The sequence below is a fragment of the Anomaloglossus baeobatrachus genome, chromosome 1 (genome assembly GCF_048569485.1).
Source record: "Anomaloglossus baeobatrachus isolate aAnoBae1 chromosome 1, aAnoBae1.hap1, whole genome shotgun sequence".
Classification (NCBI taxonomy): domain Eukaryota; kingdom Metazoa; phylum Chordata; class Amphibia; order Anura; family Aromobatidae; genus Anomaloglossus; species Anomaloglossus baeobatrachus.
The window spans coordinates 971,968,538-972,112,716 of NC_134353.1; the positions used below are offsets into that span (position 1 = coordinate 971,968,538).

Consider the following 144,179-nt stretch of genomic DNA (forward strand, 5'->3'; position numbering starts at 1 on the left):
CATCCCCTGAGCTTATAAGGACATGTCCCCTGAGCTTATAAGGACACGTCCCCTGAGCTTATAAGGACACGCCCCCTAAGCTTATAAGGACACATCCCCTGAGCTTATAAGGACACGCCCCCTAAGCTTATAAGGACACGTCCCCTGAGCTTATAAGGACATGTCCCCTGAGCTTATAAGGACATGTCCACTGAGCTTATAAGGACACGTCCCCTGAGCTTATAAGGACACATACCCTGAGCTTATAAGGACACGTCCCCTGAGCTTATGAGGACACATCCCCTGAGCTTATAAGGACACATCCCCTGAGCTTATAAGGACACGTCCCCTGAGGTTATAAGGACACGTCCCCTGAGCTTATAAGGACACGTCCCCTGAGCTTATAAGGACACGCCCCCTAAGCTTATAAGGACACATCCCCTGAGCTTATAAGGGCACATCCCCTGAGCTTATAAGGGCACATCCCCTGAGCTTATAAGGACACGTCCCCTGAGCTTATAAGGACACGTCCCCTGAGCTTATAAGGACACGTCCCCTGAGCTTATAAGGACACGTCCCCTGAACTTATAAGGAAACGTCCCTGAGCTTATAACGACACGTCCCCTGAGCTTATAAGGACACGTCCCCTGAGCTTATAAGGACACATCCCTGAGCTTATAAGGACACGTCCCCTGAGCTTATAAGGACACGCCCCCTAAGCTTATAAGGACACATCCCCTGAGCTTATAAGGGCACATCCCCTGAGCTTATAAGGACATGTCCCCTGAGCTTATAAGGACACATCCCCTGAGCTTATAAGGACACGTCCCCTGAGCTTATAAGGACACGTCCCCTGAACTTATAAGGAAACGTCCCTGAGCTTATAACGACACGTCCCCTGAGCTTATAAGGACACGTCCCCTGAGCTTATAAGGACACATCCCTGAGCTTATAAGGACACGTCCCCTGAGCTTATAAGGACACGCCCCCTAAGCTTATAAGGACACATCCCTGAGCTTATAAGGACATGTCCCCTGAGCTTATAAGGACACGTCCCCTGAGCTTATAAGGGCATGTCCCCTGAGCTTATAAAGACACGTCCCCTGAGCTTATAAGGGCACGTCCCCTGAGCTTATAAGGACATGTCCCCTGAGCTTATAAGGACACGTCCCCTGAGCTTATAAGGACACATCCCCTGAGCTTATAAGGACATGTCCCCTGAGCTTATAAGGACATGTCCCCTGAGCTTATAAGGACACGTCCCCTGAGCTTATAAGGACACATCCCCTGAGCTTATAAGGACATGTCCCCTGAGCTTATAAGGGCACGTCCCCTGAGCTTATAAGGACACATCCCCTGAGCTTATAAGGACACGTCCCCTGAGCTTATAAGGACACGTCCCCTGAGCTTATAAGGACACGTCCTCTGAGCTTATAAGGACACGTCCCCTGAGCTTATAAGGACACGTCCCCTGAGCTTATAAGGACACGCCCCCTAAGCTTATAAGGACACATCCCCTGAGCTTATAAGGACATGTCCCCTGAGCTTATAAGGACATGTCCCCTGAGCTTATAAGGACACGTCCCCTGAGCTTATAAGGACACATACCCTGAGCTTATAAGGACACGTCCCCTGAGCTTATGAGGACACATCCCCTGAGCTTATAAGGACACATCCCCTGAGCTTATAAGGACACGTCCCCTGAGGTTATAAGGACACGTCCCCTGAGCTTATAAGGACACGTCCCCTGAGCTTATAAGGACACGCCCCCTAAGCTTATAAGGACACATCCCCTGAGCTTATAAGGACATGTCCCCTGAGCTTATAAGGACATGTCCCCTGAGCTTATAAGGACACGTCCCCTGAGCTTATAAGGACACATCCCCTGAGCTTATAAGGACACATCCCCTGAGCTTATAAGGACACGTCCCCTGAGCTTATAAGGACACATCCCCTGAGCTTATAAGGACACGTCCCCTGAGGTTATAAGGACATGTCCCCTGAGCTTATAAGGACACGTCCCCTGAGCATATGAGGACACATCCCCTGAACTTATAAGGGCACGTCCCCTGAACTTATAAGGACACATCCCCTGAGCTTATAAGGACACGTCCCCTGAGCTTATAAGGACACATCCCCTGAACTTATAAGGACACATCCCCTGAGCTTATAAGGACACTTCCCCTGAGCTTATAAGGGCACGTCCCCTGAACTTATAAGGACACATCCCCTGAGCTTATAAGGACACATCCCCTGAACTTATAAGGGCACGTCCCCTGAACTTATAAGGACACATCCCCTGAGCTTATAAGGACACGTCCCCTGAGCTTATAAGGACACATCCCCTGAGCTTATAAGGACACATCCCCTGAGCTTATAAGGACACTTCCCCTGAGCTTATAAGGGCACGTCCCCTGAACTTATAAGGACACATCCCCTGAGCTTATAAGGACACGTCCCCTGAGGTTATAAGGACATGTCCCCTGAGCTTATAAGGACACGTCCCCTGAGCTTATAAGGACACATCCCCTGAGCTTATAAGGACACGTCCCCTGAGGTTATAAGGACACGTCCCCTGAGCTTATAAGGACACGTCCCCTGAGCTTATGAGGACACGTCCCCTGAGGTTATAAGGACACGTCCCCTGAGCTTATAAGGACACGTCCCCTGAGCTTATAAGGACACGTCCCCTGAGCTTATAAGGACACGTCCCCTGAGGTTATAAGGAAACGTCCCCTGAGCTTATAAGGACACGTCCCTGAGCTTATAAGGGCACGTCTCCTGAGCTTATAAGGGCACATCCCCTGAGCTTATAAGGACACGTCTCCTGAGCTTATAAAGACACGTCCCCTGAGCTTATAAGGACACATCCCCTGAGCTTATAAGGACACATCCCCTGAGCTTATAAGGACACATCCCCTGAGCTTATAAGGACACGTCCCCTGAGCTTATAAGGACACGTCCCCTGAGCTTATAAGGACACGTCCCCTGAGCTTATAAGGACACATCCCCTGAGCTTATAAGGACACGTCCCCTGAGCTTATGAGGACACGTCCCCTGAGGTTATAAGGACACGTCCCCTGAGCTTATAAGGACACGTCCCCTGAGCTTATAAGGACACGTCCTTTGAGCTTATAAGGACACGTCCCCTGAGCTTATAAGGACACGTCCCCTGAGCTTATAAGGACATGTCCCCTGAGCTTATAAGGACACGTCCCCTGAGCTTATAAGGACACGTCCCCTGAGCTTATAAGGACACATCCCCTGAGCTTATAAGGACACATCCCCTGAGCTTATAAGGACACATCCCCTGAGCTTATAAGGACACGTCCCCTGAGCTTATAAGGACACGTCCCCTGAGCTTATAAGGACACGTCCCCTGAGCTTATAAGGACACGTCCCCTGAGCTTATAAGGACATGTCCCCTGAGCTTATAAGGACACATCCCCTGAGCTTATAAGGACACGTCCCCTGAGCTTATAAGGACATGTCCCCTGAGCTTATAAGGACACATCCCCTGAGCTTATAAGGACACGTCCCCTGAGCTTATAAGGACACGTCCCCTGAGCTTATAAGGACACGTTCCCTGAGCTTATAAGGACACGTCCCCTGAGCTTATAAGGACACGTCCCCTGAGCTTATAAGGACATGTCCCCTGAGCTTATGAGGACACGTCCCCTGAGGCTATAAGGACACGTCCCGTGAGCTTATAAGGACACGTCCTCTGAGCTTATAAGGACACGTCCCCTGAGCTTATAAGGACACGTCCCCTGAGCTTATAAGGACACGTCCCCTGAGCTTATAAGGACACGTCCCCTGAGCTTATAAGGACACGTCCCCTGAGCTTATAAGGACACGTCCTCTGAGCTTATAAGGACACGTCCCCTGAGCTTATAAGGACACGTCCCCTGAGCTTTTAAGGACACGTCCCCTGAGCTTATAAGGACACGTCCCCTGAGCTTATAAGGACACGTCTCCTGAGCTTATAAGGGCACATCCCCTGAGCTTATAAGGACATGTCCCTGAGCTTATAAGGACACGTCCCCTGAGCTTATAAGGACACGTCCCTGAGCTTATAAGGACACGTCCTCTGAGCTTATAAGGACACGTTCCCTGAGCTTATAAGGGCACGTCCCCATAGCTTATAAGGACACGTCCCCTGAGCTTATAAGGACACGTCCCCTGAGCTTATAAGGACACGTCCCCTGAGCTTATAAGGACACGTCCCCTGAGCTTATAAGGACACGTCCCCTGAGCTTATAAGGACACTTCCCCTGAGCTTATAAGGAAACGTCCCCTGAGATTATAAGGACACGTCCCCTGAGCTTATAAGGACACATCTCCTGAGCTTAAAAGAACACATCCCCTGAGGTTATAAGGACACATCCCCTGAGCTTATAATGACTCGTCCCCTGAGCTTATAAGGACACGTCCCCTGAGCTTATAAGGACACGTCCCCTGAGCTTATAAGGACACGTCCCCTGAGCTTATAAGGACACGTCCTCTGAGCTTATAAGGACACGTCCCCTGAGCTTATAAGGACACGTCCCCTGAGCTTATAAGGACACGTCCCCTGAGCTTATAAGGACACGTCCCCTGAGCTTATAAGGACACGTCTCCTGAGCTTATAAGGGCACATCCCCTGAGCTTATAAGGACATGTCCCTGAGCTTATAAGGACACGTCCCCTGAGCTTATAAGGACACGTCCTCTGAGCTTATAAGGACACGTTCCCTGAGCTTATAAGGGCACGTCCCCATAGCTTATAAGGACACGTCCCCTGAGCTTATAAGGACACGTCCCCTGAGCTTATAAGGACACGTCCCCTGAGCTTATAAGGACACGTCCCCTGAGCTTATAAGGACACGTCCCCTGAGCTTATAAGGACACGTCCCCTGAGCTTATAAGGACACATCTCCTGAGCTTAAAAGAACACGTCCCCTGAGGTTATAAGGACACATCCCCTGAGCTTATAATGACTCGTCCCCTGAGCTTATCAGGGCACGTCCCCTGAGTTTATAAGGGCACGTCCCCTGAGCTTATAAGGACACGTCCCCTGAGCTTATAAGGACACGTCCCCTGAGCTTGTAAGGACACGTCCTCTGAGCTTAAAAGAACACGTCCCCTGAGGTTATAAGGACACGTCTCCTGAGGTTATAAGGATACGTCCCCTGAGGATATAAAGACACGTCTCCTGAGGATATAGGGACACGTCCCCTGAGGATATAGGGACACGTCCCCTGAGGATATAGGGACACGTCCCCTGAGGTTATAAGGACACGTCCCCTGAGCTTATAAGGACACGTCCCCTGAGCTTATAAGGACACGTCCCCTGAGCTTATAAGGACACGTCCCCTGAGCTTATAAGGACACGTCCCCTGAGCTTATAAGGACACGTCCCCTGAGCTTATAAGGACACGTCCCCTGAGGTATAAGGAAACGTCCCCTGAGCTTATAAGGACACGTCCCTGAGCTTATAAGGGCACGTCTCCTGAGCTTATAAGGGCACATCCCCTGAGCTTATAAGGACACGTCCCTGAGCTTATAAGGACACGTCCCCTGAGCTTATGAGGACACATCCCCTGAGCTTATAAGGACACATCCCCTGAGCTTATAAGGACACGTCCCCTGAGGTTATAAGGACACGTCCCCTGAGCTTATAAGGACACGTCCCCTTAGCTTATAAGGACACGCCCCCTAAGCTTATAAGGACACATCCCCTGAGCTTATAAGGACATGTCCCCTGAGCTTATAAGGACATGTCCCCTGAGCTTATAAGGACACGTCCCCTGAGCTTATAAGGACACATCCCCTGAGCTTATAAGGACACATCCCCTGAGCTTATAAGGACACGTCCCCTGAGCTTATAAGGACACATCCCCTGAGCTTATAAGGACACGTCCCCTGAGGTTATAAGGACATGTCCCCTGAGCTTATAAGGACACGTCCCCTGAGCTTATAAGGACACATCCCCTGAGCTTATAAGGACACTTCCCCTGAGCTTATAAGGGCACGTCCCCTGAACTTATAAGGACACATCCCCTGAGCTTATAAGGACACATCCCCTGAACTTATAAGGGCACGTCCCCTGAACTTATAAGGACACATCCCCTGAGCTTATAAGGACACGTCCCCTGAGCTTATAAGGACACATCCCCTGAACTTATAAGGACACATCCCCTGAGCTTATAAGGACACTTCCCCTGAGCTTATAAGGGCACGTCCCCTGAACTTATAAGGACACATCCCCTGAGCTTATAAGGACACATCCCCTGAACTTATAAGGGCACGTCCCCTGAACTTATAAGGACACATCCCCTGAGCTTATAAGGACACGTCCCCTGAGCTTATAAGGACACATCCCCTGAGCTTATAAGGACACTTCCCCTGAGCTTATAAGGGCACGTCCCTTGAACTTATAAGGACACATCCCCTGAGCTTATAAGGACACGTCCCCTGAGGTTATAAGGACATGTCCCCTGAGCTTATAAGGACACGTCCCCTGAGCTTATAAGGACACATCCCCTGAGCTTATAAGGACACGTCCCCTGAGGTTATAAGGACACGTCCCCTGAGCTTATAAGGACACGTCCCCTGAGCTTATGAGGACACGTCCCCTGAGGTTATAAGGACACGTCCCCTGAGCTTATAAGGACACGTCCCCTGAGCTTATAAGGACACGTCCCCTGAGCTTATAAGGACACGTCCCCTGAGGTTATAAGGAAATGTCCCCTGAGCTTATAAGGACACGTCCCTGAGCTTATAAGGGCACGTCTCCTGAGCTTATAAGGGCACATCCCCTGAGCTTATAAGGACACGTCCCTGAGCTTATAAGGACACGTCCCCTGAGCTTATAAGGACACGTCCCTGAGCTTATAAGGACACGTCCCCTGAGCTTATAAGGACACGTTCCCTGAGCTTATAAGGACACATCCCTGAGCTTATAAGGACACGTCCCCTGAGCTTATAAGGACACGCCCCCTGAGTTTATAAGGACACGTCCTCTGAGCTTATAAGGGCACGTCCTCTGAGCTTATAAGGACACGTCCCCTCAGATTATCAGGACACGTCCCTTGAGCTTAAAAGGACACATCCCCTGAGGTTATAAGGGCACATCCCCTGAGCTTATAAGGACACATCCCCTGAGCTTATAAGGACACGTCTCCTGAGCTTATAAAGACACGTCCCCTGAGCTTATAAGGACACATCCCCTGAGCTTATAAGGACACATCCCCTGAGCTTACAAGGACACATCCCCTGAGCTTATAAGGACACGTCCCCTGAGCTTATAAGGACACGTCCCCTGAGCTTATAAGGACACGTCCCCTGAGCTTATAAGGACACATCCCCTGAGCTTATAAGGACACGTCCCCTGAGCTTATGAGGACACGTCCCCTGAGGTTATAAGGACACGTCCCCTGAGCTTATAAGGACACGTCCCCTGAGCTTATAAGGACACATCCCCTGAGCTTATAAGGACACATCCCCTGAGCTTATAAGGACACGTCCCCTGAGCTTATAAGGACACGTCCCCTGAGCTTATAAGGACACGTCCCCTGAGCTTATAAGGACACATCCCCTGAGCTTATAAGGACACGTCCCCTGAGCTTATGAGGACACGTCCCCTGAGGTTATAAGGACACGTCCCCTGAGCTTATAAGGACACGTCCCCTGAGCTTATAAGGACACGTCCTCTGAGCTTATAAGGACACGTCCCCTGAGCATATAAGGACACGTCCCCTGAGCTTATAAGGACACGTCCCCTGAGCTTATAAGGACACGTCCCCTGAGCTTATAAGGACACGTCCCCTGAGCTTATAAGGACACATCCCCTGAGCTTATAAGGACACATCCCCTGAGCTTATAAGGACACATCCCCTGAGCTTATAAGGACACGTCCCCTGAGCTTATAAGGACACGTCCCCTGAGCTTATAAGGACACGTCCCCTGAGCTTATAAGGACACGTCCCCTGAGCTTATAAGGACATGTCCCCTGAGCTTATAAGGACACATCCCCTGAGCTTATAAGGACACGTCCCCTGAGCTTATAAGGACATGTCCCCTGAGCTTATAAGGACACATCCCCTGAGCTTATAAGGACACGTCCCCTGAGCTTATAAGGACACGTCCCCTGAGCTTATAAGGACACGTTCCCTGAGCTTATAAGGACACGTCCCCTGAGCTTATAAGGACACGTCCCCTGAGCTTATAAGGACATGTCCCCTGAGCTTATGAGGACACGTCCCCTGAGGTTATAAGGACACGTCCCGTGAGCTTATAAGGACACGTCCTCTGAGCTTATAAGGACACGTCCCCTGAGCTTATAAGGACACGTCCCCTGAGCTTATAAGGACACGTCCCCTGAGCTTATAAGGACACGTCCCCTGAGCTTATAAGGACACGTCCCCTGAGCTTATAAGGACACGTCCTCTGAGCTTATAAGGACACGTCCCCTGAGCTTATAAGGACACGTCCCCTGAGCTTTTAAGGACACGTCCCCTGAGCTTATAAGGACACGTCCCCTGAGCTTATAAGGACACGTCTCCTGAGCTTATAAGGGCACATCTCCTGAGCTTATAAGGACATGTCCCTGAGCTTATAAGGACACGTCCCCTGAGCTTATAAGGACACGTCCCTGAGCTTATAAGGACACGTCCTCTGAGCTTATAAGGACACGTTCCCTGAGCTTATAAGGGCACGTCCCCATAGCTTATAAGGACACGTCCCCTGAGCTTATAAGGACACGTCCCCTGAGCTTATAAGGACACGTCCCCTGAGCTTATAAGGACACGTCCCCTGAGCTTATAAGGACACGTCCCCTGAGCTTATAAGGACACGTCCCCTGAGCTTATAAGGACACTTCCCCTGAGCTTATAAGGAAACGTCCCCTGAGATTATAAGGACACGTCCCCTGAGCTTATAAGGACACATCTCCTGAGCTTAAAAGAACACATCCCCTGAGGTTATAAGGACACATCCCCTGAGCTTATAATGACTCGTCCCCTGAGCTTATAAGGACACGTCCCCTGAGCTTATAAGGACACGTCCCCTGAGCTTATAAGGACACGTCCCCTGAGCTTATAAGGACACGTCCCCTGAGCTTATAAGGACACGTCCTCTGAGCTTATAAGGACACGTCCCCTGAGCTTATAAGGACACGTCCCCTGAGCTTATAAGGACACGTCCCCTGAGCTTATAAGGACACGTCCCCTGAGCTTATAAGGACACGTCTCCTGAGCTTATAAGGGCACATCCCCTGAGCTTATAAGGACATGTCCCTGAGCTTATAAGGACACGTCCCCTGAGCTTATAAGGACACGTCCTCTGAGCTTATAAGGACACGTTCCCTGAGCTTATAAGGGCACGTCCCCATAGCTTATAAGGACACGTCCCCTGAGCTTATAAGGACACGTCCCCTGAGCTTATAAGGACACGTCCCCTGAGCTTATAAGGACACGTCCCCTGAGCTTATAAGGACACGTCCCCTGAGCTTATAAGGACACGTCCTCTGAGCTTATAAGGACACATCTCCTGAGCTTAAAAGAACACGTCCCCTGAGGTTATAAGGACACATCCCCTGAGCTTATAATGACTCGTCCCCTGAGCTTATAAGGACACGTCCCCTGAGCTTGTAAGGACACGTCCTCTGAGCTTAAAAGAACACGTCCCCTGAGGTTATAAGGACACGTCCCCTGAGGTTATAAGGACATGTCCCCTGAGCTTATAAGGACACGTCCCCTGAGCTTATAAGGACACATCCCCTGAGCTTATAAGGACACGTCCCCTGAGGTTATAAGGACACGTCCCCTGAGCTTATAAGGACACGTCCCCTGAGCTTATGAGGACACGTCCCCTGAGGTTATAAGGACACGTCCCCTGAGCTTATAAGGACACGTCCCCTGAGCTTATAAGGACACGTCCCCTGAGCTTATAAGGACACGTCCCCTGAGGTTATAAGGAAACGTCCCCTGAGCTTATAAGGACACGTCCCTGAGCTTATAAGGGCACGTCTCCTGAGCTTATAAGGGCACATCCCCTGAGCTTATAAGGACACGTCCCTGAGCTTATAAGGACACGTCCCCTGAGCTTATAAGGACACGTCCCTGAGCTTATAAAGACACGTCCCCTGAGCTTATAAGGACACGTTCCCTGAGCTTATAAGGACACATCCCTGAGCTTATAAGGACACGTCCCCTGAGCTTATAAGGACACGCCCCCTGAGTTTATAAGGACACGTCCTCTGAGCTTATAAGGGCACGTCCTCTGAGCTTATAAGGACACGTCCCCTCAGATTATCAGGACACGTCCCTTGAGCTTAAAAGGACACATCCCCTGAGGTTATAAGGGCACATCCCCTGAGCTTATAAGGACACATCCCCTGAGCTTATAAGGACACGTCTCCTGAGCTTATAAAGACACGTCCCCTGAGCTTATAAGGACACATCCCCTGAGCTTATAAGGACACATCCCCTGAGCTTATAAGGACACATCCCCTGAGCTTATAAGGACACGTCCCCTGAGCTTATAAGGACACGTCCCCTGAGCTTATAAGGACACGTCCCCTGAGCTTATAAGGACACATCCCCTGAGCTTATAAGGACACGTCCCCTGAGCTTATGAGGACACGTCCCCTGAGGTTATAAGGACACGTCCCCTGAGCTTATAAGGACACGTCCCCTGAGCTTATAAGGACACATCCCCTGAGCTTATAAGGACACATCCCCTGAGCTTATAAGGACACGTCCCCTGAGCTTATAAGGACACGTCCCCTGAGCTTATAAGGACACGTCCCCTGAGCTTATAAGGACACATCCCCTGAGCTTATAAGGACACGTCCCCTGAGCTTATGAGGACACGTCCCCTGAGGTTATAAGGACACGTCCCCTGAGCTTATAAGGACACGTCCCCTGAGCTTATAAGGACACGTCCTCTGAGCTTATAAGGACACGTCCCCTGAGCATATAAGGACACGTCCCCTGAGCTTATAAGGACACGTCCCCTGAGCTTATAAGGACACGTCCCCTGAGCTTATAAGGACACGTCCCCTGAGCTTATAAGGACACATCCCCTGAGCTTATAAGGACACATCCCCTGAGCTTATAAGGACACATCCCCTGAGCTTATAAGGACACGTCCCCTGAGCTTATAAGGACACGTCCCCTGAGCTTATAAGGACACGTCCCCTGAGCTTATAAGGACACGTCCCCTGAGCTTATAAGGACATGTCCCCTGAGCTTATAAGGACACATCCCCTGAGCTTATAAGGACACGTCCCCTGAGCTTATAAGGACATGTCCCCTGAGCTTATAAGGACACATCCCCTGAGCTTATAAGGACACGTCCCCTGAGCTTATAAGGACACGTCCCCTGAGCTTATAAGGACATGTTCCCTGAGCTTATAAGGACACGTCCCCTGAGCTTATAAGGACACGTCCCCTGAGCTTATAAGGACATGTCCCCTGAGCTTATGAGGACACGTCCCCTGAGGTTATAAGGACACGTCCCGTGAGCTTATAAGGACACGTCCTCTGAGCTTATAAGGACACGTCCCCTGAGCTTATAAGGACACGTCCCCTGAGCTTATAAGGACACGTCCCCTGAGCTTATAAGGACACGTCCCCTGAGCTTATAAGGACACGTCCCCTGAGCTTATAAGGACACGTCCTCTGAGCTTATAAGGACACGTCCCCTGAGCTTATAAGGACACGTCCCCTGAGCTTTTAAGGACACGTCCCCTGAGCTTATAACTACACGTCCCCTGAGCTTATAAGGACACGTCTCCTGAGCTTATAAGGGCACATCTCCTGAGCTTATAAGGACATGTCCCTGAGCTTATAAGGACACGTCCCCTGAGCTTATAAGGACACGTCCCTGAGCTTATAAGGACACGTCCTCTGAGCTTATAAGGACACGTTCCCTGAGCTTATAAGGGCACGTCCCCATAGCTTATAAGGACACGTCCCCTGAGCTTATAAGGACACGTCCCCTGAGCTTATAAGGACACGTCCCCTGAGCTTATAAGGACACGTCCCCTGAGCTTATAAGGACACGTCCCCTGAGCTTATAAGGACACGTCCCCTGAGCTTATAAGGACACTTCCCCTGAGCTTATAAGGAAACGTCCCCTGAGATTATAAGGACACGTCCCCTGAGCTTATAAGGACACATCTCCTGAGCTTAAAAGAACACATCCCCTGAGGTTATAAGGACACATCCCCTGAGCTTATAATGACTCGTCCCCTGAGCTTATAAGGACACGTCCCCTGAGCTTATAAGGACACGTCCCCTGAGCTTATAAGGACACGTCCCCTGAGCTTATAAGGACACGTCCCCTGAGCTTATAAGGACACGTCCTCTGAGCTTATAAGGACACGTCCCCTGAGCTTATAAGGACACGTCCCCTGAGCTTATAAGGACACGTCCCCTGAGCTTATAAGGACACGTCCCCTGAGCTTATAAGGACACGTCTCCTGAGCTTATAAGGGCACATCCCCTGAGCTTATAAGGACATGTCCCTGAGCTTATAAGGACACGTCCCCTGAGCTTATAAGGACACGTCCTCTGAGCTTATAAGGACACGTTCCCTGAGCTTATAAGGGCACGTCCCCATAGCTTATAAGGACACGTCCCCTGAGCTTATAAGGACACGTCCCCTGAGCTTATAAGGACACGTCCCCTGAGCTTATAAGGACACGTCCCCTGAGCTTATAAGGACACGTCCCCTGAGCTTATAAGGACACGTCCTCTGAGCTTATAAGGACACATCTCCTGAGCTTAAAAGAACACGTCCCCTGAGGTTATAAGGACACATCCCCTGAGCTTATAATGACTCGTCCCCTGAGCTTATCAGGGCACGTCCCCTGAGTTTATAAGGGCACGTCCCCTGAGCTTATAAGGACACGTCCCCTGAGCTTATAAGGACACGTCCCCTGAGCTTGTAAGGACACGTCCTCTGAGCTTAAAAGAACACGTCCCCTGAGGTTATAAGGACACGTCTCCTGAGGTTATAAGGATACGTCCCCTGAGGATATAAAGACACGTCTCCTGAGGATATAGGGACACGTCCCCTGAGGATATAGGGACACTGTGAAGATGTAATTTACCCTCTCACTGTATATGCTGTACAGATTCCTATTTCAAGCTGGGTTCATTGTCTTATTTGAACTACTTCTGTGTACATTTCTATTGTTGTAGGTAATCACCCCCCTAAAATGCAAGGTTATATCCTCTTGAGGCACTTCCATCCCTGGGAGTAGGGGGAGGTGGGCCTAGAGTCAAACTAGTGTAAACTCTGCTTACCTGGGAGATTCAGGCAGAGTGAGCTGAAACTTGAAGGGAGCAGGAGCTCCAGCCTGTGTGGCTGTGGACACGGACGGAGCTAGGCCTGCGTGGCGGCCCGTGGGATTGTGTGGAACTCTTTGGACTACTGTAAGGACGATTGCTTTGTAATCCGGTCCGAGGATTGTCGGGAAGGGCCCCCGAATCTGTTTTACGTGGACTTATCGTGTGCTGTTCCAGTGTTCTTGTGAATAAACCTGTTGGATCGTTCCTCGGCCTGTTGTCTCTCCTTGCTCTGCTGTACACCCCGTCACAAACTGGTTGGCAGCGCTGGGATCAGAGCAGAAGGAATGGAGGACAATGGCTCAACATCAGGAACCAGCACTGCAGAGTACAAGACCTGGACTTTGGGGAGCCTGCAATCAAAGGCCCGTGAAGTAGGAGTTCGTTTCAAAGGACTCTCCAAGGAGCAGCTGATTGAGGCGCTAGAAGGAGTCTGCTCGCAAAATGACGTGGAGGAAGGATCCTCACAGCAAAGGGAGGAAAGACGGGAGCTGGAGGTAAATACCCAAAAAAGTCAATGGATTGTGTGGTATGAAGAAAAGATGGCACTGCTTGGAGATGAGGCCACCATAGAAGATAAGAGGGAGGCCATGCGTGGAGCTGAAGAGAAGGAGCGCAGGATGGAGGAGATGGCATTGCTGGATAAGCAGCTCGCTGTGGAAGCCGCGAGAGGTTCCAGACAGACTGTAACCCCAGCACCCATCATGAGGGAACTTCCCAGAGTGTCCCGCAAAGACTTCAAGCAGTTTAATGAGGCTGCTAGTGACATTGAGGGCTTCTTCCAGGACTTTGAGCATCAGTGTCGATTAATGGAAGTCCCAGAAAGGGAGCGCGTCCGGCATCTGGTTGGGCTCTTAGAGGGTGGAGCTGCTGCAGCCTATAGAGCTATGGACCATCGGTGGAACTGTGAGTATGCGGATATTAAACAGACTATTCTAGAACATTATGCTGTAACGCCAGACACTTACAGGACTCAGTTCCGTACTCTAGCATGTGATGAGGAAGTGTCCTTCAAGATGTATGCCCACAAACTCAAACATCTGTGGCATCGTTGGTTGGAGGCAGAGGAGGCCTTATCCTTGGAGACCGTCCTCCAGGTCCTCCTAAAAGAGCAGTTTTACTTCAAGTGCCCCGCTGTGATCCGGGAATGGGTGCGTGAGAGAAAACCAGCGACAGTGGAGGAAGCTGCTGCTCTAGCTGATGAGGTGCTCACCATCAAGCCTCAGTGGAGGGTTCTGTTGGAGGATGGAGAGACGCCTAACAGCTCCACAACACCGGATGCCCCCAGTTATTCTGTCCCCATTGTTCCCCGTTCCTCTAAGCCACCACATGTTGATACCCGTGTTAATGTGCCTCCAGTTGCTTCTACTGCACTTTCTGGAATACGCCGGGGAGAGGAAGTAACAGAGCGCAGGTGTTATGTTTGTAGGCATCCCGGGCATTTGCAGGCCTCATGCCCAGCCAGCCCATGGAGGAATCATCCTCAAACCCCTACAGCACCTTCAGGTGGGAGCCGGCCTCCAAGTTCCCCTACCCCTTACCCAAGAGGACGCCTTGGATGGAGGGAGACCCAGCTCAGATGCTATCAATGTGGACAGCCAGGGCATCGGCAAGTCTCCTGCCCAGCTGTTCAAATGAGGACTGATCCTGCGCCCAATCGGATTGTTAATTATTTACAGCCCAGCGCCATGGAGGAAGATGTGGCACCGCTATGTGAGGACTGGCCTAGTGACTCAGCCCATGTTGCACCACCAGGAGTTTACGGGGTGCGACCTGCAGTTATGACGACTTCTGCTCATCGAGGTAAGCACTTGCAGGAGGTTGTGCTGGATGGACAGAGACTTGTTGGATTTTGTGACTCGGGTGCTTTCCTCACACTGGCTGATCCCCGAGTGGTTCGGCCTGAGGCAATCCATAGAGGACCTGGGATTGTCATTGAACTGGCTGGTGGACAATGGAGGACTATTCCCACAGCCACTGTGGATCTGAGCTTTGGTTTTGGGGTCAGGCGATGTGTGGTTGGGGTGATGGGTGGTCTGCCTGCAGCTGTTCTCCTGGGCAATGATGTGGGAGAGCTACGATGCCAATTCGTGGCTGCATGAAGCCACATGTAAGTAACGCTCTGCCTGTGTGTACTTAACCAGTGACCTGTAGAGGTCCCTAGTACGTACACAAGTTGGGAGGGGGAGGGATTGTGAAGATGTAATTTACCCTCTCACTGTATATGCTGTACAGATTCCTATTTCAAGCTGGGTTCATTGTCTTATTTGAACTACTTCTGTGTACATTTCTATTGTTGTAGGTAATCACCCCCCTAAAATGCAAGGTTATATCCTCTTGAGGCACTTCCATCCCTGGGAGTAGGGGGAGGTGGGCCTAGAGTCCAACTAGTGTAAACTCTGCTTACCTGGGAGATTCAGGCAGAGTGAGCTGAAACTTGAAGGGAGCAGGAGCTCCAGCCTGTGTGGCTGTGGACACGGACGGAGCTAGGCCTGCGTGGCGGCCCGTGGGATTGTGTGGAACTCTTTGGACTACTGTAAGGACGATTGCTTTGTAATCCGGTCCGAGGATTGTCGGGAAGGGCCCCCGAATCTGTTTTACGTGGACTTATCGTGTGCTGTTCCAGTGTTCTTGTGAATAAACCTGTTGGATCGTTCCTCGGCCTGTTGTCTCTCCTTGCTCTGCTGTACACCCCGTCACAGACACGTCCCCTGAGGATATAGGGACACGTCCCCTGAGGTTATAAGGACACGTCCCCTGAGCTTATAAGGACACGTCCCCTGAGCTTATAAGGACACGTCCCCTGAGCTTATAAGGACACGTCCCCTGAGCTTATAAGGACACGTCCCCTGAGCTTATAAGGACACGTCCCCTGAGCTTATAAGGACACGTCCCCTGAGGTATAAGGAAACGTCCCCTGAGCTTATAAGGACACGTCCCTGAGCTTATAAGGGCACGTCTCCTGAGCTTATAAGGGCACATCCCCTGAGCTTATAAGGACACGTCCCTGAGCTTATAAGGACACGTCCCCTGAGCTTATAAGGACACGTCCCTGAGCTTATAAGGACACGTCCCCTGAGCTTATAAGGACACGTTCCCTGAGCTTATAAGGACACATCCCTGAGCTTATAAGGACACGTCCCCTGAGCTTATAAGGACACGCCCCCTGAGTTTATAAGGACACGTCCTCTGAGCTTATAAGGGCACGTCCTCTGAGCTTATAAGGACACGTCCCCTCAGATTATCAGGACACGTCCCTTGAGCTTAAAAGGACACATCCCCTGAGGTTATAAGGGCACATCCCCTGAGCTTATAAGGACACATCCCCTGAGCTTATAAGGACACGTCTCCTGAGCTTATAAAGACACGTCCCCTGAGCTTATAAGGACACATCCCCTGAGCTTATAAGGACACATCCCCTGAGCTTATAAGGACACATCCCCTGAGCTTATAAGGACACATCCCCTGAGCTTATAAGGACACGTCCCCTGAGCTTATAAGGACACGTCCCCTGAGCTTATAAGGACACGTCCCCTGAGCTTATAAGGACACATCCCCTGAGCTTATAAGGACACGTCCCCTGAGCTTATGAGGACACGTCCCCTGAGGTTATAAGGACACGTCCCCTGAGCTTATAAGGACACGTCCCCTGAGCTTATAAGGACACGTCCTCTGAGCTTATAAGGACACGTCCCCTGAGCTTATAAGGACACGTCCCCTGAGCTTATAAGGACACGTCCCCTGAGCTTATAAGGACACGTCCCCTGAGCTTATAAGGACACGTCCCCTGAGCTTATAAGGACACATCCCCTGAGCTTATAAGGACACATCCCCTGAGCTTATAAGGACACATCCCCTGAGCTTATAAGGACACGTCCCCTGAGCTTATAAGGACACGTCCCCTGAGCTTATAAGGACACGTCCCCTGAGCTTATAAGGACACGTCCCCTGAGCTTATAAGGACATGTCCCCTGAGCTTATAAGGACACATCCCCTGAGCTTATAAGGACACGTCCCCTGAGCTTATAAGGACATGTCCCCTGAGCTTATAAGGACACATCCCCTGAGCTTATAAGGACACGTCCCCTGAGCTTATAAGGACACGTCCCCTGAGCTTATAAGGACACGTTCCCTGAGCTTATAAGGACACGTCCCCTGAGCTTATAAGGACACGTCCCCTGAGCTTATAAGGACATGTCCCCTGAGCTTATGAGGACACGTCCCCTGAGGTTATAAGGACACGTCCCGTGAGCTTATAAGGACACGTCCTCTGAGCTTATAAGGACACGTCCCCTGAGCTTATAAGGACACGTCCCCTGAGCTTATAAGGACACGTCCCCTGAGCTTATAAGGACATGTCCCCTGAGCTTATAAGGACACGTCCCCTGAGCTTATAAGGACACGTCCTCTGAGCTTATAAGGACACGTCCCCTGAGCTTATAAGGACACGTCCCCTGAGCTTTTAAGGACACGTCCCCTGAGCTTATAAGGACACGTCCCCTGAGCTTATAAGGACACGTCTCCTGAGCTTATAAGGGCACATCCCCTGAGCTTATAAGGACATGTCCCTGAGCTTATAAGGACACGTCCCCTGAGCTTATAAGGACACGTCCCTGAGCTTATAAGGACACGTTCCCTGAGCTTATAAGGGCACGTCCCCATAGCTTATAAGGACACGTCCCCTGAGCTTATAAGGACACGTCCCCTGAGCTTATAAGGACACGTCCCCTGAGCTTATAAGGACACGTCCCCTGAGCTTATAAGGACACGTCCCCTGAGCTTATAAGGACACTTCCCCTGAGCTTATAAGGAAACGTCCCCTGAGATTATAAGGACACGTCCCCTGAGCTTATAAGGACACATCTCCTGAGCTTAAAAGAACACATCTCCTGAGCTTATAAGGACACGTCTCCTGAGCTTATAAGGGCACATCCCCTGAGCTTATAAGGACATGTCCCTTAGCTTATAAGGGCACGTCCCCTGAGCTTATAAGGACATGTCCCTGAGCTTATAAGGACACGTCCCCTGAGCTTATAAGGACACGTCCTCTGAGCTTATAAGGACACGTTCCCTGAGCTTATAAGGGCACGTCCCCATAGCTTATAAGGACACGTCCCCTGAGCTTATAAGGACACGTCCCCTGAGCTTATAAGGACACGTCCCCTGAGCTTATAAGGACACGTCCCCTGAGCTTATAAGGACACATCTCCTGAGCTTAAAAGAACACGTCCCCTGAGGTTATAAGGACACATCCCCTGAGCTTATAATGACTCGTCCCCTGAGCTTATCAGGGCACGTCCCCTGAGTTTATAAGGGCACGTCCCCTGAGCTTATAAGGACACGTCCCCTGAGCTTATAAGGACACGTCCCCTGAGCTTGTAAGGACACGTCCTCTGAGCTTAAAAGAACACGTCCCCTGAGGTTATAAGGACACGTCTCCTGAGGTTATAAGGATACGTCCCCTGAGGATATAAAGACACGTCTCCTGAGGATATAGGGACACGTCCCCTGAGGATATAGGGACACGTCCCCTGAGGATATAGGGACACGTCCCCTGAGGTTATAAGGACACGTCCCCTGAGCTTATAAGGACACGTCCCCTGAGCTTATAAGGACACGTCCCCTGAGCTTATAAGGACACGTCCCCTGAGCTTATAAGGACACGTCCCCTGAGCTTATAAGGACACGTCCCCTGAGCTTATAAGGACACGTCCCCTGAGGTATAAGGAAACGTCCCCTGAGCTTATAAGGACACGTCCCTGAGCTTATAAGGGCACGTCTCCTGAGCTTATAAGGGCACATCCCCTGAGCTTATAAGGACACGTCCCTGAGCTTATAAGGACACGTCCCCTGAGCTTATAAGGACACGTCCCTGAGCTTATAAGGACACGTCCCCTGAGCTTTTAAGGACACGTTCCCTGAGCTTATAAGGGCACGTCCTCATAGCTTATAAGGACACGTTCCCTGAGCTTATAAGGACACGTCCCCTGAGCTTATAAGGACACGTCCCCTGAGGTTATAAGGACACGCCCCCTGAGTTTATAAGGACACGTCCTCTGAGCTTATAAGGGCACGTCCCCTGAGCTTATAAGGACACGTCCCCTCAGATTATCAGGACACGTCCCTTGAGCTTAAAAGGACACATCCCCTGAGGTTATAAGGGCACATCCCCTGAGCTTATAAGGACACGTCCCCTGAGTTTATAAGGACACGTCCCCTGAGCTTATAAGGACACGTCCCCTGAGCTTATAAGGACACGTCCCCTGAGCTTATAAGGACACATCCCCTGAGCTTATAAAGACACATCCCCTGAGCTTATAAGGACACGTCCCCTGAGCTTATAAGGACACGTCCCCTGAGCTTATAAGGACACGTCCCCTGAGCTTATAAGGACAAGTCCCCTGAGCTTATAAGGACACATCCCCTGAGCTTATAAGGACACGTCCCCTGAGCTTATAAGGACACATCCCCTGAGCTTATAAGGACACGTCCCCTGAGCTTATGAGGACACGTCCCCTGAGGTTATAAGGACACGTCCCCTGAGCTTATAAGGACACGTCCCCTGAGCTTATAAGGACATGTCCCTGAGCTTATAAGGACACGTCCCCTGAGCTTATAAGGACACGTCCTCTGAGCTTATAAGGACACGTTCCCTGAGCTTATAAGGGCACGTCCCCATAGCTTATAAGGACACGTCCCCTGAGCTTATAAGGACACGTCCCCTGAGCTTATAAGGACACGTCCCCTGAGCTTATAAGGACACGTCCCCTGAGCTTATAAGGACACGTCCCCTGAGCTTATAAGGACACATCTCCTGAGCTTAAAAGAACACGTCCCCTGAGGTTATAAGGACACATCCCCTGAGCTTATAATGACTCGTCCCCTGAGCTTATCAGGGCACGTCCCCTGAGTTTATAAGGGCACGTCCCCTGAGCTTATAAGGACACGTCCCCTGAGCTTATAAGGACACGTCCCCTGAGCTTGTAAGGACACGTCCTCTGAGCTTAAAAGAACACGTCCCCTGAGGTTATAAGGACACGTCTCCTGAGGTTATAAGGATACGTCCCCTGAGGATATAAAGACACGTCTCCTGAGGATATAGGGACACGTCCGCTGAGGATATAGGGACACGTCCCCTGAGGATATAGGGACACGTCCCCTGAGGTTATAAGGACACGTCCCCTGAGCTTATAAGGACACGTCCCCTGAGCTTATAAGGACACGTCCCCTGAGCTTATAAGGACACGTCCCCTGAGCTTATAAGGACACGTCCCCTGAGCTTATAAGGACACGTCCCCTGAGCTTATAAGGACACGTCCCCTGAGGTATAAGGAAACGTCCCCTGAGCTTATAAGGACACGTCCCTGAGCTTATAAGGGCACGTCTCCTGAGCTTATAAGGGCACATCCCCTGAGCTTATAAGGACACGTCCCTGAGCTTATAAGGACACGTCCCCTGAGCTTATAAGGACACGTCCCTGAGCTTATAAGGACACGTCCCCTGAGCTTATAAGGACACGTTCCCTGAGCTTATAAGGGCACGTCCTCATAGCTTATAAGGACACGTTCCCTGAGCTTATAAGGACACGTCCCCTGAGCTTATAAGGACACGTCCCCTGAGGTTATAAGGACACGCCCCCTGAGTTTATAAGGACACGTCCTCTGAGCTTATAAGGGCACGTCCCCTGAGCTTATAAGGACACGTCCCCTCAGATTATCAGGACACGTCCCTTGAGCTTAAAAGGACACATCCCCTGAGGTTATAAGGGCACATCCCCTGAGCTTATAAGGACACGTCCCCTGAGTTTATAAGGACACGTCCCCTGAGCTTATAAGGACACGTCCCCTGAGCTTATAAGGACACGTCCCCTGAGCTTATAAGGACACATCCCCTGAGCTTATAAAGACACATCCCCTGAGCTTATAAGGACACGTCCCCTGAGCTTATAAGGACACGTCCCCTGAGCTTATAAGGACACGTCCCCTGAGCTTATAAGGACACGTCCCCTGAGCTTATAAGGACACATCCCCTGAGCTTATAAGGACACGTCCCCTGAGCTTATAAGGACACATCCCCTGAGCTTATAAGGACACGTCCCCTGAGCTTATGAGGACACGTCCCCTGAGGTTATAAGGACACGTCCCCTGAGCTTATAAGGACACGTCCCCTGAGCTTATAAGGACACGTACTCTGAGCTTATAAGGACACGTCCCCTGAGCTTATAAGGACACATCCCCTGAGCTTATAAGGACACGTCCCCTGAGCTTATAAGGACACGTCCCCTGAGCTTGTAAGGACACGTCCTCTGAGCTTATGAGGACACCTCCCCTGAGCTTATAAGGACACGTTCCCTGAGCTTATAAGGACACGTCCCCTGAGCTTATAAGGACACGTCCCCTGAGCTTATAAGGACATGTCCCCTGAGCTTATGAGGACACGTCCCCTGAGGTTATAAGGACACGTCCCGTGAGCTTATAAGGACACGTCCTCTGAGCTTATAAGGACACGTCCCCTGAGCTTATAAGGACACGTCCCCTGAGCTTATAAGGACACGTCCCCTGAGCTTATAAGGACATGTCCCCTGAGCTTATAAGGACACGTCCCCTGAGCTTATAAGGACACGTCCTCTGAGCTTATAAGGACACGTCCCCTGAGCTTATAAGGACACGTCCCCTGAGCTTTTAAGGACACGTCCCCTGAGCTTATAAGGACACGTCCCCTGAGCTTATAAGGACACGTCTCCTGAGCTTATAAGGGCACATCCCCTGAGCTTATAAGGACATGTCCCTGAGCTTATAAGGACACGTCCCCTGAGCTTATAAGGACACGTCCCTGAGCTTATAAGGACACGTTCCCTGAGCTTATAAGGGCACGTCCCCATAGCTTATAAGGACACGTCCCCTGAGCTTATAAGGACACGTCCCCTGAGCTTATAAGGACACGTCCCCTGAGCTTATAAGGACACGTCCCCTGAGCTTATAAGGACACGTCCCCTGAGCTTATAAGGACACTTCCCCTGAGCTTATAAGGAAACGTCCCCTGAGATTATAAGGACACGTCCCCTGAGCTTATAAGGACACATCTCCTGAGCTTAAAAGAACACATCTCCTGAGCTTATAAGGACACGTCTCCTGAGCTTATAAGGGCACATCCCCTGAGCTTATAAGGACATGTCCCTGAGCTTATAAGGGCACGTCCCCTGAGCTTATAAGGACATGTCCCTGAGCTTATAAGGACACGTCCCCTGAGCTTATAAGGACACGTCCTCTGAGCTTATAAGGACACGTTCCCTGAGCTTATAAGGGCACGTCCCCATAGCTTATAAGGACACGTCCCCTGAGCTTATAAGGACACGTCCCCTGAGCTTATAAGGACACGTCCCCTGAGCTTATAAGGACACGTCCCCTGAGCTTATAAGGACACGTCCCCTGAGCTTATAAGGACACGTCCCCTGAGCTTATAAGGACACATCTCCTGAGCTTAAAAGAACACGTCCCCTGAGGTTATAAGGACACATCCCCTGAGCTTATAATGACTCGTCCCCTGAGCTTATCAGGGCACGTCCCCTGAGTTTATAAGGGCACGTCCCCTGAGCTTATAAGGACACGTCCCCTGAGCTTATAAGGACACGTCCCCTGAGCTTGTAAGGACACGTCCTCTGAGCTTAAAAGAACACGTCCCCTGAGGTTATAAGGACACGTCTCCTGAGGTTATAAGGATACGTCCCCTGAGGATATAAAGACACGTCTCCTGAGGATATAGGGACACGTCCCCTGAGGATATAGGGACACGTCCCCTGAGGATATAGGGACACGTCCCCTGAGGTTATAAGGACACGTCCCCTGAGCTTATAAGGACACGTCCCCTGAGCTTATAAGGACACGTCCCCTGAGCTTATAAGGACACGTCCCCTGAGCTTATAAGGACACGTCCCCTGAGCTTATAAGGACACGTCCCCTGAGCTTATAAGGACACGTCCCCTGAGGTATAAGGAAACGTCCCCTGAGCTTATAAGGACACGTCCCTGAGCTTATAAGGGCACGTCTCCTGAGCTTATAAGGGCACATCCCCTGAGCTTATAAGGACACGTCCCTGAGCTTATAAGGACACGTCCCCTGAGCTTATAAGGACACGTCCCTGAGCTTATAAGGACACGTCCCCTGAGCTTATAAGGACACGTTCCCTGAGCTTATAAGGGCACGTCCTCATAGCTTATAAGGACACGTTCCCTGAGCTTATAAGGACACGTCCCCTGAGCTTATAAGGACACGTCCCCTGAGGTTATAAGGACACGCCCCCTGAGTTTATAAGGACACGTCCTCTGAGCTTATAAGGGCACGTCCCCTGAGCTTATAAGGACACGTCCCCTCAGATTATCAGGACACGTCCCTTGAGCTTAAAAGGACACATCCCCTGAGGTTATAAGGGCACATCCCCTGAGCTTATAAGGACACGTCCCCTGAGTTTATAAGGACACGTCCCCTGAGCTTATAAGGACACGTCCCCTGAGCTTATAAGGACACGTCCCCTGAGCTTATAAGGACACATCCCCTGAGCTTATAAAGACACATCCCCTGAGCTTATAAGGACACGTCCCCTGAGCTTATAAGGACACGTCCCCTGAGCTTATAAGGACACGTCCCCTGAGCTTATAAGGACACGTCCCCTGAGCTTATAAGGACACATCCCCTGAGCTTATAAGGACACGTCCCCTGAGCTTATAAGGACACATCCCCTGAGCTTATAAGGACACGTCCCCTGAGCTTATGAGGACACGTCCCCTGAGGTTATAAGGACACGTCCCCTGAGCTTATAAGGACACGTCCCCTGAGCTTATAAGGACACGTCCTCTGAGCTTATAAGGACACGTCCCCTGAGCTTATAAGGACACATCCCCTGAGCTTATAAGGACACGTCCCCTGAGCTTATAAGGACACATCCCCTGAGCTTATAAGGACACGTCCCCTGAGCTTATAAGGACACGTCCCCTGAGCTTGTAAGGACACGTCCTCTGAGCTTATGAGGACACGTCCCCTGAGGTTATAAGGACACGTCCCCTGAGCTTATAAGGACACGTCCCCTGAGCTTATAAGGACACGTCCTCTGAGCTTATAAGGACACGTCCCCTGAGCTTATAAGGACACGTCCCCTGAGCTTATAAGGACACATCCCCTGAGCTTATAAGGACACATCCCCTGAGCTTATAAGGACACATCCCCTGAGCTTATAAGGACACATCCACTGAGCTTATAAGGACACATCCCCTGAGCTTATAAGGACACGTCCCCTGAGCTTATAAGGACACGTCCCATGAGCTTATAAGGACACGTCCCCTGAGCTTATAAGGACACGTCCCCTGAGCTTATAAGGACACATCCCCTGAGCTTATAAGGACACGTCCCCTGAGCTTATAAGGACACATCCCCTGAGCTTATAAGGACACGTCCCCTGAGCTTATGAGGACACGTCCCCTGAGGTTATGAGGACACGTCCCCTGAGCTTATAAGGACACGTCCCCTGAGCTTATAAGGACACGTCCTCTGAGCTTATAAGGACACGTCCCCTGAGCTTATAAGGACACGTCCCCTGAGCTTATAAGGACACGTCCCCTGAGCTTATAAGGACACGTCCCCTGAGCTTATAAGGACACGTCCCCTGAGCTTATAAGGACACGTCCCCTGAGCTTATAAGGACACGTCCCCTGAGCTTAAAAGGACACATCCCCTGAGGTTATAAGGGCACATCCCCTGAGCTTATAAGGACACATCCCCTGAGCTTATAAGGACACGTCCCCTGAGCTTATAAGGACACGTCCCCTGAGCTTGTAAGGACACGTCCTCTGAGCTTAAAAGAACACGTCCCCTGAGGTTATAAGGACACGTCTCCTGAGGTTATAAGGATACGTCCCCTGAGGATATAAAGACACGTCTCCTGAGGATATAGGGACACGTCCCCTGAGGATATAGGGACACGTCCCCTGAGGATATAGGGACACGTCCCCTGAGGTTATAAGGACACGTCCCCTGAGCTTATAAGGACACGTCCCCTGAGCTTATAAGGACACGTCCCCTGAGCTTATAAGGACACGTCCCCTGAGCTTATAAGGACACGTCCCCTGAGCTTATAAGGACACGTCCCCTGAGCTTATAAGGACACGTCCCCTGAGGTATAAGGAAACGTCCCCTGAGCTTATAAGGACACGTCCCTGAGCTTATAAGGGCACGTCTCCTGAGCTTATAAGGGCACATCCCCTGAGCTTATAAGGACACGTCCCTGAGCTTATAAGGACACGTCCCCTGAGCTTATAAGGACACGTCCCTGAGCTTATAAGGACACGTCCCCTGAGCTTATAAGGACACGTTCCCTGAGCTTATAAGGACACATCCCTGAGCTTATAAGGACACGTCCCCTGAGCTTATAAGGACACGCCCCCTGAGTTTATAAGGACACGTCCTCTGAGCTTATAAGGGCACGTCCTCTGAGCTTATAAGGACACGTCCCCTCAGATTATCAGGACACGTCCCTTGAGCTTAAAAGGACACATCCCCTGAGGTTATAAGGGCACATCCCCTGAGCTTATAAGGACACATCCCCTGAGCTTATAAGGACACGTCTCCTGAGCTTATAAAGACACGTCCCCTGAGCTTATAAGGACACATCCCCTGAGCTTATAAGGACACATCCCCTGAGCTTATAAGGACACATCCCCTGAGCTTATAAGGACACGTCCCCTGAGCTTATAAGGACACGTCCCCTGAGCTTATAAGGACACGTCCCCTGAGCTTATAAGGACACATCCCCTGAGCTTATAAGGACACGTCCCCTGAGCTTATGAGGACACGTCCCCTGAGGTTATAAGGACACGTCCCCTGAGCTTATAAGGACACGTCCCCTGAGCTTATAAGGACACGTCCTCTGAGCTTATAAGGACACGTCCCCTGAGCTTATAAGGACACGTCCCCTGAGCTTATAAGGACACGTCCCCTGAGCTTATAAGGACACGTCCCCTGAGCTTATAAGGACACGTCCCCTGAGCTTATAAGGACACATCCCCTGAGCTTATAAGGACACATCCCCTGAGCTTATAAGGACACATCCCCTGAGCTTATAAGGACACGTCCCCTGAGCTTATAAGGACACGTCCCCTGAGCTTATAAGGGCACATCCCCTGAGCTTATAAGGACACATCCCCTGAGCTTATAAGGACACGTCCCCTGAGCTTATAAGGACACGTCCCCTGAGCTTATATGGACACGTCCCCTGAGCTTATAAGGACACGTCCCCTGAGCTTATAAGGACATGTCCCCTGAGCTTATAAGGACACATCCCCTGAGCTTATAAGGACACGTCCCCTGAGCTTATAAGGACATGTCCCCTGAGCTTATAAGGACACATCCCCTGAGCTTATAAGGACACGTCCCCTGAGCTTATAAGGACACGTCCCCTGAGCTTATAAGGACACGTTCCCTGAGCTTATAAGGACACGTCCCCTGAGCTTATAAGGACACGTCCCCTGAGCTTATAAGGACATGTCCCCTGAGCTTATGAGGACACGTCCCCTGAGGTTATAAGGACACGTCCCGTGAGCTTATAAGGACACGTCCTCTGAGCTTATAAGGACACGTCCCCTGAGCTTATAAGGACACATCCCCTGAGCTTATAAGGACACGTCCCCTGAGCTTATAAGGACATGTCCCCTGAGCTTATAAGGACACGTCCCCTGAGCTTATAAGGACACGTCCTCTGAGCTTATAAGGACACGTCCCCTGAGCTTATAAGGACACGTCCCCTGAGCTTTTAAGGACACGTCCCCTGAGCTTATAAGGACACGTCCCCTGAGCTTATAAGGACACGTCTCCTGAGCTTATAAGGGCACATCCCCTGAGCTTATAAGGACATGTCCCTGAGCTTATAAGGACACGTCCCCTGAGCTTATAAGGACACGTCCCTGAGCTTATAAGGACACGTCCCCTGAGCTTATAAGGACACGTCCCCTGAGCTTATAAGGACACGTCCCCTGAGCTTATAAGGACACGTCCCCTGAGCTTATAAGGACACATCTCCTGAGCTTATAAGGACACGTCCCCATAGCTTATAAGGACACGTCCCCTGAGCTTATAAGGACACGTCCCCTGAGCTTATAAGGACACGTCCCCTGAGCTTATAAGGACACGTCCCCTGAGCTTATAAGGACACTTCCCCTGAGCTTATAAGGAAACGTCCCCTGAGATTATAAGGACACGTCCCCATAGCTTATAAGGACACGTCCCCTGAGCTTATAAGGACACGTCCCCTGAGCTTATAAGGACACGTCCCCTGAGCTTATAAGGACACGTCCCCTGAGCTTATAAGGACACGTCCCCTGAGCTTATAAGGACACGTCCCCTGAGCTTATAAGGACACTTCCCCTGAGCTTATAAGGAAACGTCCCCTGAGATTATAAGGACACGTCCCCTGAGCTTATAAGGACACATCTCCTGAGCTTAAAAGAACACATCTCCTGAGCTTATAAGGACACGTCTCCTGAGCTTATAAGGGCACATCCCCTGAGCTTATAAGGACATGTCCCTGAGCTTATAAGGGCACGTCCCCTGAGCTTATAAGGACATGTCCCTGAGCTTATAAGGACACGTTCCCTGAGCTTATAAGGACACGTCCTCTGAGCTTATAAGGACATGTTCCCTGAGCTTATAAGGGCACGTCCCCATAGCTTATAAGGACACGTCCCCTGAGCTTATAAGGACACGTCCCCTGAGCTTATAAGGACACGTCCCCTGAGCTTATAAGGACACGTCCCCTGAGCTTATAAGGACACGTCCCCTGAGCTTATAAGGACACGTCCCCTGAGCTTATAAGGACACATCTCCTGAGCTTAAAAGAACACGTCCCCTGAGGTTATAAGGACACATCCCCTGAGCTTATAATGACTCGTCCCCTGAGCTTATCAGGGCACGTCCCCTGAGTTTATAAGGGCACGTCCCCTGAGCTTATAAGGACACGTCCCCTGAGCTTATAAGGACACGTCCCCTGAGCTTGTAAGGACACGTCCTCTGAGCTTAAAAGAACACGTCCCCTGAGGTTATAAGGACACGTCTCCTGAGGTTATAAGGATACGTCCCCTGAGGATATAAAGACACGTCTCCTGAGGATATAGGGACACGTCCCCTGAGGATATAGGGACACGTCCCCTGAGGATATAGGGACACGTCCCCTGAGGTTATAAGGACACGTCCCCTGAGCTTATAAGGACACGTCCCCTGAGCTTATAAGGACACGTCCCCTGAGCTTATAAGGACACGTCCCCTGAGCTTATAAGGACACGTCCCCTGAGCTTATAAGGACACGTCCCCTGAGCTTATAAGGACACGTCCCCTGAGGTATAAGGAAACGTCCCCTGAGCTTATAAGGACACGTCCCTGAGCTTATAAGGGCACGTCTCCTGAGCTTATAAGGGCACATCCCCTGAGCTTATAAGGACACGTCCCTGAGCTTATAAGGACACGTCCCCTGAGCTTATAAGGACACGTCCCTGAGCTTATAAGGACACGTCCCCTGAGCTATAAGGACACGTTCCCTGATCTTATAAGGGCACGTCCTCATAGCTTATAAGGACACGTTCCCTGAGCTTATAAGGACACGTCCCCTGAGCTTATAAGGACACGTCCCCTGAGGTTATAAGGACACGCCCCCTGAGTTTATAAGGACACGTCCTCTGAGCTTATAAGGGCACGTCCCCTGAGCTTATAAGGACACGTCCCCTCAGATTATCAGGACACGTCCCTTGAGCTTAAAAGGACACATCCCCTGAGGTTATAAGGGCACATCCCCTGAGCTTATAAGGACACGTCCCCTGAGTTTATAAGGACACGTCCCCTGAGCTTATAAGGACACGTCCCCTGAGCTTATAAGGACACGTCCCCTGAGCTTATAAGGACACATCCCCTGAGCTTATAAAGACACATCCCCTGAGCTTATAAGGACACGTCCCCTGAGCTTATAAGGACACGTCCCCTGAGCTTATAAGGACACGTCCCCTGAGCTTATAAGGACACGTCCCCTGAGCTTATAAGGACACATCCCCTGAGCTTATAAGGACACGTCCCCTGAGCTTATAAGGACACATCCCCTGAGCTTATAAGGACACGTCCCCTGAGCTTATGAGGACACGTCCCCTGAGGTTATAAGGACACGTCCCCTGAGCTTATAAGGACACGTCCCCTGAGCTTATAAGGACACGTCCTCTGAGCTTATAAGGACACGTCCCCTGAGCTTATAAGGACACGTCCCCTGAGCTTATAAGGACACGTCCTCTGAGCTTATAAGGACACGTCCCCTGAGCTTATAAGGACACGTCCCCTGAGCTTATAAGGACACATCCCCTGAGCTTATAAGGACACATCCCCTGAGCTTATAAGGACACATCCCCTGAGCTTATAAGGACACATCCACTGAGCTTATAAGGACACATCCCCTGAGCTTATAAGGACACGTCCCCTGAGCTTATAAGGACACGTCCCATGAGCTTATAAGGACACGTCCCCTGAGCTTATAAGGACACGTCCCCTGAGCTTATAAGGACACATCCCCTGAGCTTATAAGGACACGTCCCCTGAGCTTATAAGGACACATCCCCTGAGCTTATAAGGACACGTCCCCTGAGCTTATGAGGACACGTCCCCTGAGGTTATAAGGACACGTCCCCTGAGCTTATAAGGACACGTCCCCTGAGCTTATAAGGACACGTCCTCTGAGCTTATAAGGACACGTCCCCTGAGCTTATAAGGACACGTCCCCTGAGCTTATAAGGACACGTCCTCTGAGCTTATAAGGACACGTCCCCTGAGCTTATAAGGACACGTCCCCTGAGCTTATAAGGACACGTCCCCTGAGCTTATAAGGACACGTCCCTGAGCTTATAAGGACACGTCCTCTGAGCTTATAAGGACACGTTCCCTGAGCTTATAAGTTCACGTCCCCATAGCTTATAAGGACACGTCCCCTGAGCTTATAAGGACACGTCCCCTGAGCTTATAATGACACGTCCCCTGAGCTTATAAGGACACGTCCCCTGAGCTTATAAGGACACGTCCCCTGAGCTTATAAGGACACGTCCCCTGAGCTTATAAGGACACGTCCCCTGAGCTTATAAGGACACATCTCCTGAGCTTAAAAGAACACGTCCCCTGAGGTTATAAGGACACGTCCTCTGAGCTTATAATGACTCGTCCCCTGAGCTTATCAGGGCACGTCCCCTGAGTTTATAAGGGCACGTCCCCTGAGCTTATAAGGACACGTCCCCTGAGCTTATAAGGACACGTCCCCTGAGCTTGTAAGGACACGTCCTCTGAGCTTAAAAGAACACGTCCCCTGAGGTTATAAGGACACATCTCCTGAGCTTATAAGGATACGTCCCCTGAGGATATAGGGACACGTCCCCTGAGGATATAGGGACACGTCCCCTGAAGATATAGGGACACGTCCCCTGAGGATATAGGGACACGTCTCCTGAGGATATAGGGACACGTCCCTTGAGGATATAGGGACACGTCCCCTGAGGATATAGGGACACGTCCCCTGAGGATATAAGGACATGTCCCCTGAGCTTATAAGGACACGTCCCCTGAGGATATAAGGACACGTCCCCTGAGCTTATAAGGACATCCCCTGAGGATATAGGGACATGTCCCCTGAGCTTATAAGAAGAATTAGCTGGCTGACGTCACCGAAGGGGCAAGAGGAAAACATGCGATATCCACCACTTGTTCAGAGTATTGTGACTAAGGTTGCTGTTACCAGCGAGAGAAAAAGAATCACATGGTATACACTGCTACTGGAGAGCGCGCACCACTGGCAGTGTATACCATGTGATTCTTTTTCTCTAGTATTTTGGGATGATTACCAATTGCACATGTAATTTGCACCATCCACGTGAGAGAAGACTCTGCACAGTCTGTGTCTTGTATTCTTGTATTTCTTTATCCTCTTTTGCACATCGCAGTCTGCGCCGTGTGATGTCATCGGGTCTGATTCCATTTAGAACATGTCGCCAAGAATATTTATCCGATTTATTATTAGTATTTAATAACAATAGAGACGTTATATAAGTGGATTTACAGGAGCTTCGTCATTATTGCGACATTATTATGTGTCTGCAGAGGTCACACCGGGGGGGGCACTGCACATAGTGCAGGGGTGGGGTGGAGTGTGCTGCACATAGCGCAGGGGTGGGGTGGAGTGTGCTGCTCATATCGCAGGGGTGGGGTGGGGTGTGATGTACAGGGTGCAGAGGTAGGGTGGGGCACACTGTACACAGCGCAGGGGTGGGGTGGAGTGTGCTGCACATAGCGCAGGGGTGGGGTGGAGTGTGCTGCACATAGTGCAGGAGTGGAGTGGAGTGTGATGTACAGAGCGCAGAGGTAGGGTGGGGCACACTGTACACAGCGCAGGGGTGGGGTGGAGTGTGCTGCACATAGCGCAGGGGTGGGGTTGGGTTCTCTGCACATAGTGCAGGAGTGGAGTGGAGTGTGATGTTCAGAGCGCAGAGGTAGGGTGGGGCACACTGTACACAGCGCAGGGGTGGGGTGGAGTGTGCTGCACATAGCGCAGGGGTGGGGTGGAGTGTGCTGCACATAGTGCAGGAGTGGAGTGGAGTGTGATGTACAGAGCGCAGAGGTAGGGTGGGGCACACTGTACACAGCGCAGGGGTGGGGTGGAGTGTGCTGCACATAGCGCAGGGGTGGGGTGGAGTGTGCTGCACATAGTGCAGGAGTGGAGTGGAGTGTGATGTACAGAGCGCAGAGGTAGGGTGGGGCACACTGTACACAGCGCAGGGGTGGGGTGGAGTGTGCTGCACATAGTGCATGGGTGGGGTGGAGTGTGCTGCACATAGTGGTGGGGTGGAGTGTGCTGCACATAGCGCAGGGGTGGGGTTGGGTTCTCTGCATATAGTGCAGGGGTGGGGTGCACATAGCGCAATAGTGGGGTGCGTTCGTTTGGTTTGATGCTTTTGTACATGACTACTTTTTGCTGTGACCCTGGAGTCACTGCCCTCCCCAGCAGTAATATTCTGTGCTCCAGAGGACCAGATATGGACCCTCATAACCATTATTATGGGGATACGCCTTTATTGTCGTCAGGATTAGATTCTTTTCGCAGACGCACTTTGACTTTTCTGTACATTTCTCAGACGTGAATAATCTTTTGCTGATTTTCCAACAATTTCCCCTTTGGATCCTGAAAAAGAAATAAAAAGTATAAAATATTGGTGCTCGGCGCCCGTCACACGAGCCTCGTGTCAGCCGCTGCTGCTCCTCTGATTATTACTGAGTCCAATTACAGAAATAATCTCCGATTCCTCCGGCCACTATCGAAAAATGACCAGTCCGTCCCCGGTTCCACATCTAGGGTAGTCGGAGGCTGATGGGACGCCGGGGTCTTATGTGCCCATGGCCAGCGGTATGGATGGTCTGGGGCGGATTGCTGTAGGACTATACTATAACATCTACATTAGGCTCTGTGCTGTTTATCCTCCTTGTGGTTGATGTATTTGTCTGTTCTATTCATTCTTTCCTCTCTTGTCTCTTTTCTTCCAGTGACAAAATGAAAAAAAAAAAAGGAGTGCGATGCCCGGGAAAACCAAACCCACCGGGGCGACGAAAAATAAGGTTTATTATAACACAATGCGTTTCCGGGGCGGACGGCCCCTTCATCAGGTCTAACTACATAATCCTGCTTTATCCCTTTTATTCAGAAATAGCCGGGCTGGATCAACTAATCAATAAATCGATCATTAAATAAGTCATTAATTAAATCAATGAACAAATCAACAATGAATAAAATGAAGCTCACCAAAACTCCATCAATACTAAAAGATGAATACAATTGTGCATTAGCATATAAAACTATTAAAAACAATGATAATCCCTACAGCAAATCATATGGGTGATTATATAGGGGAAAAGAAAAGGTGCAGCCATAAATCCCTCCAGAACAACACCAGCATTGTTATTAGGAGTGCGGATGAAGGGGGCGGAGTTGTGATGATGGGTAAGGGATGGGTTATCTGGGAGGGTCTTAGAATGATGGGAACTATTGTGAGAAAGTGACCATTGAATCCACCTCAGATTATTATTCTCAACACAAATTGTAGATTAACACAGCCTCAGATCACCATGTATTAAACAACAAAGAAATAGACATTTTGGAAAGTAAAGCTTCTTCTATGGTTCCTAAGATTCACAAGCGTCTCACCGATCCTCCCGGAGACCCATTATTGCAGGTGATAATTCACTAATCCTTCCCACTATCTTGATGTATTTCTTCACAGTTATAGTTGTCGCGGGCGGAGGGGACGCGCTCGCCATGCTCGGGTCCGGGGCTTCTGCTGCTGCTTGGTGGCTCGAGCGATGAACCGGACCCGGTGACTCGAGCAGCGCTCCTCGTCCACAAATGAAAAGGGGGTGGTTTGTTTAGGGAGATAGCTCGTGACGCCACCCACGGGTCGTGCTAATAAAGGGCACCACCGCTGCTGGTGACGGGGATCCCGGGAGCGATGGTAGGGAGCAGCTAGGATGTTGCCCCCTCCGTGGGTAGGGGTTGGTGGTCCCGGGGCCCGGTGGTGTAAAGGGGAGGCTGGATGGCTGGGTTGCAGGGGCAGCGCGGCGCGATGCCGGATGGCACTGGTGTACTCACTCAGGCAGTCAATGACAGAGTCTCTGGTAAACCAAACGGCTGGATGGACGGGTCCCGCAGCCGGCTGCAGTGTTTGTGCTCTCTCCCCGGACAGTGTGATGGTGGCTGTCTTTCCCTGCACCTGTTAGAATGTTCTGACTCCTGTGGTTGCCCACCGGTAGTCCACTCCCCGGTGTATAGGTACCGAAGGAGCCCGTTTTGCCCGCAGGCGCTGGCCCTTGGATCTCTAGACTATGGCGGTATGAAGAGAGTACTGTGGAAAAAAGAAGCGCAATAGGGTCTTACCCGAGTAATATCAGGGTTATACAGGTAAATCACACTCACCAGAAAGAGTTGTGAGAGTCACAACTACTATATAGGCATAGAATCCAGGCCACAGGCAGCAGCACCCAAAATGGCTGATAACAGAGAATAATGAAGTAGGGCTTGCAAAGCCGCGCCAGTGACCACTCTGACAATGGAGAATTAATGTTCCTTTATTTCATCTTCAGGTCGACGCGTTTCCGGAGTCTCAGCTCCCTTCCTCAGGACACACAGGAAAAAAGTACATCAAATCTGCCTGATTTGATGTACTTTTTTCCTGTGTGTCCTGAGGAAGGGAGCTGAGACTCCGGAAACGCGTCGACCTGAAGATGAAATAAAGGAACATTAATTCTCCATTGTCAGAGTGGTCACTGGCGCGGCTTTGCAAGCCCTACTTCATTATTCTTTGTTAGACTATGGCGGTGGCTGTATATCCTCACGGTGTGGACTGTTGCCTTCTGTCGGGTCTTGGTTGTTGGGAAACCCCTGGGGTTCCGGTCACACTCGGATTTGACCGTTGTCGGCGGCTCCAAGCATAGTCGGGGTCCAATGGCCCTGCCTGTGTGCTTAGCTTCACTCCACTCCCCGGTTCGGTACCAGCGGGCCACCACCTGACCCCGGTGCTACGGTTGTGCAGAGGTCCACTAACTCCTGCAGACGGCCACCACCGTCTGCCAACCTTGCTGTTTGTGTCTGGGCTCTGACCCAGACACTTGCAGTTTCTGACCTCTCACTTTCACCTCCAAACTGAAACTCCAAACTCACTGCTTTTCCCGCCTCCAGGCCTAACTCCTCGGTGTGTGGGGACAACCGCCTGGCTCCGCCCCACCTGGTGTGGACATCAGACCCTGGAGGGAGGCAACAAGGGTTTTTGTTTGACTGTTGTGACTGTTTAGGGAAGGGGGTATGTGTGGTGTTATGTCTGTGACTACCTGGCTAGTCCAGGGCGTCACATTCCCCCTTGGTGAAATGCAGACCGTCCGCGGGCTGCCCGTCCATCACCGGTTTTATTTTTCTGTAAAATATAAATTAACATATAAAACATTTAACGCAAGCATATTTGTAGTTCTTCCCTTACGGGAGGCATGGCACTTTAACGTTTCAAACATGTAAAAACATTTTTAATAATGACGGACGGGTTCATGGTCATCCGCTTTCCCACCCAAGTAACCTAAACCTTGATGCTGCCCCTAAGAAACGGGCAGCTCCCCTCTTCCCCAGTCCGGAAGCAGGAACTCGGTTCCAGGTCACCCAAGCGGGAACGGGTACGGTATCTCGCACCCGGCTGTCACTTCAGGGGACCCCACGTCCAAGGGGACCCCTGACCCCCGGAGGATGGCCACCGGTCCTGGTGGTGGCTGGGCCGCAGCCTATTCTGCTGCGGGCCCTTCCTCCAATCTGCCTCTCCGGAGGCGGCGCGGAAAACGGCCATGTTCATGAGTAGTTCCTCATGTGGGCGGTGACACATAGGGTCCCTACGGGGACAACTTGTTGGCAACGGCCGGTATAATCAACTGGTTGTTAATCAGGTAATAAGCTCAGGTTATTGGTGTTCATTCAACATACTGCACCCCTAGATGGTAGTTTCCCTATATCTGAGCGGGGTCCTACCTAGGTTGGGGCGTGTGGATCTTCGGAGGACAATGTCGCTAGTAGCGGGCAAGGGAATAGAGGAGATGACCGTTTCCTCTTCCCGTCTGTCAGATATGGCAAGTGGAGACCTAAGGGGAGGGGGTATAGGTGCATCCCTGGGCGCTTGTTCGAGTGGCTCACTGGCGGGCGTTTCCGTCTCCATTTCTTCCACGTGTTGTGGGAACATTATCACCGGAACAATCACCGCACCGTTTTGCATAGGCCAGTCTGCTGGAAAATCACCCATCACTGTGTGGATCACCTCCTTCTCCTTTTCCCCACTCGGCATGGGAACCAGAACCTGATGTGTCACTCTCAAGGGGTGAGGGCATTTCTTCAGGTGGTCCCTGGAAACTGTAGTGGCGATCCTCCCCTGGTCGCGACTGATCAGATAAGCCTTCTCATTCTCCCATTCAGTGGGCTGTATGACATACGGGGTCTTTTCCCACTGGTCATCAAGCTTATGGGTCCTTGTCTTCCGTTTCAGCACTACATCCCCCGGCTCAAAGGGGACGGCTGACGCTCGTTTGTTGAAGCGTTGTGTTTGTTTCTCTCGGCTCTGACCGAGATTCTTCTCCACATACTCCTGTCGGTATTAGATTTGCCATTGGGTACCCAGCCGGCAGTCGAAGGAAGGGCCTCTGGAGCCTCCAAGTCCATTTCTAGGTCCACCGGCAGCCGGCCCGGTCGGGCTCTCATCAGATATGCCGGGGTGCATTTGATAGAACTACAGGGGATGTTATTGTACATGTCTACCAGGTCAGGCAGCTTTTTTGGCCACAGGTTCCGCTCTTCCAACGGTATCACCTTGAGGAGATCCAGGACCACGTGGTTCATCTTCTTACACATCCCATTAGTCTGGGCATGGTATAGCGTGGTCCTGATCTTCTTACAACTGTACAATTGGCAGAACTCTTGAAACACCTCTGCTTCAAAGGCTGAACCCTGGTCCATAAGCACCCTCTCCAGGTATCCGTGCGGTCGACAGAAGTAGGCCTGGAATGCCCTAGCTGCGGTACGGCCGGTCAAATCTTTGACTGGAACAACCACCATGAATCTGGAGTAGTGGTCCACGATGGTCAGGGCATAGGTATATCCATTCCGGCTGGGTGTGAGCTTGACGTGGTCCAAGGCAACCAACTCCAGCGGTTGATGGGTGACGATCGGCCGTAGAGGGGTTCTTTGGCTGACTTCATCCTTCATTCTCAGCACACAGGGGCCGCACTCTCGGCACCAGGCCTCCACAGATTCTCTTATCCCACTCCAATAGAACCGCTCTCTCAGCAACATCTCCAGCTTTTTCCAGCCGACATGCCCGGCGCCATCGTGATATGCCCGTAGGACTTTGGGCATGCTGGCCTGAGGGACCACCAGCTGACGAACCTTCTCGTGAGTCTTCGGGTTGATCAGCCCTCGATACAGCTTCTCTTCGTGCAGGTACAGCCGGGCTCATTCCTTCCACAGCCGCTGGGCCTCAGAGGGAGCTGCCAGATCCATTCCGGAGGAGCCCTGCTCAATCATGGTCTTGACCAGCTGGACGGCAGGCGCTTGGTCTTGGGCTTCTTCCCATCCCTGACTGGGAAGCGGGTCCAGGTTCGCCTGCTGTTGTTTGACATATAGTTTTTCGACCGGTGGCCGATGGAACGCGGGCAACTCAATTTCTTCGAGGTCATCGTCTTCCGACCCCCCATCCGGCAGGTGGGGCATCTGGGATAACGCGTCCGTGTTGGTGTTCTTGCAGCCGGCTCTGTATTTCTTAGTGAAGTCATAATTAGACAGCCTGGCCACCCACCGCTGTTCCAGAGTGCCCAGTTTGGTGGTGTCCAGATGGGTCAACAGATTATTGTCCGTGTAGGCAGTGAATTTTGCCGCTGCGAGGTAATGTCGGAACCTCTCAGTGATTGCCCACACCAGGGCCAGGAACTCAAGCTTGAAGGAGCTGTAATTTTCGGGGTTCCTTTCCGTGGGCTGGAGTTTTCTGCTGGCATAGGCGATCACCTTTTCCCTCCCGTCCTGGACCTGGGACAGAACTGCTCCCAAGCCCACATTGCTGGCGTCAGTGTACAGGACGAACGGAAGGCTGTAGTCGGGGTACGCCAGGACTTCTTCTCCTGTCAAGGCCGTCTTTAGCTGGTGAAAGGACTCTTCATGCTTCTCCTCCCACACAAACAGGGGCCTAGGGGCCCTGCCACCCTTGGTCTGTCCCACGAGGAGCTCCTGCATAGGTGCAGCCATCTTTGTATACCCCTTGATGAAGCGGCGATAATAGCCCACCAGGCCCAGGAACTGTCTCACCTCTCTCACAGTGGTCGGTCTCGGCCAGTCCTGGATAGCAGTGATCTTCTCGGGATCTGGGGCGACACCTTTTGCGCTCACTACGTGTCCGAGGTACTGTACCCTAGGCTTCAAGAGGTGGCACTTGGAGGGCTTCAGCTTCATCCCATACTTGGCTAGGGACGCGAACACTTCAGCCAGGTGCTCCAGTTGGGCCTTGTACGTCTGGGAGTATACGATCACATCATCTAGATACAGCAGGGCAGTTTCCAAATTGAGATGTCCCAGGCAACACTCCATGAGCCGTTGGAAGGTTCCAGGGGCATTGCACAGCCCAAACGGCATGCTGTTGAACGCGCAGAGTCCCATGGGAGTGGCGAATGCAGTCTTCTCGCGGTCCTCTGGTGCGACCGCCACCTGCCAGTATCTGCTGGTAAGGTCAAGGGTAGAGAAGAAGTTAGCGGTTCTCAGCGCAGCTAGCGACTCTTCGATACGGGGGAGAGGATAGGCATCTTTATGCGTTATCTGGTTGATCTTCCGGTAATCCACACACATTCTCATGGTGCCATCCTTCTTCTTCACCAACACTAGTGGGGCTGCCCAGGGACTACAACTATCCCGAATGACCCCTGCCTCCTTCATGTTCCTCAACATGTCTTTGGCGCATTGATAATGTGCTGGCGGGATGGGCCTATACCTTTCTTTGATGGGTGGATGTATGCCTGTAGGGATATAGTGTTGAACCCCTTTAATCCTCCCGAAATCTAATGGGTGCTTGCTGAAAACCTGTTCATACTCCTGTACCACCCTGTATACCCCCTCTTTGTGATGCATGGGTGTGGCTTCAGTGCCTACATGCAGTTCCTGGCACCTCTGCTCTAACTGCTCGGGGGTATATGGTTACTGGCAGGGGGTGCAGATGCAGGAGGGGCGGCTTCATGAATGGTGTGAGGATCTAGGGTAAGCAGCTTGGCAAGGGTAGCGTAACGGGGAAGCCTAACCTCCTCCTCTCCACAATTCAGCACTCTCACAGGCACTCTCCCCTTTTTGACGTCAACCACCCCTCTGGCCGCCATCACCATGGGCCAGTGTTCAGAAGGCGTGGGTTCCACCATCGCCGGGTAGTTGCGCCCCTGGGAGCCTACTGCTGCCCTGCACCAAATTATCATCTCGCTTCTGGGTGGCACTACCAAAGGGGCCACATCCATCACCCTTACTCCACCAATCTCTCCGCTAGTCGAGCTCACTTGTTGCCGATATAGGAGGACTCGGATCTCACGATGCACAGCCCTCTGTCGGCCTCCTCCTGCTGTGGCGGCCAACTGCTGCAACAGACTCAGCACCTCACTCATACAATGCTCCATCACATTGGTCCCTAGAATTACTTTTGGGTTATGGTCACTGGGTTCATTCATCACCACAATCATTCCTTGGTGCTTTAACTCCGCATGTCCCATGGTCAGGGTCACTTGTTTGTATCCCACTTGGGTTAGAGGGAGTCCATTGGCCGCGACAAGGGTCAGGCTATCATCAGAGGGGGCAAGTTCGTCAGTACCCCAATACTGCTGGTACAGTGTATATAGTATAGTGGTTACCTGTGATCCTGTGTCCAATAGGGCCATGAGCGGGACGCCATCCACTGCCAGGGGGATGATGGGGCGAGCTCCGACGTACCGGTCTCGCCAGTCGGGGGGGCCATTGGTGTCTACTCCTGAGGATTGGCCCTTGGCCCTAGGGGTTGCTCGTTTAACGGGCATCGCCTAGAGTAGTGGTCAGGCTTGCTGCACCTGTAACAGATAGGAGGCCTATACCGCGAGTCATTGGTCCTTCTCCGCTGCATCCAGGGGACGTAGCACCAGGCACATAGGGCAGGGAGAACGGCATTACCTGGGCGACCGCTGGACCCGCGGCCTCCCCCGCTCTTGCGGCCGAAGCACAGCCTACCCCATTTCCATCTGCGGGCGCCGCTGCGGCTGCCACCGCCACTCCTCCAACAGCTCCGTCGGGCGCAGACATCTTTTTCCCGTCCCCCTAGGTTCTTTCTAGCACTTCCTCTTTGTTGGTGGGGCTTCACTTTCGCGCCTTCCCTGCTCGGGGAAGACGCTCGAGCGGGAAATCTTCACGCCAAAGATGGCGGCACTTCAAATTTTTCGGCCGGACGCCGCCGGGGACTGCAAGGCGCACTTCTACCGGTAGGTAGATTGGTTCTATCCTGTTCGTGACACCAAGTTGTCACGGGCGGAGGGGATGCGCTCGCCACGCTCGGGTCCGGGGCTTCTGCTGCTGCTCGGTGGCTCGAGCGGTGGACCGGACCCGGGGACTCGAGCAGCGCTCCTCGTCCACGAGTGAAAAGGGGGTGGTTTGTTTAGGGAGATAGTTCGTGACGCCACCCACGGGTTGTGGTGATAAAGGGCACCACCGCTGCTGGTGACAGGGATCCCGGGAGCGATGGTAGGGAGCAGCTAGGAAGTTGTCCCCTCCGTGGGTAGGGGTTGGTGGTCCCGGGGCCCGGTGGTGTAACGGGGAGGCTGGATGGCTGGGGTGCAGGGTTGCAGGGGCAGCGCGGCACAGTGCCGGATGGCACTAGTGTACTCACTCAGGCAGTCAATGACAGAGTCTCTGGTAAACCAAACGGCTGGATGGACGGGTCCAGCAGCCGGCTGCAGTGTTTGTGCTCTCTCCCCGGACAGTGTGATGGTGGCTGTCTTTCCCTGCACCTGTTAGAATGTTCTGACTCCTGTGGTTGCCCACCGGTAGTCCGCTCCCCGGCGTATAGGTACCGAAGGAGCCCGTTTTGCCCGCAGGCGCTGGCCCTTGGATCTCTAGCCTATGGCGGTAGCTGTATATCCTCACGGTGTGGACTGTTGCCTTCTGTCGAGTCTTGGTTGTTGGGAAACCCCTGGGGTTTCGGTCACACTCGGATTTGACCGTTGTCGGCGGCTCCAAGCCTAGTCGGGGTCCGATGGCCCTGCCTGTGTGCTTAGCTTCACTCCACTCCCCGGTTCGGTACCGGCGGGCCACCGCCCGACCCTGGTCCTATGGTTCTGCAGAGGTCCACTAACTCCTGCAGATGGCCACCACCGTCTGCCAACCTTGCTGTTTGTGTCTGGGCTCCGACCCAGACACTTGCAGTTTCTGACCTCTCACTTTCACCTCCAAACTGAAACTCCAAACTCACTGCTTTTTCCCGCCTCCAGGCCTATGAACTCCTCGGTGGGAGGGGCCATCCGCCTGGCTTCGCCCCACCTGGTGTGGACATCAGACCCTGTAGGGAGGCAACAAGGGTTTTTGTTTGACTGTTGTGACTGTTTAGGGAAGGGGGTTTTTGTGGTGTTATGTCTGTGACTACCTGGCTAGTCCAGAGCTTCACATGTTCTATCTCTTGATTCACATCTTAGGGTATCATCCCATCATATCAGTTTACGCCAAGACATTCCGCCATTATCGGATTTTCATGTCTCCTTACACTTGATGTTAGTTCTCTCTATTCAAATATCCAGCACCAATTAGGTCTCATCAGTATCTATTTAGACCAGGACTCGTCCATGCCAGAACAACAAAAAGATTTCATTCCTCAAGCCGTAGAGTTCATCCTTACCACAATGTGTCTCCTTTGAGGGTGGTGAGTATCGACAGTTGAGGGGCACTGCGATGGGGACGAGATTCACCCCCAGTTATGCCAATTTGTACATGGGGTACTTTGAGTCTCTCTTCCTCGCGCCGTCCCTCCTACCAATAGGCGACATCCTTTTTTTTTATTGTTTTATACAGTGGGTATAGAAAGTATTCACACCCCTTTACATTTTTCACTCTTTGTTTCATTGCAGCCTTTTGGTATTTTTTCTCATTAATGTGCACTCTGCACTCCATCCCCCATCTTGACAGAAAAAAAACAAATGTAGACATTTTTGGAAATTTATTTAAGGGAAGGTGTTGTAAAAAAAAAAATTCAATAACTGAGAAAATATAAAGTATTAATATTTTAATGTTTTGTTTAAATATTATTATTTGTTTTTAATTGAGCAAAATATAAAAAATTTTTAAAAGTTTGATATTTTCCACCCTTAAACACTAGGGGGAGGAGCTGCTGAAATCCTGCTGTAGAGCTACTGTAGAACTGCATAGTACATATTTGCATAGTACATATTCCGGGCTCTGCTGTATTCCGTGCTCCTCCGTATACAGTGCTTTGCTATATTCTATACGCCCCTGTATTCCGTGCTCCTCCGTATACCACGCTCCGCTCTATTCCGCGCGCCACTGTATTCTGCACATTGCTGTATACTGTGCTCCGCTGTATTCCTTGCTCCTCCGTATAGCACTCTCCACTGTATTCTGTGCGCCCCTGTATTCCGGGCTCTGCTGTGTTCCGTGCTCCTCCGTATACCGCGCTCTGCTATATTCTATGCGCCCCTGTATACTGTGCTTCGCTGCATTCCATGCTCGACTGTATACCATACCCCGCTGTATTCTCTGCTGCTCCATGTACCACACCCCGCTGTGTTCTGTGCTCCTCCGTATACCGCACCCCGCTGTATTCTCTGCTCTTCCGTATACCACACTTCGCTGTATTCTGTGCACTCCTGTATACCACACTCTGCTGTATTCCATGCTCCTCTGTATACCACACTTCGCTGTATTCTGTGCACCCCTGTATACCACACTCTGCTGTATGCCGTGCTCCTCAATTTACCGCGCTACGCTGTATTCCGTATGCCGCTGTATACCGCACTCTGCTGTATTCTGTGCTCCTCTGTATACTGCACTCCGCTGTATTCTGTGCTCCTCTGTATACCACGTTCCATAGGAGCAGCGTCCCAAGGCAAGCAAACGAGAGCGGGGGGAGGGGCGGAGGCGGCAGCGGTGAAAGGGGCGGTGGCAGGGGGAGAGAGCAGCAGTGGCGGGGAGGGCGGCAGAGGGGTGAGAGTAGCAGGGGGGAGTGTATCGGCGGCGGCCTGGAGCCAGTACTCACACATCCCGAGCAGGTGACAGGGGAAAGTGCAGCACACAGCATATGCTGTGGGCTCCATAAAGATGGTGCTGATCTCCTCCCTCTGCGGTGATCTGGACAGCCCAGGGGGTGCATCCATTTCACAGCAGACGCTTTCTCTGAGCGCTGCAATAAAGGAGGTGAGTAACTGTTGTTGCTCACAGCAAATCCAAGATGGCCGCCCCCAGTGCTTCAGTAACACTAGAATAAAATAAAAACTAAATAAACAGTTTAATTTTGTATTAAAAATACTTGATTTCATAATCACTCTAATTAATACAAAAATAAAAAACACGACACCTTCCCTTTAAACAAGAAAACCTGAAATATCACATGCTCATAAGTATTCAGCCCCTTTGCTCAGTATTGAGTAGTGGCACCCTCCCTTTTGAGCTAGTACAGCCATGAGTCTCCTTGGGATCCTGGATTTGGGGATCCTTGGCCATTCTTCCTTGCAGATCCTCTCCAGTTCCGTCAGTTTGGATAGTGAACGTTGGTGGATGCCATTTTCAGGTCTCTTCAGAGATGCTCAGTTGGGTTTAGGTCAGGGCTCTGGTTGGGCCAGTCAAGAATGGTCACAGGGTTGTTCTGAAGCTGCTCCTTTGTTATTTTAGCTATGTTCTAAAGGCCCTGTCACACGCAGAGATAAATATGCGGCAGATCTGTGGTTGCAGTGAAATTGTGGATCAATTCAGTGCCAGGTTTGTGGCTGTGTACAAATTGAACAATATGTCCATGATTTCACTGCAACCACAGATCTGCCAAAGATTTATCTCTGTGTGTGACGGGGCCTTTAGAGTCATTGTCTTGTTGGAAGGTGAAGCTTCGGCCAAGTCTGAGGTCCAGAGCATCTGGAGGAGGTTTTCTTCCAGGATATCTCTGTATTTGGCCGCATTCATCTTTCCTTCAATTGCCACCAGTCGTCCTGTCTCTGCCCCCATAGTATGATGCTGCCACCACCATGTCTCACTGTGGGGATTGTATTGGGCAGGTGATGAGCAGGCCCTGGTTTTCTCCACACATACCACTTAGAATTAACACCAGAAAGTTCTATCTTCGTCTCATCAGACCAGAGAATTTTATTTCTCATAGTCTGGAGTCCTTCATGTGTTTTTTGTAAACTCTATGCGGCTTTCATATGTTTTGCATGGAGGAGAGGCTTCCGTCGGGCCACTCTGCCATAAAGGCCTGACTGGTGGAGGCTGCAGTGATAAATGACTTTGTGGAACTTTCTCCCATCTCTCTACTGCATCTCTGGAGCTCAGACACAGTGATCTTGGGGATCTTCTTTACTTCTCTCACCAAGGCTCTTCTCCTACGATTGCTCAGTTTGGCTGGACGGCCAGGTCTAGGAAGAGTTCTGGGGGTCCCAAACTTCTTCCATTTAAGGATTATGGAGGCCACTGTGCTATCAGGAACCTTGAGTACTGCAGAGATTTTTTTTGTAACCTTGGCCAGATCTGTGCCTTGCCTCAATTCTGTCTCTGAGCTCCTTGGGCAGTTCCTTTGACCTCCTGATCCTCATTTGGTGTGACATGCAGTGTGAGCTGTGAGGTCTTATATAGACAGGTGTGCACCTTTCCAAATCAAGTCCTATCAGTTTAATTACTCACAGCTAGACTCCAATGAAGGAGCAGAACCATCTCAAGGAGGATCACAAGGAAATGGACAGCATGTGACTTACATATGAGTGTCTGAGCAAAGGGTCTGAATACTTATGACCATGTGATATTTCAGTTTTTCTTGTTTAATAAATTTGCTAAAATTTCTACATTTCTGTTTTTTCTGTCAAGATGGGGGATGGGGAGCAGAGTGCACATTAATGAGAATTTACCAAATGGCTACAATGAAACAAAGAGGGAAAAATGTAAAGGGGTCTGAATACTTTCTGTACTTACTGTAGATGACCTGTTTTTTATTTGGAGGGGGGTCCATGGAAGACATTCAGTCTTTAGTTAAGAATTTGAATGATAACCAGTGGAGACTATCCTTTACTATGACATACCCTGACAATCAAATTCAGTTTTTAAATCTGAATATTTTTATGTGCTCTAAAGGGTAAATATTATCTGGAGTATAGTAGCAGTCATTTACCAAAATGGGTTAAAAATATCCCCTATGGCCACTATTGGTGGGTCGGAAAAAAATTGCTCAACAGATTCTAACTTCAGTAGAGAGCTATAGTGTTGCGGGACAGGTTTTTGAAAAAAGGATATCCTAAGAGGCTTGTTATTGATGCATACAGTAGGACAAAAAAAATTTAAGCAAGCTGACTGCATTTCCCACATCAAGAAAAGACATGTTACTATTGAAATATCAGCCACTAGTTTCATTACCACATTCAGCATTTCTCACCCAGTTGTCAAAAAATTACTAAATAAACATTGGCACATTCTGGAAAATGATGCAATACTATTCCACATTCTGCCACGACAACCGATGGTTATTTTCAGAAGAGGTCAAAACCTCAAAAAACCTTATCGCTCTGAGTCGAATTAGTAAATATCGTGAGTATGAATTACCTAAGCCATTCAATGGTGATCTAGTCGGATCTTTTCGTTGTAGCAACTCCAAATGCTTATGTCAGGGGCGGGGGCCAGCTTTCCCCATCGTGGGGGCTGCTCGGAGAGATCGTGGTCGGATCTGGTGCCTACATAAGATGAGATCCTTTAGCTCTAACGTGACCGGTGAAAATGTTTTGGTTAAACAATTTTTACATTGTAACTCCTCTTATGTCATATACTTGCTGAAATGTACATGCAGCTTACAATATGTGGGCCGCACCATGCAGAATATGCACAAGCGTCTTAACACCCACAGACATAACATAAAACAGGGAGTTTTTAATCACAGTGCGTCTAAATATTTTTCAGTTGAGCACCAAAAAACCCTGATTGTTTACGGTTAACAATTCTAGTGCAAATATCAGACCCGATTCCGGACCAATTCAGAAAATTGCTCCAAAGAGCAATATATTGGATCTACAAATTAGCAGATCTTAAAGGCTAAAGCCCGCTTTACACGTTGCAATATCGCATACGATATCGTATGCGATTTGCAACTCCCCCATCGTATGTGCAGCACGTTCAATTTGTTGAACGTGCCGCACATACGATTAACCCCCGTCACACGTACTTACCTTCCATACGACCTCGATGTGGGCGGCGAACGTCCACTTCCTGGAGTGGGAAGGATGTTCTGCGTCACATCGACGTCACGCGGCAGCCGGCCAATAGAAGCGGAGGGGCGGGGCTGAGTGGGACGTAAACATCCCGCCCACCTCCTTCCTTCCGCATTGTGAGCCGGGAGCCGCAGGAGGCAGGTGAGATCTGTTCATCGTTCCCGGGATGTCACACACTGCGATGTGCGCTACCCCGGGTACGATGAACAATCTGACGTTCAATTCGTCAGGACTGAACGACGTGCATGCAATGAACGGTTTTTCGTTCAATCGCAATTGCACGTCGCTGTCACACACTACAACATACCTTACGATGCCGGATGTGCGTTGTGGCGCCCTGGACAAGCCAGGGGCCACAGAGAACAACACCAACACACCCCACACTCCCAGCAGGCACACCGAAGTCAGAACACAAAACCCTTGTTGCCTTCCTCCAGGGGCTGATGTTCACACCAGGGGGTGGGCCAGGCGGTTGGTCCCGCCCACCGAGGACTTCACAGTCCTGGAAGCGGGAAAAGCAGGCAGATTAAGTTTGGGAAGTGAAAGTGGAAGGAGGGAAGTAGCAGTTGAGAAGCCTGAAGTTGGTCCGGGTGTGTGGCCCGGACGGATCAGCAAGATTGGCAGACGGTGGTGACCGTCTGCAGGAGTGGCCTATTGGAGCTAGCCGTAAGGACCGTGGACGGGCGGTGGCCCGGCGGTACCGGACCGGTACGCAAAGAGAAGCCAGCACCATCCGGCAGGGGCTTACGGACCCCGGCAAGGCTAGGAGTCGCCGTGAATTTGCCAAATTCGTTAGCGAAGGGAACCTCCTGGGTTTCCCAGCAGCCAAGTCCCGACAGAAGGCAACAGTCCAACCGAGAGAGGGAAACACAGTCACCGCCAAGGCTAAAGTTCCCAGGGCCAGAGCCTGCGGGCAAAAGGAGCTCCTTCAGCCCATATCCAAGCTGGGGAGCGGGTTACCGGTGAAAACCCATTGGAATCGTCACATTACACAGGTGCAGGGAAAGGCAGTCACCATCAACCTGCTGGGAGGAGAAACACCGCAGCCGTCTGTGGGACCCGTCCATCCAGCCGTTTGTTTTACCGGAGACTCTGTGTACATCATTGGCTGAGTGAGTACCACCGTGCCGTGCGGCACAGCGCTGCCCCCGCGACCCTGCACCTCACCAGGCCCCGTAACCCGCCTGCCATCCCTACCTCCGTCACCGGGCCCCGGGACAACCAACCCCCTACCCACGGAGGGGAGAACTAACATCCAGGCTGCTCCTTGTCATCGCTCCCGGGATCCCCGTCCAGAGCAGCTGTGGTGTCACCAATCTCACCACAATTGTGGGTGGCATCACGGACAATATCAAATCCCCACAATCAAATCCCCCTTTTCACTCTTAGGGGGCGAGGAACGCCGCTCGAGTCCCCGGGATCCGGCCCACCGCTCGAACCACCACCGAGCAGCAGCCGCAGCAGCAGCACCCGGACCCGAGCAGTGGGAGAGCGCAGCGTCCCCTCCTGCGCCCGCGACAGCGTCACTTACGACGTGACCCCGCCGACACATCGTAAGATATCTTGTAGCGTGTAAAGCGGGCTTTAAGCATCAACACTGAGCAGATTAAATGAATGTGGCCCACAGCATATCTTATTATTTATTTCTGTTTTTATATTTCTTCATATGGATTTGTATATACAGTATATGATTTGTTGTAGGGATTATCATTGTTTTTAATAGTTTTTATATCCTCTTGCGCAATTGTATTCATCTTTTAGTATTGATGGGTTGCCAATGTATGTAAAGCACTGTGGAATTAATAGCGCTATATAAATGAATAAAATTATTATTGTTATTATTATTAATTTTGGTGAGCTTCATTTTATTCATTGTTGATTTGTTTCTTGATTTAATGACTTATTTAATGATTGATTTATTGATTAATTGATTCAGCCCGGCTATTTCTGTATAAAAGGGATAAGGCAGGATTATGTAGTAACATCTGATGAAGGGGACAGTCTGCCCTGGAAACGTGTTGTGTGGTATAATAAACCTTATTTTTTGTCACCCCGGTGGGTTTGGGTTTTTTCAGCACCTGGGCAGCGCACTCCTTTTTTCTTTTCTAGTTTGTTTGTACACTCCCTGCAGGAGCGTGTGACCGGTGCAGCAGCTAATACCATTTTCCACCTCAATCCATCTTCCTGGCCAGCGTTTCACCTACCAGGATGAACAGCGATCTCCCTCGGTTGCTGGTGTGTTTGACACAGCAGTACCTGATCCCCGGGAGTGGCTGAGAACAGCGATTCCCACAGAGTCCAGTGTGCCTGGGGTGAGTGCAGCGATTCTCACAGAGTCCGGTGTGCCTGGGGTGAGTGCAGCGATTCTCACAGAGTCCGGTGTGCCTGGGGTGAGTGCAGCAATTCCCACAGAGTCCGGTGTGCCTGGGGTGAGTGCAGCGATTCCCACAGAGTCCGGTGTGCCTGGGGTGAGTGCAGCAATTCCCACAGAGTCCGGTGTGCCTGGGGTGAGTGCAGCAATTCCCACAGAGTCCGGTGTGCCTGGGGTGAGTGCAGCAATTCCCACAGAGTCCGGTGTGCCTGGGGTGAGTGCAGCAATTCCCACAGAGTCCAGTGTGCCTGGGGTGAGTGCAGCAATTCCCACAGAGTCCGGTGTGCCTGGGGTGAGTGCAGCGATTCCCACAGAGTCCGGTGTGCCTGGGGTGAGTGCAGCAATTCCCACAGAGTCCGGTGTGCCTGGGGTGAGTGCAGCAATTCCCACAGAGTCCGGTGTGCCTGGGGTGAGTGCAGCGATTCCCACAGAGTCCGGTGTGCCTGGGGTGAGTGCAGCAATTCCCACAGAGTCCGGTGTGCCTGGGGTGAGTGCAGCAATTCCCACAGAGTCCGGTGTGCCTGGGGTGAGTGCAGCGATTCTCACAGAGTCCGGTGTGCCTGGGGTGAGTGCAGCAATTCCCACAGAGTCCGGTGTGCCTGGGGTGAGTGCAGCGATTCCCATAGAGTCCGGTGTGCCTGGGGTGAGTGCAGCGATTCCCACAGAGTCCGGTGTGCCTGGGGTGAGTGCAGCGATTCCCACAGACTCCGGTGTGCCTGGGGTGAGTGCAGGGATTCCCACAGAGTCCGGTGTGCCTGGGGTGAGTGCAGCGATTCCCACAGAGTCCGGTGTGCCTGGGGTGAGTGCAGCAATTCCCACAGAGTCCGGTGTGCCTGGGGTGAGTGCAGCGATTCTCACAGAGTCCGGTGTGCCTGGGGTGCGTGCAGCGATTCCCACAGAGTCCGGTGTGCCTGGGGTGAGTGCAGCGATTCCCACAGAGTCCGGTGTGCCTGGGGTGAGTGCAGCGATTCCCACAGAGTCCGGTGTGCCTGGGGTGAGTGCAGCGATTCCCACAGAGTCCGGTGTGCCTGGGGTGAGTGCAGCGATTCCCACAGAGTCCGGTGTGCTAGGGGTGAGTGCAGCGATTCCCACAGAGTCCGGTGTGCCTGGGGTGAGTGCAGCGGCCTTCATTTCCACTCTCATCCTCCAGTGGAGACAGTCAGTGCCTCTGTGGCATCTTGACGGTGGAGCTGCTCCTGGGATATACCTGTGGTTTGGAAACCGCAGTACCAGTGGGGCTTAAGGACCTGGGTTCCTGAATTGTACCATCCAGGACCGGAGGAATTCACTGGGATCTCTCCTCAGTGTTTTCCCTGTCTCAGCACAACTGTCACAGGTGAGTGGATCTTACCTGGCTTGTTTATTTGGATCCCCCTGATGCACACAGCAGCGCCCTTTTGGTTTTCTCTCTTTTCTTCCAGTGGAGTAACATAAAACATCTCTGGGTCCCAGTACAGAACCTGTCCCAGACTTTCCTTCTTCCGAGGACCAGTTACATTTATAATGAGGTGGCACCAGCGTCGGAGTGAGAGGCGACTGCTGCAGCCACAGATGCCGTGCTGCCTCCATCTTCTCTTTTCTCTTACACCTCCCTCCGATTGTCTCTTATGATGCATTCCTTTAGCCTCGCCTGTCTTTACTTTTCACCTCTTTCCTCTCATAATCTCTTTTCTTTCCTCTCATCTTCCCTCCTTATCCTTTCTTCTCTCATTTCTCTTGTTGAATTCTTTCTCCTCTCTAATGTCTCTTGTTTTTTTTCCCTCTGGTCATCTCTACTCTCTCATCCTTTTCCCATCTTCTTCTTCCCTCCTCACCTTTCTTATTTCCTTTTGTTCTCCTTTCTATGGTCTCTTGTTTCTTCTCCCTCTTGTCTCATCTCTACTCTGTCCTTTCTTCTCCACTGTCTTGTTTCTTTTCCCTTCTGTCTCATCTCTACTCTCACCTCTTTTTCTCCCTCCTCATCCTTCTCACATTTCCCTCTTTCTCTTCTTCTTTCTACTGTCTCTTGTTTCTTCTCCCTTCTGTTTCATCTCTACTCTCTCATCCTTCTTCCTCCTAATATTTTCTTCTTTCATTTCTCTCTTGCTCCTCTCCTTTCCACTGTCTCTTGCATCTTCTCCCTCCTGTCTCATCTTTACTCTCTTATCTCTTTGTCTTCTCCTCTCCTTTCTATGCTCTTTCTGCATGGTTTCTTATTTCTCCTGCCTCCTTTATCAGCTTTACTCTTTCATATATTTTCTCTTCTCTTCTCTCTGCCTTCTCTTCTCCTCTCCTCTCTTTTCTATGCTCTCACTCCACTGTCTCATTTCTTCTCCCTCTCTCCTCATCTTTAGTCTCTTTTCTATCTTCTTCTCATCTTTAGTCTCTTTTCTATCTTCTTCTCTCTTTGTCCTTTCTTCTCCTCTTCTCTCTTTTCTATGCTCTCACTCCACTATCTTGTTTCTTCTTCCTCTCGCCTCATCTTTAGTCTCTCCTCTCTTTTCTCTCATCTTCTCTCTTTGTCTTTTCTTCTTTTCTCCTTTTTTTTATGCTCTCACTTCACTTTCTCTTGTTACTTTCCATCTCATTTCATCTCTCTGCTCTCATTTCCTATTTGATGTTTATCTCCTCACCCTTTCATCTTTACTTTCCACCTTTCCTCTTTCCTCCTCTCCCTTAATTCCTGTCTCCTGTCTGTCCTCTTTCCTCTCCTTGTTTATTTTTTCACTCTTTTCCACTTATTATTTCTTATCATTATTCTCTTATTTGTCTCTCCTCTTCTCTTTTTCACTTCTCATCTGCTCATCTGCTCTCTTCTCTGGTTTTCTATCTTCACCTATTCTCTTTCTCTTCTTGTTTTCCTTTCCCTTTGTTCTCTGGTGTTTTCTTGGGTTCTCTATTTTGGGGAACAGTTTCAGCTCCCTGCACTGAGAGGACAAGGAGGCCAAGGACCATGTTCTGCTAGATATCAGTATAGTAAATCTGGAAGCTTCTTCAGTAGACTGACATGACATTACATTGCCTGACTTACCAGTACTGATCCGGCCACTCCCAGCTTCGGGTTTTGTCTTTCCATCTAAATTCTTTCCCGATCCAGAAATCTTCCATTCCATTAGACAGAAAATCCTGAAATCAGTCATGAATGAAGATGTGTCATTCCTTGTACCTCTTGGTGGACGGGTGTTGGATCTTAGAGCAGCATCGGACACTTTCTGCTAACATCACGGCACATGGAGCATTAGTAAGACCCTCGTCAGATCCCCGGCTTTACCTTAAGTTGCAGATCTTTCCGTGGGATGACAATAAGGTTAGCGTCTTTGTTCCTACAATACTTCTCACATTGTGTCCAGCTTCCTTCTACATCGAGGATGTGGACACATTTGCTTCCAACCAGAATCCAATTTTCTGGGCAAATCTCTGCAATATATAGAAATCTGGACGTCATCTCCCTACTGTGGAAATCCAGGTATCAGACCCAGAGATGAGGAGTTACCAAAGTGACAAACATTGGTGGTGACAAAATTAATGAGCGACCGACATTTTACTTTCCTATTTCATAATCAATAGTTCACGTGAAAATAAGAAACTGTAATTTATCTTATCAGAGAAATCTGCTTCTGCCTCCTCCTGGATCGATCCTTCTGTCCTCCTGGATCGATCCTTCTCGCCTCCTGGATCGATCCTTCCCTCCTCCTGGATCGATCCTTCTCGCCTCCTGGATCGATCCTTCCCTCCTCCTGGATCGATCCTTCTCTCCTCCTGGATCGATCCTTCTCGCCTCCTGGATCGATCCTTCCCTCCTCCTGGATCGATCCATCTCTCCTCCTGGATCGATCCTTCTCTCCTCCTGGATCGATCCTTCTCTCCTCCTGGATCGATCCTTCTCTCCTCCTGGATCGATCCTTCTCGCCACTTGGATCGATCCTTCTCTCCTAACTCATAAGTAAAATTGGTCAGATCTGTGTTCAGTAAAGACTTTCCTAAGAGAGGAGATGGCAGTTTGTACTTTGAAACTTCTATGCAGAGTGAAGGTGGAAAGAGGTAGGGGCTAAAAGCAGTTACTGAAATGGAGGGTGAGGAGCTAGAAGCAACATAGACATGGAGGGAAGGAGCTAGAGATGGACACAATCATGGAGGGGGAGGAACTAGAGGCAACATAGATATGGAGGGGGGGGAGCTAGAGGCTGACACAATCATGAAGGGGGAGGAACTAGAGGGAACATAGACATGGTGGGGAAGGAGCTATAAGCAACATGAAGACGGCAACACCCTTGACCTGGTCTTCGTCCGCCTCTGCTCAATCTTACACTTTGACAACTGACCTCTTCCCCTCTCTGACTACAATATCCTCTCCTTCCAGCTCACAAACCTTCGCCCCCCCCCAGCACAGTCCCACCTATCACACGTTCAGAAACCTACAGGCCATTAACTCTCAGAAACATAAAGACTCTCTACACTCATCACTCTTCCCCATCTCCTCCCTTTCCTGTGCTGATCTGGCTTTAAACCACTACAATGACACTCTTAGAAGAACCCTTGACCAAGTAGCACCCTTCACTTTCAGAACATCCAAACACAGAGTAAAACAGCCCTGGCTCACATCGCAAACTCGATTTCTCCAGCGATGCTCTAGGAGTGCCGAACGCCTATAGAGGAAATCCCGCACACCAGAAAACTTCATCCACTACAAGTTCATGTTAAGGACCTACAACTCTTCCCTTCACCTCGCCAAACAGACCTACTTCACCACCCTTATCTCCTCACTATCCAACAATCCAAAAAAGCTCTTTGAAATCTTTCACTCCCTCCTCAGTCCCAAAGTCCAGACCCCTATCACAGACCTTCATGCTGATGACCTGGCCTTGTATTTCACAGAGAAAATAGAAAACATCCACCGAGAGATCAGGTCCCAGCCACCAAGCGTCGTGAATCCCATCCCTCCTCATATCCAATCCAGCTCACTTTCCACATTTGACCCAGTCACAGGGGAGGAAGTCTCCAGGCTCCTCTCGTCTTGTCGTCCTACCATTTGCACGAGTGATCCCTTCCCCTCACCTCTACTCCAGTCTTTCTCTTCAGTCATCACCACTCACCTAACTAAAATCTTCAATCTCTCTCTCTCTTCCGGTATATTCCCCTGTTCCCTCAAACACTCTTTCATTACTCCATTATTAAAAAAAAACCCTCTCTAGACCCATCCTGCACAAACAACTACAGACCAGTCTCCAATCTCCCCTTCATCTCCAAACTCTTGGAGTGCCTGGTCTATTCTCGTCTCACCCACTACCACTCCTCTCACTCTCTTCTAGATCCTTTACAGTCTGGCTTCCGCCCTTTACACTCAACAGAAACTGCCCTTGTCAAAGTGACCAATGACCTGTTGACAGCAAAACGTAACCGTGACCACTCTCTGCTTATTTTTCTTGACCTCTCTGCAGCTTCAACACTGTTGACCACCATCTCCTTCTCTCTATGCTCCATTCTATCGGCCTAAAGGACACTGTGCTCTCCTGGTTCTCTTCCTATCTTTCTGGCCGCTCATTCAGTGTATCATTTGCTGGCTCCACATCTTCTCCTCTTCCTCTCACTGTTGGGTCCCTCAAGGTTCAGTCCTTGGCCCTCTTCTTTTCTCCCTCTACACTGCCCCAATTGGACAGACCATCAGTAAATTTTGCTTCCAGTATCATCTTTATGCTGATGACACACAGCTATACACCTCATCCCCGGAGCTCACCCCCGCTGTACTACAGAACACAAGTGACTGCCTGACTGCAGTCTGCAACATCATGTCTGCTCTATCTGAAACTTAACCTTTCCAAAACTGAAGTTCTTCTCCTCTTTCTATCTTCTAACCTCCCTAAACCCGTCTTCTCCCTCTCTGTGTGCGGCACCATGATAACGCCTAGGCCGCAGGCCCGCTGTCTGGGAGTTATGCTCGACACCGATCTTGCCTTCACCTCCCATACATATACAATCTCTTTCTCACAATGAAAATGAGAAAAACCCTCACCGTGGCCCTGATCCACTCTCGCCTTGACTACTGTAACTCTATTAATTGGTCTCCCCCTAACTAGACTCTCTCCTCTACAGTCCATCCTTAATGCAGCAGCCAGGGTCACCTATCTGGCTAACCGCTACTCGGATGCCTCTGCTCTGTGCCAGTCATTGCACTGGCTGCCCTTATATCACAGGATCCAATCAAACTGCTTGTTCTCACCCACAAAGATCTCCACAGTGCGGCCCCCCCTACATCTCCTCCCTCCTCTCTGTCTATCACCACAAAGCTCTCCACAGTGCGGCACCCCCTACATCTCCACCCTCCTCTCTATCACCACAAAGCTCTCCACAGTGCAGCACCCCCTACATCTCCACCCTCCTCTCTATCACCACAAAGCTCTCCACAGTGCAGCACCCCCTACATCTCCTCCCTCCTCTCTATCACCACAAAGCTCTCCACAGTGCAGCACCCCCTACATCTCCACCCTCCTCTCTGTCTATCACCACAAAGCTCTCCACAGTGCGGCACCCCCTACATCTCCACCCTTATCTCTGTCTATCACCACAAAGCTCTCCACAGTGCAGCACCCCCTACATCTCAACCTCATCTCTGTCTATCACCACAAAGCTCTCCACAGTGCAGCACCCCCTACATCTCCACCCTCCTCTCTGTATATCACCACAAAGCTCTTCACAGTGCAGCACCCCCTACATCTCCACCCTCCTCACTGTATATCACCACAAACCTCGTCACAGTGCGGCACACCCTACATCTCCTCCTCATCTCTGTCTATCACCACAAAGCTCTCCACAGTGCAGCACCCCCTACATCTCCTCCCTCCTCTCTATCACCACAAAGCTCTCCACAGTGCAGCACCCCCTACATCTCCACCCTCCTCTCTATCACCACAAAGCTCTCCACAGTGCAGCACCCCCTACATCTCCACCCTCCTCTCTATCACCACAAAGCTCTCCACAGTGCAGCACTCCCTACATCTCCACCCTCCTCTCTATCACCACAAAGCTCTCCACAGTGCGGCACCCCCTACATCTCCACCCTCCTCTCTATCACCACAAAGCTCTCCACAGTGCAGCACCCCCTACATCTCCTCCCTCCTCTCTATCACCACAAAGCTCTCCACAGTGCAGCACCCCCTACATCTCCTCCCTCCTCTCTATGACCACAAAGCTCTCCACAGTGCAGCACCCCCTACATCTCCACCCTCCTCTCTATCACCACAAAGCTCTCCACAGTGCGGCACCCCCTACATCTCCACCCTCCTCTCTATCACCACAAAGCTCTCCACAGTGCAGCACCCCCTACATCTCCACCCTCCTCTCTATCACCACAAAGCTCTCCACAGTGCAGCACCCTCTACATCTCCACCCTCATCTCTGTCTATCACCACAAAGCGCTCCACAGTGCGGCACCCCCTACATCTCCACCCTCCTCTCTGTCTATCACCACAAAGCTCTCCACAGTGCAGCACCCCCTACATCTCCTCCCTCCTCTCTATCACCACAAAGCTCTCCACAGTGCGGCACCCCCTACATCTCCTCCCTCCTCTCTATGACCACAAAGCTCTCCACAGTGCAGCACCCCCTACATCTCCTCCTCTCTATCACCACAAAGCTCTCCACAGTGCAGCACCCCCTACATCTCCTCCTCATCTCTGTCTATCACCTACCCGTCCTCTCCACAGTGCAGCACCCCTTACATCTCCACCCTCCTCTCTGTATATCACCACAAAGCTCTCCACAGTGCGGCACCCCCTACATCTCCACCCTCCTCTCTGTCTATCACCACAAAGCTCTCCACAGTGCAGCACCCCCTACATCTCCACCCTCCTCTCTGTATATCACCACAAAGCTCTCCACAGTGCGGCACCCCCTACATCTCCTCCTCATCTCTGTCTATCACTACAAAGCTCTCCACAGTGCGGCACCCCCTACATCTCCACCCTCATCTCTGTCTATCACCACAAAGCTCTCCACAGTGCGGCCCCTCCTACATCTCCACCCTCATCTCTAACTATCACCACAAAGCTCTCCACAGTGCGGCACCCCCTACATCTCCACCCTCATCTCTGTCTATCACCACAAAGCTCTCCACAGTGCAGCACCCCCTACATCTCCACCCTCATCTCTAACTATCACCACAAAGCTCTCCACAGTGCGGCACCCCCTACATCTCCTCCTCATCTCTGTCTATCACCACAAAGCTCTCCCCAGTGCAGCACCCCCTACATCTCCACCCTCTTCTCTATTACCACAAAGCTCTCCACAGTGCGGCACCCCCTACATCTCCACCCTCCTCTCTGTCTATCACCACAAAGCTCTCCACAGTGCGGCACCTCCTACATCTCCACCCTCATCTCTAACTATCACCACAAAGCTCTCTACAGTGCGGCACCCCCTACATCTCCTCCTCCTCTCTGTCTATCACCCTACCCATTCTCTATGCTCCGCAAATGACTTCCTACTAACAGTCACACTAATCCGAACCTCCCACTCCCGGATCCAAGACTTCTCCCAAGCTGCACCAATCCTCTGGAACGCTGTACCCCAAGAAACTAGGATGAACCACAACTTACTCTGCTTCAGACGGTCCCTAAAACACATCTTTTTAGGGTGCCTATCACATTCCTTAATTGAATTAAATTCACATAGTCCTTCCACAACTTCTCAGAACACAACTCCCTGTCCAACCCCTCTGCACCCAAAGCATCTCGTAGTTTTGGCTGACTGGTCCAGGAAGCCTTTATCTATCCCCCATTTCTTTGTGACAGCTGGATTGTCGTTGTAAATAGGCACTTGTACCTTGTCCCCCCCACCTCATTGTAGATTAGAAGCTCTCACGAGCAGGGTTGTCTTTTTTGCTCTAATTATTGTATTTTCTATAACTGTTACTTGCTTATATATGAACCTCTCAATTGTACAGCGCTGCGGAATATGTTGGTGCTATAGAAATAAAGATTATTATTATTATTATTATTGGTGGAATACGAGCCAACTTTAGCAAGTAGCCTTGACTGATGGCTCAGGCGGATTGGAGGGATTTGGTTAATTTTTTGTGTCCAAGTGGTGTCGAGTTAAAGGATGATGGAGGTGGAGTGTGTTAAATAAAAAAAAAAATGGGTTATAGCAAGTTGTGCAGGGGGTACTTTTTCGACCTGGCTTTCGGTTTTGGCATGCGTGCCCTCCCCCTATTCCTAGCTTTACCCCATTAGTTGGTTTAGTCCACGGGTTTATTAGGTCCCCCCTTTCCGGCCGTCTGCCTCTTTCCGGCATCGGCTGATGAAAGCCCCCCTCCCTTCCCTCCCCTTCCTCCCGCCCTCCTTTTATTCTGTAAGGATTTGTTGTGTAAAGCTAATATGAAGTCACAGCTGGCGGTAATTCATATGGTTAAGAGACCGAGGACGCAAATGACCTCCACGAGCTGGAGGGGCAAACCGTTTCGGTTGGAAGAGTCTTCTCAGGTTTTAAGTGGAAGTTTCATTAAAGGAGTTTTAAGGAAAGTTAAATAAAAGCTGTGGCCGACCCCGTCAACTAACGGAGAAGACGTCATGTTTTTATTTGCGCTGCAGGACACAACGGTATGGGTAAGGGGATGATAGATGTCATCAGTCTAACATAGCCATGCAGGGGAGGAGCTAGAGGCAACATAGATATGGAGGGGAGGAGCTAGAGGCAGAAACAGGCATGGAGGGGAGGAGCTAGAGGCAGAAACAGGCATGGAGGGGAGGAGCTAGAGGAAAAATCAGGCATGGAGGGGAGGAGCTAGAGGAAGAAACAGGCATGGAGGGGAAGAGCTAGAGGAAGAAACAGGCATGGAGGGGAAGAGCTAGAGGAAGAAACAGGCATGGAGGGGAAGAGCTAGAGGAAGAAACAGGCATGGAGGGGAGGAGCTAGAGGCAGAAACAGGCATGGAGGGGAGGAGCTAGAGGAAAAATCAGGCATGGAGGGGAGGAGCTAGAGGAAGAAACAGGCATGGAGGGGAAGAGCTAGAGGAAGAAACAGGCATGGAGGGGAAGAGCTAGAGGAAGAAACAGGCATGGAGGGGAAGAGCTAGAGGAAGACACAGGCATCTACGGGAGGAGCTAGAGGCAGAAACAGGCATGGAGGGGAGGAGCTAGAGGCAGAAACAGGCATGGAGGGGAAGAGCTAGAGGAAGAAAAAGGCATGGAGGGGAGGAGCTAGAGGCAGAAACAGGCATGGAGGGGAAGAGCTAGAGGAAGAAACAGGTATGGAGGGGAGGAGCTAGCGGCAGAAACAGGCATGGAGGGAGGAGCTAGAAGAAGAAATAGGCATGGAGGGGAGGAGCTTGAGGAAGAAAAAGGCATGGAGGGGAGGAGCTAGAGGAAGAAAAACAGGCATGGAGGGGAAGAGCTAGAGGAAGAAACAGGCATGGAGGCGAAGAGCTAGAGGAAGAAACAGGCATCTAGGGGAGGAGCTAGAGACAGAAACAGGCATGGAGGGGAGGAGCTAGAGGCAGAAACAGGCATGGAGGGGAAGAGCTAGAGGAAGAAACAGGCATGGAGGGGAGGAGCTAGAGGCAGAAACAGGTATGGAGGGGAAGAGCTAGAGGAAGAAACAGGCATCTAGGGGAGGAGCTAGAGGCAGAAACAGGCATGGAGGGGAGGAGCTAGAGGCAGAAACAGGCATGGAGGGGAAGAGCTAGAGGAAGAAACAGGCATGGAGGGAAGGAGCTAGAGGAAGAAACCGGCATGGAGGGAAAGAGCAAGAGGAAGAATTCGGCATGGAGGGGAGGAGCTAGAGGCAGAAACAGGCATGGAGGGGAGGAGCTAGAGGCAGGAACAGGCATGGAGGGGAAGAGCTAGAGGAAGAAACAGGCATGGAGGGGAAGAGCTAGAGGAAGAAACAGGCATGGAGGGGAGGAGCTAGAGGCAGAAACAGACACGGAGGGGAGGAGTTAGAGGCAGAAACAGGCATGGAGAGGAGGAGATAGAGGCAGAAACAGGCATAGAGGGGAGGAGCTAGAGGCAGAAACAGGCATGGAGGGGAGGAGCTAGATGCAGACACACATGGAGGAGAAAATAGAAGCAGACACAGGCATGGAGGGGGAGGAGCTAGATGCAGACATAGATGTGGAGGAGGACGAGCTAGAGGCAGACACAGACAGGGAGGAGCTAGAGGCAGACACAGATATGGAGGAGGATGAGCTAGAGGCAGACACAGACAGGCAGGAGCTAGAGGCAGACACAGACATGGAAGAGGAGGAACTAGAGGCAGACACAGACAGTGAGGGGAGGAGCTAGAGGCAGTCACAGACATAAAGGGAGAAGCTATAGGCAGGCACAGAGATAGAAGGGGAGAAGCTAGAGGCAGACACAGATGTGGGAAAGTGGACGCAACAGTCTGTTCACTCAAACAGATCTAGCAGGATTAGTGACAGGACACTCCCCTGTGCTGGTCGAAGATATTGCTCAGGAACAAAGAATTACTAACGAGCAAAGAGTTAGCAAGCAGGTTCCTGGAGGGAGGAATATCAGGAAATGACTAGGTCAGGGGATAGTAATGACTCAGCAGCAAGGTATAAAAGCCCCGGATGTGACCGAAAGGAAAGGGTTGACTCCAAAAAGCAGAAGCAAGCAGAAGTGAGATCAGGGGTGTGGAACATTGCCTTCCCTAAAGAAGAGTCATGTGGTCCTAATGCTGCCCCCAGAAAGCTTCTGCCACGTATTTAAGAATTTCCAGAATTCCGCCTCCATGTTTCAGCCACAGAAACCACCTATCAAGACCCCGAGCCCAGACTATGTGGTCAAGCTGCAGATACCGCCAGTCAAGACCCGGAGCCCAAACTACGTGGTCAAGCCACACATGCCGCCAGTGAAGACATTGAACACAGATTGTGTAGTCAAGCCACAGATGCTGCCTGTGAAGACCCCAAGCCCAGAGTACGTCGTCAAGCTGCAGATACCGGCAGTCAAGACCCTGAGCCCAAACTACATGGACAAGCCACACATGCCGCCAGTGAAGACATTGAACACAGACTGTGTGGTCAAGCCACAGATGCTGCCTGTGAAGACACCCAAGCCCAGACTACATGGTCAAGCTGCAGATGCCGCCAATCAAGACGCAGAGCCCAGACTATGTGGTCAAGCTGCAGTTGCTGCCTGTCAAGACCCTGAGCCCAAACTACGTGGTCAACCACACACGCTGCCAGTGAAGACACTGAACACAGACTATGTGGTCAAGCCTCAGATGCTGCCTACTAAGATTGCTGCCCCAAGGTGACCCGAATGAGTCAGGCTGTTGCTTCCTGCTTGTCCGTGCAGTACCTAATGTGGGTACTGTAATTATAATACTCCATACTTAATCCGATATGCACTATATTGTCTGTGTCTTTAGAGACTTATCGCTCGGTCTTGTCAGGACCATTGAGTGACGACGGTGTAAGGGTACCTTCACACTTTAGCGATGCAGCAGCGATCCGACCAGCGATCTGACCTGGTCAGGATCGCTGCTGCATCGCTACATGGTCGCTGGTGAGCTGTCAAACAGGCAGATCTCACCAGCGACCAGTGACCAGCCCCCAGCCAGCAGCGACGTGCAAGCGACGCTGTGCTTGCACGGAGCCGCCGTCTGGAAGCTCCGGACACTGGTAACTAAGGTAAACATCGGGTATGGTTACCCGATGTTTACCTTAGTTACCAGCTCACACCGCTTAGCTTAGCGTGTGCAGGGAACAGGAGCCGGCACTGGCAGCATGAGAGCTGCGGAGGCTGGTAACGAAGGTAATGCAGATGTTTACCTTGGTTACAGCTTACCGCAGGCTGTCAGACGCCGGCTCCTGCTCCCTGCACATTCAGGATTGTTGCTCTCTCGCTGTCACACACAGTGATGTGCGCTTATCAGCGGGAGAGCAACAATAAAAAAACAAACCAGGGCTGTGTGTAACGAGCAGCGATCTCACAGCAGGGGCCAGATCACTCCTCAGTGTCACACACAGCGAGATCACTGAGGTCACAAAAAACGTGACTCAGCAGCGATCTCAGTAGCGATCTCGCTGTGTGTGAACTACCTCTTAGTTAGTGGCCCTAACATACGTAATAACCTGACGGCAGTAATTTGGTTCACTGATCGCCTGGTAGTGGAGTGTGTATCCCTGTTCAGCTAGATTATATGTTGGCAGACAAGCATAAGGTTCATTGTATATGTGACCTGAATATACGGTGATCAGTTTGACCTCATAGTGCCTCCTAGTATTAGCCATATCCCAGTTTGTGTAATAATATATAGTAGTGTAGGTCTTGACTGTTGCATTGCCGGACCTATTGCTACATTTGGCGTAGTCAGCAGGACACAGCACTTTAGCACAGAGATGGCTGATCAGTTGGTGACAGAAATCGCCAAGGGCACCCTTCTCACTAAGGCTAGTTTCACGCATCTGGCATTTCACCGTTTTGCTGGATTCGGCACATGCCAGTACAGTGTATACAGTACAATGGTAGCGCAACAAGCGTGCGCTGAATCTTGCAAAACGGCGAAAAGCCAGATGTGTGAAACTAGCCTAACTTCATGAAGTTCACACAACTGGAAGAGGCGGGACTGGGTGCAATGACTTAAGAGCATGCTGCGCTTGCATCCCATGATGCCCGCCTTGCAGGGAGAGATGTTGATGATGGACGGAGAGGCCCGGCAGACAGTAATGTGTCGCCCCCATGATACCAGGACACAGTAACATTTTAAAAGGACATACATGGTTATACCACAGACTTAGGAACTTGAGAATGCTTCTATTTTGTGGGGTCCAGATAAAGAAGAGACGGTGGCTCAGTACATGACACTTTGCAGGAGGTAACGGCCCACATCACCCAGAAGACAGATAGAGAATATCGGGGGTGGGGAGTAGAGATGAGTGAACCAGTTAGATTAAGATTCGCCAATTTCAAATTCGGTACGAGCCTTAGCCTGTTTATTCGGGCTTAGTAACCCCCAGAACGTTCCCCAAAAGTCAAGTAATGTTCGGTTTTGTTCGATCACTGATCACGTTTAAAAAAAATTATTTTCTAGCAACATGTTCTGCTACAGGATTGTGGTGCTGTATGATGAATGGGGGATGTATGTCATGAGTGGGGGGACTCGGGAGAAGCCAGTCACGCACGGCGCCATTTTTTTTCTTCTTAACTTTATTAAGAAAGTGCAGTAAACATCCACCGGGTTCAGACATAATGGCTCGTGTGATTGGCTGCCAAAGCCACATGTCCGTCTGCATATAAATTGCAGACATGCGGCGTCTGCGCCATTTTGTGAATGTGAAACATTAGGGAAGGAGCTGCCGGGGCTGCTAGACAGTGAGTTTAGCTAGGGGTGTAATGATAGGTAGATGAGATCGATAGGAGAGTAATAGTGTAGAATAGGGACATGCAGTGCAGGGAAAGCCACAAATCAGCATTTCATGACAGAAATAGGGATAGGTATTTTCTGTGCTGCTAAAGAGTGACAGTGAAGGATCTAAATAGGTATTGTGGAGACACGGGGCTCAGTGGGTGCTCTCGTCCACTAAAACCCGCCGCCTTTAGAAAGACAGCGTGGCTCAGGGCTCATCCCAACTGAACGCCGGCCTCCTTAACCGTGGGCGTAACACTACTCAGACAACACAGGGTGAGGGAACCACAATAATTAGACTTTATTGGATCCCCAAACAATTAACGGCACATAACACATAACCAGCAAAACACAAATGTAACAGGCAACAGAGTCTCACCCTTCCGCTGGCTCACCAGGGATTTAGAATGTCCATGCCTCAGAGCTTCCAGGGCTATTTACTCCAGTCCAGCAGCACCCTGCTTTTGGCGGGCACCCACCGAGAAAGGAATAATGCCAGATTAAGGAAGCTGTGTGAGGACTGCAAAGTCTGTAACAGGTGACTGAACTGTCCCAACCTGAGTGTCCTCCTTAGGTAGTCCTGGTATGATGTTACAATCCTGGCAGCCGGAGTCGAAATCCCTAGGCTGTGCATATGGTCTCCAACCAGAACCGGAGTCCCTAGATTGAAGCCATAAGATATCCTGATCCTCTAGTCAGCTCCTGAGAGCTTAGACTGGATCCATCAGCATCCATCAACAACCTGGTGGCTTAAAGAAGTCCCTTTTATAGCCACAGCCTTCCACTTGGATACACTGCGTCCTCATCAATTGGTTGGATCAATTGGATGAATCTCAAGCTGCATGGACAATGTTCATTTAAATGATGTGCATAGAAAGACTGAAGATATCTACATGAAGTCTGCAAGTCACAGACTCGACAATGGCTACTAAGGTAATCACATTAGCAATACACAACTACGTTACAATGGTTACTGGAAAAGTCTAGAGAACAATACGTCTGGCTTTCAGTGGTCAACACAATTACATGAGTCAACAAGAGTCTTGTAGAAACAATGAGGGACTTATCCCCCGTCTATAAACAATCTATCATCCTGTCTGGCTGAATTTTAAGAAACTTTAACCCATGAGAGTCCATGTCATCACAGGTATTGCTACTTATTACTGCAAACTCCAAATTAGCCAGTGAACCACATTTCTAGGTATTGTTAGTTAGTACTGCCTGCTATCAATTTACTAGTCAACTAGGTAAAAAGGTCTTGTCAGTTTTCATAGCCTGCTCAAAATTACACAGTCAATCACATTTGTACATATTGTTAGTTATAGATAAAAAGAAGAAAGTCTTAGCAGCTTCCGCATAAAAAGTCAAACTTTATACCAAATCCATAAAAAATAAAAAAATGTTAAAACAGCCGTGTAGACAGAGGCCTTAAGGGCATGTTACACGCTACGATATATCTAACGATATGCCGTCGGGGTCACGTCGTAAGTGACGCACATCCGACATCGTTTGAAATAGCGTAGCATGTGACAGCTACGAACGACTGTTAACGAGCAGAAATACTCACCTTATTGTTCATCGTTGACACGTCGTTCATTTTCTAAATCTCGGTCAATTCCAGGATGCAGGTTGTTCGTCGTTCCTGAGGCAGCACACATCGCTCCGTGTGACACCCCGGGAACGATGGACACAGCTTACCTGCATCCCGCCGGCAATACGGAAGGAAGGAGGTGGGCGGGATGTTTATGTCCCACTCATCTCCGCCCCTCCGCTTCTATTGGCCGGCCACTTAGTGACGTCGCTGTGACGCCGAACGTCCATCCCCCTTCAGGAAGTGGATGTTCGCCGCCCACAGTGAGGTCGTTTGGAAGGTAAGTGCATGTGACGGGGGTTACCGACTTTGTGCGACACGGGCAACAAATTGCCCGTGCTGCACAAACGACGGGGGCGGGTGCGATCGCACAACTAATCGACGCGTGTAAAGCAGCCTTTACGCTCTTAATCCTGACAGATCTCCACATGTCAGAAGGCATTAAATAGTAAATGCTTAATTAGACAAATACACAAAAGGTGAGATAACTGTCACAACCAACATTAAGGGGTGCTTCACACACAGCGAGCTCGCTGTCGAGATCGCTGCTGAGTCACGCTTTTTGTGACGCAGCAGTGACCTCATTAGCGATCTCGCTGTGTGTGACACTGAGCAGCGATCTGGCCCCTGCTGCGAGATCGCTGCTCGTTACACACAGCCCTGGTTTGTTTTCTTCAAAGGCGCTCTCCCGCTGTGACACACATATCGCTGTGTGTGACAGTGAGAGAGCGACAAATGAAGCGAGCAGGGAGCAGGAGCCGGCGGCTGACAGCTGAGGTAAGCTTGTAACCAAGATAAACATCGGGTAACCAAGGTGGTTACCCGATATTTACCTTAGTTACCAGCCTCCGCAGCTCTCACGCTGCCTGTGCTGCCGGCTCCGGCTCTCTGCACATGTAGCTGCTGTACACATCGGGTTAATTAACCCGATGTGTACTGTAGCTAGGAGAACAAGGAGCCAGCGCTAAGCAGTGTGCGCGGCTCCCTGCTCTCTGCACATGTAGCTGCATTACACATCGGGTTAATTAACCCGATGTGTACTGTAGCTAGGAGAGCAAGGAGCCAGCGCTCAGTGTGCGCGGCTCCCTGCTCCCTGCACACACAGCTAAGCGGTGTGCGCTGGTAACTAATGTAAACATCGGGTAACCATACCCGATGTTTACCTTAGTTACCAGTCTCCGCAGCTTCCAGACGGCGGCTCCGTGCAAGCGCAGCGTCGCTTGCACGTCGCTGCTGGCTGGGGGCTGTTCATTGGTCGCTGGTGAGATCTGCCTGTTTGACAGCTCACCAGCGACCATGTAGTGATGCAGCAGCGATCCTGACCAGGTCAGATCGCTGGTCGGATCGCTGCTGCATCGCTAAGTGTGAAGGTACCCTAACCCTGACATCGCCAGGAACATACCTGACAAGAACAAACACTAGTTGGATTAATTGCCCAATGGAAACAAAAAAAATAAAAATAAATGTATTTGCAAATAAAACAAAACCTCTTTCAGATAAAGTACGGTATATGCAGACATAAATGCATTTATCTGTGTATGCGCACAACATATATCCGCATTATATATATCATAATAATAAACACAGAAAAATACAGAAAAATATAAATGCAGTATAAATGGGCAAATATAAAAAGCGCATTCAATTCAATAAATCCAAAAATTTACAAAGTTCAAATACATAATAACCAAAAAGTCAATGAAAGGTTTATGATGCTGGATAAACCCACCCGGTATCCATTCAAAGCCACGGACAAAACATTGGGCAGCAATCTACAATAACATCAGATAATAAATCAGAGGCAAAATTTAGTCCAGGAAACTCATAGGTATCAAACAAAGTGTCTCCAGTATCAATAGGAAGGTACGTCAGCGGGAAAATCTGTGCAGGAAAACTCACAGACATTCAATATATAATATATGGTATCTTCTAAACTCCAAGTACAAGGATCAGCAGCAGAGTCAGGAAAGCTCACAGACACTCACACAAGGGGTCTTATCACCATCACATAGGACAGATCAACAGGCAAAGGGCGTCCAAGTATGTTAAAGCTCATAGACCATCCAAACGGTAAACAAATATATATATAAAAAAAAAATCATCATACATAAACCCAAGGGTTATCATAAATAGTGCACTGGATACACAGTCTTCATTAATATTGCAATAAATAAACAAAACTAAACAAACACATAAACCATCCAAAAAAATGAATGGAAATAGTGGTGAAATATTGCAGTGTAAAATGAAAAAAACAATCCAGCTTCCGGAATAATATAAAATCTTGTGCAAGCTTTATTTTAAAGGACGTAAAAATTATAATTACAAGGGACAAAATAGGGAGCCCATGTGCAGCTATGCGTTTCGAACGCTGCCTGCGTTCTTTGTCAAGCTTGTGCGGGTGCTCTGACCAGCGACATAAGCTAGCAATGTCGCTGCGTGTAAAGCAACCTTTACAGAGAACATAGTAAATACTGTCATCTTGTAAGTTACTAAATAATTACGCAGAAAATAAAATAAAATGCACCCCCCCCTCAAAAAACAAAAACCTGTAAATCTGTATCCAGAGACAGGATAGACAGGTAAGTTACATCACAGCTAGCAATTCACTTAGTAATACAATGGGAAGTTCGCATAATTTATTCATCTGGGTGTCTGGCCTTCATTAGCCAAGGCAATAACATGAGTCAACAAGTCTTGTAAAAACAATGAGGGACTTATTCCCCGTCTATAAACAAACTATCTTCATGTCCGGCTGAATTTTAAGAAATGTAACCCCTGCTAGGCACTGACAGAGTCCATGTCGTCACAGTACTAACTATAAATACCTAAAAATGTGGTTCACTGCATAATTTTGAGCAGGCAATGAAAATTGCCAAGACCTTTTTAGCTAGTTCACTAGCAAAATTACAGCTGGCACTACTAACAATACCTATATTTATGGTTCACTGGCTAATTTGGAGCAGACAGTAATAAGTAGCAATATCTATTTAGACCCTTCACTGTCACTCTTTAGCAAGCACTGACAAGTAGCAATCCCTATTTCTATCATGAAATGCCGATTTCTGGTACACAGCTTTCCCTACACTGCACGTCCCTATTCTACAGTATCGCTCTCCTACAGTATCTATCTCAGCTACCTATTATTACACCCCTAGCTAAGCTCACGGTCTAGCAGCCCCAGCCGCAGCACCTTCCCTAATGTTTCACATTCAGAAAATGGCAACAACACTGCATGTCCGCATTTTATATATGGACGGACGTGTGACTTAAACAGCCAATGACACAAGCCCTTGTGTTTGAACCTTCTGAATGTTTGCTGCATTGTGATTGGCTGCAGGAGCATCCCAAATAAAATTAAGTGGAAAAAAAAATGCCAGTGCATGCGTCTGGCTTCTCTCGAGTCCTCACCCCTTCCACTCATTAATCACTTCCCCCATTCATCATACAGCACCACAATTCTTTACAAAAGCAGAACATGTTATTATAAAAGATTTTTTTTTAAAATGCAATCCGTGATCGAACAAAACCAAACATCGCCGACTTTTGGGGAAAATGCTCAGGTTACCAAGCCTGAGCCAAACAGGCTAAAGGCCGCTTTACACGCTGCGATATTGGTACCGATATCGCTAGCGTGCATTCCCACCCCCATCGGTTGTGCGACACGGGCAAATCGCTGCCCGTGGCACACAACATCACCCAGACCCATCACACTACTTACCTGCCTAGCGACGTCGCTGTCACCGGCGAACCACCTCCTTTCTAAGGTGGCGGTTCGTTCAGCGTCACAGCGACATCACTAAGCGGCCGCCCAATAGAAGCGAGGGGCGGAGATGAGCCGGACATAACATCCCGCTCGCCTCCTTCATTCCGCATTGCGGGTGGCCGCAGGTAAGGTGAGGTTCCTTGTTCCAGTGGTTTCACACATAGCGATGTGTGCTGCCGCAGGAGTGACGAACTACTTCGTACACCAAGCAGCAGCGATATTCGAGAATAAGAGGGCATATCACAGATGAGCGATTTTGACCGGTTTTGCGACAATTCAAAATCGCTCATAGGTGTCACACGCAAAGAAATCGCTAAAGTGACCGGATGTGCGTCACAAATTCCGTGACAATGAGATCACTTGAGCGATGTCGCAGCGTGTAAAGCCTGCTTAAGGCTCGTACCAAATTTGAAATTGGCGAACAATTATCAAACAGGTTTGCTCATCTCTACTCTCCAGATGTGTTAATGTTTTGTATAGTCTTCACAGTGCTGGAATTGTGGAGCTGCTCTAGTGTGGTGGAACTTTAGGACCTTACAGTGTTGTTGAAGTTTTTGGAGACTCTTCACAGTGATGGAGTTTTGGAGCTGTTGTAGTGTGTGGAGCTTTAGGACCCCTTCAGTTGTGTTGACGTTTTTGGAGACTTATAACAGTGATGGAGTTTTGAAGTTGCTCTAATGTGGTGGAGCTTTAGGACCCTACAGTTGTGCTCACGTTTTTGGAGCCTCTTCACAGGGATGTAATATTGGAGCTGTTGTAGTGTGTGGAGCTTTAGAACTATTCTGGGAGATTGAGATTTGTGAAAGGTTTTGGTATTTTCATAATGTGACGCCCTGGACACCCATGGGTCACAGGTCACTACACTCACCACATACACCCCCACCCTAGTAAGGTACCATCAGTCAACCAAAGACCTGATTGCCTCCCTCAGAGTCAGACAGGCACACCAGGTGGGCGGAGTCAGGTGGATAGACACGCCCTCCGAGGAGTCTGCTGGCCTGTGGCAGGAAAACACTAGCAGAGAGAGAGAGAGAGAGTGAGATCGAGATTGAGTTGGAGAGAGGAGTACAGTTCTGCGCGGGGCCTGGGTTGGAGCCTAGGGCCCCTGATCAGTCAGGCAGGCAAACGGTAGTGGCCGCCTGCAGGAGACCGGGAATACCACCGGTGGAACCATAAGGGACCGTGACAGGGTAGTGGCCTGCCAGAACCAAACCAGGGAGCCAACTGGATATTGGAGCACCAGGCAGGGTACTCAGACCCCGAACTAGGCTGTAAGCCACCACTAGTCAAATCAACTGATTGCGGTCTGGACCTCAGGGGTTCATTCCCACCAAAGTCCCGATTGAAGGTAACAGCCCAACCCGTCCGGATAGTAGCCACCGCCATAGACCAGAGATCCAAAGGGCCAGCGTCTGCGGGCAAACGGGCTCCTACGACACATATACGCTGGGGAGTGGACTACCAGTGCCCAGGTACAGTGGTCAAGATACATACACAGGTGCAGGAGAAAGGCGGACATTGCCAACCAGACTGGGAAGCTGCAGCCGGCTGCGGGCCCTGTTCATCACCCCGTTTGGTTTACCAGTGACTCTGTGTGGCTTAATCGTGAGTACACCTGTGCCCTCAGGCACCGCACCGTGCTGCACCGCAACACTGCGCCCTGCACCCAGGCCCTCGCCAACCGGGCCCCGGGACCAACATCCCCTACCCACGGAAGGGTCAACACCTAGCTGCGCCACTACACCGCTACCGGGAGTCCCCGTACCTTCACCGCAGCGGTGGTGTCCACCATCACCACAACCCGTGGGTGGCGTCACGAACAATCATCCCAAAACCAAATACCCGCATCCCCCGCGCCTAGCGCCAACCTCCCTTGCAGAGCGACGTGACCGCCGGGTCCGTGAGAGGCTCAAGCCACCCCCCATAGAACGCGAGCATGGATCTGAGAGACTCGGCAGCCGCAGCTGAGGCCGCGGGGCGGTACACATCGACTCTTCTGGCGTCTGCGAACAGGATAGAACCAGTCTACTTACCGGTAGAAGTGCACCTTGTGGTTCCCGTCAGCGGCGTCCCGCTGAAAAATCTGAAGATCCACCATCTTGGGTGCAAAAGTTTCCCGCTCGAGTCGTCTTCCCCGAGCAGTGAAGGCGCGAAAGTGAAGCCCCGCCCCCAAAAGAGAGAAGTGGTGTAGAAAAACCAGGGGGGACGGGAAGAAGATGTCCGTGCCTACCGGAGACGGCGGGGGGCGTCAGCTGCAGGAGTGGTGGCGCCCGAAGATGGGAACTTGGCAGCCCTCGCTCCGGTCGCAGGAGCGGGGGAGGCCGCAGGTCCAGCGGTCGCCCAGGTAATGCCGATCTCCCTGCCGTACGTGCCTGGTGCTACTTGGCTACCCCAGTACGACTGGAAGCCGGACGCCTTACAGGTGTTCCGGAAAAAGATAAACCCAATTCCAGACCTGTATGCCATGACTGGCAGACAGCGGGCGACGGTGGTACTCGGGCAGCTGACCGGTGCAGCCAAGCAGGAGACAGAGCCTTGGACCGACGCGGACCGGGCCTCGGTAGCCACTATCTTTGAAAAACTCCAGACCACCTTTGAGACCCGGACCGAGGCTGAGTTGCGGATGCAGTTCTACCAATGTCGGCATTGGCCCGCGGACAGTATCAGAGACTATGCCCTGCGCTTGCAGATGGCCCTCCGGACCCTGATGAGGGTGGACACCATCAGCGACGCCGACAGCAACAAGATGTTAGTGGACAGTTCCTACGGGAACTGGTGTCTGCTGAGGATCGCAAACAGCTGCGGTTATGGACTCTGGAGCACGCCGACTTAGACTTTACAGTACTAAAGGAGCGGGCCATCAAGGCCCTGCAAACACCAAGTGGTGGCGCTCCTGACGTGGCCCCTTGGCCGGTTGAAACTGCTCCCGTCTCAGTGGCACCCCCTCCCTTAGGTCTACCGGCCCCTGCTACACCCGTTGGGACAATAGAAGCGCTGGCCTCGCAGGTCCAACGTATGAATAATAATAATTAATAATTTTATTCATTTATATAGCGCTATTAATTCCACAGCGCTTTACATACATTGGCATGAATGAAGATCATACCCGGATCCTCGCCGGACTTCAGCTCCCGACGAGAGGCAAGCCCCAGGAGAAGATTCAGCTCGCTGACAGCCCGGAGGACGTCCCTTAGATGCAGCAGAGGAAGAACACTGACCTGCGGTATGGGCCACCCGTGTGCTACAGGTGCAACAAGCCTGGCCATTACTCTAGGCGATGTCCGTTAAACGAGCAACCCCTGAGGCCAAGGGCCAATCCTCAGGAGTAGACCCCCATGGCCCGGCTGATTGGAGAGACCGGTTTGTAGGAGGCCGCCCCATCATCTCCCTGGCGGTGGACGGCGTCCCGACCATGGCCCTGTTGGACACCGGATCGCAGGTAACCACTATGCCTTATTCATCGTACCAGCAATATTGGGCCGATAGTGGACTTGCCCCTCCCGATGATAGCATGACCGTTATTGCGGCCAATAGGCTCCCTATGACCCAAGTGGGACTCAGGGAAGTAACCCTGACCGTGGGACGGATGCAGCTGAAACGCCAAGGGATGATTGTGGTTCTGAATGAGTCCAGTGACCGTAACCCGAAAGTGGTCCTGGGAACCAATGTGATTGAGCACTGTATGGGAGAGGTGTTGAACTTGCTGCAACAACTGTCTGCCACTGTGAGGAGGAGGGCGGCAGAGGGCTCTGCAGCGTGAGATTCTGGCCCTTCTGCAGCGGCAGCAGGTGAACCTGACAGGTGGAGAAATTGGTGGAGTGCGGGTGATGGATGCCACCCCTTTGGTGATCCCACCAAGGAGCGAGATAATGATTTGGTGTAGGGCAGCAGTAGGCCCCCAGGGACGGGATTACCTGGCGTTGGTAGAACCCTCGCCTTCGGAGCACTGGCCCACGGTAATGGTAGCCAGAGGGGTGATTGACGTCAAAAAGGGTTAGGCTCTCCCACTATGCCACCATAGCTAAGCTGTTCACCATCGACCCGCACACTATCCATGAAACCGCCCCACTACCCCTACACCCGACATGAGTAGTGACACTCCATCTCCGCCATTCCAGGAGTGGTGCCGAGAGCTACATGTCGGCACCAAATCTACCCCGGTGCATCACAAAGACGGGGTATACAGGGTAGTACAGGAGTATGGGCAGGTTTTCAGCAAGCACCCGCTAGATTTCGGGAGGATTAAAGGGGTCCAACATCATATCCACACAGGCACACATGCACCTATCAAGGAGAGGTATAGGCCAATACCACCAGCACACTATCAATGTGCCAAAGACATGTTGAGGAACATGAAGGAGGCAGGGGTCATCCGGGATAGTTGTAGTCCCTGGGCAGCTCCGTTGGTGCTGGTAAAGAAGAAAGACGGTACCATGAGGATGTGTGTGGATTACCGGAAGATCAATCAGATAACGCATAAAGATGCATACCCTCTCCCCCACATCAAAGAGTCGCTGGCTGCACTAAAAACAGCTAATTATTTCTCTACTCTTGACCTTACCAGCGGATACTGGCAGGTGGCGGTTGCACCAGAAGACCGTGAGAAGACCGCATTTGCTACCCCCATGGGACTCTGCGAGTTCAACAGTATGCCGTTGGGGCTGTGCAATGCCCCGGAGACCTTCCAACAGCTCATGGAATGCTGCTTGGGGCACCTCAACTTCGAGACTGTCCTATTGTATCTGGACGATGTAATCGTGTATTCCAAGACGTACGAGGCCCACCTGGAGCACCTGGCAGAAGTGTTCGCAGCCCTCTCCAAATACGGGATGAAGTTGAAGCCGTCAAAGTGCCATCTGCTGAAACCCAAAGTGCAATACCTCGGACATGTGGTGAGTGCAGAAGGTGTAGCCCCGGATCTGGAGAAGGTTGCTGACATACAGAAATGGCCGCGACCGACCACGGTGAGAGAAGTCAGGCAGTTCCTGGGCCTAGTGGGCTACTATCGCCGTTTCATCAAGGGGTACACGAAGATGGCCGCACCCATGCAAGACCTCCTCGTGGGACAGACCAAAAATGGGAGAGCCTCCGGCCCCCCATTTGTCTGGAGTGAGAACCATGAGGAGTCCTTCCACCAGTTGAAGTCAGCCCTGACGGGCGAAGAAACCCTGGCCTACCCGGACTACGGGCTCTCCCGTTCGTCCTCTATACCGACGCCAGTAATGTGGGCCTGGGCGCGGTCCTGTCCCAGGTGCAAGATGGGAAGGGAAAGGTGATCGCCTACGCTAGCAGAAAACTTCGGCCGACGGAAAGGAACCCTGAAAATTGCAGTTCCTTCAAGCTTGAGTTCTTAGCCCTTGTGTGGGCAATAACTGAAAGGTTCAGGCATTACCTCGCAGCGGCAAAGTTTACTGCCTACACGGACAACAACCCGTTGACACACCTAGACACGGCCAAGCTGGGTGCCCTGGAGCAGCGGTGGATGGCTTGACTGTCCAACTACGATTTCACTATCAAGTACAGGGTCGGCCGCAAGAACACCAATGCAGATGCGCTGTCCCGAATGCCCCACTTACCTGATGGCGGGGTGGAGAACGACGACCTTGAAGAAATTGAGCTACCCGCATTCCATCGGCCCCGAGATGAGAAGCCCTGCATTAACCAACAGCAGGTGAACCTTGACCCGATGCCCGGCCAGGGGTGGCAGGAAGCCCAGGATCAGGAACCTGCGGTCCAGCTGGTTAAAGCCATGATCGCGCAGAGCTCCTCCAGGATGGATCCCGCAGCCCCCTCAGAAGCCCAATGGTTGTGGAAGGAGAGAAACCGGCTGCAACTGCTTCAGGGGAAGCTGTGTCAGGAAATGATCAATCCAAAGACCCATGAGAAGGTTCGCCAGGTGGAAGTCCCCAAAGCCAGTGTGCCCAGGGTCCTGAAGGCTTACCACGATGGGGCAGGGCACTTCGGTTGGAAGAAGCTGGAGATGTTGTTGAGAGAGCGGTTCTACTGGAGTGGGATGCGAGAGTCTGTGGAGGCCTGGTGTCGAGAATGTGGCCCCTGCACACTGAGAAGGCGGGACGAGGCCAGCCAGAAGGCCCCCCCTTCAGCCGATTGTCACCCACCAGCCATTGGAGTTGGTTGCCCTGGACCACGTCAAGTTCACGCCCAGCCGAAGCGGGTACACATATGCCCTGACCATTGTGGACCATTACTCCAGGTTCATGGTGGTTGTCCCAGTCAAAGATTTGACGGGCCGCACCGCAGCTAGAACCTTCCAGGCCTACTTCTGCCGACCGCACGGTTACCCGGAAAGGGTGCTCACGGACCAGGGCTCGGCCTTTGAAGCGGAGGTGTTCCAGGAGTTCTGTCACTTGTATGGGTGTAAGAAGATCCGGACCACGTCGCACCATGCGCAGACTAATGGGATGTGTGAGAAAATGAATCACTTGGTCCTGAACCTCCTCAAGACACTACCGCTGGAGGAAAGGAACCTGTGGCCTGAGAAGTTGCCTGACCGGGTGGATATGTACAATAACATCCCCTGTAGTTCCACCAAGTGCACGCCTGCATATCTAATGAGAGCCCGACCGGGACGGCTGCCCGTAGACCTGGAAATGGACATAGAAGCACCCGAAGCTCTCTCCTCCACTAACCACTGGGATGCCCATTGGGACCAACAGTGTTTTGTGGTAGCCCGTTGGCTACTGAAGTGCCCGTCCCTGTTGGGACTGATGTTGTCCCCTTTTTCCCCAAAGACAAGGCTGAGAACTAGCAAGCCACCCAATAACTATTGGGCTTGTAAATATTGCCCAACTGGCCTTCCCGCAACTGCCAGTCTCCGGAGAGGCTGGTTGGAGGAGGGACCCGCAGCAGAGCAGGCTGGGGTCCAGTCACCATCAGAACTGGTGACCATCCTCCAGGTCAGCGGTCCTCTTGGACGTGGGGCCTCTGAATGACTGCCGGGTGCATAGCACCGTACCCATTCCCGCTTGGGTAGCCTGGCCAGGTTCCTGTTTTCGGACTGGAGAAAAGGGGTGCTGCCCATTTCTTAGGCGCAGCATCAAGGTCTAGGTTGCTTGGGTGGGAAAGCGGAAGGACATGGACCCGTTCCCCATATGTTTAATAAAAATGTTCCCGTTTGCAACCGTTTAAGTAATGTGCCTCCCGCAAGGGAAGAAATGGAAAAAAAATGCTTTTTGAATGTTTTTCACTTGTTTGTTTATCTTACAGAAAAATAAAACCGGTGATGGACGGGCAGCTCGTGGACGGTCTGCATTAAACCAAGGGGGAATGTGACGCCCTGGACACCCAGGGGTCACAGGTCACTACACTCACCACATACACCCCCACCCTAGTAAGGTACCATCAGTCAACCAAAGACCTGATTGCCTCCCTCAGAGTCAGGCAGGCACACCAGGTGGGCGGAGTCAGGCGGATAGACAGGACCTCCGAGGAGTCTGCTGGCCTGAGGCAGGAAAACACTAGCAGAGAGAGAGAGAGAGGGAGAGTGAGATCGAGATTGAGTTGGAGAGAGGAGTACAGTTCTGCGCGGGGCCTGGGTTGGAGCCTATGACCCTTGATCAGTCAGGCAGGCAGACGGTAGTGGCCGCCTGCAGGAGACCGGGAATACCACCGGTGGAACCGTAAGGGACCGTGACAGGGTAGTGGCCCGCCAGAACCGAACCGGGGAGCCAACTGGATACCGGAGCACCAGGCAGGGTACTCAGACCCCGAACTAGAATGTAAGCCACCACCATAGTCAAATCAACTGATTGCGGTCTGGACCTCAGGGGTTCATTCCCACCAAAGTCCCGATTGAAGGCAACAGCCCAACCCGTCCGAATAGGAGCCACCGCCAAAGACCAGAGATCCAAAAGGCCAGCATCTGCGGGCAAACGGGCTCCTATGACACATATATGCCGGGGAGTGGACTACCAGTGCCCAGGCACAGTGGTCAAGATACATACACAGGTGCAGGAGAAAGGCGGACATTGCCAACCAGACTGGGAAGCTGCAGCCGGCTGCGGGCCCCGTTCATCACCCCGTTTGGTTTACCAGTGACTCTGTGTGGTTTAAATGTGAGTACACCTGTGCCCTCGGGCACCGCACCGCGCTGCACCGGAACACTGCGCCCTGCACCCCGGCCCTCGCCAACCGGGCCCCGGGACCAACATCCCCTACCCACGGAGGGGTCAACACCTAGCTGCGCCACTACACCGCTCCGGGGAGTCCCCGTACTGCAGCGGTGGTGTCCACCATCACCACAACCCGTGGGTGGTGTCACGAACAATCATCCCAAAACCAAATACCCGCATCCCACGCACGTAGCGCCAACCTCCCTTGCAGAGCGACATGACCCCCGAGTCCGTGAGAGGCTCGAGCCACCACCCGTAGAACGCGAGCACGGATCCGAGCGGCTCGGCAGCCGGCTGCGGGGCGGTACAATAGCTTTTTTTTTAGACACCCTGGTATGTAGGAGTCCTTGGAGGTAATCTGGTGTAGTTGAGGTTTTGGATTTTTGTATAATCTGCTATGTGTCAAGATTACCTCTTAATATAGCGTTGGTGACTTGCCCTCCACATACCTCTTTCCTGCTGATTTAGCTTTGCCTGCTCTTCACTCAGCTTCTTCTCTGCTCTTTCTAGCTCCATCTGAGCTTTGTTTGTCATGTTTTTCTGGGTCTGCAGCTTGTCGTCCGTGGTTTGCAATGTTGCGGCCAGCCTCCCTGTACTGTCCGTCAGCTGCTTCACTCTTTGCTCAGTATTTTGCAGGTCTCTCCGCAGGGTGCTCAGGACAAGGTCTTTACTCTGCATATCCTCCATTAGACTTCTGTTCATTGCTTGGTGACTTGCAGAAAGTGCCTGGAGTTCACTGGACACATGGAGGTCTGTAGGAGCAGAACAGTTTACGGGAATTAGGTTTCTAAAGTAATCATTCGTTATTCAAATCACCACTGAAGTCACCATTATGTCCTAAACTCCAGCAAGACCTCTTATCAGGAATAAATGGACAACAAGGTTTTCCATTCTCCTTCTAAGAGGGACATGTCTATACAAGTCATACAAGGGCGAGATATCTCCATTTGGAAATGCCCAGTTGGCAATTTATTAGTAGACTTCAAGGAAAAACACAACACAGCCTAAAGCTTGCTTTACACGCTGCGATATCGGTATCGATATCGCTAGCATGCGACCCGCCCCCAATCGTTTGTGCGAGACGGGCATATCGCTTCCCGTCGCGCACAAAATCGCGCGGACCCGTCACACGTACTTACCTGCCCTGTGACGTCGCTGTGATCGGCGTACCGCCTCCTTTCTAAGGGGGCGGTCCGTTCGGCGTTACAGCGACGTCACTAAGCGGCCGACCAATGAAAGCGGAGGGGCGGAGATGAGCGGGACGAACATCCCGCCCACCTCCTTCCTTCCGCCTTGCGGCTGGCGACAGGTAAGGAGTTGTTCCTCATTCCTACGGGGTTACACACAGCGATGTGTGCTGCCGCAGAAACGAGGAACAACTTCGCCCAATAATTGGGAGGGGACCCCCATGTCAACGATGAGCGATTTTGAACGTTTTTGCGACAATTCAAAATCGCTCATAGGAGTCACACACAACGAGATCGCTACAGCGGCCGGATGTGCGTCACAAATTTCGTGACCCCAACGAGATCGCTGTAGCGAAATCGTAGCGTGTAAAGCCACCCTTAGGCCAGATGCACACATTGAGTATTTTGTGAGGTTTTTACTGCAGCAGCATTATGGAAATGAAAGGCACCAAAAACACAACACTGTATGGATATGTCCTAATGTGATATTTGACTGCGCCAACTGGTGTCATGTGACCTCTCAGCCCCGCCCCATTCACGCTAACTTTTAAATCCAATACATTTCATTGTGATTGTTGTATTTTGCAGAGATTTCTGGAATTTTACTCACATTTTATTGTCCTTTCGATGGTGATCGTAGAAAGTATAAGACTAAGCATCAGGAACAGAAGAGCCAAGTGCGGAGCCCAAAGTCTGAACCCTAAATAACAGAGAGGGTTACTGGACGCTGAGGACAGGGTCACATTGGGTCATGATTGTGTCATGGAGTAAGGTCAGGAGCAGAGCGGAGGGTATTCATCTCCTGGAGATGCAGTGAGAAGATCAGGCTGGCCAATCTCACACCTGTGACGCCATCCTGTGCCCCCCCATAACACTGATCTATGATCAAAGAATTTAGAAGTGAGCAGCTTTCAAAGTACCCAACACGGACAGAAGTCAGTCATTACAGGACGATTCATCCTCACCAATGCACCAATCCTAGATGTCGATGCTGGTAGCCCCCACATGTAGCCCCCCAGAGCCATGTGCAATGCACTAATGGTGCTGCTGGTATTAGTATTGATGGGCACTGCCTGGTATGCAGTAATGGTGGTCAATCTCTGGTGGTGTCACTCTCTGGCGGTGTCACTGTGTGATAGCAGCCTCTCTATTGATAACCTCTATATGGAGTTTGCCTCCCTGATATTTTCATGGTGTGTGTTGTCAATCTTTGGTGATGTAACTCTCTGGTGATGTCACTTTCTGGTGATGTCACTCTGTGATAACAGCCCTTCTATTGATAGCCCCCATATCTGGGGTAGCCTCCCTGATAATGTCATTCACTGTGTGATGTCACTCTCTGGCGATGTCAGCCTTTGATAGAGGCTGTCAATTGTGATAGAGGCTGTCAATAGAGGGGCTGCTATCTGGGAGTAGCCTCCCTGGAATTCCCGTTCTGTCTTGTGGTGTCACTCTATTGGTAGCACCTCTATCCCTCTATTGATAGCATTCTCTGGTGGTAGCCTTCCTGGTATTCTCATTTTCTCTTTGATGTCACTCTCTGATGATGTCACTCTCTTTCAGTATCACTCTATTAATAGTGTGGCGCCCTGGACAAGCCAGGACGTCACAGGTACTGCAACAACACACCCCACACCCCGGCTAGGCACACCAAAGTCAGACAAAAATCCTTGTTGCCTCCCTCCAGGGGCTGATGTCCACACCAGGGGGTGGAGCCAGGCGGTTGGCCCCACTCGCCGAGGAGTTCACAGTCCTGGAGGCGGGAAAAGGAGAGTGGAGTTGAGAGTGAGAGTTCAGTTAGGAGAGAGGAGTGAAGTGGTAGTGGAGCAGACTGACCGTGTCCGGGTGCGTGGCCCGGGCACATACAGCAAGGTTGGCAGACGGTGGTCACCGTCTGCAGGAGAGGCTGATTGACGTGAACCGTAAGGACTAAGGACAGGCGGTGGCCCGCCGGTACCGGATCGGAGAACGAAGAGAAGCCAGCACCATTCGGCAGGGCCAACAGACCCTGACCAGGCTTGGAGTCGCCATAAAACCGGTCAAATCCGTTAGCGAAGGGAACCTCCGGGGTTTCCCAGCAGTCAAGACCCGATTGAAGGCAACCGCTCAAATCGTGAAGGGAAATAGAGTCACCGCCAAGGCTACAGTTCCCAGGGCCAGAGCCTGCGGGCAAAAGGAGATCACTCAGCATCCATCCAAGCTGGGGAGCGGGTTACCGGTGGGAAACCATCAGGACCGAGAACATAACACAGGTGCAGGGAAAGGCAGTCACCGCCAACCTACCGGGAGAAGAACCACCGCAGCCGTCTGTGGGACCCGTCCATCCAGCCGTTTGTTTTACCGGAGACTTTGCATTCCTTATTGACTGAGTGAGTACCACTGTGCCGTGCGGCACCGCGCTGCCCCCGCGACCCTGCACCTCCCCAGACCCCGTAACCCGCCTGCCATTCCTCCCTCACCGGGCCCCGGGACAACCAAATCCGCTACCCACAGAGGGAAAGAACAACATCTAAGCTGCTCCCTGTCATTGCTCCCGGGATCCCCGTCCAGAGCAGCGGTGGTGTCACAACCTCACCACAACCGTGGGTGGCGTCACGGACAATAAATCCCCAAAACTATCCCCCCTTTTCACTCATGAGCGAGGAGCGCCGCTCGAGTCCCCGGGATCCGGCCCACTGCTCGAGCCACCGACTGAGCAGCAAGCGAAGCAGCAGCAGCAGTGCCGGACCCGAGCGTGGTGAGCGCAGCGTCCCCCTCCCCGCCCGCGACAATAGCCCATCTGGTTGTGTCACTCTCTAATGATGTCACTCTATTGATAGTCCCTTTGATGGTGACATTCTCCAGAGGTAGCCTCCCTGGTATTCTCACTCTCTTTGATGTGCCTTTCTGGTGGTGTCAGTCTATGTTGGTGTCACTATTGATATCCCATCTGATGGTGACATTCTCCAGAGGTAGCCTCCCTGGTATTCTCACTCTCTCTTTGATGTGCCTTTCTGGTGGTGTCAGTCTATGTTGGTGTCACTATTGATATCCCATCTGATGGTGACATTCTCCGGAGGTAGCCTCCCTGGTATTCTCATTCTCTCTTTGATGTGTCTCTCTGGTGATGTCACTCTCTGGTGGTGTCACTATATTGATAGCCCCTCTGATAGTGACATTATCCAGAGGTAGCCTCCTTGGTATTCTCACTCTCTCTTTGATGTGCCTTTCTGGTGGGGTCAGTCTATGTTGGGGTCACTTTCTGGTGGTGTTAGTCTATGTTGGTGTCACTCTTTTAGTAGCCCCTCTGATGGTGACATTCTCCAGAGGCAGCCTCCCTTGTATGCTTACTCTCTCTTTGATGATTCTTTCTGGTGATGTCTCTCTATTGATAGCCCCTCTGATGGTGACATTCTCCAGAGGTAGCCTCCCTGGTATTGTCACTCTCTCTTTGATGAGTCGTTCTGGTGATGTCAGTCTCTGGTGATGTCTCTCTATTGATAGCTCCTCTGATGGTGACATTCTCCAGAGGTAGCCTCCCTGGTATTGTCACTCTCTCTTTGATGAGTCGTTCTGGTGATGTCAGTCTCTGGTGATGTCTCTCTATTGATAGCTCCTCTGATGGTGACATTCTCCAGAGGTAGCCTCCCTGGTATTGTCACTCTCTCTTTGATGAGTCGTTCTGGTGATGTCAGTCTCTGGTGATGTCTCTCTATTTATAGCCCCTCTAATGGTGACATTCTCCAGAAGTAGCCTCCCTGGTATTGTCACTCTATCTTTGATGAGTCGTTCTGGTGATGTCAGTCTCTGGTGATGTCACTCTCTTGATAGCTCCTCTGATGGTGACATTCTCCAGAGGTAGGCTCCCTGGTATTCTCACTCTCTTTTTGATGAGTCGTTCTGGTGATGTCACTCTCTGGTGATGTCACTCTCTGGTGATGTCACTCTCTGGTAATGTCACTCTATTGATAGCCCCTCTGATGGTGACATTCTCCGGAGGTAGCCTCCCTGGTATGCTCACTCTCTCTTTGATGTGCCTCTCTGGTGGTGGCCCCAATAGTCATGTCCCCTTGTCGCAGTGGTTCCATCATACAGATATTGATAATAATTGATATGTTGCCGATTTATGCAGTAAATATAGATTTTTCTCAGCGTCTCCTTGTACACGTGCCCCACTGACCCTTGATGCTCACAGTTCTGACCTACCTGTTTGGAGGCGACGCCATCTTCCACTAGGGGGCGCTTCAGGGACTTTTCTCTCTCCAGTTGGTTTATCAATATTTTCATAGGTATCATCTAAGAAATCACTGACTCTGTCATGTGGGGTCTCTGCAACACAGGAGGGGATTGATCACATAAAGGGTCTTATCTCCATTGTGTATTTACTTGATGTACTGAGAAAAATAAATCCAACAAATTGAGATCTACAAATGTTGTGCGGGTATATCAGACGGTATGTGTCCGCATAACTTTATAATATATAGTTTTTAAAATTGAAGGTGAAACCCCATGAGGCAGACACTAATAGCTGCACATTAGGGGTAAAATTCCTTCCCGACTCCAAATACAGTAATGAGTCCAGTTTGTAAGAATGCCGTGACTGGGAGTGACCGTGGAGCCTCGCCCTTAGGATTTGATGGGTGTCATGGGAATTTACACCATTGGATTATGTCAGAACTTCAAGGATTTTTTAAAATAATAAATGAGTGAAGGAGGGAATGGGGGGTTCTTAATTCAAGTAAACTATTTTTTTGTGTGTGCCTACCTAAACTTTTCATTTTTCGTGTTACTAATGAGGGGTGTCTGATAGATCCTTCTCCATTTTTAACCCCTGGGCTTGATGACAGCTGACATTACACAACTGGCATCAACCCCAAAAATATTATCTTGATTTCCACCGCACCCAGGCAATCGGGAAGAGCCGGGTAAAGAGCTAGCATAGGAGCATCAAATGGATGAGCCACATCTGGGGTAACTGCGGGCTGCTATTTTTAGACTGGGAAGGGCCAGTTAACCATAGACCGTCCCACACTAATATTACCAGCCCCCAGTTGTCTGCCTTACCTTGGCTGGGGATCAAATATAAGGGGAACCCCACGCCATTTTTTAAAATTATTAATTTATTTATTAGTTAAACAAGGTTAAAAACATGGGTGCAAGTGTACAATTTGTAGAGGTGGGACTTTGCTTTTGCCAATTTCCAGAGGACAGTGTGTATCAAGCATCGCGTCCCCAGGTCCTATATAGACCTAATGACATGATGTGGTCAGACAATCACAGCTATGCCAGTACTTGGCATGGCTGTAAAGGGTACAAAACCTGAACTTTACCATTTAGGGTCACTCATCCCTACCTGTGACGTCTCCTGCTGTCATCAGGCATCACATATTCATTCTGTGGGCAGCGCCGGCAATGGACCCAGAAGCTCTGAATGCCACAGGCTTTGTCCAGCCACTGAGGTTGGGGTGGCTGAGACCTGCCGTGCTGTCCATGACTTTGGTATAGTTGAGTTCTAACTTTCTTTTTGCCACCTTACCATCAATGGGTATATATAACACACAAACACAAAAATTGGATGAAATGGCCACAGCAGCCTTTTATTTAACATACAAACATCAGAAAATAATTCAAATAGGGTGCGGTCCTCGAAGCTCATAAATCTGATGATATTATTATAATAATAACCTTATTAACATTAAGATAAAAGAAAAAAGGGGGGGCGCGCTCCTGTGTAAAATCCAATGATAAAAAATTTTTTTACAAGCAGTGTGATGGACACACTCACCTGATCCTGTTGTACATCAGGTACAACACTGGGGAAACAGCCGAAGGGAAATACAGGGTGTACCACTATGGCATCAGCGGGGATCTCGTCCTCTCACGCCCGCAAGATTTCCAGCCCGGGCGGCCGCTCACGCGATTGATAACCCACGTGGAGAGCTCAGCCGCCAGACCAGCGTTAGGCTGCAGCTCCTCCTCTGGGATGGATGGACCCGTAGACACGATGCCAGTGACTCACCGGCCCTTCAGAAGCGTAGATGGATTCAGGCAAATCTTAGATTAGCTGTTGCAGCCCCGTGAACTCCAGCAAGGAGATGAGAGATTTAAGGATAATGAAAAAAAACACGGTATCGGCTGCGCTGCTAGGAAAGTTCATAGAGATGATGGTATTATTTCAGAAGTTTTTATTTGCAAAAATATATGCCACAACGCGTTTCGGGGATAAAAATTCCCCCTTCCTCAGGTAGCCGTTTTTCATATGAATTTTCAGACTGTCCCAGTGACTTTAATCCGAGACTTATTGCACTTTCCCACCGAAACGAGCTCTCCGTCACATCCACATGGGACTATCCCAGACCAAACCGTAATCAGTCCTGGAAAGGATACCCACAGCCGGAGCAAATCATACCTAATACACCGAATTAAATCCCAAAATGGGGAAAAAAAAAATCCCTGAATCATCACCCCTCATGTGGAAGCTAACATCTCCGGAGCCCAAACCAAAAGCACCATCCTGTGTACTTCTGGCAAAACCCAGCCCCAACACCTACCATGAAAGCCTAGTCTAAACAGCCAAACTAAAACAACCCCTGAGGCCTCACATATCCTGATACCGCTGTTAAGATTGCTTTACACGTTGCAATTTCGCATACGATATCGTATGCGATCGTACCCGCCCCCATCGTATGTGCGGCATGTTCAATTTGTTGAACGTGCCGCACAAACGATTAACCCCCGTCACACGTACTTACCTTCCATACGACCACGCTGTGGGCGGCGAACGTCCACTTCCTGGAGTGGGAGGGACGTTCGGCGTCACATCGACGTCACGTGGCAGCCAGCCAATAGAAGCAGAGGGGCGGAGCTGAGCGGGACGTAAACATCCCGCCCACCTCCTTCCTTCCGCATTGTGGGCCGGGAGCTGCAGGAGGCAGGTGAGATCTGTTCATCGTTCCCGGGGTGTCACAAACTGCGATGTGCGCTACCTCGGGTACGATGAACAATCTGATGTTCAATTCGTCAGGAATGAATGACGTGTATGTGATGAACGGTTTTTCATTCAATCGCAATTGCACGTCGCTGTCACACACTACAATGTACCTTACGATGCCGGATGTGCATCAGTTACGACGTGACCCCGCCGACACATCGTAAGATATCTTGTAGTGTGTAAAGCGGGCTTAAAGGGGGCCATGAATTTAAAGTGATGTAATCCAAGTTTTGAATCTTCACCTTAACCCTGTCTGCATCTGTGACGCCCTGGGCAAGCCAGGGGTCACAGGTCATTGCACCACCACACCCTACACCCCAGTTAGGAACACCAAAGCTAACCCTAAAATCCTTGTTGCCTTCCTCCAGGAGCTGGTGTTCACACCCGGGGGTGGGCCAGGCGGTTGGCTCCGCCCACCGAGGAGTTCACAGCTCTGGAGGCGGGAAAACCAGGCAGTTAGCTCAGGGAAGAGCTTGAGAACAGAGTCCAGCTAGGGACGGAAAGGAGTAAACAAGTAGTGAAGTGGAGGAAGTGAAAGTGAAGTGAAGTGGTAAAGGAGGAAAGTAAGAACAGGGACAGTTTGAAAAACCTGAAGTAGGTCCGGGTGTGTACCCCGGGCTAAGTGACAGCAAGGTCAGCAGACGGCGGTGATTGTCCGCAGGGGTGACTGCTCGGATGTCACTGGAAGGACCGCGGACGGGTGGTGACCCGGCGGTTTGGAGCAGTGTACAAGGAACAGTCAGCACCAGGGCAGGGGCCTTTCGGATCCCGGCAAGGCTAGGAATCGCCATAATTTGCCAAATCCATCAGTGAAGGGGATGACTGTCTCCAAACAACCAAGTCCCGATTGAAGGCAACAGCCCAACCATTGAAAGCAGAGACACCGCCACCGCCAGGGCACCAGTTTCTGAGGGCCAGCGCCTGCGGGCAAAGAGTAGAGCTCCTCCGGTCCAGCTTGAAGCCGGGGAGCGGGTTACCGGTGGGAACCCATCTAAACCAACAACAACATTAGGTGCAGGAAAAGGGACATCACCGTCACCTACTGGGGAAGCAAGTGCAGCCGTCCGTGGGAACCGTCTTTCCAGCCGTGTGGTTTACCGGGAACTGTGTCATCGTCTCAGACTGAGTGAGTACCACAATGCCGCGAGGCACAGCGCTGCCCCCGCGTCCCTGCGCCCACCAGGCCCTGCATCTCCCACCTCATCACTGGGCCCCGGGATCACCAACCCCTACCCACGGAGGGGCAACACAACAACTTGCTGCTTCACGCCATCACTCCCGGGATTCCCACACAGAGCAGCGGTGGTGTTAACAAATCACCACAACCGTGGGTGGCGTCACGGACAATAGACAATATCCCAAAACCCAATCCCATTTCACTCACGGGCGAGGAGCGCCGCTCGAGAACCCCCGGGATCCGGCCCACCACTCGAGCCACCACTGAGCAGCAGCAGCCGGACCCAAGCAGAGGGGGGAGCGCAGTGCTGACACCCTCCTCCCCGCCCGCGACACATCCACATCATGAGTCAGTTTTCATTAGCATGCTATTTATCCACACAGGACGAGTAAGAAATAGAACACTGATCGAGGTAGAAGATATGACTGACTTTATTGCGGAAAGTAAAGGGGGCTTTACACACTGCGACACCGCTAATGCGGAGTCGTTGGGGTCACGGGATTGGTGACGCACATCCGGCCGCATTAGCGATGTTGCTGCGTGTGACACCGATGAGCAATTTTGCATCATTGCAAAAACGTGCAAAATCGCTCATCGGTGACATGGGGGTCCAGTCTCGATAATCGTTACTGCAGCAGTAACGATGTAGTTTGTCGCTCCTGCGGCAGCACACATCGCTATGTGTGACGCCGCAGTAATGAGGAAGCTCTCCTTACCTGCCTCCCGGCCGCTATGAGGAAGGAAAGAGGTGGGCGGGATGTTCCGGCCACTCATCTCCGCCCCTCCGCTTCTATTGAGCGGCCGGTCAGTGATGTCGCTGTTGTAATAGAATATGTCTGGCTCACTGTGTATACAGTAGGTGCTCAGAAAAAATAAAAGTCAATATAATAAACTTAGCTCTGGCACACTATAGTGATCAATAAGATGAGAAAAAGACTCCTTGGAATGCTGAAAATTCTTTATTAGTGCAAAAAGATGATGAATCGTCCGACGTTTCGACCTTATTTTTAGGTCTTAATCATGGACATGATTATCTATATGAGTAACTGGATGGTGTGTATTCAATTGTATAGCGTCATCGCCAATATGGTACAAATGGAAGACTTGTAATCCTCAGTACTTTATGCACTTAAAGTTTCTAATGTAGATGATGCGAGCCTATTCCAAAACTGGAATGGTGAATAATGATGGGTAGAATCTGTATCCCCACGTAGTAATGGCTGGTGGATGTCACTCCACAATTTAGGTGAAAGGGGCTCTTATATCAAAGGATTCTCAGTCGCCTCAGAAACATAAAAAACTGAATTGCTGCTGGAAAGGCCCCAATTAGTATAGTGAGGGTTAATGTAATGCCCTCACTGAAGGGTTTTCAGTTGCCTCAGATTCATGAAAAGGCAAGTGTGACTATACCGTATGTGACATTGTGAGGCTGTATCTGACTATACTCTATGTGACATTGTGGGGGTGTATCTGACTATACTCTATGTGACATTGTGGGGGTGTATCTGACCATACTCTATGTGACATTGTGAGGGTGTATCTGACTATACCGTATGTGACATTGTGAGGCTGTATCTGACTATACTCTATGTGACATTGTGAGGGTGTATCTGACTATACTCTATGTGACATTGTGAGGATGTATCTGACCATATAGTATGTGACATTGTGAGGATGTATCTGACTATACTCTATGTGACATTGTGAGGGTGTATCTGACTATACTCTATGTGACATTGTGGGGGTGTATCTGACTATACTCTATGTGACATTGTGGGGGTGTATCTGACTATACTCTATGTGACATTGTGAGGATGTATCTGACTATACCGTATGTGACATTGTGAGGCTGTATCTGACTATACTCTATGTGACATTGTGAGGGTGTATCTGACTATACTCTATGTGACATTGTGAGGCTGTATCTGACCATATAGTATGTGACATTGTGAGGATGTATCTGACTATACTCTATGTGACATTGTGAGGGTGTATCTGACCATATAGTATGTGACATTGTGAGGATGTATCTGACTATACTCTATGTGACATTGTGAGGATGTATCTGACTATACTCTATGTGACATTGTGAGGGTGTATCTGACTATACTCTATGTGACATTGTGAGGGTGTATCTGACTATACTCTATGTGACATTGTGAGGGTGTATCTGACTATACTCTATGTGACATTGTGAGGGTGTATCTGACTATACTCTATGTGACATTGTGAGGCTGTATCTGACCATATAGTATGTGACATTGTGAGGATGTATCTGACTATACTCTATGTGACATTGTGAGGGTGTATCTGACCATATAGTATGTGACATTGTGAGGATGTATCTGACTATACTCTATGTGACATTGTGAGGATGTATCTGACTATACTCTATGTGACATTGTGAGGCTGTATCTGACTATACTCTATGTGACATTGTGAGGGTGTATCTGACTATACTCTATGTGACATTGTGAGGCTGTATCTGACCATATAGTATGTGACATTGTGAGGATGTATCTGACTATACTCTATGTGACATTGTGAGGCTGTATCTGACCATATAGTATGTGACATTGTGAGGATGTATCTGACTATACTCTATGTGACATTGTGAGGATGTATCTGACTATACTCTATGTGACATTGTGAGGGTGTATCTGACTATACTCTATGTGACATTGTGAGGGTGTATCTGACTATACTCTATGTGACATTGTGAGGCTGTATCTGACCATATAGTATGTGACATTGTGAGGATGTATCTGACTATACTCTATGTGACATTGTGAGGCTGTATCTGACTATACTCTATGTGACATTGTGAGGGTGTATCTGACTATACTCTATGTGACATTGTGAGGCTGTATCTGACCATATAGTATGTGACATTGTGAGGATGTATCTGACTATACTCTATGTGACATTGTGAGGGTGTATCTGACTATACTCTATGTGACATTGTGAGGCTGTATCTGACTATACTCTATGTGACATTGTGAGGCTGTATCTGACCATATAGTATGTGACATTGTGAGGATGTATCTGACTATACTCTATGTGACATTGTGAGGGTGTATCTGACTATACTCTATGTGACATTGTGAGGATGTATCTGACTATACCGTATGTGACATTGTGAGGCTGTATCTGACTATACTCTATGTGACATTGTGGGGGTGTATCTGACTATACTCTATGTGACATTGTGAGGGTGTATCTGACTATACTCTATGTGACATTGTGGGGGTGTATCTGACTATACTCTATGTGACATTGTGAGGGTGTATCTGAATATACCGTATGTGACATTGTGAGGCTGTATCTGACTATACTCTATGTGACATTGTGAGGGTGTATCTGACTATACCGTATGTGACATTGTGAGGCTGTATCTGACTATACTCTATGTGACATTGTGAGGGTGTATCTGACTATACTCTATGTGACATTGTGGGGGTGTATCTGACTATACTCTATGTGACATTGTGAGGCTGTATCTGACTATACCGTATGTGACATTGTGAGGCTGTATCTGACTATACTCTATGTGACATTGTGAGGGTGTATCTGACTATACTCTATGTGACATTGTGGGGGTGTATCTGACTATACTCTATGTGACATTGTGAGGGTGTATCTGACTATACCGTATGTGACATTGTGAGGCTGTATCTGACTATACTCTATGTGACATTGTGGGGGTGTATCTGACTATACTCTATGTGACATTGTGAGGGTGTATCTCACCATACCGCATGTGACATTGTGAGGGTGTATCTGACTATACCGTATGTGACATTGTGAGGCTGTATCTAACTATACTCTATGTGACATTGTGAGGGTGTATCTGACTATACTCTATGTGACATTGTGGGGGTGTATCTGACTATACTCTATGTGACATTGTGGGGGTGTATCTGACTATACTCTATGTGACATTGTGAGGGTGTATCTGACTATACCGTATGTGACATTGTGAGGGTGTATCTGACTATACTCTATGTGACATTGTGGGGGTGTATCTGACTATACTCTATGTGACATTGTGAGGGTGTATCTGACTATACCGTATGTGACATTGTGAGGCTGTATCTGACTATACTCTATGTGACATTGTGAGGCTGTATCTGACTATACCGTATGTGACATTGTGAGGCTGTATCTGACTATACTCTATGTGACATTGTGGGGGTGTATCTGACTATACTCTATGTGACATTGTGGGGGTGTATCTGACTATACTCTATGTGACATTGTGAGGCTGTATCTGACTATACCGTATGTGACATTGTGAGGCTGTATCTGACTATACTCTATGTGACATTGTGAGGGTGTATCTGACTATACTCTATGTGACATTGTGGGGGTGTATCTGACTATACTCTATGTGACATTGTGAGGGTGTATCTGACTATACCGTATGTGACATTGTGAGGCTGTATCTGACTATACTCTATGTGACATTGTGGGGGTGTATCTGACTATACTCTATGTGACATTGTGAGGCTGTATCTGACCATATAGTATGTGACATTGTGAGGATGTATCTGACTATACTCTATGTGACATTGTGAGGGTGTATCTGACTATACTCTATGTGACATTGTGAGGGTGTATCTGACTATACTCTATGTGACATTGTGGGGGTGTATCTGACTATACTCTATGTGACATTGTGAGGGTGTATCTGACTATACCGTATGTGACATTGTGAGGCTGTATCTGACTATACTCTATGTGACATTGTGGGGGTGTATCTGACTATACTCTATGTGACATTGTGAGGCTGTATCTGACCATATAGTATGTGACATTGTGAGGATGTATCTGACTATACTCTATGTGACATTGTGAGGGTGTATCTGACTATACCGTATGTGACATTGGGAGGCTGTATCTGACTATACTCTATGTGACATTGTGAGGGTGTATCTGACTATACTCTATGTGACATTGTGAGGGTGTATCTCACCATACCGCATGTGACATTGTGAGGGTGTATCTGACTATACCGTATGTGACATTTTGAGGGTGTATCTGACCGTACCGTATGTGACATTATTGGGTGTATCTGACCTATTGACATTTTGAGGGTGTATCTGACTGTATGACACATTTTGAGGCTGTATCTGTCCGTATGCAACATTGTGAGGGTGTATCTGACTGTATGTGACATTGTGACAGTGTATCTCACCGTATGTGACATTGTGAGGGTGTACCTGACTATATGTGACATTGTGAGAGTTTATCTAACCGTATGCGACATTGTGAGAGTGTATCTAACTGTATGTGACATTGTAAGGGTGTATCTCACCGTATGTGACATTGTGAGGGAGTATCTGACCGTATGCGACATTGTGAGGGTGTATATGACTGTATGTGACATTGTGATGGTGTATCTCACCGTATGTGACATTGTGAGGGTGTACATGACTGTATGTGACATTGTGAGAGTTTATCTGACTGTATGTGACATTGTGAGGGTATATCTGACTGTATGTGACATTGTGAAGGTGTATCTGACTATATGCGACATTGTGAGGGTATATCTAACTGTATGCGACATTGTGAGGGTGTATCTCACCGTATGTCACATTGTGAGGATGTATCTGACTGTATGTGACATTTTGAGGGTGTATCTGACCGTATGCGACATTGTGAGGGTTTATCTGACCGTATGCAACATTGTGAGGGTGTATCTCACCGTATGTGACATTGTGAGGGTGTACATGACTGTATGTGACATTGTGAGAGTTTATCTGACTGTATGTGACATTGTGAGGGTATATCTGACTGTATGTGATATTGTGAAGGTGTATCTGACTATATGCGACATTGTGAGGGTATATCTAACTGTATGCGACATTGTGAGGGTGTATCTCACCGTATTTCACATTGTGAGGATGTATCTGACTGTATGTGACATTTTGAGGGTGTATCTGACCGTATGCGACATTGTGAGGGTTTATCTGACCGTATGCGACATTGTGAGGGTGTATCTGACTGTATGTGACATTGTGAGGGTATATCTGACTGTATGCGACATTGTGAGGGTGTATCTGACTGTATGTGACATTGTGAGGGTGTATCTGACCATACCATATGTGACATTGTGAGGATGTATCTGACCATACGGTATGTGACATTGTGAGGGTGTATCTGACCATACTGTATGTGACATTGTGAGGATGTATCTGACCGCATGTGACATTATGAGGATGTATCTGACCGTACCGTATGTGACATTGTGAGGGTTTATCTGACCGTACCGTATGTGACATTGTGAGGGTGTATCTGACTGTATGACAAATTTTGAGGATGTATCTCTCCGTATGCGACATTGTGAGGGTGTATATGACTGTAAGTGACAGTGTGAAGGTATATCTGACTGTGTGTGACATTTTGAGGGTATATCTGACTCTATGCGACATTGTGAGGGTGTATCTGACTGTATGTGACATTGTGAGGGTGTATCTGACAGTATGCAACATTGTGGGGGTGTATCTCACCGTATGTAACATTGTGAGGGTGTATCTGACTGTATGTGACATTGTGAGGATGTATCTGACCGCATGTGACATTGTGAGGATGTATCTGACCATACAGTATGTGACATTGTGAGGGTGTATCTGACCGTACCGTATGTGACATTGTGAGGGTGTATCTGACCGTATGTGACATTGTGAGGGTGTATCTGACTGTATGACAAATTTTGAGGGTGTATCTCTCCGTATGCGACATTGTGAGGGTATATCTGACCATATGCGACATTGTGAGGGTGTATATGACTGTAAGCGACAGTGTGAAGGTATATCTGACTGTGTGCGACATTGTGAGGGTATATCTGACGGTGTACGACATTTTGAGGGTATATCTGACTCTATGCGACATTGTGAGGGTGTACCTGACTGTATGTGACATTGTGAGGGTTTATCTGACCGTATGTGACATTTTGAGGGTATATCTGACAGTATGCAACATTGTGAGGGTGTATCTTACTGTATGTGACATTGTGAGGGTATATCTGACTTGACGTATCTATAGGGATAAGCGGGTCTCCAATGTAAAACTTCCCCTTACCAACTGTACCTAAAATAACGACACAGACTACGACTTTATTGCAGGAATGGCCACAGCTTTATTTAACAGTATATACCCAAACTCGTGGCTCCACATGCCACCCTTTGATAACACATAACCTGTACATATATATTTATTCTCCACAAACCACACCTGATAGATCCGTCCGAGAGGCCAACCATCATTCCTATCCCCCGGCCGTAACCTCCAACCGGCCCAGAGGACCACCTCGGCCGTGACCAACTGTATTGCAAATATAAAAATGGCTATTTTTGAGTTTATACATTGTTATACTATAACATATTGATTAACCAGACAGACAAAGTGTACATGGTTACAAAATCTTGTATATACTTAAGGATTTCTGTGTGTTTGCCTTGAATATACAGACAGACAATATACCATTGTAACAGAAACCTTATGATTTACTTACCTCAAATATCTGATGGTTTTGTGTGTTTGCTATCCATTGAAATAGAAACTCTGATTTACTTTAGTTCAACAATCTGATGTTTTAGGTGTTTGCTATATACACAGACAGACAATATATCCATTTACCTAGCTCAAATAGCTGATGTGTATTCTTGGGAGACTTGAATGCTGTGGGTTTATTACCCCATTGTCTGATGTGTGGTGTATCTCTGATTCATCTATGCCCAATGACTGGCCATCAAAGGGCATGGATCAATAAGACTACAACACATTAACTTTAAGGCTTGTAATATTGTTCAAGCCTCTATAAGATCAGCTGAAGTATAGCACAGACAGAAGCTCGTGTTTGCTGCACCGTGAGACGTCCGGGCAGTGATGTCCAGGAGTCCTCTGTCTATGTCATGCTTCTCTAACTGTAGTTCCAGGCAGATGATGTCCAAAGCTCCTTGGTGATGTAAGTATATTTAACTGTACGTTTGTGTATGTTCAATATACAAAAGTGTACGCAATATCATACTTTTCCTTTAAGTTTGTATTTCATATTAACCTTTATAATAAAATTACTTATTTGCCTTCTTTAAAGCCGTATCTGAACCTTAGTGTTAAAAATATTAGCAAAACATTTGGCGCTGCGAGCAGGGTATACGCAGAAGGCTTTGAGTATTTTTGTTAGTGTGATATTGTGTAAAATATGCCTCTTTTTAAGAAAAAAGTGGTTGTGAGTGAATGCATTGAGATTCCAGGTTGGGAACAGAGTCCCTATGATATTTTGGCAACCAAGTGGTCGCACAGTGTTGGTTTGAGTGAACCATGGGACAAATGTTTGAAAAATGCTGAACCTGTAGATGTGGTTGAATGCTTGCAGAAAGTGAAAGTGGAGAAAGGTAAAGAATTGGGCGCTGTTGGTAGACGTGGATGGATCCTGTTGTCTGCATATAGAAAACAGCATGAGGAAAAGATACGTATGGTAACAAAAGTTCAGGAATTAGAGAGGCAGTTGTGTGAGGTCCAGACTGCATTGGTCACAGCACAGTGCCAGAATAAGTTGTCAGTGGACAAATGTGATGGATATCAGCATGATGCAGACAAGTCTGCTTTATGTATAGAGCAGTACAAATACAGAAAGAAGAGAGGGAAGGAGAATAGAAAGGAAGTAGCTTTGGCCATAGCCAGAGCAGGGACAGAGGGGAACTCAGATGAGTGGAATGGTGACGTATGGAACTCATCTGATTCTGAAAATGTCACCGACCCAGAACAGGAGGATGAACATGTCAGTGGGGAGAAGGAAATTGATCCTCATCTTAACTCAATAAGAGTTCATCCTATATACCATAGACAAGTTTTAGAAACAGCTACAGGTAAACAGAACAGGAATATGATAGAGGATTGCAGTCAGCTTCATGATCGTTTTTCACAAAGGTCAAATGAACCTTTGATAACTTGGATAGTCAGATTATGGGAAACGGGGGCTCATGGAGTGCATCTGGATGTGACTCGCCCACCCCAGGGCTATGGGACACCCGGTGCCGGGCCGGACTAGTCCGGTGGTAGTCAGTGGTGGCTGGGCCCGGCTCCGTGGCCCTGGTGGGTGTCAGTAGAATATGTGGCTTGATGAATAAAGTTTGTGTTCGTGATGCCACCTGTGGTCTGCGGCTATTAAGCCGCCGCTGCTGTTTGAGGCCTCCGGGGTGATGTTATGGCAGCAATGGTGGTACTGCTCCCCACAGGTGGAGCGGAGCCCCGGGGACACTGTTAGTGCTCGTGAAAGTCTATGGTGTTGTGTGGCTAACACGGTGCAGGGCCGACAGGCAATGAAAGAACCAGGCACAAACAACAGTGTCTTTACCTTTTCCTCTTTTACTTTGGGAACAGTCCAGTCCTGGGAGACCATTACAGGTGGTGATGGGAATCCGGTTGGCCTGGAAGTACATGGGGTGATCTTTCTGGCCAGCTGAGTATGAGGCCTACTCCTGTACTTTTCTTTGTTATGATAGGACCCTGCTTCTCTGAATCCAGCAATGGCCCTCTTTGCTGCTGGGACTGATGGTACGTCCCTTTCCCTCTGTAGTAGGCTGCGCAGGCCCTCTCTGGTGCTTCTCTGCTGGAGTCCACACCGGGCCCTGATGCTGCAGCTGTGTGTTCGGGATGTATATGGGCCAGGTGCCTGCAGCTCTCCTGCCCTTCAGATTCGGCTACCAGGGAGTATTTTAAGCCCTGGTGGCCACAGACTCCGATGTCCGAGTCTCTCCGCTGCCTCTCAGCTACTCCTGCTTCCCTGGGCCAAGCTACTCTAGCTCTAGGCCCCAGATCCACAGGACAGCTCACTCTACGTCTGCTTCATTCCACTTCTCTCTACAGACTGACCACTACTTCCTCCCTCAGGCCAGACTTGAGGAAAGCTCCCTGGAATTCCAGGTTCAGAGCTCCCCCTGCTGGCCGGAAGGAGAACTGCGTTGGGTGTTAAACTTGCTGGCCAATGGACCCCCCCATTACCTCCAGGCTCAGCATTAACCCTTTGGAAGGTCAATGCTGTTGTGACGACCAGGTCCTGGGGCGCCACACTCCCCCTTAGTTAAATTTAGTACTCCCGGACTGTGGAAAACAAAACAAGACATACATGTTACAACCTTAAACAACTTTAAGAGTCCAGTGTGGCTCCCAGCCGGGTGTCCATTACACTGCTCCATGGGGGACCCGCCGCGATAAAACCCCCAATGTAGGCTCTGGGCATGCGTCAGAGCATTGATGACCCCACTCTATGCACGCCGGACGGGTTTTTCTTCAGGGGTGCTGAGCACACTGGTGCTAACTATGTACAGCTAGGTGTTGGCCACCCATAGTCCAGTGGCCCAATTGTCCATTTTCTCAATCAAAAAAGAAAAACATTTTATACACAACATTACAGACATTGCACATAACTATTTACATTCTAATAAGTACTCTTTCTTTTTACTCTCTATACCTTGGAGGGGGCTGTCCCCGAGTGCTGCGTTGAGACCTGCGTAGCTCTGGTGTTTGTCCCTGACTACTTGGTGTGTCTTCTACCTCAGCACTACAGGTAGGCCAAACCCCGATAGGTAAGCGTGATGATGGCCTATGTGGTCTAAGAGTCGCCAAGGGTACAGCAGGTTCACCACTGACAGGGGGTTGAACCTCCTGTTCCACTGCTGGCGTGTCATCACGTGTTGGAGCGGACGGTTCTTTAGGTGGATCTGGAACCTCTTCTGTTTCTGGCTCGACCAACTGCGGGAATGTCAACACTGGTACCACTATGGCATTGTTTATTCGGGTCCAAGTTTTGGGGAATTTTCCCAGGATTGTTTGGATCATCTCTTCCTCTTTTTCTGGACTTTGGGGACTTTCTTGTACTTCTTCTACTTCTTTCTGGATTCTGCACCGTTCGGGGCATGCTTTCAGGCGGTCTCGAGAAACTGCTTGATAGGTCTTGCCTTCATCTTTGCTTATGAGGCATACCTTACTATTGTCAAAGTTGGAGGGAATGATGGTGTAGGGTTAATTCTCCCACTGATCATCTAATTTAAGCGCCCTACGCTTTTTCTTGAGAACCTGTTCTCCAGGTGCTAAGGGAGTTGCTGGGGCTGTTTGATTGTAATGCTGCTCTTGTCTCATTCTTGCTTGAGACAGGCTCCTTTCTACGCATTCCTGGACCTTGCGGTACTGCTGTTGTCGCTCTGTATCCCAATCTTCTATCTCCTGAACCGCTTCAGGTGACACAGTCCCCATCTCAAAGTCTACAGGTAACTTGCCAGGTCTTGCTCGCATCAGGTAAGCAGGGCTGCAGTTGGTCGAATTTACCGGGATATGGTTGTACAGGTCTACCAGATCTGGTAACTTCTCTGGCCATTGGTTTCTTTCTTCCAGAGGTAGAGTCTTGAGCATATCAATAACCACATGGTTCATCTTCTCGCACAATCCATTGGTTTGGGGGTGGTACGGTGTGGTTCTGATTTTCTTACAACCGTACATGTTACAGAACTCTTGGAACACTTCTGCCTCGAATGCAGGACCTTGATCGGTCAGTACCCTTTCAGGGTAACCGTGAGGTCGACAAAAGTATGCCTGAAATGCTCTAGCTGCTGTTCTGGCTGTCTGGTCCTTTACGGGCACTACTACCAGGAAATGAGAGTAATGGTCCACAATGGTGAGGGCGTACACATAGCCTGACCGGCTTGGTGTTAACTTCACGTGGTCCAGGGCCACCAACTCCAGGGGCTGCTTCGTGACAATTGGCTGTAGGGGAGACCTCTGGCTGGCATCATCTTTCCGCCTCAGGTTACACGGACCACAGTCTCGGCACCACTTCTCAACGGTCTTTCTCATGTGCACCCAGTAGAACCGATCACGGAGTAGGGTGTCCAACTTCTTCCATCCGAAGTGTCCTGCGTTATCATGATAAGCTGCTAGGACCATTGGAGCATCCCTCTGTGGGACCACTATCTGCCAGACGAGTTCATTCGTTCGCCAGTTGACATATCTCTTGCAGAGCTTGCCTTGGTATGTGAACAGTCGTCCCCTCTCCTTCCACAGCTGCTGGGCTTCTTCTGGAGCATCTGGGCCAAGATGGGTCTCAGCTTGTGCTAGCTTTTCTTTGACCAATCGCACGGCCGGGTCACCGTTCTGTGTCTCTTCCCAATTATGGTGGAGTAATGGGTTGACCGAGACCTCGTGCTGGCTCGAGCGCTTCACTCCTACAGCATGCTCACACTGGGAAACACCTTGGTGATGGAAAGCCGGTAACTCTATCTCTTCGAGTTCATCCAGGTCTTCTCCAGACTCGGGTAAGTGAGGCATTCTGGACAGCACATCAGCATTGTTATTCTTCTTGCCAGCCCGATACTTGATGGTAAAGTCAAAGTTAGACAGCCGGGCCATCCATCGCTGTTCCAATGCACCTAACTTGGCTGTTGCCGTGTGTCAACGGATTGTTGTCCGTGAAGATGGTGAACTTGGCCGATGCCAGATAGTGCTTGAAGCGTTCAGTCACTGCCCAAACAATAGCGAGGAACTCCAGCTTGAAGGAACTGTAGTTTTCTGGATTCCTTTCGGTGGGCCGAAGCTTCCTACTGGCGTACGCTATCACCCTCTCTCTGCCTCCCTGCACCTGGGACAGAACTGCTCCCAGTCCCACGTTGCTGGCGTCTGTATACAGTACAAACGGCTGGCTGTAGTCAGGGTAGGCCAGAATTTCTTCTCCCGTGAGAGCCCCTTTCAGCCGGACAAAGGATGTTTCTAGTTGGCTGCTCCATTCAAATGGAGGGCTCTGCTTCTTAGCCTGCTTTGGCTGGCCCACCAGGAGATCTTGAAGGGGCGCTGCTATCTTGGTGAAACCATCAATGAACCTTCGGTAGTAGCCCACCAGCCCAAGGAACTGCCGCACCTCCTTTACCGTGGTGGGTCTTGGCCAGTCCTTGATTACGGTGACTTTCTCCGGATCAGGTGCCACACCTTCTGCGCTGACCACATGACCCAGGTACTGTACCTTTGGCTTCAAGAGGTGACATTTGGACGGCTTTATCTTCAGGCCATATTTCGACAAGGACTCAAACACTTCTGCTAAGTGCCTCAGGTGGTCTTCATAAGTCTTGGAGTAGACTATGACGTCATCCAGGTACAACAGCACGGTTTCAAAGTTGTGGTGGCCCAAGCAGCACTCCATCAACCTTTGGAATGTCCCTGGGGCGTTGCAGAGCCCGAATGGCATACAGTTGAACTCACAGAGGCCCATTGGTGTCGTGAATGCAGTCTTCTCCTTGTCCGCCTCTGCCACGGGAACCTGCCAATACCCACTGGTGAGATCCAAGGTGGAGAAATAGTTAGCTGACTTTAAGGCTGTTAGTGACTCCTCTATTCTGGGTAGTGGATAAGCATCTTTATGTGTAATGCGGTTAATTTGCCTGTAATCTACACACATTCTCATTGTACCATCTTTTTTCTTTACGAGCACTAGTGGAGCTGCCCAGGGGCTACAGGTATCTCTGATAACCCCAGCCTCCTTCATTTCCCGTAACATTTCTTTGGCACGCTGATACTGTGCGGGGGGTACAGGGCGGTATCTCTCTTTAATGGGATGATGATCACCCGTGGGGATTTGATGTTTAACCCCTTTCACCTGCCCAAAATCTAGGGGGTGTTTGCTGAAGACCCGCTCGTACTCCTGTACCACCCGGTAAACCCCATGCTTTTGGTGTGAGGGGGTGGAGTCGGTGCCCACATGTAATTTTTGGCACCAGTCTTCCAGCTGCCCCTTGGAGCCATTGTCTTCCGCCTTGTCGGACGGGATCAAGGGTTCCACTGCTTTGATGGTATTGTTGCTGACAGTGTACAGTTTTGCTACAGTGGCGTACCGGGGCAATTTGGCTTCCTCCTCCCCACAATTCAGGACACGGACGGCACTCTCCCCTTGCGAACGTCTGCTACCCCTCTGGCTATCAGGACTCCAGGCCTACTGTCTGAATACACCTGTTCTACCAAGGCCTGGTAATCCTGACCCTTGAGGCCTATTGCTGCCCGACACCATATCAACATTTCACTTCTTGGGGGTATTGCAATGGGGAGGGGGTCACTTACCCTCACACTGCCAATTTCTCCTCCGGCCAGCTCTACCTGCTGCCTCCTCATCAGGGCTCTGATCTCCCTCTGTAGGGCATGCTGCTGCCCGGAGCTGGCAGTTTCAGACGCCTGTTGCAACAAAATTATCACTTCGGCAATACAATTTTCTATCACATTTGTACCAATGGTTAGCAGTGGGTCAGATTCTCTGCGATCTATATCTACAATTATCATCCCCTGACATGGCACTTCTACCCGCCCCACTTTAATGGTTACTTCTTTATACCCAATTTGAGGTAAGGGCTGACCATTACTGGCCACAATTGTTAAATCATCATCTGGGCCATGGTCAATGTCTGAATCATCCCAATATCTTTTGTACAGTTTATAAGGGATGGTTGTTACCTGGGACCCCGTATTCAGGAGGGCATTCAAAGGGATCCCATCCAGCACAATAGGAAGGACCGGTCGTCCTCCCACATATTTGCTGCGGCTGGGGGTTGAGCCGGGCTTCCTTACACCTGGGGGTTGGCTCCTGGCCCCAGGCTCGGCCCATTTAAAGGACAGTGTCGTGCAATGTGGCCCGCCTGGCTGCAGCGGCGGCAGATCGGTTGTCCCGTTGAATCATACCGGTCTGTGTCTTTGCCTCGGGTCGGCGGAATCCTCCTCCGTCGCATCCATGGGACGTCATCTGGGCTGGAGGCCAACTCGATTCTTGCAGGCGATGGGGTCACTTGTAGAGACTGCACGGTCTTGGCAAGGCCAGCTACAGTCTTGGTCAGCTCCTGGACCTGCTGTCTGAGCTCTGCAGTGGCATCCTTATCCAGGGACTGCGCCTCAGCCCCTGCAGCGGCTCGTGTTGCAGGCACCACCCCGGGGTATGTGATAGCAAGAGGCCGGAGGGGTACTGGGTCATTCGGTGTAGATTCTCTCAGTACCCGGATGGCCTGGTCCTTAAACTTTGCAAAGTCCAGAGCAGGGTTCTGCAGGACCATGATACGCAGCTGGGTCCTGTGGGCATCTGACAGGAGCCCCTCTATGAACTGCTCAGTTAGGAGTTTGTGTTCTTCACGTACACTCTCTGGGTCCACCTGTTTAACTGCTTTCAGGGCCTCCTGCAAGTTTAAGGCATAGTCCCTTATGCTGTCTGTGGCCCGTTGTTTGCACCCAAAGAATCTCATCTTTATTTCTGCTGCGGTGCGGGTGTCGAAAGTACTCTTTAACTTGGCCAGTATCTGGGTTGCTGTCCCTTTATCTGTATCAGGCCAGGACTTCACTTCACGCTGGGCTGCGCCGGCTAGCTGCCCCATTAATATGCCCACCTTCTGGCTCTCAGTCAGAGGATACACCCGGAACAAGCTGTGCAGGCTTTCTCTGAAGTCGCTCAAGGTATGGGACTCCCCGGAGTACTGCGGCAGCCATTCTGCTCCCGGTATGTACGGCATTGTGATCGGCATTACCGGCGCTACAGCGGGGGCTGGGGCGACGGCGACTGGGATTAATTCGGCTGGCGCCGCGGCGTCTCGGGCTATGGCAGCCACCTGCCCTCCCTCCGAGTCGGACATCTTCCTCCCCCTTAGTGAACCTTACCAGGCTCCGTTCACTTTTCAAATTCCCTTCTGGGTCGCACGGGGTTAACAGCGCTCTGCTCTGATGGCGCGCTCCCTTCGCGCTCTTTGTCAGGCACGCCCCCCTTCTTCCTGCGCTCAGCGGGGCTAATGGCGGCGGCAGTTTGCAAACAGTAACACAGTCTTTTAAGCACAGTTTCTGCAGGCGCACAGTACCCGGTGGGACCGGGCACGAAATCCTGTTCGTGACGCCAAAAGTTGACTCGCCCACCCCAGGGCTATGGGACACCCGGTGCCGGGCTGGACTAGTCCGGTGGTAGTCAGTGGTGGCTGGGCCTGGCTCCGTGGCCCTGGTGGGTGTCAGTAGAATATGTGGCTTGATGAATAAAGTTTGTGTTCGTGACGCCACCTGTGGTCTGCGGCTATTAAGCCGCCGCTGCTGTGTGAGGCCTCCGGGGGGATGTTATGGCAGCAATGGTGGTGCTGCTCCCCACAGGTGGAGCGGAGCCCCGGGGACACTGTTAGTGCTCGTGAAAGTCTATGGTGTTGTGTGGCTAACACGGTGCAGGGCCGACAAGCAATGAAAGAACCAGGCACAAACAACAGTCTCTTTACCTTTTCCTCTTTTACTTTGGGAACAGTCCAGTCCTGGGAGACTGTTACAGGTCTGAGTATGAGGCCTACTCCTGTACTTTTCTTTGTTATGATAGGACCCTGCTTCTCTGAATCTAGCAATGGCCCTCTTGCTGCTGTGACTGATGGTACGTCCCTTTCCCTCTGTAGCAGGCTGCGCAGGCCCTCTCTCTGGTGCTTCTCTGCTGGAGTCCACACCGGGCCCTGATGCTGCAGCTGTGTGTTCGGGATGTATATGGGCCAGGTGCTTGCAGCTCTCCTGCCCTTCGGATTCGGCTACCAGGGAGTATGCTTAAGCCCTGGTGGCCACAGACTCCGATGTCCGAGTCTCTCCGCTGCCTCTCAGCTACTCCTGCTTCCCTGGGCCAAGCTACTCTAGCTCTAGGCCCCAGATCCACAGGACAGCTCACTCTGCGTCTGCTTCATTCCATTTCTCTCTACAGACTGAACACTACTTCCTCCCTCAGGCCAGACTTGAGGAAAGCTCCCTGGAATTCCAGGTTCAGAGCTCCCCCTGCTGGCTGGAGGGAGAACTGCGTTGGGTGTTAAACTTGCTGGCCAATGGACCCCCCCATTACCTCCAGGCTCAGCATTAACCCTTTGGAAGGTCAATGCTGTTGTGGCGACCAGGTCCTGGGGCGCCACAGATGCTGTGGAGTGCAGGCGGAGGCTGTGGAGTGCAGCTGGATGCTGTGGAGTGCAGGCGGAGGCTGTGGAGTGCAGGCAGGGGCTCATGGAGTACAGCTGGATGCTGTGGATGGCCCAAAGTTTGTTCAACTCAGCGATGAGCCTGTAGTGAAGGAGGCATTTTGTTCCTTGATAGTTCAGCGACCACATGTGGTGTGTAGTATGATGGATGTTGTGGCTATGGCATTGCAGCATAAATACCCATCTGAGGCGGACTGGCCGCCTAATGAAAAACCATGGTTTACATTGAAAGATTGTGCTCGGAGATTGAAGGAGGAGGCTATGAAAAATGCTATTTCAGCAAGTACATATGACGATTACATGCAAGTTGTTGTAAGTGTTTCTATTAGAAATTGTATCATTAGAAATGCCCCTCCAGCTTATAAACATGTCACGATGGCATTAATAGTAAATCAGACTGGGAAACCAATCTCTAATACATTGGAGGCGATCCGACAGTTAGGGGGTCTGGGAGAATGGGGTCCCAAACAGAGAGGTCAGCTTAATTTTGAAGAACAGTGTAACAACATCAAAAGTAGTAAAAATCGTAGATCCCGTGTTACCAGGAGAGATATGTTTATGGCCCTGATAAAGGATGGTGTTCCCTGGGATAAAATAGACGGGATTAGTACTGACGAGATGTGGAAATTGTATCAAAAGAGAAAATTGTATCAAAGGAGAGGACTCAATAAAAAGTCAGGGGTTTCACATAATAAAAAGGTTGCAGCAAAAGATTCTGAATCTCCACAGCGCAGGCGAAGCAGGACACGGGGAGAAAAAGGGCCACTTTCTCATCGTCACCAGCAAAGCCGACAGCACCGGGGGTAGAGAATCTGTATGCTGAAGTCAAATGTTTGGTGCAGGAAATCAAAGCCCAGCAGAAGAGGTTATCATCATCTTCCACCAAGATGTCTCCATCTGAAATGGAAGCTAGATGGGGGGAAAAAGATAAGGGTAATATTGAGACCACAGAGGAGATTGAAATTAATAAGGGTAATATTGAGACCACAGAGGAGATTGAAAAAGATAAGGGTAATATTGAGACCACAGAGGAGATTGCCGGTAATATTGAGACCACAGAGGAGATTGAAAAAGATAAGGGTAATATTGAGACCACAGAGGAGATTGAAAAAGATAAGGGTAATATTGAGACCACAGAGGAGATTGCCACCAATACAGAATGTACAGAGATCCATTCCTGCTCATAAACAATACAGAGCCGTCCAAATGTTCACAAAGGAGAGACTGGAAACCAGCAGGATCCCTGTGTTCAGTCTATTGGAAGGGCAATTATTTTTGCTATTGTTTGGTTGGTCATATATTTGCATACCCATGCTGATAATTAATACAGCACAATATACTAATATGGTTGGGTAAATAGTGAGCTTTTTTGGCTCTCCAGTTAGATGTGAATCTTTTAGCATATGGATAATGGACTGGATAAAATTGTGTTTTGTGTGTATTTTGTGTGTATTTTGAGCTTATATGCTAATCATGTTTGTGCTTTCTTTTTAGACTGGAGACCAGAGTTTTACATGTTATTAGAGCAATCAGGCTAAAACAATGAAACAAGTAATCATCCCATTGTGATGAATGGGTATTGTATTTACCTAATGGTTGTTGTTTGTTTTATGTGTATGTTCAATCAGGACCACAATAGGCTTGTAAATGCCCTCTCAGTATGAAGGTCTCATAGGGGTGCTTCACACACAGCGAGCTCGCTGCCGAGATCGCTGCTGAGTCACGCTTTTTGTGACGCAGCAGTGACCTCATTAGCGATCTCGCTGTGTGTGACACTGGATCTGGCCCCTGCTGCGAGATCGCTGCTCGTTACACACAGCCCTGGTTCGTTTTCTTCAAAGCCGCTCTCCTGCTGTGACACACAGATCGCTGTGTGTGACAGCAAGAGAGCGACAAATGAAGCGAGCAGGGAGCAGGAGCCGGCGTCTGACAGCTGAGGTAAGCTTGTAACCAAGATAAACATCGGGTAACCAAGGTGGTTACCCGATATTTACCTTAGTTACCAGCCTCCGCAGCTCTCACGCTGCCTGTGCTGCCGGCTCCGGCTCTCTGCACATGTAGCTGCTGTACACATCGGGTTAATTAACCCGATGTGTACAGCAGCTAGGAGAGCAAGGAGCCAGCGCTAAGCAGTGTGCGCGGCTCCCTGCTCTCTGCACATGTAGCTGCATTACACATCGGGTTAATTAACCCGATGTGTAATGCAGCTAGGAGAGCAAGGAGCCAGCGCTCAGTGTGCGCGGCTCCCTGCTCTCTGCACACAGCGCTGGTAACTAATGTAAACATCGGGTAACCATACCCGATGTTTACCTTAGTTACCAGTCTCCGCAGCTTCCAGTCGGCGGCTCTGTGCAAGCGCAGCGTCGCTTGCACGTCGCTGCTGGCTGGGGGCTGTTCAGTGGTCGCTGGTGAGATCTGCCTGTTTGACAGCTCACCAGCGACCATGTAGCGATGCAGCAGCGATCCTGACCAGGTCAGATCGCTGGTCGGATCGCTGCTGCATCGCTAAGTGTGAAGGTACCCATAGTCCAAAGGTCAGATTTGGCCTTCAACTGAACTCAGTTAATAAGAGAAGGGATAGATCAGGATTATTAATTAAGGTAATTCTAATGAATAGTGGAGACAGTGACATGTTAATCAGTTGATGGTACTGTCTATTTCTAAAATGTAGATAGTCAGAGGGAGGGCTCCTTCAGTTCTGCAGAGAAGATAAATGATTTGGATCTTCACATCCTATCAATGATTGTGCAAAAATGTGGGTGAAACAATTGAGTGACAAAGGTATTCCAGAACCTGCTGAAGTCATTGCTCGAGGAGCAGGCAATGTGCTGACAGTTATGAAACAAGACAAGTGGGAATACATCCCAACTGACAGATGAGTAATATGTGTATTTTTGTCCCTTTAGATCAAAATCTGGAAATGTTGCATCATTGGCGCCACCATGGGCATGGATCTACTTCCGTCAGAAGCCAAGCAACCTTCAGACCGAAAACACAGAGACCAACCGTGGAAAATGTGGCCTTATTGAAAACCAAACAGAAGAAGACCTAGAAGAAGAAGATGTGACCGAAATCTTCACCTCCAATCTGTATTGTGCCGATATGAACTGCACTGGGGAACATTCTCTAACAGAAGAGATGATTGCCCTAAGGACTCAGAGGACTCCATTCTCCGGACTCCTCAAAGCAAAATAGGCAGATGTCAACAATTAAAAATACAGAATCAGACAGGCTATAAAGAGATTGCTATTATTTGTGTCTCTCATACAAATAAAAAATGCAAACGTATGAGGGCAGGAAATAATATGAGATTAACAATATAATGACCGTTTCATCATATACACAAAATGTAAAATTGTTAACAAAATCATAGATACAAGGATTATCTATAATAATTGTAGGAACACTCCCAGTAGCGACATATGCAGCTAAAGCAGAAGGCCGATTCTCTTGTTTGGTGGTTACATTTATAAATACCACAAGTAGAGATAGATATACTAGATTTATTACATTACACAAGATAATGGCAGATGGTGGGAATGGGTACTTTCTTAGATACCTGATTTTTGGATATATGCATTATATATTAGGAGTCATTTTTGCTATTGTGCATACATTGCTTTGTGTTGTACACAGTGTACGCTAAAACCATGGTGTTAGGGTATGGGACCTTGTATAAATAATGTATGGCTCAAAATAGCCAAGGGTGGAATGTATTGCAAATATAAAAATGGCTATTTTTGAGTTTATACATTGTTATACTATAACATATTGATTAACCAGACAGACAAAGTGTACATGGTTACAAAATCTTGTGTATACTTAAGGATTTCTGTGTGTTTGTCTTGAATATACAGACAGACAATATACCATTGTAACAGAAACCTTATGATTTACTTACATCAAATATCTGATGGTTTTGTGTGTTTGCTATCCATTGAAATAGAAACTCTGATTTACTTTAGTTCAACAATCTGATGTTTTAGGTGTTTGCTATATACACAGACAGACAATATATCCATTTAGGGTACCTTCACACTTAGCGATGCAGCAGCGATCCGACCAGCAATCTGACCTGGTCAGGATCGCTGCCGCATCGCTACATGGTCGCTGGTGAGCTGTCAAACAGGCAGATCTCACCAGCGACCAGTGAACAGCCCCCAGCCAGCAGCGACGTGCAAGCGACGCTGCGCTTGCACGGAGCCGCCGTCTGGAAGCTGCGGAGACTGGTAACTAAGGTAAACATCGGGTATGGTTACCCGATGTTTACATTAGTTACCAGTGTGAGCAGGGAGCAGGGAGCCGCGCACACTGAGCGCTGGCTCCTTGCTCTCCTAGCTACAGTACACATCGGGTTAATTAACCCGATGTGTAATGCAGCTACATGTGCAGAGAGCAGGGAGCAGCGCACAATGCTTAGCGCTGGTTCCTTGCTCTCCTAGCTGCTGTACACATCGGGTTAATTAACCCGATGTGTACAGCAGCTACATGTGCAGAGAGCCGGAGCCGGCAGCACAGGCAGCGTGAGAGCTGCAGAGGCTGGTAACTAAGGTAAATATCGGGTAACCACCTTGGTTACCCGATGTTTATCTTGGATACAGCTTACCTCAGCTGTCAGATGCCGGCTCCTGCTCCCTGCTCGCTTCATTTGTCGCTCTCTCGCTGTCACACACAGTGATCTGTGTGTCACAGCAGGAGAGCGGCTTTGAAGAAAACGAACCAGGGCTGTGTGTAACGAGCAGCGATCTCGCAGCAGGGGCCAGATCGCTGCTCAGTGTCACACACAGCGAGATCGCTAATGAGGTCACTGCTGCGTCACAAAAAGCGTGACTCAGCAGCGATCTCGGCAGCGAGCTCGCTGTGTGTGAAGCACCCCTTACCTAGCTCAAATACCTGATGTGTATTCTTGGGAGATTTGAATGCTGTGGGTTTATTACCCCATTGTCTGATGTGTGGTGTATCTCTGATTCATCTATGCCCAATGACTGGCCATCAAAGGGCATGGATCAATAAGACTACAACACATTAACTTTAAGGCTTGTAATATTGTTCAAGCCTCTATAAGATCAGCTGAAGTATAGCACAGACAGAAGCTCGTGTTTGCTGCCTCCGTGAGACGTCCAGGCAGTGATGTCCAGGAGTCTCTGTCTATGTCATGCTTCTCTGACCTCCAGACAGATGATGTCCAAAGCTCCTTGGTGATGTAAGTATATTTAACTGTACTTAACCTTTGTATGTTCAATATACAAAAGTGTACGCAATATCATACTTTTCCTTTAAGTTTGTATTTCATATTAACCTTTATAATAAAATTACTTAATTGCCTTCCTTAAAGCCGTATCTGAACCTTAGTGTTAAAAATATTAGCAAAACACCAACCGACCTGAGATGTGGGGTAATAACGTTCCATCGTTAATTACCCCTCCCCAGAACCTGCAGGACCTCCGCCCACAAGTTCCCATCCAAACCGAAGCCAGACCCCCTGAGTGGCTTCATACCAACAAACCGACTGTCGGTACTCCCAACCTCTCTGAACGGACCTATCACCCCACTGTGACAACAAAAAAATTTTTTCTCTTTTTTCTTTTTTTTTATATGATACTTCCACCCCCGTATAACTTGTTTTTTATATATTTTTTTTATTTTTATTTATCTTATTATTTATTCCTCATTTTTCTTTTGTTTTTTATTTTTTTGGGGTTTTTTTTTGTTTTTTTTGTTTTGTTTTATATACATTATTGCAGGGCGGGCGGGTGGGATACACTGGTTGTATGACAAAAGAGGCAGTGACCTATGCACAGCCCCCTTTATACCCACCTGCAACACCCCACCCCTTCCAGTCTATCCCCCAATCCCCTTTGCCGTTTCTCCCACCAATCCAGAAGCCCCATATACAACCTTCTAGCCATATTCCTTAACCCTTTCCTACCCTAAACCCTCCCGATCGTCATGGGGCCTGTTCACCCCTATGGGGCTCACTGCCCATCTGTATGTGACATTGTGAGGGTGTATCTGACAGAATGCAACATTGTGAGGGTGTATCTCACCGTATGTGACATTGTGAGGGTGTATCTGACTGTATGTGACCTTGTGAGGGTGTATCTAACCATACCGCATGTGACATTGTGAGGATGTATCTGACCATATAGTATGTGACATTGTGAGGATGTATCTGACCATACCGCATGTGACATTGTGAGGATGTATCGGACTATACCGTATGTGTCATTGTGAGGGTATATCTGATCGTATGTGACATTGTGAGGGAGTATCTGATGATATGTGACATTGTGAGCGTGTATTTGACCGTATATGACATTGTAAGGTTGTAGCTGACCGTACCGTATGTGACATTGAGATGGTGTATCTGACTGTATTTGACATTGTGAGGGTTTATCTGACCGTATGCAACATTGCGATTGTGTATCTGACTGTATGTGACATTTTGAGGGTTTATCTGACAGTATGCAACATTGTGAGGGTGTATCTTACTGTATGTGACATTGTGAGGGTGTATCTGACTGTATGTGACATTGTGAGGGTGTATTTGACTGTATGCGACATTGTGAGGGAGTATCTGACTGTATTCGACGTTGTGAGGGTGTATCTGACTGTATGCGACATTGTGAGGGTGTATCTGACCATACCGTATGTGACATTGTGAGCGTGTATCTGACCATACCATATGTGACATTGTGAGGGTGTATCTGACCGTTTGTGACATTGTGAGGGTGTGTCTGATCGTATGTGACATTGTGAAAGTGTATCTGACCGTATGTGACATTGTGAGGGTGTATCTGACCGTATGTGACATTGTGATTGTGTATCTGATTGTATGCGACATTGTGAGGGTGTATCTGACCGTATGTGACATTGTGAGGGTGTATCTGACTGTATGTGACATTGTGAGGGTGTATCTGACTGTATGTGACATTGTGAGCGTGTTCTCACCGTATGGGACATTGTGAGGGTGTATCTGATTGTATGTGACATTGTGAGGGTATATCTGACTGTATGTGACATTGTAAACGTGTTCTCACCGTATGGGACATTGTGAGGGTGTATCTGATTGTATGTGACATTGTGAGGGTGTTTCTGACCGTATTCGAAATTGTGAGGGTGTATCTGACTGTATGCGACCTTGTGAGGGTATATCTGACTACATGTGACATTGTGACGGTGTATTTGACCGTATGCGACATTGTGAGGGTGTATCTGACTGTATGCAACATTGTGAGGGTATATCTGACTGTATGCGACATTGTGAGGGTAAATCTGACCGTATGTGACATTGTGATGGTGTATCTGATTCTATGTGACATTGTGAGGGTGTATCTGACCGTATGTGACATTGTGAGGGTGTATCTGACTGTATGTGACATTGTGAGGGAGTATCTGATTGTATGTGACATTGTGAGGGTGTGTTTGACCATACCGTATGTGACATTGTCAGAGTGTATCTGACCGTACCGTATGTGACATTGTGAGGGTGTATCTGATCGTATGTGACATTATGAGGTTATATCTGACTGTATGTGACATTGTGAAAGTGTATTTGACCGTATGTGACATTGTGAGGGTGTTTCTGACTGTATGTGACATTGTGAGGGTGTATCTAACCGTATGTGACATTGTGAGGGTGTATCTGACCATATGCGACATTGTGAGGGTATATCTGACCGTATGTGACATTGAAAGGGTGTATCTGACTGTATGTGACATTTTGAGGGTGTATCTGACTGTATGTGACATAGTGAGGGTGTATCTGACCGTATGTGAAATTGTGAGGGTGTATCTGACCGTATGTGACATTGTGAGGGTGTACCTGGCTGTATGTGACATTGTGAAGGGGTATCTGACTGTACCATATGTGACATTGTGAGAGTTTATCTGACTGTACCGTATGTGACATTGTGAGCGTGTATCTGACCATACCGTATGTGACATTGTGAGGGTGTATCTGATCGTATGTGACATTGTGAGTGTGTATCTGACCATACCATATGTGACATTGTGAAGGTGTATCTGACTGTACTGTATGTGACATTGTGAAGGTTTATCTGACTGTACCGTATGTGACATTGTGAGGGTGTATCTGACCGTATGTGACATTTTGAGGGTGTATGTGACTGTATGTGACATTGTGAGGGTGTATCTGACCGTATGTGACATTGTGAGGGTGTATCTGACCGTATGTGACATTTTGAGGTTGTATGTGACTGTATGTGACATTGTGAGGTTGTATCTGACTGTATGTGACATTGTGAGGGTGTATCTGACTGTATGTGACATTGTGAGGGTGTATCTGACTGTATGTGACTTTGTGAGAGTGTATCTGACCGTATGTGACATTGTGAGGGTGTATCTGACCGTATGTGACATATTGAGGGTGTATCTGACTGTATGTGACAATGTGAGGGTGTATATGACCGTATGTGACATTGTGAGGGGGTATCTGACCGTATGTGACGTTGTGAGGGTGTATCTGACCGTATGTGACATTGTGAGGGTGTATCTGACTGTATGTGACATTGTGAGGGTGTATCTGACTGTATGTGACATTGTGAGGGTGTATCTGACTGTATGTGACATTGTGAGGGTGTATCTGACCGTATGTGACATTTTGAGGGTGTATGTGACTGTATGTGACATTGTGAGGGTGTATCTGACCGTATGTGTCATTGTGAGGGTGTATCTGACCGTATGTGACATTTTGAGGTTGTATGTGACTGTATGTGACATTGTGAGGTTGTATCTGACTGTATGTGACATTGTGAGGGTGTATCTGACTGTACATGACATTGTGAGGGTGTATCTGACCGTATGTGACATTGTGAGGGTGTATCTGACCGTATGTGACATTGTGAGGCTGTATCTGACCGTATGTGACATTTTGAGGTTGTATGTGACTGTATGTGACATTGTGAGGTTGTATCTGACTGTATGTGACATTGTGAGGTTGTATCTGACTGTATGTGACATTGTGAGGGTGTATCTGACTGTACATGACATTGTGAGGGTGTATCTGACCGTATGTGACATTGTGAGGGTGTATCTGACCGTATGTGACATTGTGAGGCTGTATCTGACCGTATGTGACATTTTGAGGTTGTATGTGACTGTATGTGACATTGTGAGGTTGTATCTGACTGTATGTGATATTGTGAGGGTGTATCTGACTGTATATGACATTGTGAGGGTGTATCTGACCGTATGTGACATTGTGAGGGTGTATCTGACTGTAAGTGACATTGTGAGGGTGTATCTGACCGTATGTGACATTTTGAGGGTGTATGTGACTGTAAGTGACATTGTGAGGGTGTATCTGACCGTATGTGAGATTTTGAGGTTGTATGTGACTGTATGTGACATTGTGAGGTTGTATCTGACCGTATGTGACATTGTGAGGGTGTATCTGACTGTATGTGACATTGTGAGGGTGTATCTGACCGTATGTGACATTTTGAGGGTGTATGTGACTGTATGTGACATTGTGAGGGTGTATCTGACCGTATGTGACATTTTGAGGGTGTATGTGACTGTATGTGACATTGTGAGGGTGTATCTGACCGTATGTGACATTGTGAGGGTGTATCTGACCGTATTTGACATTGTGAGGGTGTATCTGACTGTATGTGACATTGTGAGGGTGTATCTGACTGTATGTGACATTGTGAGGGTGTATCTGACCGTATGTGACATTGTGAGGGTGTATGTGACTGTATGTGACATTGTGAGGGTGTATCTGACCATATGTGACAATGTAAGGGTGTATCTGACCATACCGTATATGAATATATGACAGTCTGACTATATGTGACTGTATAAAGGACTGTTTGAGTATTTGAGGCTGTTTATTACCCTATAGAGGTGTATCTGGGTATTTGTGCCTGTATGAGGGTATATACTGTGTTATTGTGACCGTATACGAGCTTGTATCTGACTGTATCTGTCCCTGTAGATTGTGTGGATTCCGATAAATAAGACAATACAACTTACCAGAACGTTTCTTCTCTGGTCTCGGGACCTCAGCAAATCTCAGGTCAGCGTAAGTCACAGCGTCGGCCATATCTGATCACCGGCCGAGAAGGGAGAACTCACTGTACGAAAAGAGGAAGGAGCGAGACAAAAAGATAAAGACCCGAAAACCGAGAAAGTCACAAACGCAAAATACCAGAAACCGTCATCCAGGAACATGCACGAGAAAGAGGAAGAACGACAAAAATATGTAACAATCTAATAATGAACATTTATCACTAAACAGAAAGGATTTTTAGATAAAATAAAGTGCATTAAAATAAAAAGGAAAATCTGTAAAAACAGAATATCAGACAGGAGACGTGAGATCATTATTGGAGTCCGGGGTTTGTGGATAAAGGTCAGTAATATGTGAGTGTGGTGAAAGTGGGTAGACAGCGGCGGCTCGTACCTCCTGCTCCGCACTGATGAGCCGCACAAATCACCGTCATAGACCGGATATACCACACTTATACAGCTTTAATGGTACATGAAAGATGCCAGGTGTGAACAGACAGGACGATTCCCAGCGAGACGGGTCAGAATGTCGTAATTAATAGATAGGAGGTAATAGGAAGCTAGCTGGTGACCAAGCAGGGAATTAAATAGGAAACATACCCAGAACAGACAAAGGTGTGAATAGGGACCACTGGATATGAAGGAAGATACTGTAAGAGGGTGCTAGGCCCATGTGCCCCACCCTGAAGACACTGATCGTCATTGTGTTATGATAATGGGAATTGTGTTTATAGATATAGTGTGTTTATACATAATCTGTACATGTAGCCATCTAGGTATTGCTCCCTGGTAAAGAGGTTAGGTTTTGCCTAATGACAGAGAGGGTGAGCAAACAGTTAAATGCTGTAGGACGTTCAGAGTGGGAGGAGCTAGCTGCAGGGTACAGCCGAGCTCAATCCAAGCTTCAGCAGAGGCATAAGGGAGAGAGTAAAGGCTCCTTTACACACAACGATATCACTAGCGATCTCGTTAGCGATGTGACACGTCCAGATCGTTGTTAAGATTTGCCGAGATCGCTCATAGGTCGTTTTGTAGTGGTCACACGTACACATCTCACAAACGATGCTACATCGTTCAGCGATATATTGTTTGAAAAAGGTGGTCGTGTGGATGTTGTTCGTCGTTGGCAGGGTGTCAAACGTAGCAATATGTCTGCTGAGTTCCAAACGACGAACAATATTTTGAAACTGAACGACGTGTCAACGATCAACGATTTCCACCCTATTTGCGATCGTTTGGAGTCGCTCGTAGGTGTCAAATGCAACGACAACGCTAACGATGATGGAAGTGCGTCACAAAAACCGCGACCCCGACGACACATCGTCAGATAAATCGTAGTGTGTAACGGGGCCTTAAGAAGTAGAGGAAGCTGCATCTGGGAGAGGTATAGCTAGAGGTGTGCAAGCCAGCTAGATACCTGAGGCCAAAGAAGGTGGGTGTCTGTGACAGAGTTAATTCGATCAGACCCTCATGGTATCTCAGAGAATCTGGAGCACGTAGGAAGAACTACAGCATAAGATGGGACAACAAATCATCTCTATTCTGCCATAGTGAGTACCAGGCCTGAACCCGAGTTCTGGGGTAGTGACTCCAGTGGTACCAATCTTAGACCTAAAGGTCTAGCACTAGACTTGGGCGAACAGGTCTGCTCAGAATCACCAGTCAACGAGCTTTGTCTGACAGTGGTTGAATCCTCTATTAATAACAGGTCCCCATTCCTGGGACGCCACCATGGCCGTGCTGAACTGTATAACTTTATTGAGTGATACCATGGTGTCAGACAGAGGGAGAGGATGTTCACACTACAGCCACCGTACCGGGAACCATGGAGCAGTTGGCAGTAGAAGTATGCTCTGAAGTCCAATGTATCGGACCTACAATTTTCATGCGTTGTGCCCACAGTGATGATACGACCGAGATACCATGAGTAATAGACTGTGGAGAAAGAATCAAGGATCTGTATCTGTGAATACCCAGTGGGAGATTCCTGGTCTACACGATGGCCTAAACACAGGTATGTCTTCCACACACCCCAACAGGGACACTGCTGCCAATCCTTAACCCCTTGCTCTGTGGGAATGGCCAGGGTGTGGACCTCCAAAGGAGGCCTGCTGAGCAGAAGCAGAAGACGCCCATCGCCCATAACTACTACCGTGTTTTTCCAAAAATAAGCCCTAGCAGGAATTTTCGGCCTTTTTGAAGTAATGCTTAAATATAAGCCGTACCTGAAAATAAGCCCTAGTTGCAGTTCAATAGTGAAGCATCCATGCAGCTAAAACAGTTATAAATTATGTAAAAAATATGTACTTAGAGAGCAAAATCTAATTTTGAAATATTGAAATAAAAAAAAATTTGAAAAAGGAGATAAAAAAGTGGATAACTAAAGGTGGCAGCACAACACCAGTGTATAGCAGGAGGTAGATACGAGGTACCCGGTATAACAAAAAGAAATAGAGAAATGCAGACAGAGGACAGGTGAATGGAAATCATAGAAATACATGTGCAAAGGTGTTAACCTGCACCAGCACGACATGGAAAGCTCACAGCCTCAGCTCTATCCAACATCGTGTGTGAAAAAGACGTAGGTATAATAATAGATCACAGACTGCACAGGAGTCAACAGTGTGACGCAGCAGCAAAAAAGGCAAACCCCATTCTAGGATGTATTAACAGAAGCATACAGTCTAGATCACGTGAAGTCATTATCCCCTTTACTCTTTGGTCAGACCTCATCTGGAATATTGTGTCCAGTTCTGGGCACCACATTTTAAAAAAGACATCATCAAACTGGAGCAAGTTCAGAGAAGAGTGACCAGAACGGTGACAGGACTGCAAACCATGTCCTATGAGGAGCGTATACAGGATTTAGGAGTGTTCAGCTTGCAAAAGAGAAGACTGAGAGGAGACCTAATAGCTGTCTACAAATATCTTACAGGCGGTCACACTGTAAAGGGATCAGTTTTATTCTCATTTTCACAAGGAAAGACTAGACACAATGGGATGAAACTGATGGGGAGGAGACACAGATTAGATATTAGAAAAAACTTTTTGACAGTGAGGGTGATCAATGAGTGGAACAGGCGGCCACAAGGGGTTGTGAGTTCTCCTTCAATGGAAGTCTTTAAAAAGAGGTTGGACGGACATCTGTCTGGGATGATTTAGTGAATCCTGCTTTGAGCGGGGGGTTGGACTAGAAGACCCAGGAGGTCTATTCCAACTCTAATATTCTATGATTCTATGACTGCACCTGCAGAATGAGTGCAGCTCTGGAGTATAATACAGGAGGTCCCTTCCAACTCTACCATTCTATGATTCTATGATTCATGTATGGTCACCAGTAAATGTGATCAAACCTTCTACAGAAAGGATATGGAGCAGATCTGAACCTGTATAGCGTAAACCTCACCGCCTGCTAATGCAGTGAAAGCTCCAGTGCATGTTTCGACAGTGCGGCTTCATCTGGGGCTGGAATCACAGTTATATAGGCTGATTAGCGCATGCTGGGATGACGTGGACTGGGTGGGCACATCTGCCAAGCACATCATGAATGATGGCCCGGCCACGATACGCAGTCACCGCCCACACGGATCATATTACTCATATCATGTGACTCAGGCATCAGCTAAGGCACCACTAGGGATGAACTGCCTGCACCGGCACCACGCATGCGCCCCATCGGGCTGAAATAACCATGGAAACCATAGACATAAATGTAAAGCAATTTCAGGTAAAGACATGGAAGCGGGTTAGTATGTACAAAAACAATTAACTTATGAAATAAGCGCAGAAGGTGGACGGAAATAATAAAGGTACATGGCAATAAAGAATACGTATTCATAAAAATAATCGGTGAAAAATCATAAATGTACACCATAGAACATAATATGTACATGATCGGGCGGCACGGTGGCTCAGTGGTTATCACTGCAGTCTTGCAGCGCTGGGGTCCTGGGTTCAAATCCCACCAAGGACACCATCTGCAAGGAGTTTGTATGTTCTCCCCGTGTTTGCGTGGGTTTCCTCCGGGTACTCCGGTTTCCTCCCACACTCCAAAGACATACAGATAGGGACTCTAGATTGTGAGCCCCAATGGGGACAGTGTTGCCAATGTATGTAAAGTGCTATGGAATTAATAGCGCTATATAAATGAATAAAATTATTATTATTATTATTATATACAGCGCCTTGCAAAAGTATTCATGCCCCGTGAACTTTTCCACATTTTTTCACATTACACCCACAAACTAAAATGTATTTTAATGGGATTTTCTGTGATACCAACAATGAGCACAAGTATTTGTGACGTGTTTTATAAATATTGTAAAAGTATAAATATGAAAGGTATGACGTGCATTTGTATTCAGCCCCCTGTAGTCTGATCCCCATGAATAAAATCAGGAGTGACCAATTCCCTCTAGACGTCACATAACACTGCCTCCACCCGGGTGATTTCTTTTCTGTATAACCACAGCTGTTATGTAAAGGCCTCAGTTTGGGTGAGAACATCAGAGATCAACAGCATCTTAAAAGCCAAGAAACCCAACAGACAGGTCAGGGATAAAGTTGTGGAGAAGCGGAAAGCAGGGTTAGGTTATAAAAAAATATCCCAAGCTCTGTGAAGGAGCCAGGCGGGATTCGGAGGTGCTGAGGTACAGAAGACCTGCTAGTGACCACAGAGAGGCAGATTGTGTGCCTGGATGCGGCGCGGTCAGCACTTTAGGGAGGTGATTGAGCAACTTGGTACAGATTTGAGTGAATAGCTCTGGAAGGAGCAAAGAACAGCCCTGAACAGTCACTTACCCGATGAGTGTGCTAGTGGTGGGCTTTTGTCCCTGGCATGGGCGCCATCTTGGGAACTGGGCTTACAAGCTGCTGCTTAGGAGACCTGAGCTTGGACGCAGGCCCTCCATCTCTATGCTGCATCAAGCACATATATGAGTAGAGGTGTGCTGCTCTCTCTCTCCCTCGTCCTGTTGATTGAGGAGTTGGTGGTGACTGGTAGTTGTTTGGAGGATGCGCGTCTCCGCTACCCTGTTATTTTGTGCCACAGTATTGAAATGAGTCTGTTAACATATTTTTAGTCCCCCATCTGAGAGCAGAATAATGTAGAGACAGAGCCCCTGAATCCAGCGATGTGTCACTTACTGGGCTGTCTGTCGTCTCCTCTGCTGCAGATCCAGCAGTTATACAGAGCTCATGAATATGCTGGACTACCTGCAGCACGCCAAGTAGTTCTCTAATGATAATCTCCTGCTGATTAACCAGTGATTTTATAAAAACTACACTAAGCAGCCCAGTAAGTGACACATCACTGGAATCAGGATCTGTGCCCCTACGTTATGCTGCTCTCAGATTATGGGGTAAAAACCTGGTGACTGATTCCCTTGAAGAGAATATTATGATATAGTGAGAGGAGGCCTGGGCTGAACGTCCTTGAGGATCTGCTGCCATCTTGTGGATGATAAGGATATTGCAGCTGAATTTCTATTTTTGGTTATGTACACTCTCCATTTCAGCCATAATTTCTACAACTTTAAAAATTGTCATTTTTTGTGAGGTGAAGGTGGAAGTTTGTGAACAGCAATAACTGAAGGGGGTTGGAAAACTGGACACACGTGAGAAGTGATTATCATTGCTCCAGCTGAATCCTGTCATTTAATTCACTCCTTATATACAACCTTAGAAGCGGAGACTCGTCCAAGTGAGGCGAAGGTGAAGGTTATGTGCTGATATAATAATACATTAGTGCTGCTTCATCTCGGGAGGAGAAGAGGGCCGGAGACGCATGCTGGAGACTTTCACCTGTGGAATCATTAATGGTATCAGACCGTCCCAGGGTCATCTGACCGGTGCCATCTGAGTAACTAAGGTACTAGAGAAAGTGCTGTGCTGTGTGGCTGGTTGTCCTTACAGGTGAGCGGGAAGGTAGTGGTCAGAGCGAGACAAAATGACTGGTGCACAGGCGGAGTACCTGGACCCTACTTAGAAGACGGTTGCAAGCCCCTTCTCTAATTAACCAGGCCGGGAGCAAGGTTCCAGACGTTGCTCCAGTGTGTTAGCCCAGAAAGAGCAAAATGGCAGCCCACCGCGAGGGATAGGGTATCCGCAAACACCCACTGAGATCCCAAGGGTCAGTTTTCGCGGGCACGTCTCCCAACCAGAACAGAACCGGGAGTGGACTTCCCCGTTCCACATGAGGTCGTCTAAAATATAAGGAAAATACAAAGTGCCGGAGGAAGGGACATTGGTACACCAGCCGGGTATGGGAACCGTATACACCCTGAAGCGGCAGCCGGCCACTAACACCTTGGTTTACCAGCAGACTCGTGTGCATTTATTCAATCGTGAGTAGACCAACACCCTCCGGTACGACCCGGTGCATCACCACCAACAGCCATCACCTCTCGTGTTCTGGACACTGAGGCCCGGGGCATCCACCCCTACCCACGGAGGGGTTAACATCCAGCTGCCACTACATCTCCCCCAGGTGCTCCCCAACAGCAGCGGTGGTACTCCACTTTACCACACACCATGGGTGGCGTCCCGAAGTATCTACAACAAATCCCCTGCACATATTACGCCCCTTCTTTTATTTGAGTGTCCGCAAGACCCCCGGGTCCGGAGATCCCTCGAGCCACTGTGGATCCGGATCCGAGCAGCCCGGCTGCTGACATGGGGCGGCACATTTCCATGTGGTCGGCTCTTGCTATGAGAGGGGAAGTGTCTGAATCATAAAGCCATTGAGTTTGGACTTCTCTGTTCTACAATGGAAGGGGAAGGAAGAAGTGTATGTCTCTATTGCAAACATCTCCGTCAGGAATACATCCTCATTGCAGTCTATATACCACCCCCATATAATCACTCGGTGACGAGGGAAGCTACGCCCTTCATTAATACTTCACCGGTCTTGCTGATTGTAATGTTGGGATTATGTCTGTTTTCCTAATGTCCGTATGTCAGAGTATGTTTTAATAATGTCATTGATCCACCATTGGATAGGAAAGGTTGGGGCCTTAAGGGGGCTTTACACGCTACGACATTGCTAATGCGGAGTCGTTGGGGTCACGGAATTTGTGACGCACATCCGGCCGCATTAGCGATGTTGTTGCATGTGACACCGATGAGCGATTTTGCATCGTCGCAAAAACGTGCAAAATCGGTCATCGGTGACATGGGGGTCCATTCTCGAAAATCGTTACTGCAGTAGTAACGAAGTTGTTCCTCGTTCCTGCGGCAGCGCACATCGCTATGTCTGACACCGCAGGAACGAGGAACCTCTCCTTACCTGCCTCCCGGCCGTTATGCAGAAGGAAGGAGGTGGGCGGGATGTTACGTCCCGCTCAGCTCCGCCCCTCCACTGCTATTGGGCGGCGGTTCAGTGACGTCGCTGTGACGCCGCACGGACCGCCCCCTTAGAAAGGAGGCGGTTCGCCGGTCACAGCGACGTCGCCGGGCAGGTAAGTATGTGTGACGGGTCCGGGCGATGTTGTGCGGCACGGGCAGCGATTTTCCCGTGTCGCACAAGAGATGGGGGCGGGTACCCACACTAGCGATGTCGGGACCGATATCGCAGTGTGTAAAGCGGCCTTTATTCTGATTTGGTGTCTATATTTGGGGAGCTTCTGAGGGAACTGTCTCTAGATGACTTATGGAGATTACGACATCTGGATCCTCACCAGTTTCCATGTGTCTCAAGTTCATATAACTCATTGCCCTGGGTGTGGACCGTATAGTCCGACAGCTGGAATCAATAGTAAACCTTCCCACATTACTGTCTGATCGCTCGCCATTGTTAGTGACTGTCATTGCCAGTCTAGACTTAAGGCCACTTTACACGCTGCGATATTGGTACCGATATCGCTAGCGTGGGTACCCGCCCCCATCTGTTGTGGGACACGGGCAAATCGCTGCCCGTGTCGCACAACATCGCCCGGAGCCGTCATACTACTTACCTGCCCGGCGACGTCGCTGTGACCGGCGAACCGCCTCTTTTCTAAGGGGGTGGTTCGTTCAGCGTCACAGCGACATCACAGCAGCGTTACTGAACCGCCGCCCAATAGAAGTGGAGGGGCGGAGATGAGCGGGACGAACATCCCGCCCACCTCCTTCCTTCCGCATTGTGGCCAGGAGGCAGGTAAGGAGAGGTTCCTCGTTCCTGCGGTGTCACACGGAACAATGTGTGCTGCCGCAGGAACGAGGAACAACTTCGTTACTGCTGCAGCAGCGATATTTGAGAATGGACCCCCATGTCACCGGTGAACGATTTTGCACGTTTTGGAAACGATGCAAAATCGCTCATAGGTGTCACACACAACGACATCGCTAAAGCGGCCGGATGTGCGTCACAAATTCCGTGACCCCAACGAAATCGCTGTAGTGATCTCGTAGCGTGTAAAGCCCGCTTTAGGAGTTTTAATCCTTTTTGGTTGCAGACAGTCGATGGCTTTTTATTTGAAGAAGCCATTAAATACTATTTTTTGTTCATTCTCGGATCTATAGGTTGAGACACAATGAAAGCTCGTCTTATTCAACCACTGAGCACAGCCAAGATGAGACACAATTTGGTGAATTTATAAAAACATTGGTAAAGACGCTGAGGAGCTTTATATTCCCAGTGGGGACAGGGTCGACTTTCCACAAATGAAGGGGCACGAGACGCATATAATACACATATATTGGAATTAGCTGAGGTCAGGAGATCCTTCCAAAACAGCTTAAGTTTGATGAGGTGAGAGAGCCGTGTATAGGTGTTGGTGGGACCTCGTATATTACCGCACTGAGGGCTAAAGGTGGAAATATGGTAAATGATTCTGTCTAGGACAAGTCCGGCCCCAGCAGCGGTCGAACCACTCAGATCCGGGTCTCACTACTCGTGGCTCGAGGGTCTCCAGACCCGAGGGCTCGGGATCACTCAAAAACATAATGGGGGGGTTATTTACAGGGGAGATAGATGGATAGTTTGTGACGCCACCTGTGGTGTGCGGTAATAGGGAGTACCGCCGCTGTCATTGGGAGTACCCGAGGTAATGGAGTGGGGCAGCCGGTACCCTCCACGGTACCCTCCACGGGTAGGGAAAGGCCCCGGGACCCTGGATGGTTGGCTGGATTGCAGGAAAGCGCAGGCTCGCTGGTAGCAGGGGATGATCAGATACTCACTCAGAAGGAAAGCAGATGCTGACAACAGAGTAAACCAAGTCTCTGGGTGCCGCTGCCCTCTTGGGGGAGCTCGTCCGGGTCCCGTCCCCTGCAGCACTGCCTGGTGGTCCAGAGCCTGCCTCTGTGCACAGTATTTTATAGTGTTCAGGTGGCCCATAAGCTTGGAGCTGTCCGGGCCCCGCTCCCTACTATGGGTAGTAAAGGAGCTTGCTCTCAGGAGCTCATGCTTGGAATTTCAGTGGGCTGCTTTGGTTGAAAAGCCCTATCCCCCTCGTTGCAATAGTGCCCCCGATCTCTGAGCTTCATGGGAACAGTCCATAAAGGCCCTGTCCTCCACAGGTTAATTGCCGGGTTGCTTGAAGCCTTTCCCCGACCTAGGGTCCAGTATCCCACCATGCTTTCGGTTCCGGACCGGCTATTGGACCTCAGCTGCCGACCGTCCTCCTAGACTAAGCCAGCACCCAGTCCCAATCTCTTGCAACCGGGTCTCCGACTCCTCCAGGCCCAGACCACTGTCTGCAACCCAATTTACGTTTCCTCTGGGAGCTCCAACTCCCAGCTTCCTCCTAGCTCCTCACTGCTTGAGGGTTACCACTGTTCTGACTTGTCACCTCCCACCTCCCTGCCTGACCCCTAGGTGAGCGGCCCTATTCCAGCTTAGCAGCCAACTGATGTGCCTGACAGGGTGTGGTGTGAAGTGTGATTAGGATTTATGGATGCTGGTGGAGGCAGTGCTGCAAGTTGGGAACCCAGAACCATGGGGGGTTGAGTCCTGGGAGATAAAGAGCGTGCAGTACCCTGTGACGACCTGACTAGTCCAGGGGCATCACAATTCCCTGAATATAGTACAGCAATTTATACTGTTATGTATCGCTCTAGAAATCCACATAAACTGGACTCAGACACAGATTCAGGAATAAATGCAAGGGATCCTTCTTCCTGAGGTTCTCAGATAACCCGATAACAATGGAAGAATTGGAAGAGGCGGTAGCCGATATGGAAACCAACAAATCCCTGTGATCCAACGGCCTAAAATGTGGGGACGTATTGATGCCTAACGTAACTAAAATGTCCCTGGAAGTTATTAAGAAACACTCATCTCCAAAATCCATGTAGGAGACTATTCTCGTGGAGATCGCAACGCAGGAAGAGGATCCCCTGAATGCAGATTCACACCGGCCCACCTCCCTTCCAACATCTGAGGTGAAGACTATGGGTAATGTTCTTTCTAACAGACCTACAAAGCCGATCTCCTCTATTATTCACCACCATCCGGCTTTATGCTGTAGGATCGATGGCGACTAATATACGTCGGCAACCTTACAACCTACAACTGCGGATTGATAATGCAGATCAAAGACTATGAGCAATGGACATTATAGGAACTGCCGATGCTCCAATGAAGCTCAGAGATCAAGAAGTGAAGGACATGCGGCTTTTTAGAAGCAAACGCGTTTCAGCCCACATGCTTCATCATCAGGACAAGCCACAATGCAAAAGAGGAGCACATTCATGTGTAAACAGGAGAAACATTAAGAAAATGCCCCAAAAGCGGCACATGGGGGCTACTGGCGACTCTTTGAATAAAGGTTATTGAAGGTAAAAAACGCAGATTGCTTAAAAACAAAAAACAAAAAAAATCATTTTAGCAGAGTCTTATGTCGCTAAGATACTGTCTTATTGCAAAAAGAAAGAACTGGAAAATGTGTAAAATAAAAAACTTATTTTAAGAAATGGCAAAAAATACATAAAATGGTTAAATGTACAGAGGTCGTCATTGAATCTGCTGCCTGCGGTAAACACAAGGTGGAAGTAGAAGGTCATAACTAGTGATGAGCGAACCGTGTATATTCAAGTTCTCTAGACCACCATCGAACAAAAAATAGGGCTCAGCAGCTAAACCTGACCCCAAACAACGAACCCCAGATAAGTCAATGGGGAGCCCAAGTTCTGTGCTGTAAAATGGTCATAATCAAGATATAGGAAGGCAGAAAGGGGTTACGCTTTCACCAAGAAGTCGATGTTGATTAATTAATCTCTTTATTTCTTTGCGCAGGTCAATGTGTTTCAGAGATCTGGTCTCCTTCATCAAGACCAAAAAGAAGAAGTCAACAGTCACCTTCACCTGCTTTGATGTCCTGATGAAGGAGACCAGATCTCTGAAACACGTTGACCTGTGCAAAGAATACATAGATTAATTGATCAGCATTGACTTCTTTGTGATAGCGCGGCATAACCCCTTTCTGCTTTCCTATATCTTAACTGTTCATCACTGGAGGCTGCAGCTTTTCGCCTCAATACTACGCCATTATAGAAGTTGTGACTGTCACAGCCCCTCCAGGTGAGTGTGAATACTTACACGTACCTGTTGTCATACCTGGTAGGACCCTATTTGCGCTTCCCTCCGCAGCCTATTCTGTAAAATGGTCATAGTAAAGGCTAGGGGGGCTGCAAAAGGAGCCTGAATGGGGGTAAGACCAGGACAATTACCTGCAAACAAATGTATATGGGGAAATGATGAAAGGGCTTGTGTCACCAGAACAGTCCTGATTACACAGCAAGTTATCAGCGACTGCACACAGATGGATTTCAGAGACTCTCCATAGTGATGAGCGAGTGTATTTGACTCGCCCACCCCAGGGCTATGGGACACCCGGTGCCGGGCACGACTAGTCCGGAGGTCGTCAGTGGTGGCGGGGCCCGGCTCCGTGGCCCTGGTGGGTGTCAATTAAACATGGCTGGTGAATAAAGTTTATGGTTGTCGTGACGCCACCTGTGGTTTGCGGCTATTAAGCCGCCGCTGCTGTATGAGGCCTCCGGGGCTGGTGATATGGCAGCTCGGATGTTCCTGCTCCCCATAGGTGGAGCGGTGCCCCGGGGCAACAGTTGGTGCTCGTGAGAGTCTATGCAGATAAATAACTGAGGCAACACAAGGGGTGCAGTTTCAAGGTCTTTACTCACAGTTCTTGTCAAGGCCTGCAGGAGCCTTTGGACTGCTGGGACCACAGTCAGGGACCTCCGCCGATCCTGCGTAATTTCTGGAAGGAAAGCCGGTACCCTTCTCTCTAAAGTGTCTCTGTCTTCAGCTGTCTCCTTAAGCCTAGCTCTTTTAGGATGAACCTGCTCGGCCTCCACTACAGCCTCCAGGCTGGGAGCTCGCCTGTCGGTTACTTGCCCCCTTTCTAGAGGTTCTGCTGTGGGCTGTGGCCCGGGGAGTTTGCAACTTTCCCTGGGCCTCGGTTTTCACTGTTGGAGATGATTTTTCACTCCTTCTGTTTCTAGGGACCGTCCCCTGTTGCAGCTTGATCCCTCCACCGATGTTCCTGTGGAACAGGCCACCACAGCTCACAAGCTATCCGTGGCCCTGGAATCCCTTCGTTCCCTGCTTGGTGTCACCTGGACCCTCTGAGTCCCAGGGTCTTCACCAGGAAGCGTCACTTTCTTTTCTTAGCTCCTGTCTGACTAGAGCTTTTCTTCTGCTTCTTCTTCTCGTCTGCCTCCCGCAGACCTCCTCCTCCTCCTCCTTCTCCCCTCTCTCTTCAACTAACTAAACTTGACCTTCCTTTCTCAGTCTACTCTCTGGTGGCTCCTCCCACCTCCCCAGTTGCTAAGCTGTACCCTATAGGAGCAGGGATGGGTCTTACGGCCCCTCCCAGCATGCAGCATGGGAGGGTTGCTGCCACTATCCCTGGTCCCAGTGTGTACCTAACAATGGGTGTTGTGTAGATTTGCCTGGGAACCGGCGTTCACTCCTTTCCTTACCCAGAATGTGACATCATACCGCTGGATGGGGTGCAATGTCCTGTGGCGATGGAAGCCTCAGGGGCGCCACATATTCAATACTATTCGTTATTTGCAGATTAGTGCGGTATTCGGGCTATTCGTTATATAGCGTGTAGTGGTGTGCTCGCCTCGCTATTTTCGGATGTTTTGGCACCTGAATTGCAGCCAATAAGCATGCTGAGCTTTTTATCCAATCACAGATGTGGCAGCTATCTTGGTTGTGGCGTTACTATGATTGGCTGGCCGCGCAGCGTCATAGGGGCTATAAAAGACCGGTGCACATTACGTCCAGAGCCAGTGTTGTATTTTTTGTCTACATATATATGGGTTGAGATATGATCTACCATACTATTATACAACATTTTTTTTTCATGGAAAATCATATCTACAGTTGTTAGTTTTTTCATGTATTCAGTGTATCTGTCTGTATTGATACCTTTCTGTATTTGATACGTTTGTATTATGATCCATGCTTTTTCTTTAACTCCATTGGAGAATTTTCTACTTTCTGACATGTAAGGGTTAAAATTGTGTATTATAATCAACCAATTAATTGATTATTCACTCGTGTATAGGATGTGATGTGTTATAAATGTGTTTTTTCCATTTCCGTATGCCTATGATTAAGGAGCAATCCGAAACGCGTAAGGCGTGGGCCCTGCTTTGGCCCGTATCGCAGGACTTATGTTTTTATATTTTTTGTACGCATGGTCTTCTAATAAATTTGGATACCACTTTTAAGGAAGAACCTGATGCTGGATTTTCTTCCTTCCTCATATATATATATATAACCCGGTGAGCTTTCCCCTCCCCCCTACCCCCATACTCTGTTGATACAGTAAATGCACGGCTCCTGTTTCCACAATATTTGGGGTCACAGCCTGGCAGACTCTACCATATTGTGCTGCCTGATAAACAAGTGAGGCTCAGCATCACCGATTATAGGTGCTCAGGAGAAAAATATATAATCTAGAACTGAGCTGGAGAACCCCGGCACACCAATCACCCCAAACAAAGAAATTAGACGGGAGATGTACTGTGATTGATTTTATTGGTGACATTTTTTTAAGGTGCTGTACCATACCTCCCAACTTTTAAAAAGAGGAAAGAGGGACAAAGTCTGCTGCGCACTGCACAGCAAAATGTGACCACGCCCCTAGCCACACCCCTAGCCACACCCATTTGGCAGTAAGGGTCATTCATCAGATGCCCTGGACTGTTCATTCATACTCATAGCAGCCAGAATTTTCACTGGCACTTAAGGTCTTCAGTCTACTCAAAATGACCCCAGTGACTTCCACCAGACTATGATACTCAAAAGGACCCCAGTGACTTCCACCAGACTATGATACACAACATACCAAGTGACTTCCACCAGACTATGATACACAATATGACCCAGTGACTTCCACCAGACTACGATACACAACATGACCCAGTGACTTCCACCAGACTATGATACTCAAAAGGACCCCAGTGACTTCCACCAGACTATGATACACAACATGACCCAGTGACTTCCACCAGACTACGATACACAACATGACCCAGTGACTTCCACCAGACTACGATACACAACATGACCCAGTGACTTCCACCAGACTATGATACACAATATGATCCAGTGACTTCCACCAGACTATGATACACAACATACCAAGTGACTTCCACCAGACTACGATACACAACATGACCCAGTGACTTCCACCAGACTATGATACATAACATGACCCAGTGACTTCAACCAGACTATGATACACAACATAACCCTGTGACTTCCACCAGACTATGATACACAACATGACCCAGTGACTTCAACCAGACTATGATACATAACATGACCCAGTGCCTTCCACCAGACTATGATACACAACATGACCCCAGTGACTTCCACCAGACTATGATACAAAATATGATCCAGTGCCTTCCACCAGACTATAATACATAACATGACCCAGTGACTTCAACCACACTATGATACACAATATGACCCAGTGACTTCCACCAGACTACGATACACAACATGACCCAGTGACTTCCACCAGACTACGATACACAACATGACCCAGTGACTTCCACCAGACTATGATACACAATATGATCCAGTGACTTCCACCAGACTATGATACACAACATACCAAGTGACTTCCACCAGACTACGATACACAACATGACCCAGTGACTTCCACCAGACTATGATACACAACATGACCCAGTGACTTCAACCAGACTATGATACATAACATGACCCAGTGCCTTCCACCAGACTATAATACACAACATGACCCAGTGCCTTCCACCAGACTATGATACACAACATGACCCCGGTGCCTTCCACCAGACTATGATACACAATATGATCCAGTGACTTCAACCAGACTATGATACACAACATGACCCAGTGACTTCCACCAGACTATGATACACAACATGACCCAGTGACTTCAACCAGACTATGATACATAACATGACCCAGTGACTTCCACCAGACTATAATACATAACATGACCCAGTGACTTCAACCACACTATGATACACAATATGACCCAGTGACTTCCACCAGACTACGATACACAACATGACCCAGTGATTTCCACCAGACTATGATACACAACATGACCCAGTGACTTCAACCAGACTATGATACATAACATGACCCAGTGACTTCCACCAGACTATGATACACAACATGACCCAGTGACTTCAACCAGACTATGATACATAACATGACCCAGTGACTTCCACCAGACTATAATACACAACATGACCTAGTGACTTCAACCAGACTATGATACATAACATGACCCAGTGCCTTCCACCAGACTATAATACACAACATGACCCAGTGACTTCAACCAGACTATGATACATAACATGACCCAGTGCCTTCCACCAGACTATGATACACAATATGACCCAGTGACTTCCACCAGACTATGATACACAACATGACCCCTGACTAAACCTATGTTGAGATCTGTGGGCAGAATAGTCTGTTACCGGTACAGTCACCTCCTTGTATGGTGTCAGTTCTTCTTATCACAATTCTGCAGGATGTTTGGCAATGAAAGATTTCTGTAGAAAATATACCGTGAAATAAAACCCCTGTTCTAGATCTGCAGTAATAAGACCCCGGAGAGATGTAAAAAAAACTGGACTGCACTGGCCCATTACATTGCTTTACAGATCAGTCAATCTCCAGAGTTGTCCAAGATAACCGAAGCTATGCGAATATACGCATGTGTGTCACCCAGGGCTATGGGGTACTCGGTCCCGGGCCGGATATTTACAGGGATGCTGTGTCACGGGTGATTGCTGGCCATTGCCCGGTTCTGTAACCCTGGGGACGCTTTTAATGAGGAATATTTACAGAGGAGATTAAAGTCATTGGTGTGACGCCACCTGTGGGTTGCGGTTAAGATGATGGAACCGTCACTGCTGAGTTCGTTATTCCTAGGGCTGGTGGTGATGGCAGCTGTGGTGGTAGACCCTCCGCAGGTAGGGCTGAGCTCCGGAGAATGTATGGTGAATACTTTCACCGAAGAAGGGAGGGCACACCCTGGATTCCTAAGTTAACAGTCTTTACTCACAGTTGGACCCTTGGACGGTTGGTTCAGGTCCCTGTATTTCCAGTGCCAGTTTGATGACTTGGTTGCTCTGTCCCCGCCATCCTCAGTGTGGTTGGGTCCCCGTTGCTTGGAGCTGGTTTGGGGCCCGACCCTTTTGGCAGTCTCCTTGTCTGTACAGCGGGCAGTGTGGACCCTGTAGGGCCGGTCTGTGTCCCGATCCCTGATCCTCCCGTTACTGCTGATGCCACCAGATCTGTGGGTCAGTGAGTTCCCCTCACTGTACAGGTATTTGCCAGGCCATGTGAAACTGATTCTTGACGTAGGGCCCTGTGCCCTGTCCGTGCTCTGGTCCCAGTGGTACTCGGGTGTAGCCACCCTGGTGACCACTCTACTGTGCCCCCGGGTCACCGTTACACGACCCAGCTCTAGGCATCTCTCTCTACTCCTGACTGCTCACTACTCATTCCCTGTCCCCTCCTACCAGTCTGTCTAGTCCCCTGGACTGGCTCCACTCTCCAGGTGGCCATCCCTTTGTGTCTGACTAGCCAATTACCCCTGGTGTGGAGTGGAAACTGGAATTTTGGTGTGTGCAGGTGTCACTGGCACTGGTGTTCCAGGTCCCTGGGGGTAGGCCCTGCATCCTGGTGAGGATGCAGTACTTAGTAGTGCCCTGAGTGGTTCAGGGGCGCTACACAAGTATCCCCAACACTACTGCTGACCACTGTCCATTATGTAACCTCCTGCCATGGCCGGCTTTAGGCATGTGCGACTTGTGCGGTTGCGCAGGGCGCCGGCCGCCAGGCTTCAGAGGGGGGCGCTGCAGGGAGACCGCTGTCATTGTGATTTGAATAAAATAATGCCCCCTCCTTCCCCTGGAGTATAATCAAATAATGCCCCCTCCTTCCCCTGGAGTATAATAAAATAATGCCCCCTCCTTCCCCTGGAGTATAATACAATAACGCCCCCCTTCCCCTGGAGTATAATACAATAATGCCCCCCTTCCCCTGGAGTATAATACAATAACGCCCCCCTTCCCCTGGAGTATAATACAATAACGCCCCCCTTCCCCTGGAGTATAATACAATAATGCCCCCCTTCCCCTGGAGTATAATAAAATAATGTCCCCCCTTCCCCTGGAGTATAATATAATAATGCCCCCTGTTCCCCTGGAGTATAATACAATAACGCCCCCCTTCCCCTGGAGTATAATACAATAACGCCCCCCTTCCCCTGGAGTATAATACAATAACGCCCCCCTTCCCCTGGAGTATAATACAATAATGCCCCCCTTCCCCTGGAGTATAATAAAATAATGTCCCCCCCTTCCCCTGGAGTATAATACAATAATGCCCCCCTTCCCCTGGAGTATAATAAAATAATGCCCCCCCTTCCCCTGTAGTATATATATACTTTTATTTAAGGAGTTAAAAAAATTTCAGAAGTTTGTCCAAAAAAAAGAATTATGCTTTTGGCGCCATTCTCCACAACCTTATTTTTCGGGATCTATGGCTCAGTGATGGCTTATTTTTCGGGATCTATGGCTCAGTGATGGCTTATTTTTCGGGATCTATGTCTCAGTGATGGCTTATTTTTCGGGATCTATGGCTCAGTGATGGCTTATTTTTCGGGATCTATGGCTCAGTGATGGCTTATTTTTCGGGATCTATGGCTCAGTGATGGCTTATTTTTCGGGATCTATGGCTCAGTGATGGCTTTTTTTTCCGGATCTATGGCTCAGTGATGGCTTATTTTTCAGGATCTATGGCTCAGTGATGGCTTATTTCTCGGGATCTATGGCTCAGTGATGGCTTTTTTTTCGGGATCTATGGCTCAGTGATGGCTTTTTTTTCCGGATCTATGGCTCAGTGATGGCTTATTTTTCGGGATCTATGGCTCAGTGATGGCTTTTTTTTGGGATCTATGGCTCAGTGATGCCTTATTTTTTGCGTCTTGAGCTGACGTTTTTAATTATACTATTTTTGTGCGGATGCTATTTTTTGATCACTTGTTATTGCATATTAAAAAATTTTGTGCCAAGCAAAAACGTAATTTTGGCGTTTGGATTTTTTTTCTCGCCACTCCGTGTACCAATTAGATTAATTGATATTATATTGGATAGACCGAACATTTCTGAACGCGGCGATATCAAATATGTGTATTTTTTTTTTAACTTTTATTTTCAATGGAGCGAATGGGAGGTGATTTGAACTATTAGTTTTTACTTTTTCATAGTTTGTAAAACTTTTTTTTACAATTTTTCGTTATTTTACTAGTCCCCCTAGGAAACTGTAAGGATCAGTAGTCTAATCACTTGTTCATTACTGCTGATTAGAGCTGCACAGCTCTGGTCAACAGAAAGGCAGCATTCCTGTGTGAGCCGGCGCTCTGTCGGCTCTGACAGAAAATACGTCATGATAGCGTCAGGAGTCATCATCACATGACCTGTCGCTACCATGAGAATAATCAGTGGCAGTGGAGAACAGCATGATCCCTGCCACGGCCATTTAAATGTGACAGTGCGCTCTAAGTGGCAAGGAGACACTAGTCACCTGCATTGCTCAGGTGGATTTTGGCTCATTCTTCCGCACACACTCCTCACATCCTGTATGGAGACACCAGTCGCCTGCATTGCTCAGGTGGATTTTGGCCCAGTCTTCCGCACACACTCCTCACATCCTGTATGGAGACACTAGTCGCCTGCATTGCTCAGGTGGATTTTGTCCATTCTTCCGCACACACTCCTCACATCCTGTATGGAGACACCAGTCGCCTGCATTGCTCAGGTGGATTTTGGCCCATTCTTCCGCACACACTCCTCACATCCTGTATGGAGACACTAGTCACCTGCATTGCTCAGGTGGATTTTGGCCCATTCTTCTGCACACACTCCTCACATCCTGTATGGAGACACTAGTCGCCTGCATTGCTCAGGTGGATTTTGGCCCATTCTTCCACACACGCTCCTCACATCCTGTATGGAGACACTAGTCGCCTGCATTGCTCAGGTGGATTTTGGCCCATTCTTCTGCACACACTCCTCACATCCTGTATGGAGACACTAGTCGCCTGCATTGCTCAGGTGGATTTTGGCCCATTCTTCCACACACGCTCCTCACATCCTGTATGGAGACACTAGTCGCCTGCATTGCTCAGGTGGATTTTGGCCCATTCTTCTGCACACACTCCTCACATCCTGTATAGAGACACTAGTCGCCTGCATTGCTCAGGTAGATTTTGGCCCATTCTTCCGCACACACTCCTCACATCCTGTATGGAGACACTAGTCGCCTGCATTGCTCAGGTGGATTTTGGCCCATTCTTCCGCACACACTCCTCACATCCTGTATGGAGACACTAGTCGCCTGCATTGCTCAGGTGGATTTTGTCTCATTCTTCCGCACACACTCCTCACATCCTGTATGGAGACACTAGTCACCTGCATTGCTCAGGTGGATTTTGGCCCATTCTTCCGCACACACACTCCTCACATCCTATATGGAGACACTAGTCACCTGCATTGTTCAGGTGGATTTTGGCCCATTCTTCCGCACACACTCCTCACATCCTGTATGGAGACACTAGTCGCCTGCATTGCTCAGGTGGATTTTGGCCCATTCTTCCGCACACACTCCTCACATCCTGTATGGAGACACTAGTCGCCTGCATCGCTCAGGTGGATTTTGGCCCATTCTTCTGCACACACTCCTCACATCCTATATGGAGACACTAGTCACCTGCATTGTTCAGGTGGATTTTGGCCCATTCTTCCGCACACACTCCTCACATCCTGTATGGAGACACTAGTCGCCTGCATTGCTCAGGTGGATTTTGGCCCATTCTTCCGCACACACTCCTCACATCCTGTATGGAGACACTAGTCGCCTGCATTGCTCAGGTGGATTTTGGCCCATTCTTCTGCACACACTCCTCACATCCTGTATGGAGACACTAGTCACCTGCATTGCTCAGGTGGATTTTGGCCCATTCTTCTGCACACACTCCTCACATCCTGTATGGAGACACTAGTCGCCTGCATTGCTCAGGTGGATTTTGGCCCATTCTTCCGCACACACTCCTCACATCCTGTATGGAGACACTAGTCGCCTGCATTGCTCAGGTGGATTTTGTCTCATTCTTCCGCACACACTCCTCACATCCTGTATGGAGACACTAGTCACCTGCATTGCTCAGGTGGATTTTGGCCCATTCTTCCGCACACACACTCCTCACATCCTATATGGAGACACTAGTCACCTGCATTGTTCAGGTGGATTTTGGCCCATTCTTCCGCACACACTCCTCACATCCTGTATGGAGACACTAGTCGCCTGCATTGCTCAGGTGGATTTTGGCCCATTCTTCCGCACACACTCCTCACATCCTGTATGGAGACACTAGTCGCCTGCATTGCTCAGGTGGATTTTGGCCCATTCTTCTGCACACACTCCTCACATCCTATATGGAGACACTAGTCACCTGCATTGTTCAGGTGGATTTTGGCCCATTCTTCCGCACACACTCCTCACATCCTGTATGGAGACACTAGTCGCCTGCATTGCTCAGGTGGATTTTGGCCCATTCTTCCGCACACACTCCTCACATCCTGTATGGAGACACTAGTCGCCTGCATTGCTCAGGTGGATTTTGGCCCATTCTTCTGCACACACTCCTCACATCCTGTATGGAGACACTAGTCACCTGCTTTGCTCAGGTGGATTTTGGCCCATTCTTACACACACACTCCTCACATCCTGTATGGAGACACTAGTCGCCTGCATTGCTCAGGTGGATTTTGGCCCATTCTTACACACACACTCCTCACATCCTGTATGGAGACACTAGTCGCCTGCATTGCTCAGGTGGATTTTGGCCCATTCTTCCGCACACACTCCTCACATCCTGTATGGAGACACTAGTCACCTGCATTGCTCAGGTGGATTTTGGCCCATTCTTCTCCACACACACTCCTCACATCCTGTATGGAGACACTGGTCACCTGCATTGTTCAGGTGGATTTTGGCCCATTCTTACACACACACTCCTCACATCCTGTATAGAGACACTAGTCGCCTGCATTGCTCAGGTGGATTTTGGTCCATTCTTCCGCACACACTCCTCACATCCTGTATGGAGACACTAGTCGCCTGCATTGCTCAGGTGGATTTTGGCCCATTCTTCTCCACACACTCCTCACATCCTGTATGGAGACACTGGTCACCTGCATTGTTCAGGTGGATTTTGGCCCATTCTTCCGCACACACTCCTCACATCCTGTATGGAGACACTAGTCGCCTGCATTGCTCAGGTGGATTTTGGCCCATTCTTCCGCACACACTCCTAACATCCTGTATGGAGACACTAGTCACCTGCATTGTTCAGGTGGATTTTGGCCCATTCTTCCGCACACACTCCTCACATCCTGTATGGAGACACTAGTCACCTGCATTGCTCAGGTGGATTTTGGTCCATTCTTCTGCACACACTCCTCACATCCTGCATGGAGACACTAGTCACCTGCATTGCTCAGGGGAATTTTGGCCCATTCTTCCGCACACACTCCTCACATCCTATATGGAGACACTAGTCACCTGCATTGCTCAGGTGGATTTTGGCCATTCTTCCGCACACACTCCTCACATCCTGTATGGAGACACTAGTCGCCTGCATTGCTCAGGTGGATTTTGGCCCATTCTTCCGCACACACTCCTCACATCCTGTATGGAGACACTAGTCGCCTGCATTGCTCAGGTGGATTTTGGCCATTCTTCTGCACACACTCCTCACATCCTGCATGGAGACACTAGTCACCTGCATTGCTCAGGTGGATTTTGGCCCATTCTTCCGCACACACTCCTCACATCCTATATGGAGACACTAGTCACCTGCATTGCTCAGGTGGATGTTGGCCATTCTTCCGTACACACTCCTCACATCCTGTATGGAGACACTGGTCACCTGCATTGCTCAGGTGGATTTTGGCCATTCTTCTGCACACACTCCTCACATCCTGCATGGAGACACTAGTCACCTGCATTGCTCAGGTGGATTTTGGCCATTCTTCCGTACACACTCCTCACATCCTGTATGGAGACACTGGTCACCTGCATTGCTCAGGTGGATTTTGGCCCATTCTTCCGCACACACTCCTCATATCCTGTATGGAGACACTGGTCACCTGCATTGCTCAGGTGGATTTTGGCCATTCTTCCGTACACACTCCTCACATCCTGTATGGAGACACTAGTCACCTGCATTGCTCAGGTGGATTTTGGCCATTCTTCCGTACACACTCCTCACATCCTGTATGGAGACACTGGTCACCTGCATTGCTCAGGTGGATTTGGTCCATTCTTCCGCACACACTCCTCACATCCTGTATGGAGACACTAGTCGCCTGCATTGCTCAGGTGGATTTTGGCTCATTCTTCCGCACACACTCCTCACATCGTATATGGAGACACTAGTCACCTGCATTGCTCAGGTGGATTTTGGCCATTCTTCCGCACACACTCCTCACATCCTGTATGGAGACACTAGTCGCCTGCATTGCTCAGGTGGATTTTGGCCCATTCTTCCGCACACACTCCTCACATCCTGTATGGAGACACTAGTCGCCTGCATTGCTCAGGTGGATTTTGGCCCATTCTTCCGCACACACTCCTCACATCCTGTATGGAGACACTAGTCACCTGCATTGCTCAGGTGGATTTTGGACCATTCTTCCGCATACACTCCTCACATCCTGTATGGAGACACTAGTCGCCTGCATTGCTCAGGTGGATTTTGGTCCATTCTTCTGCACACACTCCTCACATCCTGCATGGAGACACTAGTCACCTGCATTGCTCAGGTGGATTTTGGCCCATTCTTCCGCACACACTCCTCACATCCTGTATGGAGACACTAATCACCTGCATTGCTCAGGGGAATTTTGGCCCATTCTTCCGCACACACTCCTCACATCCTATATGGAGACACTAGTCACCTGCATTGCTCAGGTGGATTTTGGCCATTCTTCCGCACACACTCCTCACATCCTGTATGGAGACACTAGTCGCCTGCATTGCTCAGGTGGATTTTGGCCCATTCTTCCGCACACACTCCTCACATCCTGTATGGAGACACTAGTCGCCTGCATTGCTCAGGTGGATTTTGGCCATTCTTCTGCACACACTCCTCACATCCTGCATGGAGACACTAGTCACCTGCATTGCTCAGGTGGATTTTGGCCCATTCTTCCGCACACACTCCTCACATCCTATATGGAGACACTAGTCACCTGCATTGCTCAGGTGGATTTTGGCCATTCTTCCGTACACACTCCTCACATCCTGTATGGAGACACTGGTCACCTGCATTGCTCAGGTGGATTTTGGCCATTCTTCTGCACACACTCCTCACATCCTGCATGGAGACACTAGTCACCTGCATTGCTCAGGTGGATTTTGGCCATTCTTCCGTACACACTCCTCACATCCTGTATGGAGACACTGGTCACCTGCATTGCTCAGGTGGATTTTGGCCCATTCTTCCGCACACACTCCTCACATCCTGTATGGAGACACTGGTCACCTGCATTGCTCAGGTGGATTTTGGCCATTCTTCCGTACACACTCCTCACATCCTGTATGGAGACACTAGTCACCTGCATTGCTCAGGTGGATTTTGGCCATTCTTCCGTACACACTCCTCACATCCTGTATGGAGACACTGGTCACCTGCATTGCTCAGGTGGATTTGGTCCATTCTTCCGCACACACTCCTCACATCCTGTATGGAGACACTAGTCGCCTGCATTGCTCAGGTGGATTTTGGCCCATTCTTCCGCACACACTCCTCACATCGTATATGGAGACAATAGTCACCTGCATTGCTCAGGTGGATTTTGGCCATTCTTCCGCACACACTCCTCACATCCTGTATGGAGACACTAGTCGCCTGCATTGCTCAGGTGGATTTTGGCCCATTCTTCCGCACACACTCCTCACATCCTGTATGGAGACACTAGTCGCCTGCATTGCTCAGGTGGATTTTGGCCCATTCTTCCGCACACACTCCTCACATCCTGTATGGAGACACTAGTCACCTGCATTGCTCAAGTGGATTTTGGACCATTCTTCCGCATACACTCCTCACATCCTGTATGGAGACACTAGTCGCCTGCATTGCTCAGGTGGATTTTGGCCCATTCTTCCGCACACACTCCTCACATCCTGTATGGAGACACTAGTCGCCTGCATTGCTCAGGTGGATTTTGGCCCATTCTTCCGCACACACTCCTCACATCCTGTATGGAGACACTAGTCACCTGCATTGCTCAGGTGGATTTTGGTCCATTCTTCTGCACACACTCCTCACAACCTGTATGGAGACACTAGTCGACTGCATTGCTCAGGTGGATTTTGCCCCATTCTTCCGCACACACTCCTCACATCCTGTATGGAGACACTAGTCGCCTGCATTGCTCAGGTGGATTTTGGCCCATTCTTCCGCACACACTCCTCACATCCTGTATGGAGACACTAGTCGCCTGCATTGCTCAGGTGGATTTTGTTCCATTCTTTCACACACACTCCTCACATCCTGTATGGAGACACTAGTCACCTGCATTGCTCAGGTGGATTTTGGCCCATTCTTCCACACACACTCCTCACATCATGTATGGAGACACTAGTCACCTGCATTGCTCAGGTGGATTTTGGCCCATTCTTCCGCACACACACTCCTCACATCCTGTATGGAGACACTAGTCACCTGCATTGCTCAGGTGGATTTTTGCCCATTCGTCCGCACACACACTCCTCACATCCTTTATGGAGACACTAGTCCCCTGCATTGCTCAGGTGGATTTTGGCCCATTCTTCTGCACACACACTCCTCACATCCTGTATGGAGACACTAGTCGCCTGCATTGCTCAGGTGGATTTTTGCCCATTCGTCCGCACACACACTCCTCACATCCTTTATGGAGACACTAGTCACCTGCATTGCTCAGGTGGATTTTTGCCCATTCGTCCGCACACACACTCCTCACATCCTGTATGGAGACACTAGTCACCTGCATTGCTCAGGTGGATTTTTGCCCATTCGTCCGCACACACACTCCTCACATCCTTTATGGAGACACTAGTCCCCTGCATTGCTCAGGTGGATTTTGGCCCATTCTTCTGCACACACACTCCTCACATCCTGTATGGAGACACTAGTCGCCTGCATTGCTCAGGTGGATTTTGGCCCATTCTTCCGCACACACTCCTCACATCCTGTATGGAGACACTAGTCGCCTGCATTGCTCAGGTGGATTTTTGCCCATTCTTCCGCACACACTACTAACATCCTGTATGGAGACACTAGTCGCCTGCATTGCTCAGGTGGATTTTTGCCCATTCTTCCGCACACACTACTAACATCCTGTATGGAGACACTGGTCACCTGCATTGCTCAGGTGGATTTTGGCCCATTCTTCCGCACACACTCCTCACATCCTGTATGGAGACACTGGTCACCTGCATTGCTCAGGTGGATTTTTGCCCATTCTTCCGCACACACTCCTCACATCCTGTATGGAGACACTAGTCGCCTGCATTGCTCAGGTGGATTTTGGCCCATTCTTCTGCACACACTCCTCACATCCTGTATGGAGACACTAGTCCCCTGCATTGCTCAGGTGGATTTTGGCCCCTTCTTCCACACACACACTCCTCACATCCTGTATGGAGACACTAGTCACCTGCATTGCTCAGGTGGATTTTTGCCCATTCGTCCGCACACACACTCCTCACATCCTTTATGGAGACACTAGTCCCCTGCATTGCTCAGGTGGATTTTGGCCCATTCTTCTGCACACACACTCCTCACATCCTGTATGGAGACACTAGTCGCCTGCATTGCTCAGGTGGATTTTGGCCCATTCTTCTGCACACACACTCCTCACATCCTGTATGGAGACACTAGTCGCCTGCATTGCTCAGGTGGATTTTGGCCCATTCTTCCGCACACACTCCTCACATCCTGTATGGAGACACTAGTCGCCTGCATTGCTCAGGTGGATTTTTGCCCATTCTTCCGCACACACTACTAACATCCTGTATGGAGACACTAGTCGCCTGCATTGCTCAGGTGGATTTTTGCCCATTCTTCCGCACACACTACTAACATCCTGTATGGAGACACTGGTCACCTGCATTGCTCAGGTGGATTTTGGCCCATTCGTCCGCACACACTCCTCACATCCTGTATGGAGACACTGGTCACCTGCATTGCTCAGGTGGATTTTTGCCCATTCTTCCGCACACACTCCTCACATCCTGTATGGAGACACTAGTCGCCTGCAATGCTCAGGTGGATTTTGGCCCATTCTTCCGCACACACGCCTCACATCCTGTATGGAGGCACTAGTCCCTGCATTGCTCAGGTGGATTTTGGCCCATTCTTCCGGACACACTCCTTACATCCTGTATGGAGACACTAGTCACCTGCATTGCTCAGGTGGATTTTGGCCCATTCTTCCGCACACACTCCTCACATCCTGTATGGAGACACTAGTCACCTGCATTGCTCAGGTGGATTTTGGCCCATTCTTCCGCACACACTCCTCACATCCTGTATGGAAACACCAGTCGCCTGCATTGCTCAGGTGGATTTTGGCCCATTCTTCCACACACACTCCTCACATCCTGTATGGAGACACTAGTCGCCTGCATTGCTCAGGTGGATTTTGGCCCATTCTTCCGCACACACTCCTAACATCCTGTATGGAGACACTAGTCGCCTGCATTGCTCAGGTGGATTTTGGCCCATTCTTCCGCACACACACTCCTCACATCCTGTATGGAGACACTAGTCACCTGCATTGCTCAGGTGGATTTTGGCCCATTCTTCCGCACACACACTCCTCACATCCTGTATGGAGACACTAGTCGCCTGCATTGCTCAGGTGGATTTTGGCCCATTCTTCCGCACACACACTCCTCACATCCTGTATGGAGACACTAGTCGCCTGCATTGCTCAGGTGGATTTTGGCCCATTCTTCCGCACACACACTCCTCTCATCCTGTATGGAGACACTAGTCGCCTGCATTGCTCAGGTGGATTTTGGCCCATTCTTCCGCACACACTCCTCACATCCTGTATGGAGACACTAGTCACCTGCATTGCTCACGTGGATTTTGGCCCATTCTTCCGCACACAATCCTCACATCCTGTATGGAGACACTGGTCACCTGCATTGCTCAGGTGGATTTTGGCCCATTCTTCTGCACACACTCCTCACATCCTTTATGGAGACACTAGTCCCCTGCATTGCTCAGGTGGATTTTGGCCCATTCTTCTGCACACACACTCCTCACATCCTGTATGGAGACACTAGTCGCCTGCATTGCTCAGGTGGATTTTGGCCCATTCTTCTGCACACACACTCCTCACATCCTGTATGGAGACACTAGTCGCCTGCATTGCTCAGGTGGATTTTGGCCCATTCTTCCGCACACACTCCTCACATCCTGTATGGAGACACTAGTCGCCTGCATTGCTCAGGTGGATTTTTGCCCATTCTTCCGCACACACTACTAACATCCTGTATGGAGACACTAGTCGCCTGCATTGCTCAGGTGGATTTTTGCCCATTCTTCCGCACACACTACTAACATCCTGTATGGAGACACTGGTCACCTGCATTGCTCAGGTGGATTTTGGCCCATTCTTCCGCACACACTCCTCACATCCTGTATGGAGACACTGGTCACCTGCATTGCTCAGGTGGATTTTTGCCCATTCTTCCGCACACACTCCTCACATCCTGTATGGAGACACTGGTCACCTGCATTGCTCAGGTGGATTTTTGCCCATTCTTCCGCACACACTCCTCACATCCTGTATGGAGACACTAGTCGCCTGCATTGCTCAGGTGGATTTTGGCCCATTCTTCTGCACACACTCCTCACATCCTGTATGGAGACACTAGTCGCCTGCATTGCTCAGGTGGATTTTGGCCCATTCTTCTGCACACACTCCTCACATCCTGTATGGAGACACTAGTCCCCTGCATTGCTCAGGTGGATTTTGGCCCATTCTTCCGCACACACTCCTCACATCCTGTATGGAGACACCAGTCGCCTGCATTGCTCAGGTGGATTTTGGCCCATTCTTCCGCACACACTCCTCACATCCTGTATGGAGACACTAGTCGCCTGCATTGCTCAGGTGGATTTTGGCCCATTCTTCCACACACACACTCCTCACATCCTGTATGGAGACACCAGTCGCCTGCATTGCTCAGGAGGATTTTGGCCCATTCTTCCGCACACACTCCTCACATCCTGTATGGAGACACTAGTCTCCTGCATTGCTCAGGAGGATTTTGGCCCATTTTTCTGCACACACTCCTCACATCCTGTATGGAGACACTAGTCACCTGCATTGCTCAGGTGGAATTTGTCTCATTCTTCTGCACACACTCCTCACATCCTGTATGGAGACACTAGTCGCCTGCATTGCTCAGGAGGATTTTGGCCCATTCTTCCGCACACACTCCTCACATCCTGTATGGAGACACTAGTCGCCTGCATTGCTCAGGTGGATTTTTGCCCATTCTTCCGCACACACTCCTCACATCCTGTATGGAGACACTAGTCGCCTGCATTGCTCAGGTGGATTTTTGCCCATTCTCCCGCACACACTCCTCACATCCTGTATGGAGACACTAGTCGCCTGCATTGCTCAGGTGGATTTTGGCCCATTCTTCCGCACACACTCCTCACATCCTGTATGGAGACACTAGTCGCCTGCATTGCTCAGGTGGATTTTTGCCCATTCTTCCGCACACACTCCTCACATCCTGTATGGAGACACTAGTCGCCTGCATTGCTCAGGGGGATTTTGGCCCATTCTTCCGCACACACAGTCCTCACATCCTGTATGGAGACACTAGTCGCCTGCATTGCTCAGGTGGATTTTGGTCCATTCTTCCGCACACACTCCTCACATCCTGTATGGAGACACTAGTCGCCTGCATTGCTCAGGTGGATGTTTGCCCATTCTTCCACACACACTCCTCACATCCTGTATGGAGACACTAGTCACCTGCATTGCTCAGGTGGATTTTGGCCCATTCTTCCGCACACACTCCTCACATCCTGTATGGAGACACTAGTCGCCTGCATTGCTCAGGTGGATTTTGGCCCATTCTTCTGCACACACTCCTCACATCCTGTATGGAGACACTAGTCGCCTGCATTGCTCAGGGGGATTTTGGCCCATTCTTCCGCACACACTCCTCACAACCTGTATGGAGACACTAGTCGCCTGCATTGCTCAGGTGGATTTTGGACCATTCTTCCGCACACACTCCTCACACCCTGTATGGAGACACTAGTCGCCTGCATTGCTCAGGGGGATTTTGGCCCATTCTTCCGCACACACTCCTCACATCTTGTATGGAGACACTAGTCGCCTGCATTGCTCAGGTGGATTTTGGTCCATTCTTCCGCACACACTCCTCACATCCTGTATGGAGACACCAGTCGCCTGCATTGCTCAGGGGGATTTTGGCCCATTCTTCCGCACACACTCCTCACAACCTGTATGGAGACACTAGTCGCCTGCATTGCTCAGGTGGATTTTTGACCATTCTTCCGCACACACGCCTCACATTTTGTATGGAGACACTAGTCACCTGCATTGCTCAGGTGGATTTTGGCCCATTCTTCCGCACACACTCCTCACATCCTGTATGGAGACACTAGTCACCTGCATTGCTCAGGTGGATTTTGGCCCATTCTTCCGCACATACTCCTCACATCCTGTATGGAGACACTAGTCACCTGCGTTGCTCAGGTGGATTTTTGCCCATTCGTCCGCACACACACTCCTCACATCCTTTATGGAGACACTAGTCCCCTGCATTGCTCAGGTGGATTTTGGCCCATTCTTCTGCACACACACTCCTCACATCCTGTATGGAGACACTAGTCGCCTGCATTGCTCAGGTGGATTTTGGCCCATTCTTCCGCACACACTCCTCACATCCTGTATGGAGACACTAGTCGCCTGCATTTGCTCAGGTGGATTTTTGCCCATTCTTCCGCACACACTACTAACATCCTGTATGGAGACACTAGTCGCCTGCATTGCTCAGGTGGATTTTTGCCCATTCTTCCGCACACACTACTAACATCCTGTATGGAGACACTGGTCACCTGCATTGCTCAGGTGGATTTTGGCCCATTCTTCCGCACACACTCCTCACATCCTGTATGGAGACACTGGTCACCTGCATTGCTCAGTTGGATTTTTGCCCATTCTTCCGCACACACTCCTCACATCCTGTATGGAGACACTAGTCCCCTGCATTGCTCAGGTGGATTTTGGCCCCTTCTTCCACACACACACTCCTCACATCCTGTATGGAGACACCAGTCGCCTGCATTGCTCAGGTGGATTTTGGCCCATTCTTCCGCACACACTCCTCACATCCTGTATGGAGACACTAGTCGCCTGCATTGCTCAGGTGGATTTTGGCCCATTCTTCTGCACACACTCCTCACATCCTGTATGGAGACACTAGTCCCCTGCATTGCTCAGGTGGATTTTGGCCCATTCTTCCACACACACACTCCTCACATCCTGTATGGAGACACCAGTCGCCTGCATTGCTCAGGTGGATTTTGGCCCATTCTTCCGCACACACACTCCTCACATCCTGTATGGAGACACTAGTCGCCTGCATTGCTC

At 49.5% G+C, this 144,179-nt stretch overlaps 1 protein-coding gene across 1 annotated transcript; it reads right to left on the minus strand.

Moving 5' to 3' along the window:
- Nucleotides 1-32,216: 32,216 nt before the first annotated feature.
- Nucleotides 32,217-112,977, minus strand: LOC142302957 (uncharacterized). Its single transcript, XM_075344062.1, has 7 exons — nucleotides 112,905-112,977; nucleotides 81,950-82,072; nucleotides 78,375-78,464; nucleotides 77,027-77,329; nucleotides 52,011-52,156; nucleotides 51,771-51,865; nucleotides 32,217-32,551 (listed from the first exon to the last, which is right to left on the minus strand). Exons 1-7 carry the CDS (start codon nucleotides 112,972-112,974, stop codon nucleotides 32,359-32,361), a joined length of 1,020 nt encoding a protein of 339 aa, XP_075200177.1. The 5' UTR covers nucleotides 112,975-112,977; the 3' UTR covers nucleotides 32,217-32,358.
- Between the last annotated feature and the right edge of the window lie 31,202 nt (nucleotides 112,978-144,179).

What these genes read in the sequence shown, in the direction of transcription:
- LOC142302957 (XM_075344062.1), bottom strand. Translation starts at nt 112,974, where the DNA reads ATGGCCGACGCTGTGACTTACGCTGACCTGAGATTTGCTGAGGTCCCG. An exon ending in CATCGAAAGGACAATAAAAT is followed by an intron (nt 77,330 to 78,374) that starts GTGAGTAAAATT and finishes CTGCTCCTACAG; the next exon opens with ACCTCCATGTGTCCAGTGAA. An exon ending in GGAAAGATCTGCAACTTAAG is followed by an intron (nt 51,866 to 52,010) that starts GTAAAGCCGGGG and finishes GACTGATTTCAG; the next exon opens with GATTTTCTGTCTAATGGAAT.